General features: G+C 36.8%; 2 protein-coding genes across 3 annotated transcripts; both read right to left on the minus strand.

Moving 5' to 3' along the window:
- Positions 1–2191: 2191 nt before the first annotated feature.
- On the minus strand, positions 2192–24994 carry gad2 (glutamate decarboxylase 2). Its single transcript, XM_005805707.3, has 16 exons — positions 24316–24994; positions 24100–24162; positions 23869–24015; positions 23110–23343; positions 21834–21924; positions 19995–20107; positions 18287–18402; positions 17858–17937; positions 16740–16794; positions 16466–16582; positions 13029–13093; positions 12862–12940; positions 12630–12779; positions 10544–10651; positions 8043–8132; positions 2192–5829 (listed from the first exon to the last, which is right to left on the minus strand). The coding sequence occupies exons 1-16, from the start codon at positions 24389–24391 to the stop codon at positions 5656–5658; spliced, it is 1758 nt and encodes a 585-aa protein (XP_005805764.1). The 5' UTR covers positions 24392–24994; the 3' UTR covers positions 2192–5655.
- Positions 24995–26984: 1990 nt separating this feature from the next.
- Positions 26985–96446, minus strand: myo3a (myosin IIIA). Of its 2 annotated transcripts, XM_014471271.2 has the most exons (37): positions 96388–96446; positions 84566–84749; positions 83192–83326; positions 75246–75350; positions 75020–75119; positions 71328–71404; positions 66405–66550; positions 63801–63866; positions 63549–63704; positions 60522–60563; positions 59912–60008; positions 58534–58650; positions 57719–57823; positions 56177–56260; positions 55030–55232; positions 53143–53241; positions 52926–53040; positions 51368–51494; positions 50833–51043; positions 49708–49855; positions 45967–46120; positions 45644–45732; positions 44879–45008; positions 43492–43574; positions 43252–43293; positions 41686–41766; positions 41219–41424; positions 41023–41134; positions 40058–40220; positions 39887–39973; positions 39680–39803; positions 37279–38377; positions 35954–36095; positions 32276–32367; positions 30799–30839; positions 28511–28798; positions 26985–27406 (listed from the first exon to the last, which is right to left on the minus strand). In XM_014471271.2, the coding sequence occupies exons 2-37, from the start codon at positions 84731–84733 to the stop codon at positions 27292–27294; spliced, it is 5349 nt and encodes a 1782-aa protein (XP_014326757.1). In that variant the 5' UTR covers positions 84734–84749; positions 96388–96446; the 3' UTR covers positions 26985–27291. The 2 variants fall into 2 exon arrangements, with proteins under 2 accessions (XP_014326757.1, XP_023181750.1); XM_023325982.1 differs by lacking the exons at positions 60522–60563; positions 96388–96446 and adding an exon at positions 86955–87032.
- Between the last annotated feature and the right edge of the window lie 8035 nt (positions 96447–104481).

The raw sequence follows: 104481 nt of genomic DNA on the forward strand, positions 1-104481 counted from the left end.
GAGCTAAAATGAATCTACAGCAGTGAAAGTATTTGGTAAAACATTCTGATCAAATTATCAACCATTTAATATTTGAAAATTACATCATGAGATGGACCAAAATATATAAAATTTGTTATTTTAAGGACAAAAATGACAATAATTCATATAAGTAACAAAAATAAAAAAAAATTCCAAATCAGTTTCTTTCAAAAAAAAAAAACAACTTATGAAACTTTAACAAAAACTGCAGGTGTGTCTGGTGAGTTTTTGGTTAAAACATGTTTGTTTTTCATTCAGTGGCTAGAAAATCCAGAAATTTACTCAAAAAAAGAGTAGAAATGCTTAAAAAATAAAAATACTCAAGTAAAAGTAAAAAGTACAGCATAGTAAAATACTCCTAAAAGTATTTTTTTTCAAAAACGTTACTCAAGTAAATGCAGTTAATAGCAAACTCTGAGTATGAGGAAATAAACAGCAGATATTCACAAGTGTTGTCTTGTTATATTTATTTCTTCTTCTTTCTTAGAATAACATGTAGTTTAGGACAAATGCATGTTTGAAAGCCAGTTTACAGAGTACATATTTAGAGTTTACCTCCTCTTTGAGGACAACAGTAGGGTTTCTATTTGTCCTCATGAAACAATGAAAAGAAAAACGTTGAACCTAAACAAGGAAGCAGGGTCTGTTTTCCGTCTTTCTGGGTTAATCTACCGTTTGAGGCACAAAAACAGAGCAACATCAGGTCGCCGAGACACGTTAAGAGGAAAGCGCGGAGATATGCTGCTGACCAGAGGGCGAAGCAGAAGGAGAAAGATAGAAAAGGTCAGAGCAGAGTAAAGCTTTCAAAAAGACATGCTGAAGGACTACATTTATATATATTTATATAAGACACTGAAAGCAGCGACAGTTTCCAAGCAGAAAGAGGGAAGAGAGAGAAAGGCAGATCAAGCACGGAGAGGAAAACGATGCGAAGCGAGGTCGGCATGCTTGCAGCACAGAGAGACTTTACAGGAAGCCCAAGACACAAAGATTACATGTAAAGGCTAGAGCGACAGTGCACTAATCTACAAGCTAAGCTATATATATATAAATATTGGTATATGTAGGACACTTAGGCTAATTACAGGAGCTATACATACAGTTTACATATATGCACATGGATATATAGGAGACTGGAACAAGCTGGAGAGGCAGGGAATCGCATGCACATGCAAGGGGCGCGAGTGTAGCAGCAGCGAGAGCAGCAAGAGGAACGAGCAGAGACGGGAGCGAGTCACAAGTCACCTTTACACTCGAGTCAAAACCCAAATAAAACCCGTGTTGGTTCCGGGTTGAGTCCTAAAGTCAAACAGTGCAAGTCCTGAGTCAGAAACTGCATTGTGAAGCAAGTTTTAAGTCAAGTGCAAAATTAAAGGGGCAGTAGCGTGTTTTCCAGGCACAAAGTGCCATTTTATAGCACAAGTGACTGATACCTACAGTCAATTTAACGGCGTTAACTGGGCCTCTGTCTCTTTAAGAAGCTCCTGTTCTTCCTGAAGCTCCGCCTACAGGAAGTCATCACAATATTCTTTCTCTATGAAGTCTTAAAGGGGCAGTATTTTTTTGGATAAATTTTATATATATATATATACAGACAACGGTTAGTTTTGCTTTATCTTAAATGAAAAAAATATATATATTGTACAGTTTTGGCTTAATTACAGCTCTGAGTGTGTTGTTCTTTCAGCAAAATAGTATTTCATTTTATTGAGTCTTTATACTCCAATTAACAATTAATCAATTATTAAATTAGTTGATTATTATTTTGGTAATCGATTAATCACGATTAATCTGATGAATCACAGATAATTGTATTAATTACAATTAACTGTGATTAGTTGGATTAATCATTCGATTAATCTGATTGGATTGGATCTAACGGTATTAATTACTCTTAATCTGATTACTCACGATTAATCACAAGTAATCCAATTAATCAATATTGATCACCATTAATCATGATTAATCTGATTAATCGTTTCAGTCCTAAATTAAATTCAGTCAATAGTCAAACGTTTTGTTGGTGTTAAAGTCTGAGTTGACATCCAAGTTTTTCACCATTTCATGAAGAAGTCATTCGATTTGTGACTTGAGTTCAGGTCATGTGACCAGAGTACGCACCCCTGTGAAAAGTGTCTGGCTTTCCACCGCAGTGAGGTTAGCTGGCATAAATCTGATGTTGTCTCTGTCACAGTGTGCACAACAAATCCACTTAGGGAGTGGCAACATAAGCTTTACTACATCTACAAAATCAAATTAAAACAGACCCTTAATCCCTTTCACATTCAGACCAAAGAGCTCCAGTTACATTATGTTAGAGAATCTTTTTTTAAACATTAAATCATAAACAACCATTAGACATTGCACGTTATTTAGGTCGCATACTCTAAAGTGCACAACCTCCTGCTTTTTTCCGGAGGTCAACTAGACGATACTGAAAAATCTCTACTAAGGCAACACAGTCACAAACACGCTAAGGTACACGCCGGCACATACAGTCAAATTTCACTTGTGCACAGAAAAACACGGAGCTTCAGAGTCAAAAAAATGGCTTTGCATATTCATTTAAAACCCTAACGCCAGACTTTCACGCCTCCTAACGAAGTACTTGGAGGTGACATCTGTCCGTTCTTTTTAAAGCCAGTCCCTGAAACAAGTTGTCGTTGAAGCAGCGATAAGAGTCACACACACACACAAACACACACAGTGAAAAGTAAAGCCTTTTGGGCCGACGAGATGAAAATACAGGGCATCTATATCAGATATAGAGAAAATATGAACAACTTTACCTCACAAATAGTCTCTGGTTATACGTCTTATATACATAATATGTATACACAAAGATATGTACTTAGGACATCTTGTAGTTGTATTTACAGTCTATGTTTCAAAGTGATTGATAGTGTTGAGCAAATTGTGCTTTTCTACCTCAGTCTAGTGAAAATGCTACAAAACATCTGCTTTTTTAAAAAAAAAACAGAGTTTCAGCAGCTAACCCTGCCTACAATAAGCTTTGATACAGATTATTATTATTATCTAAGTTATCATGTGCTTGGTTTGGAAACTTGATTATCTTCCGTTAACGTGCGCTGATATTTCACTGCTTCTTTGCGGGATATGTAGCTTGGACCCTTAAATATTGCTTGTGAATAAAAACAGAAGCCATCTCTGTTGCTGCTTGAGTTGCTCTCCACAATAATTTAGTGCAAGTAATGTCTAGTGTTAAAGTACCCAAATCTGACCAAAACAGCAATATTGTTAATTTTATTATTGCCCTGCCTTTAAGGTAATTCTGCTTAAAGTTTTGTTACTAAGTGCTAAACATAAGGGAGAGATGCTAAAATGAACATTTGGCCCTTTTCAGCTGAAGATAAAATAATTTAGTTTTGATTTTATACACAAGCAGGTTCATAGAAACATTTATTTTTTTCAGTAATACATTCCAACTTTTCTTCTCAAAATGTGATAAAGTGCAACTCAGAAACGAGCTTAGCAAATAAATATAAGTGGTAAACCATTTCTTTTGTCCACTTTATTTTCCGTTCCTTTTTTCTAGTTTTACCCAAAGATTAAGCAAAATTTGCTGTTCTGACATTTTAAATTTCTGGTTTTCATCTGTTTTTTATTATTGAATTTATAATAGAATTGAATCAGTTTTTGCAGGACTAATTAAGATCATCTGCAGACATTTGTGAAAGCTATTGGGAAAGTTTATTATGACGCTGGTGGAAAAGGGCAGGAGCTAAACCTAAACACAATCAACAAACTTTCAGAAAAAGAGTAAAGTTGGATAAATGGATACATTAAAATATTAAAATATATTAAAGTGTCTTTAATCTCCTTATGATTAAAACTATTAAGCTCTGATTAAAGTCATACTACAGTTATCAATTGGAACTACCCTGAAACTTTTAACAATCTGGAATCACTGGTTGGTTGGTTTATTGGTTGGTTGATTAGTTTATGGGTTGGTTGATTAGTTTATGGGTTGGTTGATTAGTTTATGGGTTGGTTGGTTGGATGGTGGGTCGGTCGGTCCCACCATTACCAATAGTCCCAGGTTAAAAAGTACCAAGAAGCTGCCAGTATTAAATGGGTCATCATTCCAGTGCCTTGGCCTTTAACACCATGATCACCGAGATTCTACCACATTTTGTTTTTTTAGGCCAGCATTCCTAATGAGGGGCAGTATCTTTAATTTTACGTTGCTTGTACTAAAGAAGACATTTTATGATGCAGCTCCTGCATGAAACACTGTTTTGGTTTAAAGAAACTATTTTTGGTGAATCCTATAGTATGATTTTTGGAAAATAACAGTAAAACAGTCTACTTTGCACAAAGTAAACAGTACACTAAGCATTAACAATGTGCTAAACATCAAAATGACTGCTGTAGCCATTTTAGTTACGGTGCAATAAATGAGCTGGGAACATAGGACATTTTCCTCAAATTTTTTATTTTTACCTTGTTTTGACCATATCTGTTGCCATTTTATACCCATGAAAACCATTTGCTCACAGGTATTTAATCAGTGCTTTTACTTTAACTGGTCATTGAATATTTTGGTCTATTATGGATATAAGCAATCATATTTACATTTAAATCTTATTAGTAATTTTTGTTGTGCACTATTTCCTGTGTATTATATTTTGGACTCCATTTCTGTTGACCGTTGCTCTGATTACCATTTATGCCAGCCGACATTTTTTAGAATATTAGAGATTACTACCGTTTTCAAAACCTATAACTATAATTGGCCTCCTGCTGGTAGATATTAATTATTGCAGTCATATTTTTGTGGTTTGTATAAATTTACTTCAGTCACCAAAACAAAAGGAACTGATAGTTTTATACTGGGTATAAAACACCTTACTGCAGATGACTCTTGAATAAGCAAAACTACTAAAACAAACTTTGTCCTTTTGGCTCCATTGGAGAAAAAAAAGAAGTGGTTCCAACTTTAGTGGAATATCACCGAAAACATTTGCTTAAAGGTAATTCATGTTGACATTAGCGCCACCTGCTGGCCTTGTTTGGGTAATTCGACAGTTTTGTGTTTTCATCTTGCCTATTTTTTTCCCCAGAGGAAAACAAAGTGATATCCATAACAGTGTACAATTTAAACGTTACGTTTTAGTTGAAACAGCTTCATGGACTGGACTCTACCCCCTGCTGTACAGGCAGTTAATTAAGCTGAGGTAAAGATTAGTGCTCTCTTTGTTTAAAATTTTAAAATGTTACCATAGAACACAACAACATTTGGCACTTAACAACAAACTCTGCGAATGAGAAATGATCCAAAAATCTCAGATCTCCCTCATCGACTTATTGCACAAGCATTTCATAGCACAAAAAGTACATATAAAGTCACACTGATTACACTAATCTTGCAGCGACTATACCATAAGAAAGGCGGACAGAAGCACTTTTACATTGCGCTGGACCAAGTCAGTCCACAGAAAAAGCTGCAGTACATAACTAATTAATACATTTTTTTCTTCTTCTTCTTAAATATACTCTTAAATATTAGACTTTACAGGAAAAAAGAGAAATGAAAATGGTTACCAGTACATTCATGACAAACATTTCATCCATCAACGGGGGAAAGTACAGGAGGATTTGGCGAGAAGAGTCTTATAGATCATGGCCGAGTCGCTCGATTTCCTCGATGAGGAAGTCGATGTCCTCGAAGGTAGCAGCAGGGTTGGAGATCACCATGCGGAAGAAGTTCACCTTGTCGCCTTGTGGCTGGTAGCTGACCATGGTGGTGCCGTACTCCATCATCCTGGCTTTGATGACTGGAGCCACCTGAAATCACACAAGGTTTAATAAATATTACCAACATACACACACTATATCACCAGAAGAACTCGAATAACAACTAGTGCCGTCAATTGATTAAAAATTCACACTCTAGCAAAGTGATTAATCAATTAATCGTGATTAATCACTAGGCCTAACTTTGTAAGCTTGAAATATAAATATGCACACAAACATGTTTCTTATAGGAATCAATCAATGCATCACATTTTTTTAAAAAAAATGCACAAAAACAGAAGACAAGACAGGCAACAACTGAGGAAACCAGAAAACATTAAATTTTTCTCAAATGCTATTGTTACAAAATGTTAACTGCAAAAACACAAAATCTTACCAAGTATTCTTATTTAGTTTCTAGTGCAAACATCTTAGTAAACATTAAATAAGACAAAACTAACTTAAGTAATTTTAGAAAGATATACAAGCTTGTTTTAAGAAAATAATTCCTTAATGTTGATGCAAAAGTTTTAGTTCCATTGGCAGATTATTTCACTTATAATAACACATTTTTCCCACGTTATAAGTTAATTCATCTGCAAATAGAACAAGAACTTTTTCATCAATATTAAGGAATTATTTATTTAAAAAAACTCCTATATCTTGGTAAAAACATACTTTTAATTTAGTTAGTCTTATTTTAAGTTTACCAAGACATTTACAGAAACTAGACCAAAATTACTTGGTAATATTTTGTGTTTTTGGGTCAATGTTTCATTTTACACAGTTCTCTAAACAGGTGGGGTTTTAGTCTAGATTTAAAGGAACTCGGTGTTTCAGCTGTTTTGCAGTTTTCTGGAAGTTTGTTCTAGATTTGTGGTGCATAGAAGCTGAATGCTGTTATTGTAACCTTGGCTACAACTAAGGGAAACTTACTCCACTACACATTCATACAAGTAGAAGAAAACTTATTCAGAGGAAAACTGACAGATAAGATCTTATTTTCTAATTCTTCTTCATCCCTTTTTCTGATGCAGCCCTGGGCAACTGCCCATATCAAAAATCACCACTGTATGCAGGTTTTTAAGTGATTAGGAAAATGTTTCATTCTCTCATGTCAAAAATGTCTGGAGATTCTCTGTTTCTATATTTAGAAAAGGTCTGAAGGAAGCCGTTTTGTTCCGAACGTTAATTTAAAAACTCTTTGTTCATTTCCTAAGGAATTTGTGCGATCGGGCGACAGTCGCTTGTCCTCAACCAGCTGAGTGAACAGCGTAATTCATGAGATTTTGAGGTCAGACGCACAGCAACGCAACAAAAAAAAGTTTGAAAACTTTCAACTTTCGCTGTCGTTCGCCCCTCCCATAATGCACTGCTCTGAACTTTCTTTCTTCCTGCTTTCTTTAATTTTTAGAAACATTTTCAGTGAACACCAACATTTACAGAAACAGTCGAGACATTTTGCAGAGTATTGAAGCTTATAAAAGCCATCCCCACAAAGACAACTCAAAAGAAAGAGGTGAACACACATTTAGACAAAAGAAAATAATAAAAAGGAAACAAACCGTCTCAGTGGAAAGCGTCTAAAATCTGTAAAGGTCATTTGATAACAGTGTTGGATTTTTTTGGGTGTCGTGTAGTGTCCGTTTTTCCTGCTTATTTCAATATGGGAATGAAGGTCATATAGATAAATCCTAACCTGTTTAAAAAAACATAACATCCTGTTAGCCAAAGGTTTGTTTAAATCACAAATTTTTAGTTTGCTAGACTCAGTTAAATCTTTTGCAAGTGTCCTGTTACTTTAAGGCCCAACCATAAAATAATCAACTTGTAGGTGATTTCCTTCAAAAAATCCGTCTTTTTCCATTTCTTCTCATCAGAATAAATCATTAAAGAAGAAGATGAAAAACTCCTCCGGTTCAGGTTTTCTCCTTACAGCCCTAATCGTTTAAAGCTACGTCAATCCTCACAAAGTCTGTGCAAAAGAGCAAAGCTGGCGACTGACGCACGTCTGGTTTGATCTCAGCAGAACATTAGGAGAGGAAACACCTGCATGTGCAAGGAAACAACCTCACCTCCATTTAAAGGCTATCACAGTTCATTCCTCATGCAGACCGCAAAGTGTTTTCTAATGTTGGGTCTTAGCAGGCGCTAATTATCAGGTGGTGTGATTGTGTTTGTGGACGTGAGTGACAGGCTTGTTGGGTTTTGGAAGGTGTGCTGGGCAGATATGGCTGCCTGGCCTCTTATCTGAGCTCACCCACCTTGTGAAGGCGCTTCTTCTTCTCCTCTTTGTCCTCCATGTAGCGGATCCCCGGGGGGAGGTACCAGAAGCAGACGTTGGTGTGCTGAGGCTGAGGGGGAACAACCAGGAATTAACCCAAACATACAAACGCTTCTTCTGGGTGAAAATGACCAACTTTTTACCACCCAGATCAGCTTTTATCAGGCCATTTTTTTTAAAGTAATAATGAAAAACTTTTACATAAATTACCTGCAGGTATATCTACAGTAAAGTGCTGAAACAATTAATCGTATTGGTCATGATTGATCATTGAAATAATTGTCAACTACTTTAGTAATCAATTAATCGTTAACAGTATACAAATAAAGCCAAAACTGTACAAAAAAGAAATATATTTTACGTTTAAGATGGAAAAGGATTTGTCTGTTGACAGGGCCGACCCAAACCTTTTTGGGGCCCAGATCAGAGTTTTATTTTTGGGCCCCCCATACCAACATGTACCATCATTAGCTTAATTTGTAATTAGCTTATGTCATACCAGTGTTATTATGGCTACTGATTTTAACCATAGAGGAGTAATAATTTTTTTAATGCAGAGGCGTATTCAAGTATTTTCAACTATTTGAAGGTAACATCAGCTGATAAGCACTAAATTTACAGAAAACAAGTTAACAAGTTTGATATCTTATATTTCTCCAACAATGGCAGCAACCATCAGCAGGAAGAGGATATTCGCTTAGTGCTCTTGGGGGCCCCCTGGTGGTGTGGGGGCCTTGCGACTCACCCAGAACTCCTCAGATGGCATTTTTAGCTTCCCCTGGTTCAAATTCTGTAAAAGGTCTCCTATTAAATACATTTTCTGTCCAACTATTAATTTGTTAATCCAAATAAATAATCAACAGAACTGTCCTACACTGTATTGATGTTTAAGTCAAGCAGAAAGGGCTGAGTTTTTCACATGTTGGTTTTAGAAGATCTCTTTTATAAGAATGCATCAATCATGTAGGAGGTCACAAAATAACCTACAAAGAACACAAAGGCAATTATAAGATTTTCCAAAAGATGGTGATCATCAAGACCTTTTAGACCATATTTGTGCAAAAAGACAAAAGTGGAACAGTTTCGGAAAACATTTTGTTACATCTGGTATAAAACTAGTGCAGCATTTTAGAAAATAATCATCAAATATAGCAACATAATTGTCACAAAAACAGAAATAAATATACAAGTACATTCCTCTTCTTGCTCATAACTGTACTCATAAGGCAATAAAGTGTAATAAAAGCTTGAACTTGTACTTCCATTTGGGTTTCTACTGCTTCTAAGAACAGACCAAACGCTTAAAAAAACACCTCGCTGTTTTTTAGCAATATGTTAATGTTTTTTGAAGTCTGGAAAATGTGCCGTCTCAAAAACTTTCCGACTGCTAAGCCACATTCCACAGGCTCTGTGCCGTTACCTAGCAACCTCAGCCAGGCCCAGCCCGTTACCTAGCAGCCAAAGCTGAGTTCCAGTACATTTGGTCAGCTAGTTTTACCGCTCTATGCGCTGTACAATGGCTGCTGGAAAAGGAAGTGTTCTGTTATTGACTTACTTAAAATCATTGCTACACTCCTGTTAGGTGTACAGGAGGTTCCACTAATGCTTTTCAAACAAGTACAGTTGTATAATTGCACATCTTGTTTGCTGCTATTTTCACGTGTGAGTGTAAACGTTGAGATTGGGGTGTGGCCAGCAGCAACTTGTTTGGATTTAAAGTAACACGAGGCCCTAAAACAACTCAAATAAAATGAAATCTCATTATTTAAGAATTATTTTGTGCTAAAAATTCAATAAAGATATTTTGTATCGCCAAGAGATGTATCCTAATCTGTCCAAGGATCCACAATGGGTCATTTTTAAAGCAGCTTCAGCATAAATCAAGTACTTTGTTTAGTTGATCTTCCCTCAGAGCTCCTAACTGCTGTTTCTGTGGCCACAGACTGCTTTCAAGTGGAAAAGCATTCATTACCGGCAGCCGAACCAACCAAGCAGACCAGCTACGTTTACACAGCTGGGCCGGTCCAGTTCGTTGTACTTTCAGCCTCAGATTGATCTAATGGCTCACTGGGGGGTCGGAGTCAAACCAACACCTGGGTCATTGCCCCAAGGACGATGCTTTTCCGGATCACACGCCGATGCTTTTAGTCTCTCCGGCCTCAGCAGGGAAACAAAAGGCCTTTAAACATTACAGAGCCGCCATTATGAAAGAGTGTAGGTGTCCAACACGCCGCTCTTCAACTTAAAACCTCCACATATGTTGGTGTCATAGCTTAGCTTCCAGGCAGCAGGCTATTCATATGCATATCAGCAATTACAGGCTCTTATGCTAGCCATTAACCATAATAGCAGCACATTATACCGCAGGCTAGACGTAACAATGAATCCCATCCAACACAAAGCTGGAGCCAATCAAGTCACCAGTAATGACTGAAGGGTAAAACGGAGCCGGATGGACCAGAGGCTGGAGGTTTTCCTCACCTTCCCATCGAACACCATCTGGTATCCTTCTCTGTCTTTGATTTTGTTGTACAGATACTCCGACAGCTCCAAGCATTTGTCAATCTGGGCTTCGAAGCCGATGGTTCCCTGTTTGGGAGAAGATTTGGAGGCTCAACAAAACATTGGGTGGCATCAGAAATTTATCACACCACTTTCAACAAACAAACTTCAAAGTTTATTTTTTGGGGGGTATTTTTATGTGAAAACTAAAAATAGAGCATAATTAGGAGTGGAATCAACGACATGCATAATTTTCACCATTTCTACAATAAAAAACCCTAAAAAGTGTGGCGTAAAGCTATACTGCAGCTCTGTTTACCCCCTTTACTTTGATACCCATCAATAAAAAGCAGTAAAATCAGTTGAAGATCATAGTTGTGGTTTATATATTTACAGCTCTGGTAAAAATGAAGAGCCCACTGCACTGAATCCCACTGAAAACCTCCTGGCTATTTCACCAAATACTGATTTCTGATCTCTTCCTGAGTTAAAACATTAGTTTTGTTGTTTCTAAATGAATATGAACTTATTTTCTTTGCATTATTTGAGGTCTGAGAGCACTGCATCTTTTTCCTCGTTTTCTGTAAATAAATACAAAATTTTTGCTTGGAATTTCAGAGACATGTCAGTAGTTCATAGAATAAAAGAAAAATTTTCATTTTACTCAAATATATAAATATAAAAAGTAAAATCAGAGAAACTGATCATTTTAAGTGATTAGTAAGTTTTCCAGAGCTACATATATTTACTTTAATACCCATATATTAACAAGTATCAAAGTAACAGGGGTAAAAATAACTGTAAAATCCACTTTTTTGTTTTTTTCTTGTAGAAATTTTCAAAGTTAAACATGTTATTGAATCTACTTTATAATTATGCTCTACTTTGTGTTGGTTTTTCACATAAAATGACCAAAAAAAAATTATTTTTAAAGTTTGTAAAGCTTGCTTTTTATAAAAACATGTATATGTGTGTTACTCATACACAGTTACTCAAAAATGACATATTTTACCCCCTAATAAATAGACTGAAATAATTTTTTCCAAGTGTTAACAGTTTTCCACTGCAAAAATACAAAATCTTACCAAGTAATTTTGGTCTAGTTTCTAGTACAAATATCTAAGCAGAGTTGAAAAGAAAAACAGAATTAACTTATGTGATAATTCCTTAATTTTGATGAAAAAGTATTGTTATAACAATAACAAGACATTTTTCTCATATTAGTGAAATAATCTGCCAGTGGAGATACTGAGTTTTCATCAAAATTAAGGAATTATTGACTTAAAACAAGCAGACAATATTAATGAATAATTACTTGTGATTACTTGTAACTTTAATCAGAAGTTACAACTTGCAAAAATTAATTATTTTATTTTATTAATTATTACAAGTTATTATTTTAACTTGTAAAATAATAAAATAATGATTTTAATTATTATTAAGTAATTAACAATGATATAACTAATAATTAAAATAATTGTAATTAAAATTACATTTTAATTTTAGTTCAAATTAAAATGTACAAAAATTTATCTAAATTAAGTAAATGTATCTAAAAAAAAAAAAGAAAAGTTATTTGTAAGTTAAACAATATAAAACAAAGGAAACTGTTAAAAACTCAAAATCTTAAAAATAATTTTGGTCCAGCTTCTAATGCAAACATCTCAGTACAGTTGAAATAAAACAAAACTAATTTTTAAGTAACTTTTCAGAAAGTTATAAAATCTTGTTTTAAGTCCTTAATATTGATGAAAAAGTACTGGTTCCACTGACAGATTGATTTAGCCTGAAAAAATATATTGTAATAAGGAAAATAATCCTCCATCGTTTTCATCAATATTAAGTAATTATTGACCTAAGTTAATTTTGTTTAATTTCAACTGTAATTAGATATTTGCACTAGAAACTAAACCAAAATTACTTGGTAATATTTTGTGGTTTTGCAGTGGAAAAACTGTCAGTGTTAATACCTGAAAAAAGTTATTTTTAATCTATTTATTAACAGTTAAACTGTCATTTTTGAGTTGCAGTAAAATCCACCGTGGCTGCAGTGTGCTATCCAGACCTTCGCTCTCCACATCAGCCAGAGTTTGAAGATGTCCACATGGCGTCCACACTGCAGCGCTTTGTCCCCGGTGTCGTAGGAAAGGTCGTACTGTTTGTCCTGCTGGAAGAGGTAGCAGGCGTGCATCTGGTTGCAGCTCTGCATCAAACCCTGCAAAGTCAAACCCAACAGGTTGTTCAGCATCACCTCCAGGAACAGGCAAAGGAAATGAAAGAGAGGCTGCAGGGGCGACCTCCTCTCTGACGAGCAGGGCGGAGCACTGCAGGGGGACGGACATCATTTTGTGAGGGTTCCAGGTCACAGAGTTGGCCCTGCGGTCGGTAAAACAGGCAGTTGGGCATCGTAAACTCTCAGAGGATCTAATATGTTGGTAAAATAAATAAAAACACAGACGGTCACCTTTCAACGCCGTCCAGTTTCCACCGGTGTCTCCGGGACATGAGCAGACTCCCTCCCCACGCTCCCTGTTGAGAACACAACCCAAACAACTCATCGGTCATTTGGCAATAAAATCAACCAAAAAAATAAATAAATAGTAATAATAAATCAAATCTGTGTTTTTTTGGGAATAATTTTAAAATTAACAACCTCACGGATGTTGATAAGCAAGAACTGGGAACGACAGTTTAAACTTTTTATGGGTTAAATTCACATTTTGTATTTTTGTCTCAACTACTTTTAAAAACAACTAGTCAGCCATTTTATAGCATTAAATTTATGTTTTTTGGTGTCTGGAAAATGAGCCTTTTCAAAACCCTCCTGATTGTTAAACTCAAGGGGCACTGTGCTGTTACATAGCAACCCCAGTCGAGTCCCGTTACCTAGCAACTGCAGCTGTTTTGTTCTTCATTGAACAGGTTAGGATACAAAATGTGTTCAATTAATTTTTTGCACAAAATTCTTCTTAGAGTTTTGAGCTCCTTTCAGAATGAGCTATTTTAGGGCATCTTGTCACTTTAAATCCAATTAAAATGCTTCTAGCCACGCCCCCCAACTCAACTTTTAAACTCACATGTGAAAATGGCTGCAAACAGATGTGCAAATGTATAACGATGCATCTTTGAAAAGCAGAACTGGAGCCTCCTGCACAACCAGCAAGAATGAAGGGGTTTCTGGATGGAAAGTCAACAACAAAACTCTTGTCTTTTCCAGCAGCCATTGTACAGCACATACAGCGGTAAAACCAGCTGACCAAATGTGCTGGAACTTTGCTTGGGTTGCTAGGTAGGTAACAGACTTGGTTACTAGGGAACTGTGCAGTGGCCATTGATTATGACTTAATCACCAAATGTTTTTTGGTGTTTTCCAGACATCAAAAAACAACAACTTATTGCTACGAAATGGCTAAGTTACTTTTTAACCACTTGGGCTGTTTTTAGAAATGGTAGAAACTCAAATGAAAACATAAAAATGTGCCAAATGTGAATTTTGCATAATATGTCCCCTTTAGCAGAACCACAAACACCCAAGAACTCTGACTTAAAAACATATATGGCTTCCATTCCCCGGTTGGCTAATACATCAAGCACTTTGGGGACAAAATGAGGCCCATGTCCCATTCTTGTTGCTCAAATTAGACAAAAGAAGATTCAATCCAAAAGATTAGAAAACTATCTATGTTTTGGAGCAGCGATGTCTTATTTCTCAGCTCCCTGATCATCCATGGCAATCCAAATTTGCTTCTATTGTGAGTCCATTTTCTTTCACCAAAGAGCCAGAAAGTTAAAACTCAAAGATAATTGGGTGTTATCTAGTTCCAAGAGTCCAAATACATATGAAGGTTGGAATGGAAGAAGCATGAAAATGTCTGAAACACCAGCAGGTCTGAGTCAGAAAATTCACCAATTTAAATGAAGTGCATCAATTCTGCAAAGAACTGTGGTCAAATATCCAACCAAAATTATGACAGAAGCTTGTTATATGGACACAAAACACTGTGAAGGTTCTCTATGGAGTGTTAAGGGACATTCATCCAAACAAAATATAAAACCAAATGAAGCTTTCCCTCATTTTTAAACATTGTTCAAATTGTTTGATGCAAAATCACTTTAACACAAAGAGTCCAGATGCAAATATTAAAAACCAAAGTGTCCACAACACCTTTCCTATCAATCTTACATATAATATTTTCTGATATTTTAAAAGCTGAACTATTGATTGTAAAACTGGCATCGATTGTTTACAATTTCTCTGATTGTTTTCCTCCTTCTTGGACTTATTTCTAAACATTCCCATCATTCTGGAAGATAAATTACATCCCAAGAAGCTGCTATAGAAGTGAATATTGATTTGTAAGCATCGTAAAAGCACACGCTAAAACACCCATAATTCACAGCTTCATGATTCCCAAAGAATAAGTTTATTTTTTTATGGTTGCTCGCAACATGATGGACAAGGCCATTTGTGTCTCCTAATAGAGGCGTCCCCTGTCAGGACTGCTTCACCTCCATTAACAGATAGAGTTCCTCGCAGTGATGGCGAAGTCAGGGGGAGGAGATGATTTACTGCCTCTGCTCCAGTTTTTCTAATCTCCAGTGTTAGAGAGGAAATGGCTTGCTGCCTATCTGGGTCAACCGCAAGCAGACAGACATAATAGATTTGTCTGACTTTTACTAAAATCACCTCCAGAGACGCACTCTGCGTCACAGATGTAAAGAAGCAAGCAGCTAGAAAAAAAATCTCTAAATATGTTTTTACTGATTCTTAAATGCTTCAAAAATGCTTTGTATTGCCCTTGTTCTATTTGAAATGATCAGCTGGGTTACAGTAAGGTTTTCAGTTGCCTTCACACTGCAGCCCAAAGTGACCCAAATCCGGATTTTTGCCTTAATGTGACCTGGATCTGTTATTTTCATGACAACCCGACCAACACAGATCGTTTTTTTTAAATTTAATTTTATTTTTTTTAGAAATGTGACCCGGGCTACTTGGAAATGTGGTCATAAATCCGGAACGTATCTGACCTGACTCTAACGGTTACGTCGCATTCCTCCGACCTGAACGTCATTGATGCTCGACAAACGTCACTATTCTGCGTCCTGACACGCGTAAGCGAAGAAAATCAACAAACATGGCGGCCGATAACGAGGATTAAGTTGTTTATGTGGTGGCTCCGGTTGGATAACCACTTTAAAATCGTAATATATGCTCCACCGTTAGCATCTATGCTTACTTCCGCAAACACTGAGCACTTCTTCTTCTTCCTTTTTTTAAAATAACGGTTGGCAAATTTGCGCCCTCTACTGATTTGCACGCGTCCATGCGCATGCGCAACATTTTCAAGCAGTTTGCAGTTCACACTGGAGATCGCATACAAGTCGCATATATTTGCAGAGTTGGTTAGTAACTACTTACATTTACTCAATTACATTTACTTAAATAACTTTTTTGAAAAAATTTACTTTAGGAGTATTTTTACTGAGCTGTACTTTACTTGAGTAACTTTATTATGAAGTATTGCTATTCTTACATGAGTAAAATTTCTGGATTTTCTACCCACTGAATGAAAAAATTCACTAGACACACACCTGCTGTTTTTGTTAAAGTTTCGTAAGTTTTTTATTGAAAGAAACCAATTTGGAAAAAAAAAATATTTTGCCTGATTTTGTTTTCTTGGACAGCTACTTTTTACTTTTACTAAAGTAAAAAATATGTTGACGTAATGCTACTCTTACTTGAGTAAAATTTTTGAGTACTCTGTATATTTGGAAATGTGAACGACCATGGGAAAAGAAAAATCTCATTTCACAAAAATCTGATTTGTGTCACTTCAGGCTGCATTGTGAACGTAGCCTTAGATAACAGAACCAGTTTAAGAATCCGTCTGTTCGACTCACATCCACGTGAAACCAGACGTTGTACTTTTTGCAGATGTCAGAGATGGCGATGAGCGGGTCAAAGGCGCCGTACACGGTTGTCCCAGCTGTCGCACTCACAAAGAACGGTACAAACCCCTGAGGCAGAACGGACAGACTACGTTATCCGTTGTAACATGAGTCCAAATTCCTCTTATTATCATCATCGGGGCTGTTTCAGTGCAACAGATCCCATAAAACCAATGCTGTATGAAGCAGGAGCCATCTTTCCAAGGCGGGGATGTGAATGTGGTACCTTGTGTTTCGCCTCCAGTATTCTCCTCTCCAGGTCGGCGGGGATCAGTTTGCCACTGCAGAGGAGAAAAACGCATTTGGGTCTAAAAACCAGGTAAAACATGTAAAAACACAAACAAAAAAGTTTGTGTTTTTACATGTGCAAAAACACAAACTTTACACTTAATCATCTAAACTATCCTCTTTATTTTTATCTATTATTTTATTTTTATTTTTTAAACCTGTTTAATTTGTCTAATTTTAATCTGTTCGATTTGTTTTTCTTATAGTATGTTGTTTTTAACTTACTTGTATAAGCAATTTACATTGTCTTTGGCTGCTTTATTAAATTGCCTTTCCCTTTAAATTAGGATTTTTTTCCTACATCACTCATGTTTCTCAGGGTTTCTATTGGTATTATATAAAATCAACCTTTTTCAAGCTTTAAATCATGTTATAATGTTATTCCCTCATCAAAAACATAGCTGGAGTGTTGCTTTGATTTTTTTATGCATATTTGAGAAATGCTTTAATCTCCACGGCAACCAATCAACTGTTCAAAACGCCTGAGGGAACCAAGCCCCGCCTTCGAGGCGCAGCTCCTCCTCAGAGCTGCAGTTTCCAAGCTACGAGCTTCTGCCTGCCAAAGCAGCCCTCTCCCCGTTCAGCTCCTTCAGACTAGCCAGCAGCAATTGGCAACCACCTGGTGGAACTGCTGGGCTCATTATGGGAGCTACTTCTCAGTGAAAATCCTGGGAAAGACGTTGTTAAAGGGTTAATAGAGGAGCTATGTTGTGATGACTACCTGAAGGCGGAGTTTCCGAAAAAGAAGGAGCTTCTTAAAGAGACAGAGGCCCAATTTCAAGCCGTTAAATTGCTAAGTTAATTTGATATATAGAGCATTTTTACAACAACTGAAGGTAACATAGTTACTTGATTATGTTATACAGGGCACTACAGTATGTGGCTGGAAAACATAATACTTCCCTTTTAAGATTTTGCAAAACCTTAAAATTTGTGTTTTTGTAGTGTTTGTTGTTATTTGAGAGATTTGAACTGTTTATTAAATCTCTAATAAATATTGCCAGTGAAATGCCAGTGAAAATAGAGATAAGGAAGTTCAGATTAAATGCATTTTACCATTCGTCTGCCTTGATGCAGATCACGCTTTCAGTTCCAATGCCAAGCGCCGCCGCTCCTTTTTTGATGGAAAAATGGCTCTGTGAGATGACAGAAACACAGCAGAAGCACCTGGATCACAGGAGGCAGAATAAATCTGTGAAAAGACACTTGTGATGACATATTTGTGTGTCATTTAATGGCTGCTGCGCTCACAGCATCGTTCAAAACGCCCTTTAAAGATGAAGGAGGGTGTCTTGTAAAGTGACGGATGCTCTCCGCAGCTTGTGACCTTCTGTTTGCTAAACATAATGTTAGCTTAAGGCCAGAGGTGTAACGGTGCAGCGCATTTGCTTTGTAGGAAAGGTGTGGCGAAGATGAGAACTGGGCTGGAAAATCTGACATTTGGTTTAAACTTTGTAGGAACAGTGTGTTCGTCTGAGTCCTTACGTGTTCGGATGTGAAGGCCACCAGTTTGGGGACGGACGACATTCCTTTCTCCTTCACTTCAGGGAACATCTTGAAGCGGGCCAGCAGCATAGCGTACATGTTGGAAATGGCACCCCCTAGAGGACAGATGGAGCAAATTCACTCAGACAAAGAAAAAAATCTGTTTTTTTTTCTTAAAGGATGCTTAAATAATTCGTTTTTTATTTGAAAGTAAGCAATATTTGAATATAATTCACTCCAATTATCTAAATTTATGACAATACCAAAAAAAATCCAAAAATTAAGAGCCCACTGCATTAACCCCACTGAAAATCTTGTGGTTTTTCCACCAAATATTGATTTCTGAACTCCTGAATTAAAACATTAGTATTTTTGTTTCTAAATGAATATAAACTTGTTTTCCTTGCATTATTTGAGATCTGAGAGCACTGCATCTTTTTCATTATTTTGACCATTTCTCATTTTGTGCAAATAAGTGCTATATTTTTTGCTTGGAATTTCAGAGACATGCTGTCAGTAGTTCATAGAATAGAATTAAAATTTTCATTTTACTCCAACATATACCCATAAAAAGTAAGATAGGAGAAACTGATCATTTTGTTTTTTTCCAGAGCTGTAGCTAGTTTTGTAAAAATGTCACATGAAAACCAATTATACATTCTGGAAGAGCTGAAACTAAAGTTCAAATCATACCAGGGGAAAAAAAGTGCTCAAAATTTTTATTAACATCCTTTTGAACTATGGCTGCAACTTGTAATTATTTTAGTGATCGATTATTCTGACAATCAATTAATCAGATAAAAAATTGCACATTGGCACCTTTTATAGAAAATTAGAAATGCATTAAAATGCAAATACTAATAATTAAATTCCTTTATAAAATAATAAATTAATCTCTGAAATGTAAGACGCTTTCACTTAGTGCGTAATAGGGATTTTACTTATTTATTTTTATATAATTTGAAGCAAATGAAGCTATAACTAAGCCACTTGAGGAGTTCTGGTACAGAATATTTACATACCCAGGTTTTTTTTTCATCTTAAATGTAAAATGTATATATTTATTGAACAGTTTTGGCATGATTACTGCTCTGAGAATGTTGTTTTGTCAGCAAAACCTGTGGAGTCTGTATATTTTAGTTAGCAATTAATTGTTCTCTAACTTAGTTGAAGATTATTTTAATAATCGGATCTGATTAATAGGAGGTTAAAGTCAGAGGTTGAAGTTGAAAAATAGGCGCAATTCTGAAATTAAAGTAAGATTTAATTTAATTGTTTTGACGATTATGTGTATCAATTATGTTCAAGTTGCTGAAAAAAATACTAAGAGAAATCAGGCTGTTTTTTAAAAATTGTTTTTAGATTTTTGAATCCCACCCCAGGAATAACAGTGGCCCCCTTCTGGCCCCTATGCAAAGCTTTCTGGATGCACCCCTGGTCTTTGGGTGAAAAAGGAAAATGTCCTATTTAGAGAACAATTTGAGCAAATTTAGTCTCTCTCACTGCCAGTAACAGTCATCAAACTTCATCATGTGTCACCAGAAGTGAGAGGGTGAGGAGGGGGTTGGGGATGAGAATAATAAAAAACTATTTCATGCTAATTGCCCTTGAAACTGGTTCCCCTTATATCATCAAAATGCAAATTGACACATTACGACACAAACAGCAGGGTCTGTTTCACGTAAAAAAAAAAGAAAAAGAGACATACCCGGTGAGAAAATGCCGTCTCCTCGCCCGTCCGCCCAGCCAATGATCTCCCTCATCTTCTTCAAGGTGACGTACTCCAGCAGCACAAACACAGGCGCCACCTCATAGGTGAACCTGCGTTACACAAGACGCGTCACCAAGGTTTAAAATAATGTGGTGCAATTATGACTCATCACCAAGAGAAATAACAAAGATTTCTCTCTGTCATTTTAGCTGGAATTTTGCAACCTTTAGGAAAAATTTAAAGAAAAGGGAAAATTTGGCTCTTAGATTTAAATTTTTAGAACAAATATGCATGTTTATGAATTATACACACTGATATAAAAAATGCTTTCTCACAGCTGTAACAAAACACTAGAGAGAATAAGAACTTGTGAGTCTTTTAAACTTAAAAGAATGGCTGCTAGATAATCAAATATGCAGGCACTAATCATGTCATTCATTCATTTTTATTCTGCATTTTTGTTTTGCTTTTGTTTGAACTTTTGCATACGACTTTTTATTCTTTTAAAATCTGTAACTCTATATCTTCCTTTTATATTAAAAAAATCGTCTTATTTGTCATTATTATTGTTATTCCTCTTTTAGGAAGAAGCTAATTTTTCTGTAGACATGTTGCAATGTGACGTCACGCACGCAACTTCCTCCTGCTAGGCGATAATTTCTACTTTGGTTATAGCTGTCAAGTTGTCAACATAACTCGCTAAATCTTACTTGTACACATGATATATAAAATAAAAAGAGATGCAGTGCTTCGCTACTAATTGTCAACACTAAGACAACAATATAAGAAGGTCGGAAAAAGTTTTAATTAAGGAAAATAGCGGGAGAGGGAAGTAGGTCAGTTATGCTAGCTTAACTTTGACAACCTTAACATGTAGATGTGCTGCGGAGTTATGTGTTTAGGTTCAGTTAAAAATAATAATATGGCGGCCAATACAACAGCTCTCTGACAGATCATCAGTAGAGAAGGGGTTTAAATGAGCTAATCAAGCTAATCAGCCACAGCTGTATTAGATTAGCTAATAGCAGCTATAGCTAATCTACCACAATGATCATTTATTAATAATCACAAAATAAACGACAAGCCTAAAAATATAATACCTCAACAGACTGAATATTGTGTTATTTGGTTGGGAAATGGTTGCGTGTTTACATTAGTGGCGTTGTTGTCAGTTAGTTGCTATGCCAACGGGTCTATGGCTAGCATAGCCGACACAGAGAGTGAGAAAAAACAACAACTATATCAGTGGTTTTGAATTATTCTTCAACTTTTTATGCGTTATTTATCCTTTGCTTTGGCGTACTGCGCTTCATTAACAACACCTACAACTCGGGTTTCATTTTGTTAACGGAATTGTTCTACCGCGGCTAGCTGGCATTGTGCGCATGCGCAAAACTTCCGGATGTAAACAAAAACATAGAACGTATTTATTTTTATTGATTGTACAGATGAAAACTAGCCTCTGTGGCTAACTCTGACATATTATGTGATGTGAATTGCCCGTTTTGAAATAAATACACAATATTTATTCTTTTAGCAATAGGTGGGACCTATACTAAACCTCCCAGAGCCAAAGAGTTTATCATCCCGAAAACACACATCCAGAATTAGCTGCTGATTAGCTCTGAATTTAATTTCAGAGCTAATTTTCTTCCCTTGAATCCCCAAGAGGATGAGAGGTGAATGGGGAGGGGTAAAGGGTAGAGCTGGGAGGGTGATCGGGTAAATAAAAAGCTGCTATCTGCCCCTGCAGACGCAGAGCAGGAAATGGAAATTCATTGTCATCGCTTTGGTTATCGGCGCTCAGAATCGCGCTGAGGCAGGCCGCATACTCACATGTTGGTGTTGGCCGTGGATGTGAGCCAATCGGCTGCCAGCCCGACCATGTCTAATCCTGTGGAGAGCTGATTGAAGTACCTGGGGTGCGCTGGAAAAGAAAGGAGGAGGAGGAGAGAGAGAAAGAGAGAGAGAGAGAGAGAGGAAGAATGCAATTTAAAAGGCTTTTGTTTGGAAAACTGCATCAGAACTGTCATTTCAGAAATGCTTTAATTACAGAGCGGGAAGGAAGATGCAGCGAGGCTTTCTGAATAATCCGCGGAAATGATGAAAACATTCACTGGTGCAGAGGGTGGTGCTGGGATTTATTAAAGGGTAAACACCCCAAATCTGCACCAGTGCTTCATAATCAAGTTTTTTATTCATCAATTCATTTTAAACTTAAAACGTATAACATTAGAACCACAACAGAGCTCCTAAAATAAGCAGTAAATTGATTATTGTGTGATCAAAACAATAAAGGCTGTATTCTTTATTTAGGGCTGCTGAAAGGTTTCTGATCCTGCTCCTGTAAACGTCACTCAGCAGAGAATAATGGACTTGGCCCATGAAGCCTGATTATTAGCCTATTATCTGCCGCCTGCTGAACCAGATTTACTGCGCCGCCGCATTTATCGGTCTGGTGGCCATGCAGCAGCAGGACGAGGAGGAGGGGGAGGAAGAGGAGGACATTAAAACGAAAGGAGGACAACTTCCATGTTGACTCTCCTTCCTCTCTCATTTTTATTATTAAAAGGCAGAACATTCATTCTACGTTTTCTGGGCAGATTTTTTAGTAAAATACTTGTTCTCTAAATTTTTCTCTCACACATATATAAATATATGTACAAATACATACATTTATATATATTTATATATTTTTATTTTTACATCAATATTTATTTTTATATATTCTAATTTGTGTATTTTATGTCTTTCTATTAATTTATTCTAAGTGTACCAATTTAGAGATGGATTGCGCAGCTTTAGGAATTTCTTGCAAAGCAGTACATTTTGCGACTTAATTTTTATTTTATGTTTTGCTTCAACATACGAATGCATATTTCAAAAACGACAGATTTTCATATAAATACTCAATTTCGTCATTTTCCTACTACATTTTATGTACATTTTAACTCAAATTGTCATTTTAAAATGCTTCAATCGGATTGGAGGCCTCCATCCAAACCAATCATCTTCAATCATTTGAAACAAAGCGCAGCCATCCGCGCTTCTATTTCACTTTTAATGCGTAAAACAATCAAATCCAAACATAAAGGCGCGTAAAAGCGCTCACCTGTTTTGATGGCGTATTTGAGAGTTGCGCGGCAGCTGATCAAGATGTCATCCAGCGTGGCCGGCTCGTCCTGAAGCTCCCAGTTGTTCAGCTGCAGCAGCTCGTTGGGATAATGAAAATCGATCACTTTCGTTTCCCGGTCGAACGACTCGACTATGTAGGCCATTAAAATATCCACGACCTCCTGCAGGAAGGTCATCGTTTTGGTGTCTCCGTCCATGGCTGGCAGCAGGTCTGAGGCCAGAAGAAGTATAGAAAATCACGTAAACATGAGGGATTTCTAAACACGACAAACGAGGGGGAAAAAAACCCAAACGTAGTCATTTCATAATAAATTATTCCTGTGGAAAATTTGGCGTGCTTACTTTTTTTTAAAGATGTAAATATTTGTGTTTTCCTAAGATTTTTAGACTTTATGAGGAGATAAAGGTGAAGGTGACCTCTGAGGAAAAATAAATAAATAAAAAGTAAACGTATTTTTCAGACTATTCACATCGTTTATTTATTTGTTAACATTGTATTTTAACTAAATATGACATAAAATATTCACCTACAATAAATAGGCCTGAGGAGAAGTTTTATTTTAAACCCTACAGTTATTTTCTGCTATATTGAAGAAGGAAAACACAATAAAAGGCCTTAATTTGGAGCATTTGGTTGATTGGGAATTGAGAATATTCTCACAAAAACGTGAGTTTTTTGATAGTGAAATTAAACACTTGCAGTCGCATTAATTGGCGCAGTTTTTGCGCTGTTTACCTGTTGAGTAGAGGTCTGAGAAGCCCACATCGGTGCCTTTGGTGCAGGTGCAGGATTTGTTGCAGCCGCAGCTTCCCGCAGCGGTCTGCGGCGGCTGCATGGCGGCCGGCTCGGCGGGTTTCTCCCCTTCTCCGACATTTAGCAGCGCTTCGGGGGAATAAAGAATCCCAAAAATGACTCAAAACCCCCCACTACATTCCTGAGATATTAACACCAGAATCGCAAACGTACCACATAATTTTGATCCAATTCCTCCGGATAATTTCTGGGCAGCTGCTTGGCACCAAGCCCTGGCTGGAAAACATAAAAATATTCACCTTTCGAATTATTTTTTTAACTTTTACGTAAAGATACACATAAATATGCTAGATTAGATTTAAAAAATGGAAGGCCAGAGACAAAAAAAAAGAAAGAAAAATCCTCCAGAAGGAATAAGAAGCCACTCACGGGTGCTGGGGCTTTGACTCCCGGTGTTGGCCCCCGCATTTTCCCCGCCGAGGGACCAGAAGCCGTGCGATGCCATTTGTCGCCGGTTGTTAGGAGGTGCGGGAGGCGCGGGGAGCAGGCGCAGAGCCCATCCACACGCAGCTGATCGCGGCCGCTGCGGCGCTGAATGTGACCGGAGAGCCGCCGCGCATCCGACTCACCGCTCCGTGCGGCGTGGGAGAGAGCGCGTCAAAATCACGAAACACAAAGAGCGTCCACAGGTGCGGGATGCATGGAGCTGCGTGTGCACATAAAAATCCGCAAAAAAAAAAAAAAAAAGAAAGAAAGGAAAAAGAAAGAAAGAACAGAGCGGCGCGTCTTACGTGCGCGCAGGGATTAAAACAGAAAACAGAACAAAAAAAAAAAAAAAAACAAAGGAAGTTCTGAATGAAATGTTGCACCTTTTCAAACAAAGAAGAAACTCAAGTGTTGATGTGGAGGGAACCAAACACAGATGTCTGTAAATACTCAAACACTCGCAGCCGCGCAGAAAATTTCACGTCAGCAAAGAAATTCCTGCGTGATTCACTCCAGGGTCATGACGAGCCGCGTTGCGTGGCGCGTCGTGACTCCGTCCGCCCCCAACATTTCGTTCCCCTGGAGCGCCCAACTTCCCTGCGCACAGCCGCAGAATGCCAACTAATTCATCCGCAAGGCGATTGCGGAGCTTTTTCTTTTGACGACCGGCTGCTCTAATTGGCCGCCTCCAGAGGAGAAACCTGCAGGGCGGGGAGGAGAGCAGAGAAGCGACGCACAAAAAGACAAAACAGTTCAAAATATCCAGCATTACTCACGACATGTTTTACTTCAAGAGCTGTGCTCATTACTGCGGTTATTAAGCCAAAATATCTGACATTTGACAGAGAAAAAGCAGGAAATTCATTGATTTATCTTCACTATTATGGCTTCTTTTTGCCAACTTCATAAAAAATTAAATAATCCACAAAGATAGTTCAAGTGCAAATAGTTTTAGATGTACAAGTCTTTAAATGAACCCTTTATGGATTTATGCTCCACTTCAGTTTTTTTCTGTTAATTGAAATTAAAAATAATGACATTTTTTCACATTTTCTATTCAGCGAATCTTCTAATTAGTCAGTTTTCGACTCAAATTTTATTTACTCTTTCCTCCGTTGTTTAAAACTCTCATAAAAACGTGAATTAATCAGGAATTGTACATTAAAAATCATAAAACTTGGCCCCAAAAATCTATATCAGCTATAGTTTTTTCACACAGACTTTTAAACTTCTTAAACACAAATCAAAGTCTAAAAGGCTTAAATTATATTGAATTTTATCTACTTTTATTTGAGTTTTGACCTAGATCAGTCTTATTTCACTTTGAATTTTAATGACTTTATCTTAAATTCTTTTTGATTTATTCATCGTTTCTGATTTTAACTACTTTCACGTCCACATTTTATATTTAAATGTAATTTATTTATCCATCCAAATGAGTAAAACATTTTTTTGCCTCTTTTCATCCAGTGTGTTTTACCTTTTAGTGTAAACTCAACCTAGTCCTAACAAATCAGATTTTTTCTCTTTTAAAACTAGACTTAAATTGTCTTTTTTGAGGAAAATATATTCTTATTAAAACTTTGCCCTTGTCCCTTGAAGCCCAGAAAAAGCGGGAGTTGCCATAGCAACAAAGGACTCGGCATTTTATTGGTCTCCGGTCTTTAAATTACTTAATTTCGTTCTTTTTTAATAAGTGCAGCTTTGATTTTTGAATGACTCACTTGACCTATATCATGTCATGCTTCAGTGAATTGGACTTCGATAACACAAAAACTAGATTTAGGTAAAACTAGATTAGCCACCTTTTAGTGGCTAATCAAAATAGCAATTTATGTCTCAAATTAAAAACATAAAAGAATGAAGCTGTAGTAAATACTTACTAGTAGTAATAATAGCAATAATTTTGAAAAGCAGACATGCTTTTAGCATCAGGAGAACTTGTAAACAAGAACAGAAGCTGAACCACTTATTAAGCTAGCATTAGCATAGCTAGCAGCTACAGAAAGCTAAGTGAGTAGCAGTTTAGAACTGGGATTTATTGCTTCTAAGGTTAAAGAAAATACTTTCTCTTGTTGATTATTGATTTATTTTGCAAAAACAGTCCAAAGCTATTCATACCCCAGCCAGATTTTGAATTTTGTTTCTAAGAAGTGACACAGACATCTATAAAACAAGAAAAATAATGTAAATAGAGCAGCTCCTTTCTTTAATCTCAAAATTTCTGAGCTACTTCTTGCAGATATTCAACTTTCTCAGCCCAAAAATGTTCACGTTTTTTCTAGAATTTTTTTTAGATGAATCCCAAAATGTCAGTCTTTTTTTCTATCTACATTTGTCCTAATATGCGGTCGTAGTTTTTTGGGGGTATTTCCTGTAAGCCTGTAGTTGGGGGTTTCCTGACAGTCCCTGTGGGGTTGTTCCTCCTCTAAAATGTCGCATAAAGGTTACAAGCTGAATGTGAGAGAAATTCACAATAATATAGTAAATCTCTGGGGTTGGTCTCAGATCAACCTGCAGTCTATGTGAACTGCTTGCAAAGAAGCAATAGAGAGAAAATAATATAAGATAGTTTAAGATGGAGTAATATGATGAGACTGCAAAGAAAGACATAATTTTAAAAATACTTTATGTTTAAATTAACAAACAAGACATCAAGACAGCAAAACATAACAAATCTGAGGCTTATTTTCCAAAGATAAATATGTGAAAATTAAGAAAATGGGCATCAACACGAACACTTTCCATAGTCAACATGAATAAATCTTCATTTACAACAATTTTATTACATGTAAGTTTATTATTTACAATCTATTTTTGATTCTCAGCAACCAGTGACGCATGTTCTCCTGTGGGATCTAAAACGTTTTAAATCTGCGACAGAAGAAGCTGCAGGTCCGTTATAAAGTCCGGCCCGGTTCAGTACTGCTTGATGAGCCTTCGTCTCTGCGACGTCTTCCTCAGCAGGTGCCTGAAGTCGTACGGATTGTCTCCGCTTCGGCTCTCCGTCGACGACATCCGCGGGACGGAGCGCCTGTAAACACAAACCCGACGTATCGCAGATGGTTCTGAAGATGGAGACTCACAGAACAAACAAAGCAAAATTACAAAAAGGAGGAGATGAAACGATTTGTGTTTTCATTTTGGTTATCACCTCTGACCATTCATCATCCAAACCGCCCATATAGACACCAGGCGGAGGTCGTTCCATAAATCTGTCCTTTTATAACCTCAAACTTTAAAAATACTCATTTATAAACAATGCATTTTAATTAAATGATTGAATATTTTGAAATTTTCCGGACTATTAATAATCCCAAGAGTCAGAACTCACACTTGTGGTTCTTTCCAGTATTATGGACCCCGTTAGTGGAATGGTCTGCCAGAGAACCCGAGGGCTGCAGAAAAAGCCAGCCAGCTGACCAAACATTTTGGAACGCAGCTTGGTTGCTAGGTAACGGGGCTTGGCTCGGCTGGGGTTGCTAGGTAACGGTGGAGCGCCCATGGAATGTGACTCAATGACTTGAAGGTTTTGAAACAGATTTTCCAGAAACAAAAAAACATTAACTTATTGGCAAAGAACAGATTAGTGTTTTTTAAAAGTGCTTAGGTTAATAAAAGTTTAATTTTCCTTAAACTTAATTTTTTATTATTAGAAACTGTGGAGTACTCATTACTTTTACAAATTTAGAGCATTCTTAGAAAGTCCAGAGAATACTTACTTACTTACACTTATTTAGCAACTCAGAACAGGGATTAGAACAAACTTAGAATCCAGAAAAACTACCTTTGCAACTACATTTTAGACTCATATTCTTCCAACCCAGAAAAGGAATTAGACCAGAGGATACTTACTTATACTTATCTAGCAACACTGAACAGGAGTATCTAGTTTATATACTTTGGATCAACTTTATTAGCTTTTTCTTCTTTTGCTCTTTCCTTTGGTTTGTTATTTTGTTTGTATTTCCGTTTAATTCCTGTAAAGCTCTTTGTATTGCCTTATTGCTGAAAATGTGCTATATAAATAAAATTACATTTACCTTTAACAAGGAAAACGAGGGTCTAACTGAGCCGGACCACCCAACAGTCTTTTAAAATATTGTCTTCTCCACATCGAGAACCTTCGAGGACATACCTGTTGTCTTGTTTCGCGGGTCTGGGAAGCTCGGGCTCAGTGACCGCCCTCTCTCTCATCTGTCGATAAGAACCTGCCGACCTTCGGTCCGTGGACAGCCGTCTGTCCCCGTGGTGACTGCGGATCGTGGATCGTCTCCTGTCCATGGACTGTCTTCGCTCCATGGACTGTCTCCTCTCTACAGACTGTCTCCTCTCCTGCGTCCCCCTGGCTGAGCTGGAGGGTTCAGGCCGGTTGGTGGACAGGGTGTGGTAGTACTGGTCGTCCACGTCAAGCAGCTTCCCCGGGCTGGAGAACAAACACAGTTCTGAACCGGACATTTTCTGGAGGACAATTTTGTTTTCCAGAGTTGGAATTTTAAGTTGATTGATCTTTGAGAATGTGTTCTTGCATTATTATGCCATTATCAATATATTAATTGACAATGGTCTTAAAAAAACAATATTATTATTTATCGGAATAACTTCTGGGACCATTTATCGTTCTGCAAAATAACGAGATTTTATTTTCAGTTTGGAATGAGGCATTTTAGGACGTCTTGTCACTTTAAATCCAAATAATCTGACGCCGGCCACGCCCCCAATTCAACGTTTACACGACCCCTAAAAATGGCTACAAACAGATATGCAATTATACAACAGTGCATCTTTGAAAAGCAGAAGTGGAGCCTCCTGCACAACAAACAAGAATGCAGCGAGTGGTTTTTGGATGATAAGTCAACAACAAAACACATGTCTTTTCCAGCAGCCATTGTACAGCAGTACAACTAACTGCCAAACATGCTGTAGTTACACTTTGGTTGCTAGGTAACAGCGTAGTGCCTGTCGAATTAGACTTAGTGGGAGGTTTTTGAAACCACTCATCTTCACCAAGAACATATTTTTTAGAGCTTGGGTTGTTGTTGTTAGAAGCAGTAGAGACACAAATAAAAGTAGAGACACAAATAAAACATGCAAAATGTAAATTTTGCATAATAGGATCCCATTTACATATTCACAATTTCACAGTTTAGACTAGTTTAAACGTCCTGAATCAATATATTATTTTGTACTGGCCATAAAACTGATCCAGATATTTGAGGGTTGCTAAACGTGGAAAGGATTCATGATAATGTCCCCTATAACATTTCATAAAAGATGGTGCAACATTTTAAAAAGCGATCCTGCTCTGTATAACCAAAGCAAAAGTTTTCACTGTTTTCTATATCTGCAGAAACTAGATTAAGATGTTAAATCAAATGTTTCCTTTTGTAAAATCACTTTTTCAGAATAAGTGGAGGATTTCATTCAGGATGCTTCATCCCATCATGTTGCATCTTACAGAGACGTTAAAGCAGCTGTGCCTATAATCTCTACATACCTTTAGCATAGCCTCCCTTCCTGCTTCTCCTTCTTTCGCACATTTATTATCATTTACTCGCAGTACAATTCCCTCCTTATCGCCAACGTTTTCCCATCTCTCACCTCCTCTGCTGTTTCTCCTGACCTTCTCTTCCTTAATGATGCATGTAAACTACTCCTGTCCATTCCTGGCTTTATTTATCTGCTAACAAATTATTCGCCTTGATGTTTAGAGTATCGTGGAGTGTGTGTGTGTGTGTGTGTGTGTGTGTGTGAGTTTTCCTCAAGCTGTGGTGATAAAGCACCTCTTGCTTGTTCAGCCAGCCCTATCTGTCTATCTTCACTTCCTCGCTCTGGGCGGTAAACTCACCTTGTGTCTTCTGCACAACATAAATATGCATGAACTTCCACATGGACACTCACTTCCCAGAACGCTCCAGCACTTTCCGGATCAAATTGCCGGAATTTTAAGAAGTTAACTTATTTCTTAAAGAGAATAATAACTTCATTCACAGGTATGATAAATGTTAGTGAAGCTAACTTGAATGAATCAACTTTAGAGAGGATGTGAGTGTTTTAGTAATCGATTAATTTGACGATTAATTGATTAATCGGACGAAAAAATTAGCACATTCTGCAGATATTTCATTAAACTACTATAAAAATACATTAAAAGATACTCATAAACTAATATTCACCTTCTTTTTAAAATATTTCTACAGTTTTGGCTTAATTACTCCTTTGACTGTGTTATTCTTTCAGGATTTGGTCTTTTCTGAGCCTGTATATCCAGTTAATGATTAATCGATCACTAAATTAGTTGACAGTTATTTGAATGGTCGGTTAATCGTGATTAATCTGATTAATCGTTTTAGGTTTAGTTTAGATTTTAATCAAGCTTGAGCCATAAACATAAAAAACAAACTTTAGTGAGAATAAGATACTTACTCCTCTTTTCTGGGTTTGCGTTTATCGTCCTGGACAGATCTCTGAGTGGGAAGACGGAAAAAAGCAAATATTACTGTTTGGATGAGAAACAAATGTAAAAATTTATATTAAAAAAATATTTTAAAAATACTAAGAAATTATGAGAAATATTTACAAATAAATTTTTAAAAATCTAATAAAAAGAAATGAAAAACAAAATGTAAAACAAGTAAATGTGAAATAAATAATAGTTATTGAATTCATGTAAGCTGTAATTAATAACTAATTATCAAACTTTATTTATGAAGCACTTTATATAATCACCTCACATAAATCTATGGGCTTTATGTCATATTTATGCGAAAATAAATAAATACAGAACACAACAAAACAGATACAGTGTCAAGTAAAAAACTACTAAATACACCCATATTAAAAGAAAGTAAAAAAGAAAATACTTAAAGTCAATCATCAAAGCGTTTTTAAATAAATGGATCTTAATTTTAGCTTTGAGCAAAATAAAAAAAAGGTTGGATATATTTTCATTGGGAAGAAAATCCCAGGATGATTTTCTAGAGATTTTAGTTTACTAATTTCTACTTTCTACTACTAATAAAAGAATTATATATAATTTATACTTAATATGAATGAAATTGATAAAAAGGGTTATTAGTATTATAATCTGTAAGGTTTTCACCATGTTGGCTACCACCATTTATATTTCATAAATTCATATTTCATAAGGAAATACCAGTAAATTTGACTTTAACGGTGTTTATTTCAACAACTGAACCATTAAATTGTTATTAGTCCTTTAGTATGTTGGCACCTTAGTAAGATTTCCAGTACATTTGTTATTTTTTTCAAATCAGTTTGTTATAAGCTGAAAAAGTAGCAGATTAAAGTTAGGTAAAACCCTTTAAGGACTAAGTCTCAAATCTCCTCCTGGATATTTTTGCTTATTTTAAATGTACAAAGTTCTTGAAATGTCCTCTGAGTAAATAATTTTGTCAATTTCTCCATTTACATTCAATTAAAAGAGTGTTTTATGAAATTAAAATGAAGAAAACATGCTTCCTGCAGTTGCGTGAATAAAATTACCGTAATAACCCAATATTGGCTGGAAAGCACAATGTCTCCTCTTTCAGAAACAGTGGGAATTTTTCAGATAGCGCAAAGTGTCACGGAGTTACGGTACCGCGAAGTTGGCTTGTAAAAATGAGTCATTCGGCCAAATAAAGTTAATAAAGTGTCACTTTGCTGAAATTAAAAAGAAAAACAAACAAAATCAAAAGAAACATTTTCAAAAAATTAGAGAACTTTTTCTTTTTCAGTCAATTTGGCGGTAAACGCCTCACCAGCATAATAAAAGAAAAAAAACAAACAAGCCAATCAATGGCGCCTTGTAAAAATCAGCAGCTGTGAAAGCAAATACGGTTTCCAAAGTTTGCCGTCAGAAATATCCCGAATCAATCAGCTTTTTTTTTCTGCCACTCACATGAATGAGCGTGTAGTAAGTGGAGTCCTCTGGTGTGTTCAGGGTTTTTGGCTGCTGCGTTCTCCGGGGGGTTCTCGAAAATCTCTTGTCAGCTGAAAAGTAACAAAAAGATTTAAAAATGTCAGGTGGCAGTTTTGTATTTTGGAGCTTCAGGCGGCTTAACTGTAACAAAAGAAGCAATCACAACTGTGCCTCTGCTAAGGCAAAACTGGGAAAATGTTACAGTTTTAGTGTTTATAACTAAATTTAGCTTGGTTGTCATGTAAAGTTAGTCCAGAAAAGAGTGTTTTTGTGTGTAAAACTGAGATTTTTAATACAAACCCATTCTAGAAATGCATAGACATTGATTTCTCATGCAAGAAGCTTTATTTAGAATCTGAAAAGTGTCCATTTATGATTTTAGAACCAATAAATATCATCTTACATGCTGAAAAACAAAGTGGATGATGTTTACAAGGCGACTACTATCTGAAATAGTTTTTTCTGCCACAGTCTTTCCTTCCACTAAGCTTTACATGAATATATTTTCATACAACACTATGAGAACAGCCAGTTTATCTAACAATGACCTTCTGTATTTTATAAAACATGGATGCTGTCGATCACATTTCTGTAACAAAATATATTTTACCATTTCGTCGTATTGGTGGCATTTTAATTGTTTATGATGAAAATTTCTTTTCTTAAAGGTGACCTTTATGCCTCCTTGAACAGGTTAGGATCGGTCTCTATGGGACATATGGAATATGTTCATAGCATTATTTGCACAAAATCATTCTTTGATGAGATTTTAGCCGGATCAATTCTGCCTATTTTGATCTGTTTTAAGGTGTCTGTCACTTTAAATCCAAATAATCTGCTGATGGCCACGCCGCCCAATTCAAAGTTTACACTCGCTCGTGAAAATAAAGGCTTTTCCTGTTGTAAATTTCACATAAATACATGTGAAAAATCTCTTAAAACAAATAAATGATTTAACATCCATGTAGTGTCGTCACAAAATGTCTGACTTCTACCAAAGCTGCAATTTGTCATAATTTCCCTTCAGTGCTCCGCTAGACAATATCACTCATCTATGTTATTGCAATTATAAACATATTAGATTGACCTTTGCTTGCCGCTTATTATTAACGCTCAAACTGGCAGAAAAACAATCCATCATATGCAAAAGCTCCCAGGTAAAGAAGATGAAAAGTGTCTAATGTTATTAAACAACTCCATCTAAAAGGTCATTCTCTTTCACACCGACGACTAACGCTAATTTTAAACACCGTCAAATTAATTTCTGCCGTAATTGTTGGCTCACAAAACATGATTAACTTTTGTTGACCTTTTCAATGAAGAACAGTGTGGCCGACATTCGTCTGCTTTCATTGCGTGTGGCGCTAATGATTCTGGCTCCGCTTACTGTGTCACCAAAATTCATGAAGACGGATTAGACCATTGAAAAGCGATCTTAGAGTGGATGAAACGAATAATTTCCCTTAGAAGTTACACAGATTATTCAATCTGTGACCAGACAGTCGGAAAAATGGCTGGAATCCTTTGTTAACGTCCGTTTTTATGCTATGTAGCTGAAGCTAGCAGCTTACTAGCTTACCCTAGGATACTCAAAGCAAAACATTACAAATTCTTGTGGAATAGTAACAAAATCTGTAAAAGTTTAATTTCAAAGTTCACTTATGTATATTAAGTTTCAGCTAATAATTCTGTGACGCTTTTCAGGACCAGGTTAGTCGCTTTTGGTAAAGTTAGCAAATAAACTAATCAGCCACTAGTTGAAAAGCTTCCTGCTTGGTTAAATAATAAATATCAAAATAGCTAAACATTCTTGATTAAATGTTACAAATAGAGTTTACTAGTATAATAAACCGTGTTCTCTATATAAACAGTGATAATATAGTTTATAGCTAGCATCTATTGGTGAAAAATGCTAACATTAGCATTGATTTTCAGCACTGTTACAGGGTTAAATCTAACAGAGTACAAAAAGGAGCAATTCAATATCTAGTGTTACTTTATTTAAAAATGTTTGTTTACAGCTTTTATAAAATATTAACATTCTTGTAGTGAAAATTCATCAGATTTATTTCATAATCTGTAAAATGTCCATTTAATTCTGTTAATATTGCAACCAGATAGTAGCTTTTATTAAAATAATATAAAATGTTTTGTAAAATAATTACTAATCCATAGTTTATATAATTTGATACATGATGAATTTGGGAAAATATTTGAAAATATATGCTGAATTTTTTAATTCAAATGACTAAGATTGAAAAATTGAGCGAGCGTTTCCATTTCAAATCAGCACAGAACTTTGTCACTAATCCACTAAAGTCGAAAAAACCCACAATTTTACAATTGCTGTGTTTCCATTAAATAAGAAACACAATTTGTTTTTAAAATCACATGTGAATAAATTTGTTCACGCGATAAATTATTAAAAAAACATGTGGTGCCATCATTTTCCAACTACTTCCTGTCTTCTTCTTCGTGGTTTCCGCCAGGAGCAACATGCTGTTGTTGACCATGTGACTCGTGTGATGTGAAAAAAGTGTTTCTATTGCAGCAAGATAAAACAATTTTGTTACAACCAAAAAACCCACCACACTCTAAAGGCAAAACTTTTTATTGACTTAAGAGTTTTTTTAAAATTTGGCGTGTTTCCATTAAGCAAATTTGTTTTCAAAATGTAAAATTATGCAATTATATGGTCAATGGAAATACAGCTACTTTCATTATTCTGCTACTGTCAAAAAAACACAACAGGATGTTGCCGCTGGCAGAAAACACGAAGAAGAAGACGACAGGAAGTGGTTGGAGGATAATGGAATTGCATGTTTTTTAATTGTTTATCGCGTGAACAAATTTATTCATGTGTGATTTTAATTGTGTTTATTATTTAATGGAAACATCACAATTGCAAAATTGTGTTTTTTCAACATTAGCGGCATGTTAACACATTTTAGCGCACATTTGTAATGGAAACATAGCTGTGTGAACAAGTTACACTTATTGTAATAATAAGTAGCTGAAATACTCCTGAGTTAAACATTACACACACAATTAAAATCATATCAAATGATTGACAAATTAAAGAATTTTTGAAATATTTTCTAATTAGAATATTATTCCAGTCAGACACCTGAATCCATCTCGACTGTCACATTCGAGGCGCCACCTGGGCTTTTAGACTCCAAACTTTCCGTTTCCAGCTTCTCTCGCTCAAAGCCCTGAAACCAATTATAGCTATCAACTGTGCAAATCAAATTTCACTTCTGATGACACATCAAGTGGTGAGGCGCTTCCTGTTTTGGCCCTTGACTTTCTCGGTTTTCCTGATCTAATGAAGTTGCACGACAGGAGAGGAGAAAAATAGCTGCCTTGATAAAATCATCATCTGATCGAGAAAGGTTGCAATAAAATCTGCTGAATAGTTCAAGAAAAAGATCCAAACGCTGATTGGATCGCTTCCTATCTCAGTTGGTGTCTTTGTGTTTGGGTGATTATTAATGCCTTGACTCATAACTACAGTAAATAATTGAACCATCTCTCTCTTAAGTGACAGTATTAATTATCCTTCAAAAGCCCAAAGTTCACATTAACCTCGGCTGAGTGTCTGCCGGCAGTATGACTGATATTCATTGGTTGATGATCTGTTTCTCACTATCTTACCTGACTGAATCTTTGGGGCGTAGCCATTGATTGCTTTTCCTCTCACAAACATGCCATTGTTTTCAGGGTTTGATTGATGGGCCTGGATGATCTCATTCAGCTTCTGCTGCAGGGCCGCAAAGCCCTGGGAAGTCTCTGCGATCTGTTGGAGAGATTAGTGAAGATATGAGTAGAATAAGAATAACAATGTTTTCTTTCACCAACCAGCGATGCTGAAAGAAAAATATGTTTATAGCTAATATGGCTTTGGTCACTAATCACAGACCTAAAGCTTCAGTATGCAACTTTTATAAAAGTCATTTCTACATATTTGTTAAAACCATCACTATGTTGTGACAGAGTTTCATTAGAGAGATAATCTGTGAAAATAAAAGAAATCCAATCAGAGCCAGGCTAGTTAGTTAGTATAGCTAACTAACTAGTATAGTATAGCTAACTAGCCTGGGTAAACGGTTTACCCATGACCGTGGGTAAACCGTTTTCCAGTAACAATAAATCAGCATTAGCACATTAAGCAGCGTACGCGAGGTTGATTGACAGCGCCAAGACCCGCCTCTTGGCTCTTATTGGTTGTTTTTGGTCAGAAAAGATGCATTTCTTCAGATGACAATAACAGCACAAAAAAGAGCATGATATTTTTCACAGATTTTCTGTTTTATATGATACTGTGACGACATGGTGACTGTTTTGACAACTATGTAAAAAACATAGTTTTTAAAAATAAAAATTACATACTTAAACTTTAAAGTCGAAATTCTATCATTAAAAGTAATAACTCTGAGATTGATGTCAGAATTAAGAGATTAATATCAAAATTCTGAGGAAAAAAACTGAAAAAAAAATCTGAATTCTGAGAAAAAATAATTTCAAAGAAGTAAAGTCAAAATTCTGAGATTAATGTCAGAATTCAGAGAAAAATAAATTCTAATTCTGAGAAAAACAATCAAAATTCTGAAAAAAAAAAGAATTATGACAATAAAAAGTCAGAATTCAGAGAAAAATTAATTCTGAGGATAAAAAACTGAATTTTGAAGAAATAATTCTAAAAGAAGTCAGAATTCTGAGAAAAAAGAATTCTGACAAAAAAAAGTCAAAATTCTGAAAAAAAAGATAATTCTGAAAAAATAAATTCTGAGAAGAATAACAGAATTTTGAATAAAATAATTCTAAAAAAAAAAAAAAAATCAAGATTCTGAGATCTAAGTGAATTCTCAGATTAAAGTCAGAATAATTTTTTTCAGTGCCCTAATTCTCTTCAGTAGATGAAGGTCATGTTGGTGAGGTGTGTCTAAGTAAATGTTGGTTCGGTTCTGACCGGACAGTACCTCTTTGGAGAAACTCTCCAGCTGCTCGGCTTCCGTCCGGGCCGCCTCCCTGTTGGCCTTCAGGTTCTTCCGGTCCTTATATCCTCTGAAGTTGCTCTGGATTCTCACCGCTGCATGCTCTTCCTCCCGCCTCTCTTTCTCCAGATCTTCCTCCTCTTTGCGCTCGATCGCCACGTCGCTAACATCCAGCGCCTCGTCGATTTCCTTCCCGCCCGGCTCCGCTTCATCAGGAACTGCTCCGCCATCTCTGTCTTTCTGCCGCGCTTCTTTCTCAGCTTTCAGCTTCTTCCGGTCCCGATGTCCTCTGAAGTTACTCTGCAGGACAGTCGCTGCTTTCTCCTCGTCTGCCGCCTCCGGCACTTTCTCCTGTTTATCGGGAACGAGTTGCTCTTCGTTTTTAGATTTCTTCTTATTCCTCCTGGGAATCTTTCCTTCCTCCTCGAGTCGTTTTCGCTCCTTGTGTCCGCGGAAGTTGCTTTGGAGCACCACTGCTGCCTTCGTCTCATCGGGATCATCACCAGAAGAAGAAACACCTGGAGTCTCTGGCTCTGCCTTCTTCTGCTGTTTACCTGGGACCTTGCCTTCCTCCTGCAGCCTCTTCCTCTCTTTGTGGCCCCTGAAGTTGCTCTGGATGACAGTCGCTGCTTTAGTTTCCTCTTCTAGATTGGCAGTTTCATTTGGAGATTTTCCCTGCGCGCTCGTGTTTCCGGTTTCTGCGTCCTGAATCACGGCTTCGTCGCTCACCTCCGTGTTTTCCTCGTCTTCCGGTACCTGGGTGTTGTCGCTGTCATCGTTCTCCTCCGCCTCGTAGGTGCTCTCATCCTCTTCCTCGTTGTTCTCCTGATTGCTAGCCGCGGTTTCCTCTCCGTCTTTAACAGTTTTCTCCTCGTTTTCATTTGGTATTTCCATCTCCGCTCCGGCCATCGTCTTCTTTCTCTCCTTGAATTTTTTTCTCTCTTTGTAGCCTCGATAGTTGCTCTGAAGAACAACAGCAGCTTTCGCTTCTTCATTGTTTTCTGTTTTAGACGCCGTTTCATCAGCAGGTTCTGGCGCCTCTTCTTTAAGAGCGGTCTCCACTTTCTCCTTCTCTTTGGCTTCCCTACAAACAACATTTCAGATTTTGTCAGAAAGCAAAAAAGAGATTTTTTTGATTGAAAAAGTATTCACAACTCTTCAATTTTTCCACATCTTGGCTTTTTATTTCATTAGGATTTGATATTATAGACCAATGCAATGCTGTATATAACTGTGAAAGTGTTGTTTTTAAAGTTTTTCTTACAACTAAAAACTTAGACATGTGCAATTTGACATTTCAGAAATAAATTTGCTTAATGAAAACACACCAATTTCGGGAAAAAAACCTCTTTTGTTAATAAAACTAATTGAGAAACCTGTTCCCCTCCTCACCTATGGGGGTGCTGCACAAAGAGCCACTAAAGAAACGACATGAAAACCTCTGAAGAAAACAATGAGCGCAACTTTTTTCTTCATACAATGTAAAAAAATGTAGTAGCATCAGATTTCTCTTTTGTGTTTGGTAAAAAATTACAAGCCATTTCTCCCGCTAGCGCTAAACTCTTTCATTTGTTTTGGCTGTATTTACCCAGAATGCCTTGCGTTGAAGTTCACTTCCTGCTTTTGGAGCGGTCTCCAGTCCGCTTGCTTTTCATGTATTCACTGAGACACGCCGGAGTTTACTTCAACCCAACCGAGATCGAGGTTCATAGAGTTTGTTCTTTTCAAGCAAATTTCAACCGATTTGACACCAGATTTGAGTCTGGACTTTGACTAGGCCCTTCCAATAAATAGGTACGGATTGAACCTGTATTGAGTCTTTCACAATTTCTAAAAGGTTTTCTTCAAGGATTTTGTAAAAATTTACCTCCTTTCATCTACCAAACAACCCTGGCCTACTTTCCTGTCCCAAAGCATAACAGTGCCATCACCATGCTTCAATATGGGGATGTGTTCAGGGACTTCCTTTGTCTTTCTTTAACAATTTAAAATTCGTGATATTTTTCATAAAAGTTAATTTAATCGTTTCTCTCACTTGAGCTGTGGTTTATGCTGAGATAAAATTTGAAACAGGTTGATTATAATTACTAAGCTTCGAAGACAATAATTTGTTGTGGATTTTATTTTGTGGTCTCAGAGTAAAATGGATTGATTAGAAATGCATTCCACATTTTTCACAATATTTGTAAAAACAAAAATGTAAAACTTTTAGATTTTTCTCTTCTACTTCACGTAATGTTTCATTTTGAGTTGATCTACAGTATCTCATAATATCCTAAAGAAATAAAGTGAAAATTTTGTTTCTACTGAATCAAAATGTAAAGAATTCAAAGGATGTGAATATTTTTGCTCATTAATGAATACTAAAATGTTGGTTCTCTTCTACCGTTTTCGTTGAAAGTTTTTACGCTCCTTGTGGCCTCTGTAGCGAGCCTGGATCTTGGTAGCTGCCTTGTTTTTCTCATCTACCAACTTCTTGTACATCTTCCTTGCCAGATATCCTCTGCAAACTGAAGCAAGCAAAGCAATCAACCAAAGTAAAATAAACAATTTTACACTCAAATCTGAAGTTTTGTCTGCATAGTTTTCTTACCAGCCTGAAATTGCATTATAAAAGTGTCAAACTTCACTTTGCTTTTATCGTCGGCTACTTTCTTCCGAACTTTGTGACCTCTGTAAGCTGCAGAGGAAAGCTTGAATCAGCATAAGTGTTCGGAGATTTTATTGTGTTTTGAGTGTGAAGAGTCAGCGTGGACCGACCGACCTGACTGCAGAACCAGAGCGCTTTGTTCTCGCTCTTTCAGCGTCCTCCGGTACCGTTTGGCTCCCAGCCAGCCTCGGACACAAGCCTGGAGCAGCACGATCCTCTGCGTCGCCTGCTGCACCATCAAGTTCAGGTGTTCGACGTGGTAATACTTCAGGAACACCTGGGGAGCGCAACATGGAGGAAATGCTAAGACAGTTGGAGGTTAAAGGTCACCTAAGGATATCTTTATGGTCTAAACCAAGCTTTTTTTGCATAAAATCATTTTTAAATAATGAGAGTTTAGTCTTGTCCTTTCAGAATTTGCTGTTTTTGTCACTTTAAACCCAAATAAATTGCTACTGGCCACACCCACAACTCAATGTTTACACACACATGTGAAAATGGCTGCAAACAGATGCGCCGTTATACAACTCTACATCTTTGAAAAGTAGAAGTGCGGCATCCTGCACAATCAACAAGAATGCAGCAAATGGTTTCGGGGTGGTAAGTTGACAACAAAACTCTTTTTTTCCCCCAGCAGCCATTGTACAGCAAAAGCCAGCTGACCAAAGGTGATAAGAGTGCAGCTTGGGTTGATAGGTAACGAGGCTGAGGCTTTTCAATGTGGTTTAACAATCAGAAGGTTTTCAAAATGGCTCATTTTCCCAACACCAAAAAACATTAACTGTAGCTAAAAATGTCTTGGCGGTTTTTTAAATGTTTGATCTGTTTTTAGAAGAAGTTGAAACACAAATTTAAGTACAGAAATGTGCAAAATGTGATTGCACAAACTGAAACATACTGCACTGTCCCTTTAAGCTGGGCATTCACTTTGCTCTGGAGGTAATTAGGATTCACAAATTAAATTGCAAAATAATTTATGGTGTTTAATAGATTAGGTCGAACATAAGACAACTTTTAGATCTGGCAAACGCTAGTTTAGCTACTGACTGCTAATCTGTTTGACAACGATCTCTGCTCACCTTGGTCTTCCCCATTGCCCAGTTTTCCAGTTTTGCCTTCTCCAATATGGTGGCGCACGCCTCTGGAGTCACAGCCGGCTCTTCATGAGCGTGAAACGCCAACATGTAGTACCTGCAGGATTCATCGCATTCATTCAGCTGGGAAAAGCGTTAAAGTTTCCGCTGGGGTTACGAGGTTCTTCTGGGGAAAACTGACCTCTTCATGAAGTTAGCAAACAGGATGCGATGGGAGTAGCCCTGTCGTCGGATCTTGGCGGTTTCCAGGACGCCGGTGTAGCGAAGCTGGACCAGAACCTTCTCCCGGTCGAACTTGTTGGCATGGCGATCATTGTTGGGTTTGATGCAGCGGACGAAGTGAGGCTGCCCAGCCACCATCTTGGACAGCAGGTCCATCAGAGAGTACTGTGATGACACGAAGAGGTTGGATTTAAGCTAACGTCAGTTTCATCCACACAAAGCAGATTGTCTAAAAAGAAAAAACCTTCCATATTTACATGTATGTGTAAAAAGCTAAATAATTAATTCAGTTTATTTCAGCAGAATGAACTCACTTTGAACATTTGGACTTCTCTAATTGTGATGTTTGTTACAGCTTCAGTGGTTTTGATATTTTTCAAAGATTTCAAAGTGTTGAAGAACAACGGCTCTTTAAAGATGGATTACCCTGAAGTACGAGGCCACAGTCTGCGTCTTCATGTTGGTAGTTTCTCTCGGATGGTATGGGGTGTCACCAGCTTCTGTTGGCTAAAAAATAAAAAACAAACAAATATTACCAACTGTATCTTGTAATTACACTTCCTGCAGTGTTTTCTAATTTGTTTTTAAGCATAACCTTGATGTGACACTTGTGATTCCTTTGATAAATCAATCGGCCATGAATACATTTATGTAAAAACTGACTTTTGTTTCCTCCTAAAAATTGTTGCAAGTGGTGGAGTAAAGACGGATGGAAGAAGCTGCCAGGATTTATAATCTTCTGATGTGACATTTTTCAACTCTGCACTCCCATTTTGCCAAACACTGTTTGACATTATTGATAAAGATGTGTAGAAAGTCCTAAATGATGGGTGGATGGATGAATTGAGGGAGAGAGAGGAGGGATGGTTGGATGGATGGATGGAAGGTTGATTGGTTGGTTTTAATGGTTGGTTGGACAATTGGTTGGTTGGTTGGATGTGCAGATGGATGAATGGATGGATGGATGGATGGATGGATGGATGGTTGGTTGGCTGGCTGGAAGGTTGGTTAGACGGTTGGTTGGTTGGTTGGTTGGTTGGATGTACAGATGGATGTATAATGAACCTCCCCAGTATCAGGTCTTTGTTGCTCCTGGTTCAGTTCTGCTGTTTAATCGTCTCTTTGTTTCCTGTTAAGAGCTGAGCTTTGATGAGCTTTGATGAGCTTTGATGAGCTTTGATGAGCCTTTCAGGCTCTAATTTATGCAAATGAATGGAAATAAATGCAAGAACTCGTCAAGCACAGAGCATGTAGCTTCTGTCAAAGCTTTGAGGTTAGCGAGTCGCCTCCAGGCTCACATTTACCAAACGGTACGGCTGCAAGCTAAAGCAAATCACACAAGCAAATACCATAATTAAGTTGCCAGGAGGGGTTTCATTTAGCGGACGCTAAAAGATGGCAGCAGAGTGGGTTAGTGAATGTTTGGACTGAAAAATGGAGATTAAAATAAACTTTCCATCCTGATGATTAATTTTTTTTTTGAGCATTTTTGCTTACAGAGACTTCACAATCCATATAAGCCGTTCCAGTGTGGCATTATCACCACTTGGTTGCACTGGATTTTATTTAGAGGACTAAGAATAAAAGGAGCAGAAATATAAATATAAATGCATGCCACACTTTCCAGATTTCAATTTAAAAAACTTTAAATCTATGAATCATTTTCTTCCATTTCAACATCATGCACAACTTTCTGTTTTACCATCAATTAAAATCCAAATACAGATGACTGAAAAGGTGGATATGGGATGTATTAATACTTTTGGATGGAAGTAGACTTTTTTAAAAATGAACCATAATGTTAAATAAAGTTTAAACATCAAATTTTAACCCACAAATGCTAAATATTTCTATCAAACAAGCATGTTGGTGAGAAGGAAGCTCTAACAGACCGACATGTGAAATCTGGATCTACCGGTTTTGTTTTGGGGATCTCTAAGAGGAGGAAAGGTTTACGTAAGGGAGTATTCAATAAATAAATATGCTGATTACCTCGCTAAAAGAAAAAGAGCTGTACAAGGTAAGCATCCCCATCTTTTCCGAAACAAATGCAAAGAGAAATGGGGAAGGAAATGAATAAAACAAGGAGTAACCAAAGCTGACACAGAAAACTCTGCAGTAACACAAAATATTAAACCTCAAGGCACAGAGGAATTAAGTTAGAATAAATAAATTGAAAGTGCGTATGAAGGAGATGATGTAATGATAACAATGCAGGTAAGTGCACTGTACCTTAGCCAAGGTGACAGTCCGCGGGGGCGTCCGCGGGCCTCTCAGTGTGTTTACGCCTTTACCCTTAGTGTGGGCAAGGTTACCTGTGAAATACACAGTGCATCAAAGACGCAGAGCATTAAATAAATAATTTCCCTGCAGAAATTCTCCACAGTATTGTCCTCGAATTAATAAAAATAACAGTACTTCTCACAGAAAAAGAATAACATTTCATATTTAGAGTTGATTATTATCATTATGTTTTAGAAACGGTTGCTGAAACACCATGAAATAATCATAAATCCTATGTTTCTTCAACAAGTTGAGCAAACTTTTATTTCATCCATTTTATATTAAATTATATTGCTGGTCTAACAAATCTGAGTTTCCCCGGAGATAAGATTAGAGCAGGACTGGGCATTAAATCAATAACAATATATATCATGATATGATCAATATCAAAAGAGAATACGTCTGATAGAATGTCAATAATTTCACTGAACTCCAATCCAGAGCCGCACAGCATTTTGGGAGATGTAGGCAGAGGAAAAACTTTACCCTCTCACGGTTAGCTAAAAACAGTTGGTGGAATCAACTAACTCACTCATCCTTTGGTTACCTAGCAACTCACTCTTTGGTTACCTAGCAACAGCGCAGCAGAAGTTTTAGATTTTGCCACTGTCAAAAAATAAAGAACTGTGGATAAAACGGGGAAGGTTACAAAACCAGTTTGGCAGCATTTGAGATATTTAAAACAAAAAACTAATCAATGATTATCAATATAAACAGATATCAAACCTCTATTTTGTGATGCATTTTTCAACCATATCTTCCAGTTTACAGTAAAAGATGCTAATTTCCACCTCGGCATGTGAAGGAAAAGTGAACATTGACAATAGTATATTGTCAATGGAAGTACTATACTCTCCTTTAACATGTACCATATATAACCTACTGTCTTAGTTTCTTAAGCTTTATGCTAATTCAGAAAAGTGTTTCCTCTGCCTGAATTTGGTATTTTTTGTATCTTTTTTTGCATTTTAGTCATTTTTGTTTGTCTTTTGGGCCACTGTATGATAAGTTACTCTTTTTACGAATTTTTTTTTTTCTCTGACTTGTTAACAAAGGTAAAATTTTCCAAATCTTAAATGTTGTCAACACTCAAAACAGCATTTTCAACAGTTTACTTCACCATTTTGGAAACAAACTGTTTTATATTCTACACAACTATGTTAAAAAGGTTTAGCTAAACTTAAACCTTACAACAAATATCTCGCAAACAATGAAGAAAAGCCTTGTTGTGTGAACCAGGTTGTTTCTTGTTGAAATTGTACACCATGATATCATTAGGAGGTTGTTTTCTACAGGAAGTTTTAATTAATTTGCCCAAATCTGCTGTTGGTTTTACCCGTTTTGGTGAGAGGATGTGTGACCAGTTTGCGGATCAGCTCGTTCTCCGATGACCTCAGCAGGAGGATAATGTCTGCTGGGAGTGTCTCTCTGTTCTTGGCCAAGAAGCCGGCGGCGTTGTAAATCACCTTACGGATCACAGAGATTAAAAACATTAGAAAGAAGCCCTCTGGAAAAGTTTAAGCTGTGCACTTTGGAAGTTAAAGGTGACCTGTTATGCGAAATTAAAATTTGGCACCTTTTTGCGCTTGCATGTAGGTATCAACTGCTTCTAAAAACAGCCTAAGCACTTAAAAAAACACTAAACTCTGTTTTTGGCAATAAGTTAATGCTTTTTTAGTGTCTGGAAAATGAGCCGTTTCAAAAAGTTACATAAGACAGGAACTACGCCGTTGCTTAGCAACCCCAGTCAGGCCCAACCCTGTTACCTAGCAACCCAAGAAGAGTTCCGGCCAGTTTGGCCAACTGCTTTTACCACTGTATTTACTGTTTTGTTGTTGCCTTACCATTCAGAAACCACTTTCTGCTATTCAAAGATGTACAGTTGCATAATTGAGCGTATATTTGCAGCCACTTTCACATGCTAGTGTAAACGTTTAGTTGGGGGGCGTGGCCAGTTTCAGTTTATTTGGATTTAAAGTGACAAGACCAAACTAAAATCTCCTTATTTAAGAATGATGTACAAGAAATGTAATGAACATGTTTTGTGTGGCACACATAGCTATGCTAACCTGGTCAAAGAAGCATAAATAGGTCCTCTTACCTTCCCAGCATAGTGATGAATACCAAAGCCAAGATCCATCCTTTTAGGCCTCCAGAAGCTCTTTGTTTTCAGATTGTCTTCAAATTTCTCTAAAATACCAAACAGTACATCAGTTACCAAATTACAAAACTGGTCAGGTTGTTATCACTGTAACATAATGTTACAAATTTAAAAAATTGTTCTGAAAAATGTAAACAACCAAACATGGCTTCTTTTGATTATAAAATCTCCAACTTTGGTCAATTTAGACGGTGAATAAAAACAAAATTGAACAATATGGATGCATGTAAAATCTTTGGATAGACAGTCAAACATGGACTGACCTACGAGTGTCTGGTCTGTGGCCTGTGGGAAGCGGCTTTCCTCGTCCAGCAGGGAGAGCAGCCCCATGGGTTTCTGCAGAAACAGGTCGAGGAGGGGCCGGTTGTCCTCGTACTCAATCATCCGGGCATCGACCTCTTCGTTCAGATACTCGTCCTAATCAGGAGAGAACTTTTAACAAAAACTGGAAAACTTTTGTGCTTCCAGAAAATATTCTATTTTTATTCAGTAAAGTTTGTGAGTTTATTTATTTTTTTCCATTTTTAACTGTTTGTTTGCATCTTATTTCTTTTGACCAACCTGTAAATTCTCTGTAATTACATTTTGGTGGATAAAAGACATTAGGATATTGAGGGTAAGCTGTCAATGCCTCATAAGTAGCAGAAAAATACCACTGGTAATTCCCAAAGATAACATTTAAATTATGGGAAAGTTCCTCTTTTATGTGGGGTAAATACCCTGTTAATGTCATAAATCTCCTCAAAGGGCCAGTTGTGCTAGAATGCGTTGATAAAATCTATTAAACTGTTAAAATAATAGGATTTTGCAATTGTTTTGCAATCAAAATGGCTGATTTTGTGGAGCTAATTTAAAAATATCTGTAAGGAATTTTGCGATATCTGTGCTTAAGCAAGACGGTAAATGTGTTTTTTTTTGTTACTTGCTACTTGATCACAGACTAAAACTTGACCTCAAGTTAGGTTGAGGCAGCAGTGGAACAGAAGTAAGAAACACTGCCATCTGCAGGTGGGAGTTAGCATCACTTAAACCCAACAGTTTTGACCATATTTGAGGAAAACCTTGCGGGGACCAGCTGATTTTGTGTGAATTTGTGGAATTGCGAGAAACTGCAGAGAATGACTGATGTAATTTGGCAGTAAACAATTAAAAACTTCTTTGATCTGACTGACAAAATCCAATAGATTAAAAATGTGAAGATGAGATTTTGAGTTTTATTTATACCTGATCAACTTCTTAAATGAAATCTGTTATCATTTAAGATTCAAAAAATGAAAAGGGTTTTGGACTGCTGCATTATTAAAATAAAAACAGGCAAATTCCACCTTTTTTGAGTCATCAATCGTTATTTATTTTGTTGGTCAAATTTTTACCATTCTTGACTTGTGATCAGGGGCTGAAACAAAATTATTTCAAGGGCATCAAATGGCCTTTGAGACACATTTTGGACACCTCTGCTGTAAAAAACAGTAAAGTAGTCAATACAACACTGTGATTAATGAGATTACAACCTGCAAGGAGCCTAAGACACACTCCAAGCATCAGAAAAGGACACCGTAGAACTCTACAAGTCGTGAGAAAATATTCAGTAAGTATCTAAATTAAACCTATAATAGAATGAAAGAAAATGCAACTAATTACCACTCACCTCTGCTGAAAGGTGTCCTGTAAGTAGCAATAAGATTCTACAACCACTCTGGGTTGAAACAATTAATCAGATTAATTGATTATTGAAATAACTGTCAACTAATTCAGTAATTGAATAATTGTTAACTGGAGAATAGACACAGAAATATGCTATTTGGTGAAAAACAACACTCAGAGCAATAATGAAGCCAAAATAGCACAAAAATGTAAACAATTTGCATTTTAGATGGAAAACCTTCTTTTTATGTAATTATGTCCAACCCAAAACTCTTAAAGTGTCATAGTTTTATGTTCATCTGATTCAAATTTTATAAAATTTTCCTATTAAGCACCCTTTTCTATCCATTTATTAATTGGTTAATTGAAAAAATAGAGAAAAGATCAGCTAAGTGAAGCAGAAATGGATTATTTAAGTATATAGTTAGCTGCAGATTGTATACAACAGGTGGTTAAGTGGTTAAATAAAAAATAATCTGCAGAATCTGTCATTTTTAAAATCTGATTACTTGATTAACAGTCAGAATAATCAATTATTAAAAAACCCACTAGCTGCAGCCCTAGATCTTTGAAAGTAGATGTGCATTTTGAATCTAATTTGTTGTTCCCTATTTAAATGAAACTGATGTGAGGCAAAGCAGCCACTGTCTCAGTCACTCTTATCGCATCAGGCTGACTCAGAGCTGTGATGACTCAGCAAAATATTATGAGACTTCAAAACGGGAACAAACCACCTTAAACCAAACTGCTTGTTGCAGCAAAAACCATCACTGTTACATAATCAAGGCATGTCAGGAAAAAAACATGAAGAAACAAACAAATTTAGACGCTAAACACATGTTAAAGGAAATATAAGGTGATAAAGCAAATGCATGTGAACCTGTAATACACTAACAGTACTTTGGACACTAAGGACATGCTTATTAATCTCAGTAATGAACATTTCACATATGCTCTCTGTGTACATTCAGTTCGCAAAAGAACAATGTATTTCTGGGCCCGGTTCCAACAATCCCCAAGAGTGAATTTAAGTCCAACATTAAGTGTCTCCAGCTCCTAATTGACCCTCATTTGGGATGATTTATTGCCCCGCTCTGTGGGAAGGTCCAAATCGTTTAACATTAGCAAACCATTCTGTGACCCCCTCAAGGCAAAGCCTCCCGCGAGACAACACAAAGGGAGAATTGTGAAGCTCATTCTGCCATAAATAAAGACAGCAGCAGACATTATTGAAAGCTTTTAAAAGGGACCTCTTATGTTTTAGTACTTTGGTCCCTACTGCTTCTAAAAACAGACCAAGCACTTAAAAAAAAACACCCATCCAGCCATTTTTTGGCAATAAATTCATGTTTCTTGGTGTTTTGGAAAATTTGCCATTTCAAAAACCTCCAGAATGTAACGCCGCAAATCAGCAGGCGCAGCTCGCTACCTAGCAACCACAGCAGAACTCTGCTCGCTACCTAGCAACCGTAGCAGAGCTCTGCTCGCTACCTAGCAACCGTAGCAGAGCTCTGCTCGCTACCTAGCAACCGTAGCAGAGCTCTGCTCGCTACCTAGCAACCGTAGCAGAACTCTGCTCGCTACCTAGCAACCACAGCAGAACTCTGCTCGCTACCTAGCAACCACAGCAGAACTCTGCACGTCAGCTAACAACCACAGCGGAGCTCCACACTGCAAAAACACAAAATCTTGCCAAGTTTATTAAATTTTTTTTGTCTAGTTTCTATCTCAAATATCTTAGTAAACTTCAAATAAGACGAAACTAACTTAAAAAAAAAAACAGCTCCTATATCTTTCTAAAAGAATATAGGAGCTGGTTTCAAGTCAATAATTCCTTAAGATTGATTACAAAGTAGTAGTTCCACTAGCAGATTATTTTACGTATAAAAAGAAATTTTTTCCATTGGTGTAAGCAAAATAATTTGGCATCAAAACTAAAGAATTATTGCAATTTCTTCTTGAAAAGTTGCTGTTAAGTTAGATTTGCCTTATTTCAAGTTTACTAAAATATTTGCACAGGAAACCAGACTAAAAATACAGTGCTGAACGTTTAATCAGCTGAGTCTACCACTGAATGCACTGTACAATGGCTGTTGGAAAAGACAAATGTCATTTTCAGCATTTTTGTTGAAGAATTTTGTGCAAAAAAAAAAAAAGAAGCAATGAACATGTTTTGTGTTGTCCCTACACCTATTCTAACCTGTTCAAGGAAGCATAATGGGGTATTTTTTTTAAAATCTCTAATAGACAAAAGACATGTTAGTGGGGTTTACATGAAATTATGTTGATAGCTGTTTTTTTAATCAGAAGGATTAAATGAATCTCAACTGACAGGATGTGTCAATCAGGTGCAAGTCTACCTGTTCCCAAGCGAATATGTGCTGGTTGAAGTAAAACTGGATCTGCTCGTTGGCGAGGTTGATGCAGAGCTGCTCGAAAGAGTTCTTCTTGAAGTTCTCAAAGCCAAAGATATCCAGGATGCCGATGTTCAGACCCTTATCATCCTCTCTGGAGGTGAGAAGAACGACAAAGGAAGACAATGCAGCCTGGTTACATAAACATAAAAAAGCAGGAAGTGAACTATAACAGGGCAAACAGTAACACTCTATTTGAATATTTGAAGGGATGTGCATAGGACTGAGATAACACCTGTCATAAACATGAAGGAGTCTTCATGAATGTTTATGACTGATGTCATGAAGCGTAATTTAGTAAACAATGACACTTGTAATGCAAGACTGCATTACAAGTGTCATAAACATTCATAAGAACACCTTCATCTTTATGACATGTGTCGTGTCAGTCTTATTCACACCCCTTCAAATAAAGTGTTACCAAAAAAACAAATGTGTGTGTTTAGCACCAACGGGGAAAACAGCTGCCAGTGTTTTCCGATAACGAAAGAGAAATCCTACAACCGCAAAAATCTGACACCACTTCATTTTATTTTACATTTTGTAAAGTAGGAAGTTGCATCGATGTCTTCTTCAGAGATTTTCATGTTGTTTCCTTCAGTGGTTCTTGGTGCAGCGCCACCAAAGGCGAGGAGGGGAACAGGTTTTTCAATTAGTTTGGCTTGTTTGACAAGTGCAGTGTGAAGATGACCTGTAGCAGCTGAAAATGTAACAAATGTTGCATTTTTGCTCCCAAACAAACAAAATCTACTGTTGGAAACACCTTAAAGCAGGAGTGTCCAAACTTTTCGCCCCACAGTCCAAAACTGTCAGATTTGAACTACTCTGACGGTGGGTGGGCACAAAATTCATTAAATAAAAAGACAAGACTTTAATTTATTGAGATTTATTGAGTTTTCAGTTTAAATTTTGTTTTGGTTATCAATTGTTTTCTGTTTTGTTGACCAAATTTTCAACCTTCTTGACTCGTGGTCAGGGCCGAACAACATCCTTTCGAGAGCTACAAATGGCCCGCGGCCCGCATTTTGGACACCTCTGCTCTAAAATATAATGTTCTGCTCCTGGTCTCACCCCGGATGACTGTCGGGCCGCAGCAGCGCGTTGATGCGGTTCACGATCCAGCTGAAGAGCCGGGCGTACAGCGCCTTCCCCATGGCGTCCCTCACCTCCACCGCCTTCTCCACCGTGTTGGGCCGGACGATGGTCTCACCCCGCGCCACCACGCAGTGGGAGGTCAGGGCTTCCTGGAGCTCGTCCCACCGAATGCGCAGCAGGGACGCCACTGCCGGGAAACACAAGATAACAGGCTGATAAAATCTAAGCTGGAGTAAGGGAATGATGAAAAATATTTCAGATGAACAGAAACAACCAAGCTGGATCGTGTGTTTATATTTGGAGAAGATTATGTAAGCCACAGAGGGCAAAATCTAATTATTGTAATACATGTTTGCTAATAATTTTCAGTGAATTGCATGTCTCTGCTGATGTATAATTTATTTCCCAATAACAGAGTGCTATTTTTACCCGCGCTCTCTGCAGAGTTAATGTAGGAAGGCAGCAGAGGGAGGAGGGACGGAGAGCAGAACAAATTCTCTCAATCTCTCACCGTTCTCCAGGACTGAAATGTTGGTGATGTTGCTCTTGTCAGTTTGATGCTCTGAGGCGACTGCAGAAAACTCAATGTCACCAGAGTTAAGGATGGCCGCCAGGATGCTGTAAACACTGCCCAGCTCCTGCAGGAATGACAGATAAACAGCTGCTGGAGAAGATTAAAACGACTCCCATTTTTTAAACATACTTCTCCTTCAAGAATCCAAACTTTCTGGTAATAATTCATCAGCTTCCTGAAGGATCTTCAAAGGTTTATTTAGACTTTGACTGTTTTTTATCAACATTTTTGATTGATACCTAGGCAAAAAAAATCACTGTGTGATAAATCAACACAAAGTGGGAAATAATTCTGAAGGTAATTTATTTTTTTACAAATTAAAATCTGAAAAGTGAGGCTTGTACTTTATTCACCCCATTTTTTGCCAATCAGATTCTGCTAATTTTCCTCGTCCTCTGCGTTCGGCTCAAAATGTTCAACTCTGACCAGGAACCTTGTTTCTGCTGAAGAAAATCATCTCCACAGCATGATGTTGCCACCATCATGTTTCACTGGAGGCCTACATAAAACTCAGTTCGATTGAAGTGAACTTTGGTGTGGTTGGAATCCACATGTGATCGCTCCAAAAACAGGAAATGGACTACAATAGAGGGAATTTTGGGTAAATTCAACCAAAACAAACAAGCTACTGTAGTGCTAGCTGGAGAAATAGCTAGCGGTCTTTCTAAAATCTGATGCTACCCCATTTTACATTTAGTGAAGAAGAAAGTTACACTCATGTCTTCTTCAGAGGTTTTTGTGTTATTTCCTTCAGTAGTTCTTGGTGCAGCGCCCCCACAGGCAAGGAGGGGAACAAATTTTCTAATTAGTTTGGTTTGTTTGACACAGTGCAGTGTGAAAAAGAACCGCAGAAGCTGAAAATAGAATAGAATAGAATTCAACTTTATTGTCATTGCACTGTCATAAGTACAAGCAACGAGATGTAGTTTGCATCTATCCAGAAGTGCTCTACGAGATATAAATATTTATTTACAGATGTACAAGACTATGAATGTATGGACTATAAGGGGTTAATGTAAAATGTAACAAATGTTGAAATTTTGCTCCCCAATCGAACCGGGAAAATTTAAATCCAAAGAAAAGCATTTGGGGAAAAACTTTTAAGTTGTGAAAAACAATCTCATAAATATGCTTTACATTGTTTAATCTCTGAAATAGAGGATTTATTACACCCTCTTGAGATGCATGATGTGCTTTAGCTCCAGCTTCACAGAGCGATTACAGGATAAGTGATATTGACGTGCCGATACCAGGAGAGGTCGGTGCTTTGAGCCTCATTAGCCGTTTCAATGATGACGCCTTGCTGTAGCTTTATGCTACATCACAGACGATGTTCACCCTTTTTAATAATCACGTGCCGCTTTTCAGAGAAATCCCCTCTAAGTGAAGACGTTTGCATTTAGTTTGATAATATTCCATGTAATAATTTGTGGTGCAGTCTTGAGGAGGGGCGACTAGCTGCTCTGTGCCCAGTTTTCACTGCAGCAGTTCGTACCTCCAGGGTGAATCCAATGACTTTGAAACACTGCTCCACTGCATCAAACTGCTCTTTGTAGAGGGCGTTGCTCACTATGTCAGGGCCTAATTTCACGTTCTCGGTGTAAAGATACCTGCAGGACAAGGAGGAAACACAAAGGTGATGGCTGGACTCTGTAGAAGCACAAAGTAAACATAGTTGGAAGTAAATAAGAGGGTTGAGGGATGAAACCTACTTAGGTGTCTTGCAGTCAGACAGCTTGTAGTGAGCTAGTTTCTTCTTGTCTGCCAGACCAGCATAAATGTAGTAGAAAATGTGGAAGTTCTTCTCACCTCTGCGGAAAACACAAAAACATAGAAGAGCATGTAATACTGCACAAGTTTCTCTGATTTGAATAACGCAGTAATGCTGTGAATTACAAAATCTGGGTCTGACCACCGAATTAAAGCTCATATCCCCACAATTAGAAAATAACAGGTTGGTTAATTGCAATATTTTGGTGGCTATAAAACGTGTTTGCACACCTTTTAGAATCATATAAGCTACACTCTTCTCATTATTATTTAAAGGGGACCGATTGTGAAAAATTTACATTTTGCTTGTTTTTGTACTTCCACTTTGGTCTCTACTGCTTCTAAAAACAAAACAAGCACTTAAAAAAACACTCGATAATGGTTTTTGGTGTCTGGAAAATGAGCCATTTCAAAATCCTATTAATTACCTGTTACCTAGCAACCACAGCCAAGCCCAGCCCTGATACCTAGCAACCCAAGATGAGTTCCAGCACATTTGGTCAGCTGGTTTTGAATGTAAGCACTGTACAATGTCTGCTAAAAAAGTGTTTTGTTGTTAAATTACCATCCAGAAACTACTTACTGCATTCTAGTTTGTTGTGCAGGAGGTTCTACTTTTGCTTTTCAAAGAGGTAAGGCTGTATTATTGTGCATCTGTTTGCAGCCATTTTCATGTTAGAGAATAAACGATGAGTTGGGGGCGTGGCCAGCAGCAGCTTATTTCATTATGAAAATAGCTCAAAATAGGCTAAAATTACGTTAAAATTATTCCAAATTAATTAATTGAGATTTTTATTACCTTACTTTTCTCTTTATTCAAATATTTTTTTTTACTTATTTTTTAAATTTACCAGCAAAAACAAAACAGCACAGCAGAGATTAGCTTAAAAGAAAAATAAGCAGGACACATTAAATGAATCTTTGACAGTAAGTGCCAAACACCGTTAAGCTGGACATGACGATGCTGTGCTGACAGCAAAACAGGAAATGCTTTAAATGATTTACTTTTACTTTTTCTCCTAAATAAATCTAGCTTTAATTTGTCAATTTGGTATCAATTTAATTAGTCTTTTTTCAATCTGAACTAACTTAGATCAACTGTGATGAAACAAAGCAAATAAAAACAATTGTAATGCTTGTACAGATCAGAGCACGATCAAAGAACGTTCGCTGAAAATAGGCACCAGCACCCCTCCCAATCCCATTAGGGACAAGAGTGTTAGAAAGTAGGTGGATGGATGATTACAAGTTAAGAAGTGGAGAATGACTATTTTAAGTATTGTTTTTTTAAACTGATGTTGATCAAAGGCGTCCATCGGCCACAAAAAGCAATAAATTCCCAACTTTTTCACAAACTGTGTTTTAAAGAATCTGCAGCCTAATATGGCATCTATGTTGTTCACATCTTGTTCGCTTTCTCTCCAATAATAAGCTCCAGAAAAAGCAGCGGCACACTTTGTTCCCCTGCCAAATCATCCCACTCTGACCCCCGTGTCTGTCTTCTAATGAAATACTTGAGTCTGTCTTTGAAGTTCAGCTCGCTAGAAAACAATCTTTGATCGAACAAGAAATGGGCCTTCCTCTGCACTTGACCCCAGACACCTGATAAGAAGGAAAGACGAAGCGGCTGGAGTGCAGGCCGCAGGGAAATGTCACAGGCTTCAAATGAGTGAGTAAAGGTGAAAGGAAAGAAAGAGACAGTCCATTACACACTGAACCCGACCGCTGAGTGGAAACACAACCTTTGTGGTGCGGTTTTCTCATTGGGTGATTTAAATTTGTATGAATGTCAGTGCGGATGAATTTCAAGAAGACAGGAAGGTATTTACATCGCCTGGTGGATGACCCTGGATTTCTCCAGCAGGTACTCGGATATCTGCGCTCCGATCACCGTCCCGTCGTTGGTGAACTTCATCTCCAAGTATTTCCCGAAGCGGCTGGAGTTGTCATTGATGACGGTGCAGGCGTTTCCGAAAGCCTCCACCAGACTGTTGACCAGCAGGATTTTCTCCTGGAGTGTACGGTTGTTGGCCTGAACGAAACATTATTCCAGGTCAGAATGGAGGAAAACGGCAAAAAAACACAACACAATAAGTCGCTTGGCACAAAAAGAATGGAAGATAGAGACGAAAGTTTGTAAATCAAAAAATTCATCATAATAAATTCAAGCTGCCAGAATTCATCATTTTAGAAATTAAACACAAAATCTTACCAACTATTTATTCTTTTTTTTTTTTGTCTAGTTTCTCGTGCAAATATCTCTTTTGGTTCAAAAACCTCCGAAATGTAACGCCACAAATCAGCAGACATTGCACTGTTACCTAGCAACCCCAATGAAGACCAGCCCGTTACCTAGCAACTCCAGCAGAGCTCTGCCCCGTCACCTAGTAACCAAAGCAGAGCTCCAGAATGCAAGAACACAAAATATTTACAAAGTATTTTTAGTCTAGTTTTCAATGTAAATATATTTGAACCAAGACAAAACTGACTTACTAAAAACTTTTCAACAAAATATAAGAACTTGTTTTATACATAGCTTCTTATAAATTAAAAAATTCTGCTATCAAAATCACTTTCTCATCAATATTAAGGAATTATTGACCTAAAACAAGTTCATATATTTTGCTGTAAAGTTTTTTGTAAGTAAGTTTTATCTTATTTTAAATGTACTAGAAACTAGATTAAAAAAATACTTGGTAAGATTTTATGTTTTTGCAGAGCAAATGTTGAAAAACTATTTATAAAGCACTTAAATAGAAAGAATAAATCAATCAGAGTATCAACCTTGATTTCCTTTTAAGTGAAAAGGAAATTCACTTAAAACTATTATTGCTCTATCAAAGCAGTAATATGGAATACATTGAGATCAATGGATCACATTTGTTGATGTAGCAATAATTTAATCAATAAATATTCTGTTTTTAATTGTGTGAATAAAAAATATGATGATAAAGGGATGAAGGTTGATTTACTCACCTTCCCGAGAACGGTCAGCTGCTGCACTAACAGATGCGCGCTTTCCGTCTTCCCTGCTCCACTTTCCCCACTGATCACAACGCACTGCACACAGGAAGTGACAAAAACCAAGACGAAATGACTTAAAATTCAATAATAATAAAAATTACTGACTCACTATTCAGCTAAATCAGATTGGTTAGAGGTGTAGAATCCCAACAAAAACATCAGAATTAATAAATTTGCCAAATACTTAGCATGCTAATTGAAAGAATTGTAAAGCATGCTAACTAGCATTAGCAGAAAGAATAAGTAGCATGTTAAGAAGAATGGAAAATTTGAGTGTATTGAGACAGTCTATAAATTAATTTGAATGCTTGGTTGATATAACACCTTATACCTGTTTGTACTCTATACACTTTAATCAGGAACTACAAAAAAAATGCAGTTTCTTCCTCAAGGGTAAAAAGTATAATAGTATATTAAAGGGTCATTGTAGATTAAAAATAATATTGCAGTAAAGATTATAGTAAACTTCTTCCAAAACATTTATCTCAAAAATAAAAGTCGAAAGTTTGCCAGAAAAAACAAGGAAATGTCCAAATTAATCTCAAAATTTTTTGAGACAAAATATATGCATTTCTAAGTTTTTTCTTAGGTTTTTTTTCTAGAAAATTTGTGGAATTTTCCATTGGAAATTAATTTCTTTTATTTCTATCTACAACGGCCCTAAAACGCCGTCATAGACCAACCTGGTCATTGATCAAAAACTTAACTCCAAATTATTCACGGAAAATTCACCTATTCTAAAATATTTGAAAGAAAATGTAGTTTGGGAAGCTGAAACAGGTAGGAGCAATGCTAACTAACATGCTATTAGCTGGCGTTTGCAAAGCGGCCAATCCAGAAGTGGCATTTATTTTCCTTGGTGCTGATTGGCTGAAGCTCCAAGAGGAGAAATAAGGAAGACCGTGGATGTTAGTTTCTGCAGTAGCAACAAAATGGCTTCTACTATGCGTATTAAATTATATTTGACTATTGAAACATGCAGTTTAAAGCGATTTTAGATGAGGACTTGAGTATTAGAGTATACAGCACAGAATAACCACAATTAAACTAGATAAACAATTATATTTTCATATATTTCCAGGTTGATTTGTTTGTTTTTTCCCTTGAAAAAGTAAAGCCGCCGCTTTGAAAACTACTTTTTGTATTCAATAAGCTGATATTTGTCTGAAAATAAATGTAGTTTGATGAACTGAATAATTTAGCGACAAAAAAAACAAACAAAAACAGACGAAATCCTGAAGCCTGTTTTTTCAGATTAATAAAAGTAATTTTGAAAATAATACCTTTTAAGCAGGTATAGTCCATATTTCAGTTTTTAATGATCTGATGTAATATTTTAATCTTAAATCTCATGTTATTATTGACTCTAAGTGGAAAATCATCATAATTTACAGAAATAAAGCCTGGAAGACATCCACCTATTTGTAATTAGATAAAGATCCTGAAATAAATTGACTTTGTAATAATATTTTAATTTATTAAAACTTAATTTACCTGATCAGTGTTGTATGAGACCATCGACTGGTAGGCAATGTCCGCCACCGCAAAGATGTGTGGAGGGTTTGCTGTGCGCTTGGCGCCAATATACATCTTAGTTTGCTACGAAGAAATAAAGTAAAAAATATATTTATATTTAAACACGATATTCACATGGAGGTGAAAGGTAAACATTAGATATGATAAGTAAATCAGGTTTGTTCAAACTTTTTGTCATGCGGGCCAAAAAGTTTATATTTATAAAAATAAAAAACTCAAGCAAATAAAGTAACCAGATATTTCTATTGTTTTGCAGGATGTTATTTATCATAAATCCAACACTTAAGTAAGATTTTGCAGAGTTTTAAATTTTCCTTGGTATCAGATAAACAAATTTATTCCAAGTTGTAAAAAGATTTTTAAAAAGTGTTTGCTATATTTAGCTGAGTGTATTAAATTAAATAAAAAGCTGATTTGGGTGCAGTAAAAGTCTCTGGATAGACGTGGTTCTACTTATTGAAAAAACTAATTCTTTGTGTTGTATTTAATATTTTTTATTGCAAGAATTATTACTATTATATTAGTAATAGTTTTACCCTGACATAAAATTAAAAAATTAAAAAATTTGTATCATTCCTGAACTGCAGTTGGGGGCCAGAAAAAATTCAGCCCCAGGGCCACAAATGTCCTAATGGACACCCCTGGCATATATTATGGTAAAGAATAGTCAGAATGACACCACAAAAGGAAAAGTAGAGATTTTACAAGAGTTTTGAAAAACAAAAAGTTCTTAGAAAGAATAAATAAAATGAATGTAATGGTTCTCCACTGACCTGAGGAGAGTAAATCTCCATGTCATGAAAAGGATTGACAGCAATCAGGATGTCACCAACATACGTGTAAATCTGGTCTCTGGTGTAGCGGCTCTGCAGATGCTCTGTGACCGTATTCTGACCCCAAAAAACACAAAAATAAAGAAAAAATTAAACTTCTTCCTCAGTGTTCATCAGGGCGTCAGCATAAAATATTTCCCATAATCCCCAGCAAGTCAAAGCCACTGCTGTGTCAGCGTATTATTTTCATGAAGTGGTGATCAATACTGATGTCGAAACGCTTCCAGGTTCATCTGCAACAGCTGAGCTTCCGAGTTTGATGGATGGAGGAAAATATCCGCTGGCAACTGAAGCTGATTGCATCATTTGAGACGTCAATGCAGCAACCAGATTTGATAAATTACTCAGCAACAACAACAAAAAACAATAATATTGGCATAACTACAAATAGTTAATATAATATAAATCTGTATTTTACAGTTTCTGAAAGAAAAGTAGTTTCACAGCAGCCTTACAGATCTGAGTTGAGTTTGTTTATTCGCAACAGGATTAGGACACTGAAAAAAATTATTCTGACTTCAACGGTCAATATTTTAAAAAATGTCTTAAATTCAACATGTTCTTACAGAAAGTAAGTTTTGGTTCCTCCCAGATACTTTTCTGTATTAAAGACTCCAGAAGAAGCAGAACCTTATCCTGGGATTAAATCCATACTTCTGAGATCAAAGGCAGAATTATGAGATTACAGCCAGAACTCTGAGATTAAAGGGAGAATTTTGATGTTAAAGTCACAATTCTGAGAATAAAGAAAAATTCTGAAATTAAGGCCATAAATTTGGGATTAAAATCAGATTTATTAGATTACAACCAGGACTCTGAGAAAAAGCAAGAATTTTGAGATTAAACACCAAATGTTGATGTTAAATTTAAAATTCTGAATTTAAGGCCTGAATTTTGAGATTTAAATCACTATTTTGAGATTGGAGTCAGAATTGTGAAATTAAAATGAGAATTTTGGGATTAAAGTCAGAATTATGAAATTAAAGACAGAATTTCGATTTTAAAGCCAAAATTCTGACAGTAAAGTCAGAATTTGGGGATTTTAAAAATTCAAACATTTCTGTCTGAAAAGTCAGAATTTTGGGATTAAAGTCAGAATTTTGGGATTAAAGTCAGAATTTTGAGATTAAAGTCGGAATTCTGAGATTAAAATGTTAAAATTCTGAGGAAAAAATGTCATTTTTAGAGGCCCTAATTCTGTTTTGAAGTGTAGAGACGACCTGCGTCAGTCTAATAGATCAGTGACTGTCTCACCTGTTTCATGAAAGTTGTTAAATATTCTGTGTACAGTTGAATAATCCAGTGTTTTGTTTCTCACCTCGTCCAGAACCTCCAGGGTGGCGAGGTCGTCCACCTCGTCTGTGTCGGCTTGCGTCTTCATGTGGCTTCCTTTCTTTGTGTGAATACGTTCATGCCTAGAATACAATTCACATCAAATGCAAATATTTCAAATTTTACTGAAAATTGTTCAAAAATACTACCTTGAATACTTAGGAAATCAGTAAAAATATATATGGATTTCAGATAATAATAATAAAAAAAGGTTTAAATCAAACTTTAAGAAAGAGGGAAAATTGAAAATCAAGCTTCATTTTCCTCTCCTTCAAAGTTATACTTTATTGTGTTTCACTTAAAACCCTAACAAAATAAAAAAAAATTTAAGGAAATGCATGTTGAAATGCTGATTATTTAAGATTAATAAGGAATTTTATTGCTATTTTAAAACTAATCTGTTTTTGCTGTTTATACAGACTAGAAAACTAGAAAAAATGACAGCAAATGGACTCAATTTCTACAATAAAAGGGACTACATAAACAAACTACATCTGAAACTTAATTGATCTGGTTAATATAAACACACAATCACACCTAATTGAACCATAAAGCTCCTACTGTGGCTTATAGGAGGCCACAAGTACATCCATTACCTGTCATTACTGTCTGTACTTCTGTCTGTCTTTCCATGATGGCTTAAATGAAAGAAACAGGATTAACATTTCATGATCATACAGGAACAGACCGACATGTTGCACCTCCACTGATTCAGCGGCAGGATGGAGGTGATGTTTGTTTGGGGGCGACAGGGCTTGTAAAACATCCAGAAAGGAGGTTAATTTGGATTATGCAGCCTGCAAAGGCTAAGCTGCAGAGCGCCACTTAAAACTGACTGGCATAAAGGGGGAGGTTAGTCTTTCTCACAGGGTTTACAGGAAATATGAGGCATTTTAGGGTGGAAATGTGGGATGCAGGGACAGGAACACAAGAAAACACAGAAAAAGATTAGGGCCACTGAAAAAACTTAAAAAAGAGAATTCTGACTTTTTCTCAAAATCAGAATTGTTTAAAATTGTTTAAATCTAATCTTAAAACTCAAATTTACCAAGTAACTTTGGGACAGGATAAAGTGCAGATGTGCATATCCTATAACCAGGAAGAAACAATTATGTCATTATTTACATAAACTAACAATAGGATTGACATACGACTCCTTTTGCTGTGGCAGCTGAAGGAGGAACAGCTTATCCTGCTCTCTCTCGTCCTTACTGATAACTTTGCCTGTGAGTTATTTTTAAAGTGACAGTTTTTATAGTTATACTTACATTTTCAACATCATAACTGGATTACTTCAAACCTAAGGACTGGGGGATTTTCTTGCTTTTATTTTTACCTTACTTTTCTTCATCTCCAAGTTGAACCAGGACAAAATGCCTCCGGCCGACCCCAAGGACATTAGCAGTTTTATACAACGACTTCAGTCTATAGAAATGAAGATCAAACTGCTGGAGGTGAACTTTGAAATCAACGCTACCTGTGGAAATGAGACAACTCTTCCTCAAATCAACGGAGAGGTTGTACGCCTCGCATCAAGCAGCTCACCCTGAAACGCTCTGGGTGCCAAGCCGAAGCAAAAGTCTCACACCACAGATCCGATGAGGCGACTGACAGGGAGAACCCCTCACCTGGACGAATCAGCGTGGCCGGCTCTGAGCCGAAACCCACCTTCAACCTCAACACCTGCTCCACCAAAGAAAAACAAACAAGCAGCTGCAACCAAAACGGTTCCACCGACCCCGCTCCCAAGGACAGAGCGACCAGCCCGAGCCTCAAAACATTCTGACTCTGTGGGAATCCCACTGAAAAACAGATTTTCTGTACTCCAACCTGAGCCTCTGAGTGAAACCTCACCTTCAAACATCAACAATGAGGCAAGACCAACACATCCACCCCCCAAAACTCCAAAGGACAAAGCGTCTACCAGGAAAACGAAAGGTATCCCAAAAGTGCTTATTGTTGGAGATGAGGCAGTAAATGGAATCAGTCATGTGTGCAATCCCAAGAAAACGAGAGTGATTTCTTTTCCTGGTGACACTGTATCTGATTTAACTCGTAAGGTTCTCTCGCTAACCGCTGATCAGCCAGATATTGAGTCCTTAGTTGTGCATGTTGGAGCAACGATGTGGCGAAGCAGAAATCTGAGATTCTGAAAAAGGACTTTGATATTCTTCTGAACACTATGGGAAAGTTAAAAATGAAGTTATTTCTCAGTGGTCCAATTCCATCACCTCAATGGGGAGACGAAAAACACTGTCATTCCACCATGTTTCTGATAGAAACATGGTTGAATGTTTCTATCAGAAACATGGTAGAAACATGGTTGAATGACCAATAATGAACCAATCGTACTAATTGAATTAACGAGTCCTAACTACAATTTCTTCAGTGAGAATAGAAAACATAAAAAAGGAGGAGGCGTGGCTTCAATATTTAAGAATACCGTAAATAGTAGTAAAATTTCTTTGGGTCACTTCACCTCTTTTGAGTATCTTGGATTGAGGTTAAAGGCCACAAACAAACTTTGACACTAACTTTATACAAAACTCCAACATACGTGGAAAATTTCTTTACTGACTTGAATGAGCTTCTATCTCTCATATGCATTGATTATGATTGTTTAATAATTGTCGGTGATTTTTTGATTGTTGACTTTGTGTTTCTGTGTTTGATATGATGTAAAGCACTTTGAAATGTCTTGCTACTGAAATGTGCTATACAAATAAAATTTGATTGATTGATTGATTAGAGCCATTGTAGATAGAAAAAAGAGTAAATTTCTGCCAAAACACTCAGAGATTTTCTAGAAAAAGCTTGAAAATTTTTAAACTCCAAAGGTTGAAAATTTTCCCAATAATTTCTTTTTTTTTTTTTTTTTACAAAATTTCTTAGATTAATACAAAAATTTCGGAGTTTTTTCCCCCAAATATTCAACTTTTCAAACTTAGAAATTTAGATATTTTTTCTACTAATTTTCTGAGATTTCAAAACCTTTTTTAAAAGCTCCAAAAGTCAAAAATTTGCAAGAAAAAACTCCTCCTTTTGAGATGTCAGAAATATTCTAGAAAAACTCGGATAAAGTCAAATATCACCGACAAAATTTCTGACTTTCGGAACTCCGAAATTTCCCTGCTTTTTCTAGAAAAATTCTGAAACTAATCTCAAAATTTGTGAGTTTTTAAGATGTAAATTTACTACCATTTTTCTATCATCAATGGGCCTTTGACACCAGCGTACAAACACCTTAGAGTGTTTGATTATTTATTTGACTTTTTGACAAGAATTTACAAAGAATACTGAGAAAAAAGTTAGAATTTTTAGAAACAGGTCAAAATCCAGAAAAATGTCAGAATTTTTAGGTTAATTTCAGTATCAAAGTAAAAATTCTGAAATTTTTGAAAGAAAGTCTGAATTCTGAGTAAAAATTCAGAATTTTAAGAAAAAAGTCAGAATTTTGAGATTAAAGACAGTGTCCAGGTAAAAATTCACAAATTTGAGGAAGAAAATATTTTAAATCTTCAAAAAAAGAAAAGAAAAATCAGAATTTGTTTTTTTTGGGGGTTTTTTACCATTTTTTGGTGGCCCTAATTCTTTTCTGTACATTTTCCTTGTGGGTACAATACCTTGTTTTTTCAATCAGTCCAATTTGCTGATTGAGGTCAATGAGTTCAATCAGTTGCTTCTGCAGGATTTTCTCCCTGCCGACGGTCTGCTTGATGTACACATGCTGCAGCAGGTCCAACACATTGGGCCTCAGCTCAAAGTCCTTTATCAGACATCTGCGACGCAGGAGAACAAAGGCAGAGCATCATATTCCCAGTCAGCGTAAACATCTCAGTCCCAACCGGAGCAGAGAGACTTTCAGCCACACTCACTTGCAGATAAAGTCATTAAAGTCGTCTGACCAGAGCTCGGTTTGGTGGAGAGTAGGCGGAGGATTTCTGTTGAAGGAAGAAATGGAAAAGATGAGCAGAAAGATAAGATGGGATTAACGCGGGAGGAGAACAAAGGAACCCAGAGGAATGATGGAGAGAAATCTCAACACTGGAACAATTTGTCACAGAGAACATCAAGGACTGTTTTCTATTTTTTTAGGTGAACAGAAGCAAAAGTGTTTGGGTGGCAGAGATACGGCTAATTTATTATATAAAAACAATTTTTTTTCTGTGCAGATTTCCATAAAAGCCTCTACTGGAGAAAAAAAACTTGTTAAATAGACAGACCGAGCACTTCTGCTTAAAAAGACTCCACAGCAGTCAAATGACTCACTATAATTCCTCCTTCTGCTTTAAGTACCTTTTTACAAGAGGGTCTCTGGCACAGTGCTAATGCAGCCGGCTTTACTAACAGCAGCAATAAATTGCTCTAGTGAGCAGATATACATCTCCTGTTTATCACACAAAACAGAAAATATAGATGGCAGATGCATCTGGACTGTGTTCAGCGAATGTAGGGACTATTAAAGAGTGTTTTGTTATCCAGAAGACAAACAGAGTGGCATATAGAAATGACTCCAGATTTGTCTGAAAGACGCATCACGAAATAAACGTTGATACAAATAATTATTGATTATTGAAATATCTGAAATACTACCAAAATCTTGGTGTGACGTTTCTGTTTTATCCACAGATTTCACTCCACACCGTTGTTTTTTATTTTTATAAAAAACTTTAAACTGCTGCTGCACCAGTAACTCAACAAGTTGTTGCTAGGTAACCAGAAAGTGAGTGAGTTGCTAGGTAACCCAAGAGTGAGTCAGTTAATTGATTCCAACAAGGTTGAGCAGATAAAGTCTTTCCTCTGCCTACATCTCCCAGAATGCCGTGCTGTTCTGCATGGCTAAAGTAGGGCCAGGCGGAAGATTCTCCAAAACAGTGTTTTTTTCAATGCAGTTTACCATTTCCTCTCATTAATGATCTTTTTAAATGGATATTGAAGTTTAACGGAAATGTAGTCAGAACAAAAGCAAGATGGATGTAAAATAAAACATAAACAAACAATGTTTTGTTGTGGTTTTGTAAAGCAGAAAATAATAGTCAGCAGTTAGAACATTCAGGTACATGGATGCAAAAAAAAAAAAGATTTTTAAAAACTCTTCTAAAAGTGTTTTTACAAAAAATTTGTTTCAAATTGAACATAAATCTAAAATATAAGGTTTGAAAGAGATAATAATTAATTTGCAACATGGGTATGGGGAAGCTGACCTCAGTGATCTTATACTTGTGTTATCTAAATAAAATAAGACAGTGGTTCAGTTAAAGCCCGCAGCGTCTCGCTTTCTAAGTCTGCCTGCCGACTAAACCAGCAGCTGTGAAAGAAGGGAGGTAAGGAGTGCGAACAATGAGCCTGTAGCTCTGGCTGCAGCAGTCGCACAGATTCAGAGAGGCTCGTGTGACGGCTCCGGTGGAGAACGACCCCCACGGCAAACACTTCTTCACTGGGACCGTGTGTGTGTCTGTGTGTGTGTGTGTGTCAGATCAGGGACAGACAGAGCAGATAGAGCAACATCGAGGGTAAATGCTTATGTAGGTCTCACACCAAATTCATTGGTGATAAACAATTATTTTTCACCTTCAGAATAAATAAAAATGATGAAAACATTCCTCCAGTGACTGAATGGAATCAGAATGTAAACATGGCGTCTTCCACTTCGACTGATTCTCTGCAGTGTATTTCTGACTCGATTAGTGCATCATTTCTACTGGATTTTCACAATATATCAGCTACTACAATGGACAGAGGAACTAACAAGTTCATGTCATCTTTTTTGGATCAGATCAAGGTGTTTGAGCCACGCGATGCCTCCAACATTGTACACGTCACAGCAAAATGCTTTTGTTCGATGAGGAAAACGGCAGATCCACACACCCTCTACATTAATATAGCTGTGGACAAGATCACTGATGCCTATTGTTCTTGCAAGGCTGGGTAAGTCAGGCATTCATCATTTTGTAGGTTACTTTTGAAATCAGTGGGTGATTCCTGTGGTTTGTTGGCAAATGTTTGAGTGTGCCTAGGCCTGATACGCTGTACTTGGTGCTAGAGTGGCTAACACGAGTTAACAGTTTAGTCCAAAGCCTTTTCTGCTAAAATAAAATCTTTAGTGTATGTCAGATACAGTACACATTGTATATTGATCTGTTTAGCTAACGTAAGACTGTGTAGCAGACAGGCTTCAAGGTGTAGAAGTTGTATCAGTTCTGCCATTATGCTGTACTTAGCTAACGGGAAGCTAAGTGTGTTTGTGAGACGGCCACGCACGTGACCACGTAGAATGGGCATCAGCCAATGAAAAGCGGCTCCTCTGGTAAGGTCCATTCCTATTATTCTTGAATTGTGCCCCACAGGCTGCACTTTGGACACTAGTAATCGAATTAGATTTCACTTCTTTCTTTTGTTTTATTCAAACTAACATAAATTTTTGACTTTTTCTTACTTTTCAGTCAGCTTGCTGGTAATATTTATTAGTGGAGGCTTACCTGGGTATTTTAAAAAGGGCTCTCATCGGGTGGAGGTCAGACAAAGGAGGATCTCCATCTCCCAGCTCTATAGCTGTGATGCCCAGAGACCAGACATCACAGCGAGCGTCGTAGGTCGAGTCCAGCTGCTGTTCACAGGCTATAACCTGTAGAGAAAGAGCAGGGGACAGAACTGTATAAAATAGGTGTAAAATAGAGTCTACTTCCTTTTTAAAGCCACTATTGCACTGTTTCTTATCCTGCCACTTATGTTGGTGTATTTAAAAAGGAATTATAATGCAAAATTCACATTTTGTACTTTAATTTTTGTACTTCCATTTGGGTTTTTACTCCTTCTAAAAACAGTCCAAGCACTTGAAAAAAATACACCCGGTCATTTTTTGGCAATAACTTAATGTTTTGTGGTGTCTGGAAAATGAACCGTTTCAAAAACCTACGGATTGTTACGTCACAATCACCAGGCAGTGCACCGTTACCTAGCAACACCAGCGAAGACCAGTCCATTACCTAGCAATCCCAGCAAAACTCAATGTGTTACCTAGCAACCCCAGCAAAGCCCAGTCTGTTACCTAGCAACGCCAGCAAAGCCCAGTCTGTTATGTATGATAGTATGATATCACCCACATTGCTGTGATATCATACTAAAGTGTCGGAAAGAGACACCCCAGCAAAGCTCAATGTGTTACCTAGCAACCCCAGCAAAGCTCAATGTGTTACCTAGCAACCCCAGCAAAGCCCAGTCTGTTACCTAGCAACCCCAGCAAAGCCCAGTCTGTTACCTAGCAACCCCAGCAAAGCCTAGTCTGTTACCTAGCAAACCCAGCAAAGCCCAGTGTGTTACCTAGCAACCCCAGCAAAGCCCAATGTGTTGCCTAGCAACCCCAGCAAAGCCCAGTCCATTACCTAGCACATTGCTGTGATATCATACTAAAGTGTCGGAAAGAGCAGGAGCTTCTTAAAAAAGACAGAGGCCAATTTCAAGGCATCAGATATAGCTAGTGACGTCCTGCTCTTTCGAATCCAGTATAAACGAATCACTCAGCTGACGGACGTCAAAACAATCCATGCATTCCTGTAAAGATTGTCAAAAACCAGAGAGCTGGTAGCCTGACATTGCTTTTATTTTGTTGACTGTATTTAAAAAACAAGGATGCAAACCAAACTGGTCATGTTATTGTGTAACTTAATGAGGAAAAATACGATGCCGATGGATAGTAAAAAGATTAACAATTATATACATTATAAGTAAGTATGACTGCTAAGGTGCAATCAAATATCGCATTATGGAGAAGGTACGAGTCTAACCGTTAGTAACCACGGAAATAAGTTGCACCGTCAGATAGCCTAGCATGTATGGAAAAACTGGTTAGCATCTCGTCTTTTGTATGTCTTTAATAGTACTTTGAGGGAAACGCTGTTTATGTCATGTGGTGTGAATTTAGGCAAATTTGATCAACAGGTCAGAAGGGAGGAAGTATGGGTCAGTTTCTAAGCTAAGCTAGCTTAGCTATGAGCCCCAACTAGGAGTGTTATGTCTACAAACAAATTAGCTCAACTACTACAAGCAGAAGTCATGACTATATTGGCAAAACAACTCAGGAAAATTAAACTTGGTCACTCTGATCAATATTCCCGTCCCTTACTTCCGACTTCCATCATGGCGCCTCGTGTGACTAAGTGACGTAGTTGCAAGAGGTCAATAGTGCAAAGTTAAGTTGTTTTTGATATGTACAGCATTTTCATAGCAACTGAAGGTAACGTGATTGTGCTATAAAATGGCCCAATGTACCTGTAAAATTCACAATAATGCCCCTTTAAGAAAGGCATGTGGCTGATTCTTTTATAAATATCCTGCAAGGTGTTACAGTTTCACTGTTACGACATTTCTCATTAAAAAAGAACATGTTTAGATTTTGATTATATTTAAATAAAAATTTTTTAAAAATTCACAGGAGGTAGAAAGATCTGCTACAAAAAATATTTAAACATTTCCATAAAAAGATAACAATATAACATGAAACTTTGCATTTTTGGAAGTAATGTATAAAATATGATGATTTAAACTTTTGTATAGTTCTGTGTCTTGCAGTGAAATATATTTTCTAATCTAAGTAACATCAGATGCTGCTCAAAAGCAACTACTTAACATCATGTTCTCAGCGAAGTGAACACATGCAGAGCCACACACTCCTCCAGTCAATCATATTTGGCCTGGGGGTAACATGGTACCCAGTCAAAAACATGAATCATCTGAGTGGGAGGCATGCGGACACACACACACACACACACACACACCCACACGCTGCTATTATTGCAAAATGCCTGACATCAATACAATTTGTGTTCTCTGTTCTCAACGGGTATTAAACTATGTCCACAGATGATATGAGCAAAGAAATCATTGCTATATTACCAGGGAGACGCACAAGTACTAATTTATCAAATTTCCTCCCAGAATTTGTTAAAGAAAATAACAACAAAGTCAATTTCCAAGATCATTAACTAGCAAAGAGAAATTTAAATTTAAATGGCATTAAATGTAAAAAAAATTAAAAATCTGACCAAAAATATTAAACTTACCCTCAAACTAAATCAGTTAAATCTTCTTCAGACCTAAATCAGTCAGTAAAGCATTGTTTGATGTCAGACGGAGCAACAAGCAAGGCTCTTTCTCAGGATTTTGTCTATAAACATGCAAAGTGAATTAAAATCCTTGGACCTAGACGTCTTGCGTCACACCACCTGTGGTCCAATGCCTGGTTTGCACTGCATGCAAACCGTATGTAAAATGTTCCCTTGATTTGAGAGTTTCAGACAACAGTTTCCAAACAGACGTTGGTTTAAATACATTGGTTACAAAATGTGGCTGGGAAGTTTAATTCTACCCAGCAGAGGTTGCAAATTTCTCTTCCGATGTATTTTTGGGGTTAATTGTAGTTATGGTTGGTTACTTGTCGCGTCTATCTTTGAAGTTTAGAGGTGCTGTGAATTCAGTCCAATGATATTTAAAGTAACAAGTCTCAAGATTTGCTTTAAAGGTGGATCTTCTGTTTCTGAAGCCCTAGACTAAATGTTGTCGGCACAGAGCTCACCAATAATTATGTTCAAAAATATTATCAAAAGAGTAATAATAAATAAAGTAACCTAAATTAATTCTATAAAGCAATGATTTTAAGTGAGTTTCTAAACTAATTTCTTTCTTGCGTCCTGTGAAAAGTGCTTTGAGTGTCTAATTTTTAACATTATTCAGGTGAATAAATGAATAATGCAAAGCTTAAATTCTCTCACTGGTCTGATGTTGTCATTTCATCAGCCTGTTTATTAATACTCTTAGAAATTGTGGAGTTCTCATTACTTTAGACCAACATTTACAATATCAAAGCAAGACAGAGAAACTTATGTTAGTGTATAAATTGTGGATTACTTAGCAACAACCCAGAATAAGAATCAGACATGGAGAACCAGCATTTAGCTTTATACCTCTTTAACCTTTTTGTCTTTCCTTTGATTTTGTTGCTTTGTTTGTATTTCCTTTTAATTCATGTAAAGCACTTTGAACTGCCTTGTTGCTAAATAAATAAAAATAAAAACACCTTGCCTTACCTTAAATTATTTTTATTAAGCTCAAAAACTAAGCACTATTACTGCCAGGATGCTTTCCCAATAGTCTGGTAGACTAGGTCCGATTTGCGACCAAAGTTGCAACATTTGTTACATTTCCAGCTGCTGCACTTTGCTTCCACACTGCACTGTGAAATAAACCTAACTCTTTGAAACACCTGTTCCCCTCCTCACCTGTGGGGGCGCTGCACCAAGAACCACTGAAGGAAACAACATGAAAACCTTTGAAGAAGACAATGAGCGCAACTTTCTTCTTTACAAAATGTAAAAAAAAAAAGACAAAGCATCAGATTTTAGCGTGTTTAGTAAAGATCACAAGACATTTCTCCAGCTATCGTTAAATTTGAGCGTTTGTTTTGGTTGTATTTACCCAGAATGCACTCTTAATCTCAATGGTGACGTAAATGAAGATTAAATAAAATTCTAATCTGTGCCTGTTTTATTATTTTGAATTTTTAACCCGAGAATAAAATTGAAAATATGAAAGACATTATGTTGAGGGGGGAGGTTTAACCAATTAAAAACAAAAATCACAAAAAACTCAATCAATTTTTTATGTTTTAATTTATGGTTGTCAATTAAAAATGGAAATAATGAATGATACACTGACCTTTACAGTTCTTTGTTCTAGATTAATATGTTTTAACTTTAGGTGTCCAAGAAATAAGACACAAATTAGCATTTTGACTAACACTTCAGCATGAAGCCTAAAAGGTTAACTGGATTATATATTTATTTATGTTAATTGTTTCTCCTTTGTCAATGGAGAAATTAAATTATTTTAACCAAAGCCGGATTTGGTTCACTTTACAAATAGTAGTATTTTATCATATTAAACATATTAAAATACTAGTTAACTAGGATTCCAGGTGAGATTTAATTACAAATCCTGTTTAATAATTTATATGTTTGCATATTTGTTTAGAAACAAAAAATATGACCATAAAGAAATTGGTTTCCTTTATGTGTAACAATCAAGAAAGACAGTAAACTGAATTGAAATGATTCAATAATAAAATCTATATCAGTCGGCTATAAAAAAGAAAAACTGACATCAAAGTAATGACAGAAAATGGCCTCTTTTAAATGTGATCATTTCTGTCCAACGGCTGCTTGTAGTTTGGGGGCAGTGGGGCATGATGGGACATGAGTGATGGAGGCTGCCATTTTTCCTGCACATTGTGTTTGACGGCGTTATCTCTTGGATCATTATGAACTGAACTGCCCACTGGGATCTGCTCCAGGCTAATGTAGTGGAAAAAGACGAGGCTAGGGAGCTTTTATGGGGCCGTTTTCATGTACCTCGGGGGCCATCCAGAAGGGGGTTCCTACCGAAGTGTTCCTCCTCAGACGGGTATTTGTCAGCTGGGCTGAAACACCTGCAAGGAAAAATAATACACACTTCAGTTAGCTTAGCCTCAAGGCTCAATGGAGGTAATAATAGACAGGTGTAAAACTATTACATCTCTCTATTTTAAAATGTTTTTTCCCTACCAATGTAACTTGTTTTGATTTTTCATTATAAATGTTTACTGTAAATCGTAATGTAGTTCTTTTAAATTCCTTCCAGGAAGCTACAGATAAAAATTAGCTTCTTTGGCTAAATCTGGCATATTCATATTGATAAATAACTATTCATTGTGTTTTGGTTTCTTACAAAGATCAAATCTGTTGCTAATGGTGATGATTTGTCAAAATTTCAACAAAAAACAGAAGCATGCTGCTCAAATTCCAAACCATATAAGGAATTTTTAGATCTTTTCTGTGGCACACATACTGTACATGCAGATAGAAGCAGTAAAATAATACATTACTTTGAATTACAAATCCTTGTGTGACTGCGCCAGACTTTGCTGGACATCTCAAGAACAACATTTGAATATAATTCAAATGTAACAAGCCTTGGTAGCTGGAGACCGGACAAGATAATTTGTAGCTGAGTGTTTTGTTTATATCAGAGCTGGGACCTTAATGCATTCATTTCGATTAATTGTTTTTAACTATACATTTCTGATAATTACGAAGGGAGAAAGTGATATATTTCAAAGGATTATATTCTTGGATATGTGTGCAAGTGTTTGCTCTTGTCCTACTTGTTAGTTGTTTCTTTCTTCTTAAAAAAAAATTATTACACAGATTTTATTGAGTTAGACATTTTTACATCCTTAATCACTTCTTTTTTTTTCCCTACTTTATTTTTCTTTCTTTCTCATATTTTCATCTTCCGACGTTTTGTTTCTTCCAGACCTGGAAAACACTGAAATCAGGAAGTTCCAGATTTTTCTGCGTATAAACTCTGAGTGTTATTCTAAAATAAAGTGGCTTTAAGGAAAACAATTATCCAGATGGTTAAATGTGTAACTAAGATTAAACAAGAATAGATGTTTTCTATTCTAACCCAGAAACAAAGATGATGTCTATAAAGGCTCCTGTCACAGCAGAAAGCGCCTGTAAAACCCAACTTTGAGCAGCTGCTGAATCGCTGTGGCAGCACAGGATGGAGAGAAAACACTAGAACGAAAAACATCAAAGAGGATTATAATCATCTGCAGCACAAAGCTGACACACACAGAGCCAGGCGACGTTGTAGTGTTAAAATACTCCCCCCCAAAAATCTCCAGACTTAAGAATCACCAAACATGAGTCAAGACAAACTGAACATCTAGAATAAGTAAGTAAACAACTCATATTGATATTGCCTCTTTTTTCCTGGCATTAGCCAGAAGTGGGCCCCACTTAATAACCATCACAGAGATAACGCTGACAATTAAAATATTCATGAGCAAAGATCTCCACTCATTCTTCTGCTGCTCTTTTTTTGGGTCCGTCTCTTTGCCATTTTGTCTCCGTTGGTGATGAGTCACAACAGGGGCTTTATCTCCTCATCCACCACATGAGAAAAAACCCACATTAATCCCAGCAGCACGACGCAGCGCGGAGTAAACCGCCAGTCGCTTTGAATCACCGAGTCACACATCAGCATTATTATCCAAACAGCTCCATCTTTCTCTCTCAAGACTCAACCTATACGAAACCTGTCCCCCTCCTCACCTGTGGAGGCGCTGCAACAAGAACCACAGGAGGAAACGACAAAAAAAAAACTCAGAAGAAGACATAAGCGCAACTTCCTTCTTCACAAAATGTAAACAAAATTGGGGGTAGCGACAGGTTTTAGTGGTTGTAGGATTTCTCTTTTGTCTTTGGTAAAAGACCATGAGCCATTTCTCCAACTTGTGCGAGGCTATCGCGTTTGCTTTGGTTGTATTTACCCAGAATGCCCTCCGCTTCCCGTAGACTAAAATGGTGGTACCACAGCATCTCTTACCTAAATCATGTGATGTATGACGGCAAAGCTTGAACAGAAAGCTTTTATTGCAATGATACACTGAAGATTGAAGATGTAGAGCAAGAAAAAGTTTAACTCATTTAGCTTTCAAATGCTTCGGGACAAAATCCTTTTCATCATCAGGGCTTGCCTTTGGGTCACTGACTATTATTTGCATTTTACCCTCAATTACTAAGCTTTGCATGATGTGCTTGCTTTCAAATATGCTACAGTCAATTACAACTTCCCATTTGTGGTACAGAATACAACTCTACGTTAGCCTCAACTTGAAAAAATGTTTTGAGATGGTATTTTTATGGATATGGCTCAATTGCTTGTTAAAACATATAAATTAAAATATATAAAAATATATATATAAATGAAATATAAATTAGAAATAGTGCTTCTTTCTTTCTGACCACAGATGTGCTTAACCCTTTCTGCTCAGCTGCTTTTAAAAACACCTCCAATGTTTAATAAAACCACCTAGCCGGATTTTTGTTCGCCAAAAAGTGAATGTATTTGGCATTTGGAGAATGAGCTGTTTCAGAAACCTTCCAAATGTTGAGTCACAAACTAAAGTTACTGCGCCGTTACCTAGCAACCCCAGCCGAGCCCAGCCCCGTTACCTAGCAACCAAATCTCAGCTCGACCAGCTGGGTTTACTGCTGTGTTCACTGTACAACGGCTGCTGGAAAAGACAAGTGTTTTACAGTTTACTTACCATCCAGAAACCTCTTGCTGCATTCTTGTTGGTTGTGCAGGGGGCTCAACCTCTGCTTTTCAAAGATGTACAGCTGTATAATTGTGCATCTGTTTGCAGCCACTTTCACATGTGAGCGTAAACATTTAATTGGGCTCGTGGCCAGCAGCAGCTTATTTGGATTTAAAGTGACAAGAGGCCCTAAAACAGCTCATTCAAAATATTGAATATCAAAACAGAATGAAATCTAATATAATAGGTCAACTTTAATAAAATATCAACAATTTAACATCGGCTATTTCCCTGGATGTTGCATTGTTGAAAACTTTTGCAGTAAACAGTGGAAGCAGAAAGCTGCGATGGACTTGCTGCGCATTAGCGATTCCATTAAAGCCCCCTCCACTCCGCTCCTCTTCATATAAGAGCTGCACCCTCTGAGCTACAAGAAAAGGCTTTTAAGAGAAGGCCCACAATTAGCAGACAAAATGCAAACCTACACACAAGTTGAGGGAGGAGGTGGGGTGGAGTTTATTTGTAATGAAAACAGGCAGCTGTTTTTATTTTCCCCTTCCAGCGCCTGAAGAAAACTCGGAATGAGTAATCTGCTGTAAATTGTCAGAATCACTTTGCCTATCATGAGCCCTTCACTTTGGTTGCCTCATTTGGTTAAGAAAGCCAAAAAAGCAAATGAGTGAAAGCAGGGAAGAATAGCAGCGCTGCCCTTTGCTGTCTGGGGAACAATAGTGAAGATAGGGTGTAATGAAAAGTGTAATCATCAGCCGCGTTGGCGAGCTGGTGTAATTTTGTTTCGGCCTCTCAAGGAAACTAATTGGCGTCGCCGTTTATTTGGCAGGCAGCTCCCAGTAATGGGTTTGACCTTCTTCCGTTAAATAGAGCCAGAACATGATTTGGGCGGATTAGTGCCAGAAAGAGACGTAACATTAAAGGATCTCTCTCTCTGCGTACCAAAGTCCACGAGTTTTATCCCTCCGTGCGTTGTCAGCAGGATGTTGTTGCCTTTCACGTCCCTGTGGATGGTTTTGTTGATGTGCAGGTGCTGCAGGCCCTGTGAATACAAGAGGTTAACTTTTTCTTGTTGTTCTTTTTGTTAAACACCTGTTGGTGTAATTACCCCATTTAGACTATTTTCCAATTTCCCTTCCCCCTCTTGCAAGCTAAAACCAACTCTCACCTTCAGAGCTTCATGCAAAATATAGGCAATAATGGCTTCCTCCATCCTCTCTCCTCTTTTCAGCATGCCTTTGGCCAAATCTGTCACAGAGCCGCCATTGCAGAGCTGAAAGGGATAAAAAGAACATCTACAGTCGAGAGGACAAAACTCAACATGACTCAGCACGAATAGCTCAGCTTACACAACATTTTAAACCTACATGCGGAATATTTTACACAGAGAAGCAGCGAAGGAAGAAATCAGAAGATTTCACAGAGAGAAAAAGTAATTCTGTCAGTCTATGGAGGCTTATCTTCCAGAGTGAGCTTAGTGGGGGTGAATGTGCACAGTTTAATCTGAGCTTTAAACATGCAAACTGTCCTCAAATACACACTGTAAAATATACATAAAGCAGAACTCTATATTAGTGATGAAAAGTTGTAGGTAGAGCTCGATAAAGTTAAATTCAATTGGAAAAACAGAATCTAACTGACCATAATGTAGCTAATGCAAACATACAAAAAACTAAAATATTACATTATGCCTGTAAAAATACAGAAATGTCAAGTATTTTATTGAATATATTGAATATTCCAGAACTGCACAGCATTTTGGGAGAGGTGGTGGAATCAACTAACTCACTCGCTCTTTGGTTGCCTAGCAACTCACCCACTCTTTGGTTACCTAGCAACAACTTGCTGAGTAACTGCAGCAGCAGTTCAATGTCCCGCCGTCGTGTTTCATAACTGCTTAAAAATAAAAAACAGGGGCGATGTGTAGCACTTGAATTCCACCTTTATGGGACAAAAAAGAAGCTAAATTTGTGGTTTTTAATTGACCGTAAGCCATAATCATCAAAATTAACATATTTAATGCTTAAAATACATCCAACTTTATGTAATGATCTATATGTCTGACTTTTAAACATAAATGCGTAGTAACTATTTACTTTACTTGAGTAACTTTTTTGGAAAAATTGCACTTTTTACTGCATTATGTGTTTGACTTTTACTTGAGTAATATTACTATGAACTGTTGCTACTCTGACCTGAGTGAAATTTTTTTACTTGTGAGAGACACAGACACACACTTACAGACCTCTTGTTTTTGTTGTTCTGATGTTACTTTATATTTTCTGATCTTTAGAAATTCATAAGAAACAGTAAAATCTGCATACTGTCACTGGAAGAACATTACCCTGTTCTGATATAAACATTACAGTAGGCATAATTTTTATATATTGCAATATAAAAATTATTTGAAAGAGTTTCTTCTGCCTGAATATGTTATTTTCTATTTATTTTTCTTTTAAATGCCAGAAATGGCACATAACTTTATATTTTGTCTGTTTGATGACATCATTTCAGGAAATTAAATCAGATTTTCTGATCTTTTCCTCAGTACATGAGCTGCCTTTCAACCAAATACTTTTTTACTCTTGAGTAATTTCTTGGAAAGCTACTTTTTTCTTTTACTAGAGTAAAAAGATGTTGAGTTAGTGCTACTTCTATTTGAGTAAAATGTTTGGCTAGTCTTATCCACCTCTGTTTTTAAATAATATTCTAATTCGTTGAGGTGCATCTGTCTCAACAGCATTTTTATACTGCAGCAGAATATTCCAGACAACAATTAGGCACCCTTATTGTGTTTGTCTGTGTTTTCTTTTTCTATACTGCAACACTATATGGACTCTGCTGTCAATAGATATCTCTCTCTTGGAAAATTACAGAAAATTACCCTGTAGGTTGCCTTGGCAACAATAATAACCCCTAATTTGGGCCTGTCTTCAGGAGATGCCAAAGGTATAAGAGAAATAAAAACACGGAGGATGTCAGTCACTGTGTTGAGAGCTGAAAGTGTTGATTTTATGCTTCAATGCTTCTTGTACACAAAAATATTCACTAAGTGTGGCTTAAGAAACACTCTTCACGGAAAAATCAATCGTCTCTTCTGTCAGTTTGGAAAATATGTCAGTTTTAATGTCTATTTTTACCCATTACTGCACATTTACACATTTAAATGAATTTTATTCCAGTAGCGTTACTTTATGCATTGACACTAATTATCCATGCATTCATTTTCTGTCTGAATTGGAGCGACAATCTTAACGACTCTCAAACCTTCCCATCTTCAGTCACACTGCAAAAACACAAAGTGTTTTTTGTTTGTGTAATTTCTAGTGCACATATCTTAGTACACTTCAAATAAGGCAAAACTTTCTTAGAAAAAAATGTTTCATCCTTATATAGAAGCTTGTTTTAAGTCAATAATTTTAAAATATTAACTAAAAAAGTACCGGTTCCACTCAGAGATTGTTCCCCTTATAACAAGACATTTTTCCATGTTAGAAATGAAATAATTTGCCAGTGGAACTAGTACTTTTTTTATTGATTTTTAAGAATTATTGACTTAAAACAAGCTTCTATGTCTTTCTGAAAAGTTACTTCTAAGTTACTTTTGTCTTCAAGTGTACCAAGATATTTGCATGAGAAGCTGTACAAAAATCCTTGGGAAGATTTTCTTTTTTGCAGATTTTTCTTGCTACCAAAGGTGGCTCTATTCAAGTTATTTTTGAAAAATGTGACATAAAAGCAAAATACTCTTTTCATAGTAGTTTTGTCTCTTTTTAGCTGCATTTTGTGATAATTTTAGTCATTTTAGTCATCAGTTTTTGTGCTTTTCTTTCTTGTTAACCAGAACTTCCAGGCTTACTTTGTGAAATTAACTTCAAACAGAAACTTTAAGCCCAAACTCTCAGAAGTTCAGCCGCTTTCTAAAGTTAAATTTCCATTTATTTGCTGCTGCTGAGAGTTTCCGGCCTCGACTGAGAGCTGGCGTAAGTTTTTATTGCTCTGTGTAACGTCTGTTTTCTATCCATCTGTCAATCCGACTCTCCATCGGCGGCCCAGAGGGCTTTGCAGGATGGATGATTTGCACGGGCAGCTTGATCACTTCAGCTATCGGGCAATCTGCAGTCCAGCAGCGAATACCGCTGAGAGCTTTCACACAATTAGCCACACCTTACATCACATGACGTGTAGCAGGGTTTGATGTTGACAATATTATAGACCTGAAGATTGTCAACATTTATTTATTTATTCTTTGAATTTATTTTGTTTAGTTAAGAAGTTGCAGACATTTATTGGTGTTTTAAATACTGGTGTCAAAAATACTTTATTGATCCCAGAAGGAAATTAAATGTTGTTGTCAAAGAGTTATTGTAGATACTGATGGCTGTTCAGTTATCTGCTGATTTTGTGATGTAGATCTGTGTATCATCTGCATAGTTATGATCTTAATACTTCTTATAACCTGTGCTAGTTGCTGTTGATTAGGAAAAACAGCTTCTTCTTTACATAAACATAATAAAGCACCAATAAATGCATGTCAATAACGACATGCAGAGCATTTCTCTTAATTCTTCGTGTTTAGTTTTAAAAATAGTTTATCATTAATTTGAAAGGATAATTTTCCACCCACATCTTCCTTTAGTTTTCACTGAGCTTTTAGTTTCAAAGAACACCGTGAATATTAAGTGGACCAGTCTCCGTTTCAAACCCGGTCAGGTGCTTGTTTAGTCATGGAAATGAAGGCCGTCCATCAAAGACGAGCGAAAGAAGTGGATGAAACAAATCTAAAGATGAAACAAATTTAGTGCTTGTTTGATGTCTGCTTCCCAGTTATAATAAATTCAGATTGTGTGTGTGGGTTTCTTTATTTTTTATCTTTAATTTATCATAAATGACTGTAAGAAATGTGTTTGGAAAGCTGTATGTTGGATCACGTCCAGAGGAAAACAGCCCCATTGTTCCAGGAGTCTCGTCATTGTCACAGGTATCTACTTCCTGACAGTGTTTACTATAAAGTCTGAATGGGGATTAAACTTTTAACCCTCATTGTTAATTAACGTCCACAGAAGCAGAGAGGATGAGACGCTTACAGCTGATCTCATACAGAATCATACCTGTTTCCTGTTTCTTTTTGTTTTGCTCATGTATTATTAACAAAGGATCGATAATTATAGCAGCATCTTCAAGTTTCTATTATGGCTTCCATCCACACATCCATACAAACATTCAATTTGTATCAGCGTTTTGTTTTAACAATATCACAGATGTGAAGTTTGTCCAAATTTGCATATTTATTCTTTGAATTTATTTTGTTTAGTCAATAACTTGTTTCTCCAGACATTTATTAATATTAAGTTCTGTTACGCTGTTCTTGATAGTTGTTGGTTACCATAGCAACCAGTAACCGACAGCTCCGCCCCCTTTTTTCTGTTGCCGTCTGTAATTATGGTATATGTTAGGATTAGCTCTGTGTTTTCTTTACAAGTGTTATATTTTAACATATATTTTAGACAAATTCAACAACAGATATTTATAGTGTTGTTGACTTTTCCGGTAAAAAGATTTTCCAAAGTTGTCAAAATGGTTGAGAAATATATTGTATATAATATCGGTAAATATCGGTTATCGCCCATAATAGCAATATTGTTATCAAATATCGGTATTGGCCCAAATTTTTATAATGGTGCATTCCCAATTTTATGGTAAGTTGAAAAGCAATTTTTTCATAGTAACTGAACCTCTAAGATTGTAGCAAATTTCATTTTCGAGATTGAAAAGAATTATTATTTTTTTTTAAATTTGGTGACACAATAGAAGAAAAAAAGTGAACAATATAAAGTACAATAGAGAGACTTGGGGAAGAAATGAAGCGGTCTTTAAAATCTTGCCTTTTTTGACCCTATTAAATTCATCCTTTGATGCAACATTGGCCTCGCAAACGAAAAGCAAACCCAAATCAGCGTCTCACTTTCAATCACAGAACAAAAGTCGCTCCTTCTTGCATCTCTTGGAAGTATTTCTAACCTCATTAAGCTTCCGCACATGAAAGATTGCTCATTTCTGCACACATCTGCAATCATAAAGGAAGCGCTCCACAGAGTCAAAGCCAAAAGCTCCCAGACCTCAATGAAGCGGCTAACAAAGAAGAGGATGCGGTTCGTATGAATTCAGCTCATAATGAGCGGTCTGCCGCTAAAGGCTCCTCTCAGCGCTGCAAGAGGACCAAAATTACAGTTTGAAAAGGAGGAGCAGTAACCATGGTGAGTGACCAGCTCTCTTCATGCTTTCCTGTCATTTACCCCCTGAAATCCATGTGCAGCTACTTCACAGCACACACCCCTCGATACACAACACCAACACACACACTCAGTGAACCGTCAGGCAGCGACTTCAACCTCAGCACTCGCTGCCAGATTTAAACGTCTCACAAGAGAAATATGAAGCCAAGGAGTAAATAAAACAGACAGAAGGATGGATGGATGGATGGATGGATGGATGGATGGATGGATGGATGGATGGATGGATGGATGGATGGATGGATGGACGGATGGAACCATTGAAGCAGAAGTTGACATTTAGTCTTCCTTACTTCCAAGTTGGCCGCTCCGATCAGCCACCTTGTACCTGATTGGTGGCTCAGCCAATCGGGTACAAGGAAAACGAATGCTGCTCTCTGATTGGCTGCTTTGCAAATGGTAACCAATGTGTGTCAAATAGCATTGAAGCTTTCCAAGTTTCACTTTCTTTGAAATATTTTAGATACGCTCTACAAAAATAAATCAAGCTTTGTTTTTATTTTGTTTTTGTTTGTTTGTTTTTTCAAAAATATATGCCACCCCGCAGTCCATATTATCCTGGATGTCAGGCCATATTCCTCATATCTAAAACCACCACTTCCTTTAAGCAAACCTCAACTGATTAGGTGACAACTACCCTACAAAAACAATAATAATTTCTGGTTTAGGATTTAATTTTTGTCTTTCCAGCATGTATTTGTTTTTAGAGTGAAGGAACTTGAAGGAGCTCTACAAAGGTCTGGAGGAAGAACGGCGATGAAAAGGCAACGAAACACAAGATGGAAAGGTGAAAACCATCTGCTGGGCTTGCATAACACCACTGTTGTCAGAGCAGAACCCTCTGGGATAGGATTACAAAAATATGGAAACTCTGCATCACAACCACTACAGTTACCAGAGCACGGTGGTTTACTTCTTTCTCACACCGGATCTGAGGAAAATATTGATCCGCAGAATTTGATGCTGATATTAATGTTTTTCAGATTAGGGTGCAACAGATTTACTCACATTTTAAAGCAAAGAGTTTGAAAAATCTGCATGAAGATCACAAAATAGAGCTCAGTTCCTGTTGCTTTCGACTTATTTTCAATTTCCAGAAACCACCTGATTTTTATCCAATCCCAAACCCTTGGAGATTAAACAGGCCCATAGCATCACAGATCCTCCACTGTACTCAACAGTTTATATTTTGTTTTACATAAAACCAACCTAAGGAGTCTCGTCTTACCTCCCAGTTAACCAGATATCACTTAAAGAGCCTCCAATGGTTGCTATGGATACCACCAAGATGTCTGTTGCTGTCCTCTAACAGTAAGCACCCCTGATAGTCTGGTAGACTCAATTTGATTTGGGTTCAAAATTGCAACATTTGTTACATTTTCAGCTTTCACACTGCACTGCGTCAAACAAACCAAACCCTTTGAAAAACCTGTTTTCCTCCTCTCCTCTGGTGGCGCTGCACCAAGAACTACAGAAGGAAACAAAACAAAAACCTCTGAAGAAAACACTCAGTACCTCTGAGTACAACTTACTGTTTCACAAAATATAAACAAAAACGGAGTAGGGTCAGATTTGAGCAGTTTTAGGATTTCTATTTTGTTTTGGTAAAAGGCCACGACCCAAACCTCACAATCACGTTTTCTCATCTGGGTTCGACCTCAGTCCATTACACGTTTGGCTGTAACCTGACATTTAAGACACACCAGGAGGCAGGGGTTTTTTGCTAGTCTGCTCTCTTTGACAAAAACAATCCTGTGGCATCCCACCAATCCTGAACAACAGCAGGTGCAGGAGTGTAAAGCCAATTGGACGTTTCAGCCTGAGCTGTAGTAAGGTAATCTGCAGACATCCCTGGTGAATAGAAATCCCAGCTCTGCTGCTCACAGCAAACCTCCTCCCACATAATGTGAGCTGGCATGGGACCAGATCCCCCAGGTAGCCTGTAAGTAAACTCCTGGGATACCAATGGTGGCTAAATCTCTTACATAATCCCCGTTCATTATGAGGCGCCGATGGAGCACGACGTACAATACAGGTCTGGTGATAAGTTGATTAATCAATAAAATACATTTTTGGTTTCTGAAAATGTAATTTTTTGGAAAATCTGGATTTTTTTTCCACCATTGCACTTTGTGGGTTTTCATATTTCAGAAGTGACGTTAGCGCTCCAAGAGCCGCCATCTTGTTTCATCAGCGTGTTTTACCGCTGTTGCATTTTGAACTCTTCGATGGAGAATTAGCACCAACATTCCACTTGGGTTTTTTAACTACAAGAATAAAGTTGTAGTATTAGGAGGATAAAGTATCAACTCTCACACAAAAAATAAAAATAAAACAAGGAATGTTGAGCATCTTGTGAAGAAGAGTAAATCCTTCATCTTTTATTATCTAAGCATCAAATTATTATCAATATCAGAATTTTGAGCCAACTGAGAAAAATAAAGAACCACACTACCAGGGCTAAGCTCTTTTCTCTTTAAAACAACTTATTTTCTTGTAATTTTGAGAAGTTTTTCTGGTAAAATTGCATCTTTATTCTGCTAATATTATGACCACATTCTCAAATTAAGCAAAAATTATTGCAGCCTGGACCTAATACTCCATTGTACAACTCACAGAAGAGATGATTGAATAAAAGCCACTTTTTGAAAATATTTTCTGTCATTGGTAATTTCTGTTTTAGAAAAGAAAGAAAGGAAAAATTGCATCTGGTATGGAAAAAATAGGAGATTTTAATTTTAAGCCACAACGCCCAGACCTGATGCCATCAGACAATCATGTCCCGTCGTCCCACCTTATCAAACCATTTTGTTGTCCTTACCTCCAGTACAAGCCACAACTGATCGCCACACTTCAGATCCTTCTTGTAAAACATCCCATAAAACTTGACGACGTTTGGATGGTCGGACAGAGCTTTGAGGATGTTGTATTCTGCCTCAATCTCCTCATCTATATCCTGCAAAACACAGATTTCTCATAATTACAGAACAGACACATTTTTACAACATATCTCCTTAAAATCATCACAAAACAAACAATTATCAACTTTCCGATGCAAATTTTTAAAGCTATCATCAGGAAAGTGTATTTATACCTTATTTTGGGGATGGATTACAGCTAAAAAATCTAAATGGGCCAGTATTTCCCTCAACTTTTATGAATATATAATGTGTAATTTTAACACCAAACCGAGGTTACCTATATTTGAGGTATATGTATCGATCCAATACAGAAAAACAACGTTGAACTGACTTAAAACATTTCTTTTTTTTAAACACAAACAAAAATTTACTGAATTACAAATTTAATTGATAACTCTGCACCAGTGCAGCACAATTAAATACACCAATAGCTACATAAGTTTGATCAAACATGTAAAAATGTTGTTTGTTTAATTTGTGCAGTCAGAGAAATTAGGAGTACAACAGCCAATGTAAAATAAATAATAAAGAAACTGAAACTGATAGAAACCATAGGTTGACTATAAACCTGTTTCCAAATAGTTCAGAAAGTGCAATTAGGAATCTTATATATAATGTAAAATAAATAATAAAGCATGACATCGCTCAGAGTATAAAGCATAGAATTAAACTGAACAGATCCACCTTTACGGATCATTGTCACAATACACAATCTAAAACATTTTTTTATTGATTAAAATAAATATTAGTTCCACTGGTTGATTCTTACTTATTAAAATGCTATAATGTTATAAGTGAAATAATCTGCCAGTACTATACTTTTTCCTCAATATCAACAAACTCCTATATGCTAATGTATATTTACGCTAAATGTTACTTGTAAGTTAGTTTTGTCTTATTTCGAGTGTAATAAGATATTTTCACTAGAAACTAAACCAAAAATACGTGGTAGAAATTAGTGTTTTTTGCCCTGCGACAGACTGGCGACCCCATTAGGGACAAAGGGTGAACAGAAAATGGATGGATGGATGGAAATGGAAATTAGTGTTTTTACTTCCTTTAGTCTTCCAGCACATACTGATTCTGGGCGCAATTTGGAGGTGTGTGTGTTTCTCTGTATTCCAGTTTTTAAGAATACAATGGTGTTTTTAGTAAGATTGAAAAGCTAAATCTACTCCACCAGCTGACAAGAAATTTATTTGGCTTATGGAAAAAAGAGCTATTGGATATAGGACATAAAGGTATTGCAGTAAACTTCCAAACTTACGACTCACATGAATGGGATCCAGTATCTTCACAGCTGCTTTGCTTCCATCCTTTTTGTTCAGAACCTTGTAGACTTTCCCGTACGTTCCTTTCCCGATTGTCTCAATGATTTCCCAGGTGTCGGTGGGATCCGGAAAGTTGTCGAAGACAATCGATTTTCCTGATTGTGGAAACATTTTCAGGAGAGATCTCCTGCACAACACAAAGCAAAACAAAAACCAACACAGATGAAGTTCTACTCTGGCAGTAGATGGAGGGGAATTCAGCGCAGATATCAAGAAAGAGTTTTAAGTTAAAACCAAAGTACACATGGGAAAAAAAAGTATTTCAACCAATATTTCAAATCTAATAAATGGTCATATCATAAATCAAACCATAAGTCATTGAAAGCCATCCGAACAAACCATCAAGCAAAATAACTCCATCAATTTTAGAATAAATGTTATTAAATGGGCAGTCTATGTATTTTCAGGACACATTGTACCATTCATTGTAACCTTCAATTGTTATAAAAATGCTGCATATATAAATCATAACTTAAACAAATTTGACTTTGCATCATAAACTGCGTTTTAATTACAAATGAACGCAAAACTTTGTTGAGATTCCACTAAAGTTGAAAAAAATTGCAATAGGCTTGTTTCAATTGAATAAATTACACGTGAATAAGTTTGTTCATGTGACAAGTCATTAAAAGACATGATGCGCCATCATCCTTCTACTACTTCCTGTCGTCTTCTTCGTCTTTTCCGTCAGTGGTAACATCCGATTGGTGATCATGTGACTCGTGATGCAGAAAAAGTGTTTCCATTGCAGTTTTGCGAAATACACTAATTTCGATGCATCTGAAAAACCGCCTCGTAATAACGCGGAAACTTAGCAAATTTTTTTTCATAATTCCAATTTTCTCAATTATTTGTGCAATGAAAACAGAGCTTTGATGTATCTGATGCCTTGAAATTGGTCTCTGTCTCTTTAAGAAGCACCTGCTCTTTCTGACACTCCCTCTTCAACAAATCATCGCAACTTGCTTCTCCATGCAGACATGCAGTTTCACCAGGTGCTTGCTAATTACTGCTGCCACTAGTCTGGAGGAGCTAAGTGGGTGAGGACTGCTCTGTACCCTAAATTGATGCCAGTATAGATTAACGTATTACTCAAACATGCATGAATGAGTTAAAACAACACTCCTGGTATGTTTTTGAAGGAATAATGGATGTTATAATATGACATAAAGCTTCAGAAAGTTAATTTTGCATAATAGCCCTTCTTTAAAGCTGTCTTAAAACTGTAAAAGTTGTTTCTCAATGCTTCTAAATTGTAGAAACTTTGTTAAAACTGCATCCTGAAAGCGTGCAACATGTTTCTTGAAACTGTGTAAACCACAGATGTCAAACTCCACACAGTTTCTGATGTGTCTTTGCTCCAAAACAGCTGATTCAACTCCATATATCTTAAACTTCTGCAGAGGTTCTGCTTAGAAATCAACATTTGATTCAGAAAACACGAAGAAAGAAAACATGGAGGACACTGACTTTGGTCACCTCTGGTCTAACTACTGTCAGTGAACTTCTTGAAACAGGAAGAACAGTCAGCTGTTAAAATCTTTGCTTCCAAAGATCCTCTAGCCTTTCAAAATGGTTGTCAGATTGTTTGTTTTATACCAATTTCAGAAGTCAAGCAGATTTGGAATGGCTTTTTTATTTGTTTTGTTTGTTTATTTGTGTCCACTAAGCCCCTTAACCGCGACCTATGACATATGAAGGCTCTTAAGCCCAATGAATAAACCAGTGTTGTGTCAAGGCATTATAGATAACTTCACAAATGGATTTTTAGACATTTCGGTGCCAGCAGGTTTTTTATCAACTCAGTTCAATTGATTCCTAAACAGCTATTAGCTAAAAACTAAAATATTGAAAGAAGACTATAAAATAGAACAAGAGAGTCTGGATGACAAAAAGCAGTATTTAATGAAATAGGAGATGGTTTAAAACTTTTGCACATTATTGTGGATAAGTAGGGGTTATTTTAGGAGACATCCAACTTCTGGCTGTTATATAAGCAAGTCAAACACTCGATTTTAATTATATGCTTGACAGGTGAGATACATATTTAGACGCAGAGAGCAATCAATTAATGCCACCTTTATTTTAAAAAAATTACTGGAAAATCCTCAAGACAAGAATAAAAATGTGAAATCTACAAATTTAAATGGTAAACTCAAGAAAAGAAGACCAACAAACAAAATAAAAACATTGCTTCGACCTTTACAACACTTTCAAATGAATAGATTTCTCTCAAGGGTATACATTTTTGTTTTGCTCTTAGATTCCCATCTATCAATTGTCTATTTAGAAAAAAATTGAATATCTGAAAAGGTGACTCACACTTACTTACATTATTCTCCCAATTTGAAATGAGACATTTTGAAAATTAATCCATTTCTGAGCGAAAGGTTAGCAGTGTTGGGCTGGGCCGGCCTGGCCGTGAGTGAAAACTGCAGAGGAGGAGCTAACACGGGAGCTAATCTCACCAGCAATTCCCCTGCTTGGGGGCTGCCATTGGAAACCTTCAGTAAGTAGTAGGAGCTGCAGTGGGATTAACAGGAATTAGCCTGCGTTGCAGCATTGAGCCTTTCCCCATATAGACACCCATTCATATGGGGAGGAAAGCTGTTCAGCATGCATTGCAGCAAAAGGCCATCTGGATGTCCAGATATCTCCTCCTTAAAGGAGCAAAACTCACATTTTGAACATGTTCCATTTGGGTTCTACTGCTTCTAAAAACAACTCAAGCGTTTATAAGTTTGGCAACAACTTATTAATTTTTGTTGTTTAAAAATCTTTCAATTGCTAAAGCCACATTCCGCTGTTACCTGGAAACCCCAGCCAAGCTCAGTTCCGTTACCTAGCAACCCAAGTGGAGCTCAAGCATGTTTTCAATTCCAAAATACTTTATTGATCCCAAAGGGAATGTAAATATTGCTGTAACTCGTCTTAACTCAAGATTCTTCAAAGAGTTATCGTACATTGTGATGGCAGGAAAAATCTCCTCTAGCAGTCTGTATTACAGCGGCTTTGAAGAAGCCTCTCACTGTTTCACCGCTGTACACGGTTCGGCAATATGTACGTAGAATTTTATTACAATATTTTGTGTTGCTATTATGATCATATAGATGAGTAAAAAGCTATTTATTATTTATTTTTTAGTTAACTGTGACTGGCACAGCATTTATAGCGCCGCAAACACAAATATTGGTCTTGGAAAAACACTCCCTTGTGAAATAAACTTCAGGATGCCACTTTCTTAAAGGAGTGTGATTTATATCACTAAACTGCACATAGTAACTGTATTTAATATTTTTTTTCAAACTTACTGACCTTTACTGGTGCTTTTGTGGAACAAATAGTGGAGAAAATAGTAAAAAATAATATTCCTTATCATTTTCATATTTTATTTAACATCATTAAATAAAATTTATTGAGACAACAATAGATCCAAATTCTAATTATGATCAGACCACTTTCACACTAAATTATAAAAGATACGATAAATGCCCACCCTTATGCACTGTACAATGGCTGCTGGAAAATAATAGCGTTTTGTTGTTGACGTAGTTTTCAGAGACCACTTACTGGATACTTCATGGTTGTGTGGGAGGCTCTACTAATGCTTTTCAAAGATGTATGGTTGTATAATTGCAAATTTGTTTGCAGCCATTTTCCTCTGTGAGTGAGTTGGGGGGCATGGCAACAGCACCCTTTTGGATTTAAAGTGACAGAAGCCCTAAAACACCTCATTCTAACAGGAGTTCAAAATAAAATAAAATCTCATTATCTAAGTATAATTTTCTGCAAGAAAATAAAATGTAATGAACATGTTTTTCAGGCTAGCATACATCTATGCTAGCTTGCTCAAGGAAGCATAAAAGGTCACCTTTAAGCAAATTATGATCACAATGATTCAAATATAAATACATCTGTGGATGTAGGAAGATAAAACTAACCGATTATGTATCAGAAATGTCGCCAGCCTTTATCTGCACAGAGCAATTAGACTCCTATGATGTGAATCCCTGTGCAGGTATTGTGCAGCACTGAGCAATCTGTGGACGTCTTCCATAATGCATCACTGCCTCTGCATGTGTCAACACGCTTTGACACATGAGACAGGAAGACGAAACCCGAAGACTCACACTGGACACCTCCAACCAGAGCACAAGCAGGCTGCAAGGAAATAATCCCTCAGAGAAGACTGCGTGTGTGTGTGTGTGTGTGTGGGGGGGGGGGGGGGGGGGGGTGAGTGTATGTGTGTGTGGGGGGTAAGGGGGGTTATCTAACCCTGTGTGCCCTGCAGCGCTGGCTGGATGTCGCTTTTCATTAACTGTGTTGGGACGTGGCATTAACCACAGCCTGTGTACAAGTGCACATATAATGAGCTACACATGTAAGGCTCAGCTTGTGTCTCTTGTATAAACAGACACAATTGGGCTTTTTAAAACAACAATAAAAGATTTTAAAACGTATGAAATATGGACTATGCCACTGCTGCTGTAGCAAGAGCTCCTTGTTCAGTGGTTGTGTTTTAAACTGTCTCTTTGTGTTTTTGGACAGAGCCATTGATGGTGTATTGCTGTCATTAACTGATTTACTCTTTAGGCCTGGACTTGAAAGATTTCAAATAAGGAATGCTAAATTGTGTGAGCAAATAAATGTAACTTCCTCATTTTCCTTTTTATAGAAAGTACTCCCATTGGTGGAGCTGTTGCCATGAATTGTTTGCACTCTTTGTTTATCTTTTTGTGATAAACAAAAAGATAAACAAATGTGGTAATATGTGTTTTACCACATATTCCCACAGACATTTTAATCAAACTTTACTTTGTTAGTCTAGAAAGTCTGGTTTGTTTAGGGAGCACCAATAAGAACTCGCCATTTTTGCCTGGGCTTGATTAATTGTCAACTAATTTAGTAATCAATTAATTGTTAACTACGCACGTAAAAAGAAAAGACATATCTGAGCAGTAATTAAACCAAAACTGTACAAAAATCTAATCAAATTGTGGACCAAAACTTCAAACTCTGGTTCATTTACAAATTTCAGTCTGAGTTTGGTTGACGTGAACTCTGGTGCAGTTTGAATGCACATGTGAACGCCAAGCGAACCTGAGATGGCTCCAAAAGAAGGAAGGAAACTATAGTGCAGGGCATTCTGGGTAAACAAACACGCTAAATTAGCGCTAACGGGAGAAACAGCTTGTGGTCTTTTACCAAAGACAAAATAGAAATCCTTCAAACACTAAAACCTGACTCTCATTTTTGTTTACATATTGTGAAGAAGGAAGTTGCGCTTAGTGTCTTCTTCAGAGGTTTTTGTGTCATTTCCTTCAGTTGTTCTTGATGCAGCGCCACCACAGGCGAGGAGGGAAACAGGTATCTCAATTAGTTTGGATTGTTTGACACAGTGCAGTGTGAAAGCAAAATGCACCAACTCAAAATGTTGCAATTTTAGTCCCCAATTAAACCGGACTAAATACAGTGACTATGTCACGTATTTAGCTACGTCTCTCTCTCCAGATAGAGCTATTACACTGTATAAACAGATTAAATAGCACAGTTTTTCAAAATGGATAAACAATGCAATGTTTAATGCATAACCAATGCATTAAACATTGCATTGTTTAATGCAATGTTAAACAATGCTTTTATGCAATAAAAACAATTGCATCTGTGTTTAGTTTTGGAGGAAGCCATTAATAAAAAGTTAGCTGTGATTTAGTGTTTAATTTCTTTGTATTTCTTGCTTATAGAAGATACTGATAGCCGAATGCTTCAATATTTAGCTGGTTCTCTCTTGTTGTATATGTCTTTCAGAAGAGTGCTAGAGCTAACCAGACTCATGTTGATTAATAATATAATGTTTATATTATTAATATATGTATTTGGATAAAAATAACACATAATTTTCAGATCACTTGGCATAAGAAACATCTGCAAGCAAAATTAACTTTAACTCCTTTTAGTACAATCAAAAATGTTCAATTTATCACATATTGACAAATAAAATCAGACCAAAGTGATGTTAAATGCAACAGTAAACATATTTTAGAATAAAAGATTAGCAGTTATTTTATTATGAACAGTGATCAAATTTATATTACTACTATCACTTGATTCAAATATTAAGACCAAGATTAATTTACTGACCTTTGACGGTTGGAGTTGAGAAAAATAATATTAATAAAGCAAAGAAAGTCACCAAGATAGTTGGAAACAAACACTGTAAGCATGCAGTTCAGCTGGGCCACTCCCAGTACTTGCAAATAAGGAATCCAAATGAAGGAGGTATGGACGAAGAAAGAAAGGAAAGCATGCGGCTTGCCAAAAAATACACAGATATATAAGTTTAAAAAGATCAGCATACTTACAGTTTTTTAAGTGATTCAACATGCTAGCAACGCATGGGTCCTTCTTTATATATTAGAGATCAAAACTAAGGTGAGCATATTAGAGTTATTAGAGTCCAGTAATTAGCTAAAGTAACTGGTTAGCATGTCGGCTGATTCTGATAAATTAGCCCGGCGGAAGATAAGCTAACAGCAGCAGCAGCAGCAGCCGGGAGCGAGGCAGGTGTAACAGGCCATGACTGCACACGGAGTGTCCCATTACACCGGGGGCCGGTGGCGGCGGGAGGCCGGGCCGGGCCGGACCGAACCGGACCGGAGAGTCCGGCTAACAGGGCTGCTGTTTAACCCCGCTAACACACCGGATACTCCAGGAAGATTCACCGTTTCTGGGTGTGGATGGAAATAAGTTGAGAATAGAAGAATAAAAAAATGTGTTTACAGAATTACACTCCATGGGCAAAATATAAAGGTCATATATACAGATAATGAAAATAAAATCCTCGAATAAGGTTTAGAGAAATTGGAATATTTTACTGGATGGAGAGATGGGTGAAAAAATGGATTGATTCATTCATTCATTCATTGATGAACAGGTGAAAAAATAGATGGATGATGAAAAAGTGGATGAATGGGTGGATGGAAAAATGGTGGAATGGATGGATATAACCAATAAATAGATGAAAAACGGATGGATGGATGGATGATAAAAGTGGATGGATGGACGTAACCAAAGGATGGATGGATTAATTGATGAAAAATGGACAGATAGATTTATGAATGAATGGAAAGTCCAATGCCACATTATAATCAAACCACTTTAACACACTGAAATGACGACAACCAAAGACTTTTGCTCAGTCTGTAAATTGGAACCTTTGTAATAAAACAATGTATGACAGAATATAACAGCATAGTAATTATGAAAAACTGCCCGTACCAGTGTTTTGACTGAAATTATCCTTGAAATAAGGTGATTTTCCCCTTCAGTTGTCTTATTTGTTTACATTAATGACACCCTTAATCTGACAAAACTTTGCTCAATTATCATTCTCCCTGTGTGAGCGGGGAAAGCGATTCATGCAACTCTGGTTTCCTTTCTGCAAATGATTGATTCTGCTCAAACTATCAGAAACAAATTGCTGTGCCAGTGAAGCTGATAATTCATCATTCGGACTAACAGATGGCACCATGATTATTTTCCCCCCAAATACCCTGAAGCATGTCCTTTCAAACCAAACTCCAACCAGACAAATCACGTAAGATGCTCTTAGGTAATTGGTGTCGACTCGATTCAATATTTTTGGTTTAATTACTAAAGGATTTAACGTTAGATGAAAAATTGGTAAAATGTCTTAAGCTAGCCCATCCAAAATCACAGCCTCTCAATTATTTAACTCATTATTCTACTTATCCTGATTAAAAGAGAAGGCAATAGTTGATCTCAACACAACATTCAGTGAATTATAACTACTTTGAGGTCAAAAAAGTTAAAACTAACTCAGAAAAAAGGTTTCAGTTGATTATAACCACATAATTTTACTGAGAAAGGAGAAATAAAATTTAGCATAATAATGAAAACAATTTTCCTAATAATTATATTAAAGTCCTTTTATTTACTAAAGAGAGAGAATAGGATGTCGTCAGCGTAGAAACAGAAATACATTTTCAAACAACAGACCCAAAGACAAAAATATAGTGTGAATACCAAAGGACTGAATACACATCCTTGTGGAACACCACACCTATTGAAATGGGCTGCAGGAGAACATTGCACTAACTCACATGTGTCAAACTCAAGGCACATGGGCCAAATCTGGTCCACCGCAAAATTTTATGTGGCCCTCTTTGAATTGAATAGAATATTATTTTGTCAATCAAATTACAGCAGTTTTATGTGTAATCTAACAAATTATATGAAGGTGACAGATGTTTGAATTTAATTTGAAGATAATCTCATAAAATGATTAGACATACTTAATATTCATTAATATTTTAACAGTTTGTTATTAGGTAGTTTTATCAATATGTTTTCTTTAAAAATTGCAGTCTGTGACTTTTATATATAAAAAATGTTTTTTTACATGTTTATATGAAACAGATTATCTGTGAAAAAAATCAATTTCATCTGCCTCCTTCCAGTACTATTCAGAAACAACCAATCAGAGCCAGGAGGCAGATCTTAGCGCTGTCAGTCACCTTTCTCTCTGCTCCGATGCTGCTAGCACACCTTGTTGTGAATGCTAATGCTAGTTAGCATGGCCACCAATGATGGCAGATTGACAGTTTTCCTGTAATGGTGAGTTTTTTTCTCTATGATTAGCATTAGTGAGTACACACCGCTGATTGACAGCGCTAAGACCCGCCTCCTGGCTCTGATTGGTTAATTTCTTCAGACAGCAATAGTGGCTCAGAGACTGATTATCTGTTTCATAACAAACTGTCACTATGGTGACAATTGTAGAAATTACGTAGAAAACTGGAGCTTTAACTGTAATAATTTTTATAAGAATAATAATAATGGCATACATAGTTATCAGCTCCAGAACCTAAAATGGAAAGGAGCCATAAAAATAAGACAAGAAGAAGACTTTAGACACAGAAGAAGAAACCAGACAACAGTCGAGTCAGAGTGCTGCTCCCAATCCTCATAGAGGATAAACACTGGACAGCGTCTCATCAATAACTTCGCTTCAGGGAACCTCCGTTTCTACTGTAATAAATTTGGAGAACAAAGATGTCTTTGTCCATTAACACCAGTTTGCTATCACTTCTCCTGTATTCACACCCCCAGCCATCCCTGTTGACCCCGGCTCCCGTCTGTGTGGGAGCGGCCCGGCGTATCTGGCATGACTCCTCCAGGCTCCGACGACTGCAGAGCTCCAACCTCATTTCCTGCTCTGCTGCTTTACAAATGGCTCATGAACGCTGGACTCAGACCAAGGATGGAGATGCACCGACGGCTATGCTAGCTGCATGATTAGAGCAGACAAAGGTCCAGACTGGTGTACAGAGCCTCCCTGCCCCCACCTCATTATTTAACCTGTTTATATTACACGGTTGTCAAATGTTGATGCTTTGACAGAGCTTCATGGGTGCTGATGATGTGACACAGGGCCATATTTGGGCTTCACATGAGGTTTATGAAGAGGAATTTGGTAATTAATGGCGTGTATAGCTACTATATACCAATAATAATGCATTACTCTTCATTTTATATGTTAATAGGCACCAAAAATCATATTCATGAGTAGAAATTGATAGTCAAATATCCAAGTTCAGGAAGTGTTCTTGTGTTTCTCAGAGTACAAAGAGAACGCACCATTTATAGTTATCGGTATGTAGATATTGTCAGCAAATCAATACAAAGAAGGAAAATGTTTTTGTTTCTTTTTATCAAAAAGCACCAATAAGAACTCACCATTTTTCCCCGGGGAATGATTAATTGTTCAAAGGATTAATCAGATTGATTGTGATTAAACGATTATTGAAATAATCATCAACTACTTTACTAATTGTTTAATTGTTAACTACAGGCGTAAAAAGAAAGAACATATCTGAGAACTACAAAAAACTAAACTGGATTTATTTTGGGCAGCGTCATTGGTTTCTGGTTCCTGGTAGAATTTAAACAAATGATCCGATTAATTGTTAACTGGAGTATGCAAACTGAAAATAAAGGAAATTTGCTGAAAGACCAACATTGTCAAAGCCATAATTAAACCAAAACTGTGCAAAAAAAACTAAACTAGCTTCACTTTGGACTGGGTCACTGGTGATGCTGCAGTTTCCAGTTCATGGCAGATATGAGACTCTGTGGTTCCTGTTAGGGATTAAACGATTTATCGGGTTAATCTTGATTAATCAATTATCTAAAGAATTGTCAACTCATTTAGTAACCGATTGTTAACTAGAGTATACAGAAGTACATTTGCTGAAAGAACAATATATCTGAGCAGTAAACTGTACAAAAAAACTAAACTAGGTTCATTTTAGACAGGGTTTCTGGATTTCCAGCAGTTTCTAGTTTATGGCAGACTTGTGATTGCGGTTAGGGCTGTAATGATTAATCCGATTAATCATGATGAATCAATTATTGAAATAAACGGCAACTAATTTAGTAACCAATTAATCGTTAACTGAGAGAAAAATAAGGCTATTTCATGAAAGAACGATACATCTGAGTTGTAGTTAAGCCAAAATTGTACTAAAACCAAACTAGCTCCCCTTTTTAACAAGGTCACTGGTTTTCTAGCAGTTTTCAGTTCACTGAGACTCTGGTTCTTGGTAGAACTGAAACGATTAATCATGATTAACCAATTATTGAACTAATTACCAACTAATTTAGTAACCAATTAATCATTAACTGGAGTATACAGTCTCAAATGTATGGCTATTTGATGAAAGAATGGCATTCTCAGAGCTGCAATTAAGCCAAAACTGTACAAAAAAGATGTTTTGCATATAAGATTAAAAAAACTTTTGTAAAAATGTTTTACCCAGAATTCCTCAAGTGACATACTTTTATCTTCACCTCCTATTAAACCATTTTTGCTACTCAAATATTAATCCATAAATGTAAAAATAATCAACAAATCAGTCTGAAACTGTACTGATGTTAAATCAAACAGAAAGGTGATGTTAAAGAGTCTTTTTAGCTGCAGATCCTTTTACTACAAATGATCAAAACTAAAGGAGTCCTATGTTGTTGAATTCTAGGCAATAAAACTTTTATTTTCTTACTTAAAAAAAAGGAAATTAATTGTTTATTTGCATTTTAATGCCTCTCTAATATTCTATAAAACATTCCCAAATAAAAAATCTGTAGACTGTGACCTTTTTTTTTTACCCAATTAAGTGATTAATCGTTAGAATGTTTTATTAATCAATATCTAATTTAATCGTTGCAGCTCTAGAATCCAGATATATCTTTTCTCTATGAAAAAAATAGCATAAAGTGCCAAACCTGGTCCTCTCTAGTTATAATCTCTTACCACAAATCTTTGAGTTACGTGAAATATCAGGCAACTCAGCATGGCGTATGACACATTACATAAACCGTTAATAAGCTTAATTTCCTGACAGGTAACCTACATACTGCTGTAGAAAAAACACTCGAGGAAAAACAGTATTTGCTCTGACTGATGCCTCAGCACAACGTGTCATCCTACGACACGCACAGGATGGGGACACAATTCAGTAATCCTCCTGCAAAGCTTAAGCTGAACCTAGTTTCCCTTTAACAGTTACAAGGTCAAACCTGATGGCACATTTGACTAAAGTTAAATATCTTTGCACATAATTACATAATATAACTGGTTTGATTTTTATGCAGAATATCCTAGAAACCTGAATAGTGACTCAAATGCTCATAAAACACTGAAAGCAGTGATATTTTAGAAGAGTTTTATAAAAACAGTGTCTTACCTGAGATGAAAGGCGCCGCTCTCAGATGTGTTTTCAGCCCAGCTCCTCTGACAGATGAAACGCTGGGAATCAGAACACTAATAAAAGGCTTGAGGACAATTATGTTGTTGAAACTGAAGTGGTTCTGGACTGACGAACAAGTAGTTCAGCTTTGTCTCATCAGGCCCTCGCACTGAACTCTACACTGTTATCATAAATGTCTTCACAGTGTCATTTGGTACAGCAAGTGTTTCCATTAAAGCTAACTGGACTCAAATTTCGTCATTTTTTAATAATAAAATGGTAAGCCTTTGGATTGTAACCACACTTGAATGATTAAAAGAGAACAAATTAGGGTATATTCATATTTTTTTTCATATTTTTATGTTTTTCATTTGGTTCTAAAAAAAAAAATTCCAACGCTTAAAAAAACACACAGAGCCATTTTTGGCAATAACTTAATGTTCTTTGGTATCCGGAAAATGAGACGTTTCAAAAACCTCCAGATTGTTGAGTCACCTAGCAACCCCAGCCAAGCCCAGCCTGTTACCTAGCAACCAAAACCGAGCTTCCGGAATGTTTGGTCAGCTGATGTTTGGCCAGCTGATTTTAAAATGGCTGCTGGAAAAGACAAGGGTGTTGTTGTTGATTTACCATCCAGAAACCACTTGCTGCATTCCTGAGGGTTGTGCAGGAGGCTCCGCTTCTACTTTTCAAAGATGTACAGTTGTATAATTGTGCATCTCTTTGTAGCCAGTGTAAACATTGAATGTGGAGGTGTGGCCAGCAGAAGCTTATTTGGATCTAAAGTGACAAGAGGCCCTAAAACAGACTAAAATCTCATTATCTAAAATGATTTTGTACACAAAAATGTATTGAACATGTTTGTATCACACATAGATGTATCCTAACCTGTTCGAGGAAGCATAATATAACACCTTTAAGCTTTTCCTTTTGCATTTTGAGGCGACATTGCGACCTGAAGCACACTCTGCAGTTCATTAAGGCAGATTGATTGACTGATAAGGGCATTGATCTGTGTTGTCTGACACTCTGTGAATGCGGCATGCCCAAATCAATGTTACAGCTGCAAAAACCCCTAAATTTTAGCAAATATTTTTGGTCCAGTTTCTATTGCAAATATCTTAGCACACTTGAAAAAAGATGAGACAAACTCACAAAGAACTTTTTAGCAAGATATATGAGCTCATTTTAAGTCAATTATTCCTGAATATGGGAAAGACGTGCTAGTTCCACTGGCAGATTATTTCACTTAAAACATGAAAAAAAAAATGTCTAAAATATTTGGTAGTGAAACCAGTATTTATTTTAAATCAATATTAGATGTACTCAAAATTATGTGGAAATGTTGTTATTTTAAGGACAAAATGATAATAATTTATACAAGTAACAAAAAATAACAAAATCAGGTAAAAGAAAATGTTTCCAAATCAGTTTGTTTTAATAAAAAACGTATAAAAATTTAACACAAACTGCAGGTGTGTGTCTGTGTCTGGTGATTTTCTGGTTAAAACATGTTTGTTTTTCATTCGGTGGGTAAAAAACCCAGAAATTTTACTCAATCAGGAGTAGAAATTCTTCATAATAAAATTACTCAAGTAAACATAAAAGTACTCCTAAAAGTATATATTTTTTTCAAAAAAGCTTCTCAAGTAAATGTAATTGAGTAAAGTCCAATATTAAGGAATAATTGACTTAAAACAAGCTCTTATATGCTGCTAAAATGTTCTTGACATGCACTAGAAACGAGACAAAGACAGTCAAATTTTGTGTTTTTGCAGTACAGCTTCCTGTACCTGAACGCACCCTGCTGCGTTAGCAGGTAAATTCTCTTGTAGGTCACACAGAGAGACTTTAAACGCACCCCTCGTCTCATCTGGTTGCTACAGCTCCACATTCACGCAGTAAAAACATCGCCCTTCTGTGTTTGCTTGACCAAACACGCTGAGAGCGGCCAGTGGAGCGACGGCAGCGCGTCAGACCCAATCAGCAGAAATCAGAGAACACTTGAAGGAGATTTAAGGAGGCGCTGCTCTGATTGTTGATGCTCCAGTGATGCAGATCCTTGGACGGCTCTGCTCTGCCGCAGCCAAGCCAGGCGCCGCCTGTGAAGACTGATTGAATAAGGCCACTGATGATGCTATTGTGTCCGCAGTGACGTGGCGTGAATGACTGACGGGCCCGTGGTTTGCGTCAATGGCTGGGCATTGTGGCGAAGCGCCGGACCGTGACGTCCCCAGCTGTCTTCTATAGGGCATCATGGGCAAATGAAATGAACATTGGGAATGCACAGTTGATATAAAGATCATTAGGCTATCATTACCAGAGCCGCGTACGTGCGATGCGCCATTTTGGCACTCCTTTCTTCGGCTGACCGAACGACCTTGCACATTATGTCGACACGCTTTGCTGCTGCTTTGTTGTGTAAGTTGCACAGTTTGCAGTCTGTCCACTATGCGACGGGAAAAAAAAACCCTCATTATTTGAATACAAACATATACAATAGATGAACCTATCAATTATTCTTACGATTAATCAGTTAATCGGATAACAAAATTGGTCCATTCTGTGTATTTTTCACTTAGCCACTTTAGCCTTTTTTATGTACAATTCTAGAAATAAATAAAAAGACGCACATAAACAAATATATTTTTTTTTACAAAATTTGAACCAGGTAAGGAAAAACTATACCAATTGTGTGGTTAACATATTTACAGACAATGCAAAATGTGTTTAATTTTGTACATTTTTGGATTAATTACTGCTTTGACTGTGCTGTACTTTTAACAAATTGCCTTTCTTGAGTCTACACACTCCAGTTCACAATTATTTCAAATAATCAAGTCATCATGATTAAATCCATGGGGGGATTGGAGGGAGAACAAAAATGAAATTATTCTATTAAAATGTGTACAATTATTAAGACTTTTTCATAAAGCTAGCTGCTATTAGAAGTTAGAAAAACAAAATGGTAAAATTATGGGCTAATGACTTGAATTTATTCACAATTTTTCTGTTTCTGTTTGTTTAGAAGTTAAGCAGACATTGAAAGCAAAGAAATGTGTTGTTAACAAGAATCTGACCAGGAAACGTTACTGTTTTAACACAGCAGCACTATTAATAACAAACAAAAATCCTCAAAACAAAACAAAAAACAATTGTAATCACCAATGAAAGTGCTTTTATTCATAACAAAATAAATGTATTTGTTTATAAGTTGAGTCCTATAGCCACTATCCACTAATTTGATTTTTTTTTTTGAGTGATGCAAATTTTCTGCAAAACAAAATAAACTTTTACTCATTTGCGCCTTCTTCAATCAGAAAACATGTTCTGTTGTACTTGAAGTTAAACCTTGACTGAAAACAACCCGACCTTTTCCATAAATCTAACTAAACACAGAAAATACAACTCAACCAGTAAAGTGGTTTTGACCATTTTTACCCAAACTCCTTTTATCCCACATGAGTGCAATCAGCAGATTTTATGACTTGCACTTGAGCGACCCAAACAGTGACTCACAGTCCAAACAGAGCAGCGAGTAGGAGTTGTGATGTAAGTCCTGTTAGGAGTTTTGCATCAAGTTGGTGAGCTGATGCCTTTTGTTGTTTTTTCTTGTTTTTGTTTGTTTGTTTTTTTCCATAAGGTGGGTTTATATTAATGAAACGGACCCTTTGCTTAATATAGATCAGCATACATATAATTTATAAGAAAGTATAATAAAAGATATCAAATATTGCATTATGGAGGAGGTACGTGTCTAACCGTTAGTAGCCATGGAGACAATGCCCCACCGTCATGTAGTCTAGCATGTATGGAAAAAGCTGGTTAGCATCTCGACTGTTGTACGTTTTTAATGCTGTTCTGTGGGTTGAATAAAGGAGTGATAGCTCCAGGCTACAAGAATTGTTGTAGCCTGGAGCTAACAGACAAAAGTTCCCAAAACAAAAACGCACCGCACTATTCACGGTTCAGTTTTTGCAGATTTCTTTGGAATGTTACTCCAAATTAATCATGAAAAATTTGCAGATTTTTCATGTAATATTGATGATATCGATACCAAGTATCGGATTGATACTAGCATGGTAAGATCGATAGTTTAGTTTCATACCTAGAGACTTTGCATTATAATTTCTCAACTCTTGATTTGCTCTCAAATTATAATTTAGGCACTTTATTCATTTATTTATTAGTCATATAAATCATGTTAATATCTTAAAGTATTGAAATAAGTACTTTTTAAAAAGCAATATTAAGAAATCATTGACTTAAAACAAGTTCGTATCTTGCTGAAAAGTCCCTTGTAAGTTAGTTTTGTCTTATTATAAGTACTAATATATATACTATAGAAACGAGACATTATAGTTAGAATTTTTTTTCCCAGTGTAACCTTGAAGACAAAGTATACGAAGCCAAAACATCGAAATAAATAAGGAAATAGATGTTTCCAGACTTTTTGTGTATCAAACTAAAAGAAAAAAGGAAAACCAATTAAAATTCAGATCGTAGTGCCTTTCATATCTCCTGCGTCACTGGGCCAGAAACCAACTCTGATTGGACGGTGGAGTTGGGGTTCCTTCGTGACGTCATTTCTGCACGTTTGTCTGCGTCACTCTGCGTCACACAAGTCCGCAGGTTAGTTTCTGGGGAGAGAACAGATCAGAACCTGATGCAGCTTTGAAAATGCTTATAAATTAGAAACAAAGCATCCATCCATCCATCCATCCATCCATCCATGGATTCCGGGCGAGAGGCGGGGTACGCCCTGGACAGGTCGCCAGTCTGTCGCAGAGAAACAAAGCATTGTGTATTTTATAATTTCTTTGCCTATTAAAGTACATTTTCTACAACCGAGCAGAAATAGGTCGCTTTATGCTTCGCATCCCTCACTATGTGACTCACAGATTTTATTGCAAACATGCTGTGACTCACACATCCACTGCAGCCATCTTGTTCCCCACATTCATGCAGAATTATGTTTGTCAGCATGTCGTCCCCACCCTCCCCCTCCAGCCCCATCATTCACATCGAGGAGGTCGTTTTTTTTTTTGGTCTATGGGGTCCCCGAGAATGCATGATGCTCCCCCTCCTCTTCCTCCTTCTTCTTCTCTGCTTTCAAGCTTGCTAGACTATTATCCAGCAGCCTGCAGTTAGTTTCTTATCAATGACAACCAGATGGAGAGCCCCTCCGGACTTGTTGATCGAGCAGAAAACGCTGTAATTGTGATGATTTGAGATTAGCATCTATTATTGTTCGCCGTTTTAAAACAGTGGAGCGCAAATACAATTAATACATGTTCCCTGTGTATTTGTGGCTGCTTAGGAAGTGAGGAAAAAAACAGAAAACCAACAAAAAAATTGGAAAAAAGAGACTTATTTGAAGGTTTTCCAGCTAACGGTTGTTCTGGGTGCAACACTGCCCCCTGGTGGCTCATTTACTGGTCAACCACATGCCGCCATATTGCAGTCAGTAAGAATTGGCTTAAAAAGCTTTGAGGGAGGATTTCTTTGATTGCTTAGTGATAGAGACAGGTGTCTGAAGAGTTCACCAGTTCTAATAAAGAGCATCTATTGTGTTAGCGGAAAATATTAGAGGAGGAAACTCAATTTAAACTGAATATTTGTCATATATTTTGGTGATAGATGTTAGATAGAAGTTAAGTGGGTATTCTAGATGTTCAGGATGTTATTGGCTCTTCATAGGAAACAACCAGCAGCTTAGATGGATTCATTCATTCATGCATTCATTCATTCATTCATTCATTCATTCATTCATTCATTCATCCATCCATCCATCCATCCATCCATCCATCCATCCATCCATCCATCCATACATCCATCCATACATCCAACCAACCAACCAACCAAACAAACAAACAACCAACCAACCAACCAAACAACCAATCATATTCTTCAGTTTTTATGAGATACAGCAACAAAAAGTTGAAAATCACTGTAAAAAGGAAGGAAAATAAGGAATTATTTTACAAATAAACATATCCTGAAATAAAATGAATGATCACAGAGGTATTAACATTTTTTTTGCATAGTAAATAAAAACATCCTGTACCTTTACAGATTAATGATTAGAAACGAATATAAACCGTTAATCTGACTCTCTGACTCTGTTTACTCGGCAGTCTGAGCTCTTTGGCTCCGTTACAGTCCTAATAATCCTTTACATAACAACATGCTTTGTTGTACAGCAGGTTTAGCTCAGGCGAACCCAATTTCACCAGTTCAAACGCATTTTACGTGCACCATTAGGTCAATGATTGGTGGAGATTACAAGCCGCTGTGGGTGAGAAAGTCCAGATGCTCCTTTCCGTCAAGGTTGGGAGCATAAAGGTGAACAGGAAGGAGGAAAACGGAGATGGAGGAGGAGAGTGGGTTGAATTTTGAGCAGTGACGTAGCACCTGCAGCCAAAAAAAGGCACAAAATGGAGACCCAGCTGGAACTCAGGGGAGGAGCGGTGGCTGCTTCAGGCTCGATTAGGCCCACATCCTCGAGTCGTTAGCCTCACATTCCCCAGTTGCTACACTATAATATCTGCAGCTACAACTAGGGCTGTTAAATCTGGCAACAAAGAGAGCGGGAGTGACATGTTCCTGCCTCGGGAGGTGGGGACCAGAAGAAAGCTGGCAGAGAGATGCAAACACATCACCAGCATGCACCTGTCCCTCTGTCTGGCTGGCGAAGAGCTGCCAGATCTGACTGACACTTTCAAGCAGTTTTTTGTTTTCTTAATATGTTGTTTGTGTTTTTGTCAGCTTGAAAAAAAACCCCACTGGCATGACATAAAACCCTCCAAACCCCAAAAAACAAAACAACCCAAATTTCAACCTCTATGGAGACATAGAGAGATGGATAAATAAAACTTGACTGCAAAAAGCGGGCTGACCTGAAAACATTCACAGTTTGCCATGGTTACCCGTTTCCATCGGGTAACCATGGCAACGGGTGTTAGGTAAAGGTCATACTACCTTTTTAACGTTAGGTACTACGACGGCAAATGAGAGTAAAAAGGGAGTAGACTTGCTCCAAAAAATTCAGAAATTTTGGGATTAATCATAGAAATTTCTAGAAAAAAACTTGGAAATTTCTAAGTTTGGAAAGTGAAACATTTGCTACAAAAATCTCACAAAAAAAATTGAGATTAAGTCCAGAAATTCTCCAGAAAAAAACTTTTACATTTTGAAAAGTTAGTTTGAAGAGTCAAAAAAATTCTAGAAAACTTTTGTAACTTTCTGAGTTTGAAAAGTTGAACATTTTCCACAATAAAATAAAATGAAACAAAATAATAAAAAAAAAAAAACTCAAATTTTGGAATTAATCTCATAAATCTTGTAGAAAAAAAATTGGAAATATCTGGGTTTGAAACTTCAAAAATTTGCCACAAAAATCTCAGAAATTTTGCGATTAAGTCCAGTAGTTTTCCAGAAGTAACTTCGAATTTCTGAGTTTGCAGATTCAAATTTTGGGATTAATCTCAGAAATATTCTGGAAAACAAATTGTGTAATATCTGACAAAATTACACATTTTGAGTTTGAAAATTTATTTCAAACTCAAATATTTTCTACAAAAATTCAGAAATTTTGATGTTAATTTCTGAAATTTTCTAGAGAAAATGTAAAAGTCCCTGAGTTTGAAAAGTCAAAAATTTGTCAGAAAACATCAGAAATTTTGAGATTAATCTCAGAAATTTTCTAGAAAAAAGTTTTGAAACTTCAGCATTTGAAAGGTTACAAATTTCTTTCTTGCAAATTTTAAACTTTCGGAGGTCAGAAATTTAGAAAACTTTTAAGTTTTTTCCCTTTTTTTCCCTTAGTGGCCCTAACGCACTGCTGTAAGCCAACATGTTGTTTGAATGCTACACTGTTAATCACAGCGCGATAAAATTAAGTTATGCTTATTTTATATTTTTTGCAGCTCTGTCTTTTTAAATCACAAAGTTGCACAAGAATTCCTGTTTACAGTAGTCACACTTGATTAACCAATGACAATGATGATAGACAGATTTTAGACATTAAAAAAATAATATAAGCTGTAAAGTAAGTGCAAGGACTCCCTCAAGTTTTTAGCTTTTCTGCCA

This window comes from Xiphophorus maculatus, chromosome 21, assembly GCF_002775205.1.
Source record: "Xiphophorus maculatus strain JP 163 A chromosome 21, X_maculatus-5.0-male, whole genome shotgun sequence".
Classification (NCBI taxonomy): domain Eukaryota; kingdom Metazoa; phylum Chordata; class Actinopteri; order Cyprinodontiformes; family Poeciliidae; genus Xiphophorus; species Xiphophorus maculatus.

Bases quoted from the DNA above. Each gene is read 5' to 3' on its own strand.
- gad2 (XM_005805707.3), bottom strand. From the start codon at position 24,391: ATGGCATCGCACGGCTTCTGGTCCCTCGGCGGGGAAAATGCGGGGGCC. The intron at 23,344-23,868 runs GTAAACAGCGCA...TTCTGGCCTCAG, and splicing joins CTCAGACCTCTACTCAACAG to ACCTGCTGCCAGCCATGGAC. The intron at 21,925-23,109 runs GTGAGCGCTTTT...TTTCTTTTCCAG, and splicing joins CAAATACGCCATCAAAACAG to CGCACCCCAGGTACTTCAAT.
- myo3a (XM_014471271.2), bottom strand. From the start codon at position 84,733: ATGTTTCCACAATCAGGAAAATCGATTGTCTTCGACAACTTTCCGGAT. The intron at 46,121-49,707 runs GTAGACTTGCAC...TCTCCTGATTAG, and splicing joins ACATATTCGCTTGGGAACAG to GACGAGTATCTGAACGAAGA. The intron at 38,378-39,679 runs GTAGAAGAGAAC...TGTTGTTTGTAG, and splicing joins AAAAACTTTCAACGAAAACG to GGAAGCCAAAGAGAAGGAGA.